This window comes from Procambarus clarkii, chromosome 53 (genome assembly GCF_040958095.1).
Source record: "Procambarus clarkii isolate CNS0578487 chromosome 53, FALCON_Pclarkii_2.0, whole genome shotgun sequence".
Taxonomy (NCBI): Eukaryota; Metazoa; Arthropoda; class Malacostraca; order Decapoda; family Cambaridae; genus Procambarus; species Procambarus clarkii.
In genome coordinates, this window is record NC_091202.1 from 25,666,685 (window position 1) to 25,794,184 (window position 127,500).

General features: G+C 43.9%; 2 protein-coding genes across 6 annotated transcripts; both read right to left on the reverse strand.

Moving 5' to 3' along the window:
- Positions 1-40,575: 40,575 nt before the first annotated feature.
- Naa35 (N-alpha-acetyltransferase 35) lies at positions 40,576-95,883 on the reverse strand. Of its 5 annotated transcripts, XR_006773929.2 has the most exons (15): positions 92,469-95,883; positions 88,781-88,854; positions 86,819-86,964; positions 86,124-86,347; positions 85,727-85,907; positions 84,472-84,679; positions 80,791-80,972; positions 78,600-78,788; positions 77,872-78,012; positions 74,568-74,746; positions 71,523-71,736; positions 68,705-68,875; positions 65,907-65,999; positions 60,216-62,742; positions 58,643-58,872 (listed from the first exon to the last, which is right to left on the reverse strand). XR_006773929.2 is itself a non-coding variant. In XM_045756746.2 (14 exons), exons 1-14 carry the CDS (start codon positions 92,525-92,527, stop codon positions 40,591-40,593), a joined length of 2,250 nt encoding a protein of 749 aa, XP_045612702.1. In that variant the 5' UTR covers positions 92,528-95,883; the 3' UTR covers positions 40,576-40,590. The 5 variants fall into 5 exon arrangements, 4 of the variants coding, with proteins under 4 accessions (XP_045612702.1, XP_069160914.1, XP_069160912.1 ...); XM_045756746.2 differs by lacking the exons at positions 58,643-58,872; positions 60,216-62,742 and adding an exon at positions 40,576-40,779; XM_069304813.1 differs by lacking the exons at positions 58,643-58,872; positions 60,216-62,742; positions 92,469-95,883 and adding exons at positions 40,576-40,779; positions 92,255-92,279.
- Positions 95,884-96,694: 811 nt separating this feature from the next.
- Positions 96,695-114,047, reverse strand: LOC123767173 (musculin). Its single transcript, XM_045756744.2, is given in 5 exon segments — positions 96,695-98,317; positions 99,618-99,757; positions 109,512-109,671; positions 113,937-114,020; positions 114,022-114,047. Coding segments are annotated over 5 exon segments (474 nt in total). The 3' UTR covers positions 96,695-98,253.
- Between the last annotated feature and the right edge of the window lie 13,453 nt (positions 114,048-127,500).

Here is a 127,500-nt window from a genome sequence, read left to right on the forward strand (position 1 = left end):
TTTTTGGCCGGTAGCGGCGAAAATCGAGCTGTTTTTGGCCGGTAGCGGCGAAAATCGAGCTGTTTTTGGCCGGTAGCGGCGAAAATCGCGATTTTTGTCCGCCAGCTGCGAAAATCGCATGGTTTTTGCGCAAAATAGCGCGGTTTTCGGCCGTTAGCGGCAAAAATAGCCCGATTTTTGGCCGCTAGCGGCAAAAATCGCGATTTTTGCCCGTCAGCTGCGAACATCGCATAGTTTTTGGCCGGTAGCGGCGAAAATCGCGCGGTTTTTGGCCGGTAGCGGCGAAAATCGCGCAATTTTTGGCCGGTAGCGGCGAAAATCGCGATTTTAGCCAGCCAGCTGCGAAAATCGCATGGTTTTTGGCTGGTAGCGGCGAAAATCGCGCGGTTTTTGGATAGTAGCGGCGAAAATCGCGCTATTTTTGGCCGGTAGCGGCGAAAATCGCGATTTTTGCCCGCCAGCTGCAAAAATCGCATAGTTTTTGGCCAGTAGCAGCGAAATTCGCTTGGTTTTTGGCCGGTAGCGGCGAAAATCGCGCTATTTTTGGCCGGTAGCGGCGAAAATCGCGATTTTTTCCCGCCAGCTGCGAAAATCGCATGGTTTTTGGCCGGTAGCGGCGAAAATCGAGCTGTTTTTGGCCGGTAGCGGCGAAAATCGCGATTTTTGCCCGCCAGCTGCGAAAATCGCATGGTTTTTGGCTGGTAGCGGCGAAAATCGCGCGGTTTTTGGCCGGTAGCGGCGAAAATCGCGCTATTTTTGGCTGGTAGCGGCGAAAATCGCGATTTTTGCCCGCCTGCGGCGAAAATCGCATGGTTTTTGGCCGGTAGTGGCGAAAATCGAGCGGTTTTTGGATAGTCGCGGCGAAAATCGCGCTATTTTTGGCCGGTAGGGGCGAAAATCGCGATTTTTACCCGCCAGCTGCGAAAATCGCTTGGTTTTTGGCCAGTAGCGGCGACAATCGCGCGTTTTTTTGGCCGGTAGCGGCGAAAATCGCGCTATTTTTGGCCGGTAGCGGCGAAAATCGCGATTTTTTCCCGCCAACTGCGAAAATCGCATGGTTTTTGGCCGGTAGCGGCGAAAATCGAGCTGTTTTTGGCCGGTAGCGGCGAAAATCGCGCTATTTTTGGCCGGTAGCGGCGAAAATCGCGATTTTTGTCCGCCAGCTGCGAAAATCGCATGGTTTTTGGCCGGTAGCGGCGAAAATCGAGCGGTTTTTGGCCAGTAGCGGCGAAAATCGCGCTATTTTTGGCCGGTAGCGGCGAAAATCGCGATTTTTGCCCGCCAGCTGCGAAAATCGCATTGTTTTTGGTCGGTAGCGGCGAAAATCGCGCGGTTTTTGGCCAGTAGCGGCGAAAATCGCGCTATTTTTGGCCGGTAGCGGCGAAAATCGCGATTTTTCCCCGCCAGCTGCGAAAATCGCTTGGTTTTTGGCCAGTAGCGGCGAAAATCGCGCGGGTTTTGGCCGGTAGCGGTGAAAATCGCGCTATTTTTGGCTGGTAGCGGCGAAAATCGTGATTTTTTCCCGCCAGCTGCGAAAATCGCATGGTTTTTGGCCGGTAGCGGCGAAAATCGAGCTGTTTTTGGCCGGTAGCGGCGAAAATCGAGCTGTTTTTGGCCGGTAGCGGCGAAAATCGCGATTTTTGTCCGCCAGCTGCGAAAATCGCATGGTTTTTGCGCAAAATAGCGCGGTTTTCGGCCGTTAGCGGCAAAAATAGCCCGATTTTTGGCCGCTAGCGGCAAAAATCGCGATTTTTGCCCGTCAGCTGCGAACATCGCATAGTTTTTGGCCGGTAGCGGCAAAAATCGCGATTTTTGCCCGTCAGCTGCGAACATCGCATAGTTTTTGGCCGGTAGCGGCGAAAATCGCGCGGTTTTTGGCCGGTAGCGGCGAAAATCGCGCTATTTTTGGCCGGTAGCGGCGAAAATCGCGATTTTAGCCAGCCAGCTGCGAAAATCGCATGGTTTTTGGCTGGTAGCGGCGAAAATCGCGCGGTTTTTGGATAGTAGCGGCGAAAATCGCGCTATTTTTGGCCGGTAGCGGCGAAAATCGCGATTTTTGCCCGCCAGCTGCGAAAATCGCATTGTTTTTGGTCGGTAGCGGCGAAAATCGCGCGGTTTTTGGCCAGTAGCGGCGAAAATCGCGCTATTTTTGGCCGGTAGCGGCGAAAATCGCGATTTTTCCCCGCCAGCTGCGAAAATCGCTTGGTTTTTGGCCAGTAGCGGCGAAAATCGCGCGGGTTTTGGCCGGTAGCGGTGAAAATCGCGCTATTTTTGGCTGGTAGCGGCGAAAATCGCGATTTTTTCCCGCCAGCTGCGAAAATCGCATGGTTTTTGGCCGGTAGCGGCGAAAATCGAGCTGTTTTTGGCCGGTAGCGGCGAAAATCGAGCTGTTTTTGGCCGGTAGCGGCGAAAATCGCGATTTTTGTCCGCCAGCTGCGAAAATCGCATGGTTTTTGCGCAAAATAGCGCGGTTTTCGGCCGTTAGCGGCAAAAATAGCCCGATTTTTGGCCGCTAGCGGCAAAAATCGCGATTTTTGCCCGTCAGCTGCGAACATCGCATAGTTTTTGGCCGGTAGCGGCGAAAATCGCGCGGTTTTTGGCCGGTAGCGGCGAAAATCGCGCAATTTTTGGCCGGTAGCGGCGAAAATCGCGATTTTAGCCAGCCAGCTGCGAAAATCGCATGGTTTTTGGCTGGTAGCGGCGAAAATAGCGCGGTTTTTGGATAGTAGCGGCGAAAATCGCGCTATTTTTGGCCGGTAGCGGCGAAAATCGCGATTTTTGCCCGCCAGCTGCGAAAATCGCATAGTTTTTGGCCAGTAGCAGCGAAATTCGCTTGGTTTTTGGCCGGTAGCGGCGAAAATCGCGCTATTTTTGGCCGGTAGCGGCGAAAATCGCGATTTTTTCCCGCCAGCTGCGAAAATCGCATGGTTTTTGGCCGGTAGCGGCGAAAATCGAGCTGTTTTTGGCCGGTAGCGGCGAAAATCGAGCTGTTTTTGGCCGGTAGCGGCGAAAATCGCGATTTTTGTCCGCCAGCTGCGAAAATCGCATGGTTTTTGCGCAAAATAGCGCGGTTTTCGGCCGTTAGCGGCAAAAATAGCCCGATTTTTGGCCGCTAGCGGCAAAAATCGCGATTTTTGCCCGTCAGCTGCGAACATCGCATAGTTTTTGGCCGGTAGCGGCGAAAATCGCGCGGTTTTTGGCCGGTAGCGGCGAAAATCGCGCAATTTTTGGCCGGTAGCGGCGAAAATCGCGATTTTAGCCAGCCAGCTGCGAAAATCGCATGGTTTTTGGCTGGTAGCGGCGAAAATCGCGCGGTTTTTGGATAGTAGCGGCGAAAATCGCGCTATTTTTGGCCGGTAGCGGCGAAAATCGCGATTTTTGCCCGCCAGCTGCGAAAATCGCATAGTTTTTGGCCAGTAGCAGCGAAATTCGCTTGGTTTTTGGCCGGTAGCGGCGAAAATCGCGCTATTTTTGGCCGGTAGCGGCGAAAATCGCGATTTTTTCCCGCCAGCTGCGAAAATCGCATGGTTTTTGGCCGGTAGCGGCGAAAATCGAGCTGTTTTTGGCCGGTAGCGGCGAAAATCGCGATTTTTGCCCGCCAGCTGCGAAAATCGCATGGTTTTTGGCTGGTAGCGGCGAAAATCGCGCGGTTTTTGGCCGGTAGCGGCGAAAATCGCGCTATTTTTGGCTGGTAGCGGCTAAAATCGCGATTTTTGCCCGCCTGCGGCGAAAATCGCATGGTTTTTGGCCGGTAGTGGCGAAAATCGAGCGGTTTTTGGATAGTCGCGGCGAAAATCGCGCTATTTTTGGCCGGTAGGGGCGAAAATCGCGATTTTTACCCGCCAGCTGCGAAAATCGCTTGGTTTTTGGCCAGTAGCGGCGACAATCGCGCGTTTTTTGGCCGGTAGCGGCGAAAATCGCGCTATTTTTGGCCGGTAGCGGCGAAAATCGCGATTTTTTCCCGCCAACTGCGAAAATCGCATGGTTTTTGGCCGGTAGCGGCGAAAATCGAGCTGTTTTTGGCCGGTAGCGGCGAAAATCGCGCTATTTTTGGCCGGTAGCGGCGAAAATCGCGATTTTTGTCCGCCAGCTGCGAAAATCGCATGGTTTTTGGCCGGTAGCGGCGAAAATCGAGCGGTTTTTGGCCAGTAGCGGCGAAAATCGCGCTATTTTTGGCCGGTAGCGGCGAAAATCGCGATTTTTGCCCGCCAGCTGCGAAAATCGCATTGTTTTTGGTCGGTAGCGGCGAAAATCGCGCGGTTTTTGGCCAGTAGCGGCGAAAATCGCGCTATTTTTGGCCGGTAGCGGCGAAAATCGCGATTTTTCCCCGCCAGCTGCGAAAATCGCTTGGTTTTTGGCCAGTAGCGGCGAAAATCGCGCGGGTTTTGGCCGGTAGCGGTGAAAATCGCGCTATTTTTGGCTGGTAGCGGCGAAAATCGTGATTTTTTCCCGCCAGCTGCGAAAATCGCATGGTTTTTGGCCGGTAGCGGCGAAAATCGAGCTGTTTTTGGCCGGTAGCGGCGAAAATCGAGCTGTTTTTGGCCGGTAGCGGCGAAAATCGCGATTTTTGTCCGCCAGCTGCGAAAATCGCATGGTTTTTGCGCAAAATAGCGCGGTTTTCGGCCGTTAGCGGCAAAAATAGCCCGATTTTTGGCCGCTAGCGGCAAAAATCGCGATTTTTGCCCGTCAGCTGCGAACATCGCATAGTTTTTGGCCGGTAGCGGCGAAAATCGCGCGGTTTTTGGCCGGTAGCGGCGAAAATCGCGCTATTTTTGGCCGGTAGCGGCGAAAATCGCGATTTTAGCCAGCCAGCTGCGAAAATCGCATGGTTTTTGGCTGGTAGCGGCGAAAATCGCGCGGTTTTTGGATAGTAGCGGCGAAAATCGCGCTATTTTTGGCCGGTAGCGGCGAAAATCGCGATTTTTGCCCGCCAGCTGCGAAAATCGCATTGTTTTTGGTCGGTAGCGGCGAAAATCGCGCGGTTTTTGGCCAGTAGCGGCGAAAATCGCGCTATTTTTGGCCGGTAGCGGCGAAAATCGCGATTTTTCCCCGCCAGCTGCGAAAATCGCTTGGTTTTTGGCCAGTAGCGGCGAAAATCGCGCGGGTTTTGGCCGGTAGCGGTGAAAATCGCGCTATTTTTGGCTGGTAGCGGCGAAAATCGCGATTTTTTCCCGCCAGCTGCGAAAATCGCATGGTTTTTGGCCGGTAGCGGCGAAAATCGAGCTGTTTTTGGCCGGTAGCGGCGAAAATCGAGCTGTTTTTGGCCGGTAGCGGCGAAAATCGCGATTTTTGTCCGCCAGCTGCGAAAATCGCATGGTTTTTGCGCAAAATAGCGCGGTTTTCGGCCGTTAGCGGCAAAAATAGCCCGATTTTTGGCCGCTAGCGGCAAAAATCGCGATTTTTGCCCGTCAGCTGCGAACATCGCATAGTTTTTGGCCGGTAGCGGCGAAAATCGCGCGGTTTTTGGCCGGTAGCGGCGAAAATCGCGCAATTTTTGGCCGGTAGCGGCGAAAATCGCGATTTTAGCCAGCCAGCTGCGAAAATCGCATGGTTTTTGGCTGGTAGCGGCGAAAATAGCGCGGTTTTTGGATAGTAGCGGCGAAAATCGCGCTATTTTTGGCCGGTAGCGGCGAAAATCGCGATTTTTGCCCGCCAGCTGCGAAAATCGCATAGTTTTTGGCCAGTAGCAGCGAAATTCGCTTGGTTTTTGGCCGGTAGCGGCGAAAATCGCGCTATTTTTGGCCGGTAGCGGCGAAAATCGCGATTTTTTCCCGCCAGCTGCGAAAATCGCATGGTTTTTGGCCGGTAGCGGCGAAAATCGAGCTGTTTTTGGCCGGTAGCGGCGAAAATCGAGCTGTTTTTGGCCGGTAGCGGCGAAAATCGCGATTTTTGTCCGCCAGCTGCGAAAATCGCATGGTTTTTGCGCAAAATAGCGCGGTTTTCGGCCGTTAGCGGCAAAAATAGCCCGATTTTTGGCCGCTAGCGGCAAAAATCGCGATTTTTGCCCGTCAGCTGCGAACATCGCATAGTTTTTGGCCGGTAGCGGCGAAAATCGCGCGGTTTTTGGCCGGTAGCGGCGAAAATCGCGCAATTTTTGGCCGGTAGCGGCGAAAATCGCGATTTTAGCCAGCCAGCTGCGAAAATCGCATGGTTTTTGGCTGGTAGCGGCGAAAATCGCGCGGTTTTTGGATAGTAGCGGCGAAAATCGCGCTATTTTTGGCCGGTAGCGGCGAAAATCGCGATTTTTGCCCGCCAGCTGCGAAAATCGCATAGTTTTTGGCCAGTAGCAGCGAAATTCGCTTGGTTTTTGGCCGGTAGCGGCGAAAATCGCGCTATTTTTGGCCGGTAGCGGCGAAAATCGCGATTTTTTCCCGCCAGCTGCGAAAATCGCATGGTTTTTGGCCGGTAGCGGCGAAAATCGAGCTGTTTTTGGCCGGTAGCGGCGAAAATCGCGATTTTTGCCCGCCAGCTGCGAAAATCGCATGGTTTTTGGCTGGTAGCGGCGAAAATCGCGCGGTTTTTGGCCGGTAGCGGCGAAAATCGCGCTATTTTTGGCTGGTAGCGGCTAAAATCGCGATTTTTGCCCGCCTGCGGCGAAAATCGCATGGTTTTTGGCCGGTAGTGGCGAAAATCGAGCGGTTTTTGGATAGTCGCGGCGAAAATCGCGCTATTTTTGGCCGGTAGGGGCGAAAATCGCGATTTTTACCCGCCAGCTGCGAAAATCGCTTGGTTTTTGGCCAGTAGCGGCGACAATCGCGCGTTTTTTGGCCGGTAGCGGCGAAAATCGCGCTATTTTTGGCCGGTAGCGGCGAAAATCGCGATTTTTTCCCGCCAACTGCGAAAATCGCATGGTTTTTGGCCGGTAGCGGCGAAAATCGAGCTGTTTTTGGCCGGTAGCGGCGAAAATCGCGCTATTTTTGGCCGGTAGCGGCGAAAATCGCGATTTTTGTCCGCCAGCTGCGAAAATCGCATGGTTTTTGGCCGGTAGCGGCGAAAATCGAGCGGTTTTTGGCCAGTAGCGGCGAAAATCGCGCTATTTTTGGCCGGTAGCGGCGAAAATCGCGATTTTTGCCCGCCAGCTGCGAAAATCGCATTGTTTTTGGTCGGTAGCGGCGAAAATCGCGCGGTTTTTGGCCAGTAGCGGCGAAAATCGCGCTATTTTTGGCCGGTAGCGGCGAAAATCGCGATTTTTCCCCGCCAGCTGCGAAAATCGCTTGGTTTTTGGCCAGTAGCGGCGAAAATCGCGCGGGTTTTGGCCGGTAGCGGTGAAAATCGCGCTATTTTTGGCTGGTAGCGGCGAAAATCGTGATTTTTTCCCGCCAGCTGCGAAAATCGCATGGTTTTTGGCCGGTAGCGGCGAAAATCGAGCTGTTTTTGGCCGGTAGCGGCGAAAATCGAGCTGTTTTTGGCCGGTAGCGGCGAAAATCGCGATTTTTGTCCGCCAGCTGCGAAAATCGCATGGTTTTTGCGCAAAATAGCGCGGTTTTCGGCCGTTAGCGGCAAAAATAGCCCGATTTTTGGCCGCTAGCGGCAAAAATCGCGATTTTTGCCCGTCAGCTGCGAACATCGCATAGTTTTTGGCCGGTAGCGGCGAAAATCGCGCGGTTTTTGGCCGGTAGCGGCGAAAATCGCGCTATTTTTGGCCGGTAGCGGCGAAAATCGCGATTTTAGCCAGCCAGCTGCGAAAATCGCATGGTTTTTGGCTGGTAGCGGCGAAAATCGCGCGGTTTTTGGATAGTAGCGGCGAAAATCGCGCTATTTTTGGCCGGTAGCGGCGAAAATCGCGATTTTTGCCCGCCAGCTGCGAAAATCGCATTGTTTTTGGTCGGTAGCGGCGAAAATCGCGCGGTTTTTGGCCAGTAGCGGCGAAAATCGCGCTATTTTTGGCCGGTAGCGGCGAAAATCGCGATTTTTCCCCGCCAGCTGCGAAAATCGCTTGGTTTTTGGCCAGTAGCGGCGAAAATCGCGCGGGTTTTGGCCGGTAGCGGTGAAAATCGCGCTATTTTTGGCTGGTAGCGGCGAAAATCGCGATTTTTTCCCGCCAGCTGCGAAAATCGCATGGTTTTTGGCCGGTAGCGGCGAAAATCGAGCTGTTTTTGGCCGGTAGCGGCGAAAATCGAGCTGTTTTTGGCCGGTAGCGGCGAAAATCGCGATTTTTGTCCGCCAGCTGCGAAAATCGCATGGTTTTTGCGCAAAATAGCGCGGTTTTCGGCCGTTAGCGGCAAAAATAGCCCGATTTTTGGCCGCTAGCGGCAAAAATCGCGATTTTTGCCCGTCAGCTGCGAACATCGCATAGTTTTTGGCCGGTAGCGGCGAAAATCGCGCGGTTTTTGGCCGGTAGCGGCGAAAATCGCGCAATTTTTGGCCGGTAGCGGCGAAAATCGCGATTTTAGCCAGCCAGCTGCGAAAATCGCATGGTTTTTGGCTGGTAGCGGCGAAAATAGCGCGGTTTTTGGATAGTAGCGGCGAAAATCGCGCTATTTTTGGCCGGTAGCGGCGAAAATCGCGATTTTTGCCCGCCAGCTGCGAAAATCGCATAGTTTTTGGCCAGTAGCAGCGAAATTCGCTTGGTTTTTGGCCGGTAGCGGCGAAAATCGCGCTATTTTTGGCCGGTAGCGGCGAAAATCGCGATTTTTTCCCGCCAGCTGCGAAAATCGCATGGTTTTTGGCCGGTAGCGGCGAAAATCGAGCTGTTTTTGGCCGGTAGCGGCGAAAATCGAGCTGTTTTTGGCCGGTAGCGGCGAAAATCGCGATTTTTGTCCGCCAGCTGCGAAAATCGCATGGTTTTTGCGCAAAATAGCGCGGTTTTCGGCCGTTAGCGGCAAAAATAGCCCGATTTTTGGCCGCTAGCGGCAAAAATCGCGATTTTTGCCCGTCAGCTGCGAACATCGCATAGTTTTTGGCCGGTAGCGGCGAAAATCGCGCGGTTTTTGGCCGGTAGCGGCGAAAATCGCGCAATTTTTGGCCGGTAGCGGCGAAAATCGCGATTTTAGCCAGCCAGCTGCGAAAATCGCATGGTTTTTGGCTGGTAGCGGCGAAAATCGCGCGGTTTTTGGATAGTAGCGGCGAAAATCGCGCTATTTTTGGCCGGTAGCGGCGAAAATCGCGATTTTTGCCCGCCAGCTGCGAAAATCGCATAGTTTTTGGCCAGTAGCAGCGAAATTCGCTTGGTTTTTGGCCGGTAGCGGCGAAAATCGCGCTATTTTTGGCCGGTAGCGGCGAAAATCGCGATTTTTTCCCGCCAGCTGCGAAAATCGCATGGTTTTTGGCCGGTAGCGGCGAAAATCGAGCTGTTTTTGGCCGGTAGCGGCGAAAATCGCGATTTTTGCCCGCCAGCTGCGAAAATCGCATGGTTTTTGGCTGGTAGCGGCGAAAATCGCGCGGTTTTTGGCCGGTAGCGGCGAAAATCGCGCTATTTTTGGCTGGTAGCGGCGAAAATCGCGATTTTTGCCCGCCTGCGGCGAAAATCGCATGGTTTTTGGCCGGTAGTGGCGAAAATCGAGCGGTTTTTGGATAGTCGCGGCGAAAATCGCGCTATTTTTGGCCGGTAGGGGCGAAAATCGCGATTTTTACCCGCCAGCTGCGAAAATCGCTTGGTTTTTGGCCAGTAGCGGCGACAATCGCGCGTTTTTTGGCCGGTAGCGGCGAAAATCGCGCTATTTTTGGCCGGTAGCGGCGAAAATCGCGATTTTTTCCCGCCAACTGCGAAAATCGCATGGTTTTTGGCCGGTAGCGGCGAAAATCGAGCTGTTTTTGGCCGGTAGCGGCGAAAATCGCGCTATTTTTGGCCGGTAGCGGCGAAAATCGCGATTTTTGTCCGCCAGCTGCGAAAATCGCATGGTTTTTGGCCGGTAGCGGCGAAAATCGAGCGGTTTTTGGCCAGTAGCGGCGAAAATCGCGCTATTTTTGGCCGGTAGCGGCGAAAATCGCGATTTTTGCCCGCCAGCTGCGAAAATCGCATTGTTTTTGGTCGGTAGCGGCGAAAATCGCGCGGTTTTTGGCCAGTAGCGGCGAAAATCGCGCTATTTTTGGCCGGTAGCGGCGAAAATCGCGATTTTTCCCCGCCAGCTGCGAAAATCGCTTGGTTTTTGGCCAGTAGCGGCGAAAATCGCGCGGGTTTTGGCCGGTACCGGTGAAAATCGCGCTATTTTTGGCTGGTAGCGGCGAAAATCGTGATTTTTTTCCCGCCAGCTGCGAAAATCGCATGGTTTTTGGCCGGTAGCGGCGAAAATCGAGCTGTTTTTGGCCGGTAGCGGCGAAAATCGAGCTGTTTTTGGCCGGTAGCGGCGAAAATCGCGATTTTTGTCCGCCAGCTGCGAAAATCGCATGGTTTTTGCGCAAAATAGCGCGGTTTTCGGCCGTTAGCGGCAAAAATAGCCCGATTTTTGGCCGCTAGCGGCAAAAATCGCGATTTTTGCCCGTCAGCTGCGAACATCGCATAGTTTTTGGCCGGTAGCGGCGAAAATCGCGCGGTTTTTGGCCGGTAGCGGCGAAAATCGCGCTATTTTTGGCCGGTAGCGGCGAAAATCGCGATTTTAGCCAGCCAGCTGCGAAAATCGCATGGTTTTTGGCTGGTAGCGGCGAAAATCGCGCGGTTTTTGGATAGTAGCGGCGAAAATCGCGCTATTTTTGGCCGGTAGCGGCGAAAATCGCGATTTTTGCCCGCCAGCTGCGAAAATCGCATTGTTTTTGGTCGGTAGCGGCGAAAATCGCGCGGTTTTTGGCCAGTAGCGGCGAAAATCGCGCTATTTTTGGCCGGTAGCGGCGAAAATCGCGATTTTTCCCCGCCAGCTGCGAAAATCGCTTGGTTTTTGGCCAGTAGCGGCGAAAATCGCGCGGGTTTTGGCCGGTAGCGGTGAAAATCGCGCTATTTTTGGCTGGTAGCGGCGAAAATCGCGATTTTTTCCCGCCAGCTGCGAAAATCGCATGGTTTTTGGCCGGTAGCGGCGAAAATCGAGCTGTTTTTGGCCGGTAGCGGCGAAAATCGAGCTGTTTTTGGCCGGTAGCGGCGAAAATCGCGATTTTTGTCCGCCAGCTGCGAAAATCGCATGGTTTTTGCGCAAAATAGCGCGGTTTTCGGCCGTTAGCGGCAAAAATAGCCCGATTTTTGGCCGCTAGCGGCAAAAATCGCGATTTTTGCCCGTCAGCTGCGAACATCGCATAGTTTTTGGCCGGTAGCGGCGAAAATCGCGCGGTTTTTGGCCGGTAGCGGTGAAAATCGCGCAATTTTTGGCCGGTAGCGGCGAAAATCGCGATTTTAGCCAGCCAGCTGCGAAAATCGCATGGTTTTTGGCTGGTAGCGGCGAAAATAGCGCGGTTTTTGGATAGTAGCGGCGAAAATCGCGCTATTTTTGGCCGGTAGCGGCGAAAATCGCGATTTTTGCCCGCCAGCTGCGAAAATCGCATAGTTTTTGGCCAGTAGCAGCGAAATTCGCTTGGTTTTTGGCCGGTAGCGGCGAAAATCGCGCTATTTTTGGCCGGTAGCGGCGAAAATCGCGATTTTTTCCCGCCAGCTGCGAAAATCGCATGGTTTTTGGCCGGTAGCGGCGAAAATCGAGCTGTTTTTGGCCGGTAGCGGCGAAAATCGCGATTTTTGCCCGCCAGCTGCGAAAATCGCATGGTTTTTGGCTGGTAGCGGCGAAAATCGCGCGGTTTTTGGCCGGTAGCGGCGAAAATCGCGCTATTTTTGGCTGGTAGCGGCGAAAATCGCGATTTTTGCCCGCCTGCGGCGAAAATCGCATGGTTTTTGGCCGGTAGTGGCGAAAATCGAGCGGTTTTTGGATAGTCGCGGCGAAAATCGCGCTATTTTTGGCCGGTAGCGGCGAAAATCGCGGTTTTTGCCCGCCAGCTGCGAAAATCGCATGGTTTTTGCGCAAAATAGCGCGGTTTTCGCCCGTTCGCGGCAAAAATAGCCCGATTTTTGGCCGCTAGCTGCAAAAATCGCGCTATTTTTGGCCGGTAGCGGCGAAAATCGCGATTTTTGCCCGCCAGCTGCGAAAATCGCATGGTTTTTGGTCGATAGCGGCGAAAATCGCGCGGTTTTTGGCCGGTAGCGGCGAAAATCGCGCTATTTTTGTCCGGTAGCGGCGAAAATCGCGATTTTTCCCCGCCAGCTGCGAAAATCGCTTGGTTTTTGGCCAGTAGCGGCGAAAATCGAGCGGTTTTTGGCCGGTAGCGGCGAAAATCGCGCTATTTTTGGCCGGTAGCGGCGAAAATCGCGATTTTTTCCCGCCAGCTGCGAAAATCGCATGGTTTTTTGGCCGGTAGTGGCGAAAATTGAGCTGTTTTTGGCCGGTAGCGCGATAATCGCGCTATTTTTGGCCGGTAGCGGCGAAAATCGCGATTTTTCCCCGCCAGCTGCGAAAATCGCTTGGTTTTTGGCCAGTAGCAGCGAAAATCGCTTGGTTTTTGGCCGGTAGCGGCGAAAATCGCGCTATTTTTGGCCGGTAGCGGCGAAAATCGCGATTTTTGCACGCCAGCTGCGAAAATCGCATGGTTTTTGGCTGGTAGCGGCGAAAGTCGCGCGGTTTTTGGATAGTAGCGGCGAAAATCGCGCTATTTTTGGCCGGTAGCGGCGAAAATCGCGCGATTTTTGCCCGCCAGCTGCAAAAATCGCATAGTTTCTGGCCGCTAGCGGCGAAAATCGCGCGACTTTTGGCCGCTAGCGGTGAAATTCGCACGATTTTTGGCCGCTAGCAGCGAAAATCGCCCCATTTTTGGCCGCTAGCGGCGAAAATAGCCCCTTTTTTGGCCGCTAGCGGAGAAAATCGGTCGATTTTTGGCAGGTAGCGGCGAAATTCGCGCGATTTTTGCCCGCCACCTGCAAAAATCGCATTGTTTCTGGCCGCTAGCGTCGAAAATAGCGCGGTTTTCGGCCGTTACCGGCAAAAATCGCCCGATTTTTGGCCTCTAGAGGCGAAAATCGCACGGTTTTTGGCCGCTAGCGGCGAAAATCTCGCGATTTTTTGCCGCTAGAGGCAAAATTTGCACGATTTTTGGCCGCTAGCGGCGAAATTTGCACGATTTTTGGCCGCTAGCGGCGAAAATAGCCCCATTTTTGACCGCTCGCGGCGAAAATAGCCCCTTTTTTTGGCCGCTAGCGGCGAAAATTGGTCGATTTTTGGCAGGTAGCGGCGAAATTCGCGCGATTTTTGCCCGCCATCTGCAAAAATCGCATGGTTTCTGGCCGCTAGCGTCGAAAATAGCGCGGTTTTCGGCCGTTAGCGGCAAAAATCGCCCGTCTTTTGGCCGCTAGCGGCGAAAATCGCACGGTTTTTGGCCGGTAGCGGCGAAAATCGCGCTATTTTTGGCCGGTAGCGGCGAAAATCGCATGGTTTTTGGCCGCTAGCGGCGAAAATCGCGCGGTTTTTGGCCGGTAATGGCGAAAATCGCGCTATTTTTGCCCGCCAGCTGCAAAAATCGCATAGTTTCTGGCCGCTAGCGGCGAAAATCGCCCCATTTTTGGCCGCTAGCGGCGAAAATAGCCCCTTTTTGGCCGCTAGCGGCGAAAATCGGTCGATTTTTGGCAGGTAGCGGCGAAATTCGCGCGATTTTTGCCCGCCAGCTGCAAAAATCGCATGGTTTCTGGCTGCTAGCGTCCAAAATAGCGCTGTTTTCGGCCGTTACAGGCAAAAATCGCCCGATTCTTGGCCTCTAGAGGCGAAAATCGCACGGTTTTTGGCCGCTAGCGGCGAAAATCGCGTTATTTTTGGCCGGTAGCTGCGAAAATCGCGTATTATGCCCGCCAGCGGCGAAAATCGCATGGTTTTTGGCCGCTAGCTGCGAAAATCGCGCTATTTTTGCCCGCCAGCTGCAAAAATCGCATAGTTTCTGGCAGCTAGCGGCAAAAATCGCGCGATTTTTGACCGCTAGCGGCAAAATTCGCACGATTTTTTACCGCTAGCGGCGAAATTTGCATGGTTTTTGGAAGCTAGCGGCGAAAATCGCGCGGTTTTTGGCAGGTAGCAGCGAAATTCGCTCGATTTTTGCCCGCCAGCTGCAAAAATCACATAGTTTCTGATCGCTAGCGGCGAAAATCGCGCGATTTTTGCCCGCTAGCGGCGAAATTCGCACGATTTTTGGCCGCTAGCGGCGAAAATCGCCCCATTTTTGGCCTCTAGCGGCAAAAATAGCCTATTTTTTGGCCGCTAGCGGCGAAATTCGGTCGATTTTTGGCAGGTAGCGGCGAAATTCGCGCGATTTTTGCCCGTTTGTTGCAAAAATCGCATAGTTTCTGGCCGCTAGCGGCGAAAATCGCGCGATTTTTGCCCGCCAGCTGCAAAAATCGCATAGTTTCTGGCCGCTAGCGGCGAAAATCGCGCGACTTTTGGCCGCTAGCGGTGAAATTCGCACGATTTTTGGCCGCTAGCGGCGAAAATCGCCCCATTTTTGGCCGCTAGCGGCGAAAATAGCCCCTTTTTTGGCCGCTAGCGGAGAAAATCGGTCGATTTTTGGCAGGTAGCGGCGAAATTCGCGCGATTTTTGCCCGCCACCTGCAAAAATCGCATTGTTTCTGGCCGCTAGCGTCGAAAATAGCGCGGTTTTCGGCCGTTACCGGCAAAAATCGCCCGATTTTTGGCCTCTAGAGGCGAAAATCGCACGGTTTTTGGCCGCTAGCGGCGAAAATCTCGCTATTTTTGGCCGGTATCAGCGATAATCGTGCGGTTTTTGGCCGGTAGCGGCGAAAATCGCACTATTATTTGCCTGCCAGCTGCAAAAATCGCATAGTTTCTGGCAGCTAGCGGCAAAAATCGCGCGATTTTTTGCCGCTAGCGGCGAAAATTCGCACGATTTTTTGCCGCTAGCGGCGAAATTTGCACGATTTTTGGCCGCTAGTGGCTTAAAACCGCGCGATTTTGGCCCGCCAGCTGTTAAAATCGCATAGTTTCTGGCCGCTAGCGGCGAAAATCGCGCGATTTTTGGGCGCTTGCGGCGAAATTCGCACGATTTTTGGCCGCTAGCGGCAAAATTTGCACGATTTTTGGCCGCTAGCGGCGAAAATCGCACGATTTTTGGCCGGTAGCGGCTTAAAACGTGCGATTTTTGCCCGCCAGCTGTGAAAATCGCACGGTTTTTGGCCGCTAGCGGCGAAAATCGCACGGTTTTTGGCCGCTAGCGGCGAAAATCGCGCGGTTTTTGGCCGGTAGCGGCGAAAATTGCGCTATTTTTGCCCGCCAGCTGCAAAAATCGCATAGTTTCTGGCCGCTAGCGGCGAAAATCGCGCGATTTTTTGCCGCTAGAGGCAAAATTTGCACGATTTTTGGCCGCTAGCGGCGAAATTTGCACGATTTTTGGCCGCTAGCGGCGAAAATAGCCCCATTTTTGACCGCTCGCGGCGAAAATAGCCCCTTTTTTTGGCCGCTAGCGGCGAAAATTGGTCGATTTTTGGCAGGTAGCGGCGAAATTCGCGCGATTTTTGCCCGCCATCTGCAAAAATCGCATGGTTTCTGGCCGCTAGCGTCGAAAATAGCGCGGTTTTCGGCCGTTAGCGGCAAAAATCGCCCGTCTTTTGGCCGCTAGCGGCGAAAATCGCACGGTTTTTGGCCGGTAGCGGCGAAAATCGCGCTATTTTTGGCCGGTAGCGGCGAAAATCGCATGGTTTTGGCCGCTAGCGGCGAAAATCGCGCGGTTTTTGGCCGGTAATGGCGAAAATCGCGCTATTTTTGCCCGCCAGCTGCAAAAATCGCATAGTTTCTGGCCGCTAGCGGCGAAAATCGCCCCATTTTTGGCCGCTAGCGGCGAAAATAGCCCCTTTTTGGCCGCTAGCGGCGAAAATCGGTCGATTTTTGGCAGGTAGCGGCGAAATTCGCGCGATTTTTGCCCGCCAGCTGCAAAAATCGCATGGTTTCTGGCTGCTAGCGTCCAAAATAGCGCTGTTTTCGGCCGTTACCGGCAAAAATCGCCCGATTCTTGGCCTCTAGAGGCGAAAATCGCACGGTTTTTGGCCGCTAGCGGCGAAAATTGCGTTATTTTTGGCCGGTAGCGGCGAAAATCGCGTATTATGCCCGCCAGCGGCGAAAATCGCATGGTTTTTGGCCGCTAGCTGCGAAAATCGCGCTATTTTTGCCCGCCAGCTGCAAAAATCGCATAGTTTCTGGCCGCTAGCGGCAAAAATCGCGCGATTTTTGACCGCTAGCGGCAAAATTCGCACGATTTTTTACCGCTAGCGGCGAAATTTGCATGGTTTTTGGAAGCTAGCGGCGAAAATCGCGCGGTTTTTGGCAGGTAGCAGCGAAATTCGCTCGATTTTTGCCCGCCAGCTGCAAAAATCACATAGTTTCTGATCGCTAGCGGCGAAAATCGCGCGATTTTTGCCCGCTAGCGGCGAAATTCGCACGATTTTTGGCCGCTAGCGGCGAAAATCGCCCCATTTTTGGCCTCTAGCGGCAAAAATAGCCTATTTTTTGGCCGCTAGCGGCGAAATTCGGTCGATTTTTGGCAGGTAGCGGCGAAATTCGCGCGATTTTTGCCCGTTTGTTGCAAAAATCGCATAGTTTCTGGCCGCTAGCGGCGAAAATCGCGCGATTTTTGCCCGCCAGCTGCAAAAATCGCATAGTTTCTGGCCGCTAGCGGCGAAAATCGCGCGACTTTTGGCCGCTAGCGGTGAAATTCGCACGATTTTTGGCCGCTAGCGGCGAAAATCGCCCCATTTTTGGCCGCTAGCGGCGAAAATAGCCCCTTTTTTGGCCGCTAGCGGAGAAAATCGGTCGATTTTTGGCAGGTAGCGGCGAAATTCGCGCGATTTTTGCCCGCCACCTGCAAAAATCGCATTGTTTCTGGCCGCTAGCGTCGAAAATAGCGCGGTTTTCGGCCGTTACCGGCAAAAATCGCCCGATTTTTGGCCTCTAGAGGCGAAAATCGCACGGTTTTTGGCCGCTAGCGGCGAAAATCTCGCTATTTTTGGCCGGTATCAGCGATAATCGTGCGGTTTTTGGCCGGTAGCGGCGAAAATCGCGCTATTATTTGCCTGCCAGCTGCAAAAATCGCATAGTTTCTGGCAGCTAGCGGCAAAAATCGCGCGATTTTTTGCCGCTAGCGGCGAAAATTCGCAAGATTTTTTGCCGCTAGCGGTGAAATTTGCACGATTTTTGGCCGCTAGTGGCTTAAAACCGCGCGATTTTGGCCCGCCAGCTGTTAAAATCGCATAGTTTCTGGCCGCTAGCGGCGAAAATCGCGCGATTTTTGGGCGCTTGCGGCGAAATTCGCACGATTTTTGGCCGCTAGCGGCAAAATTTGCACGATTTTTGGCTGCTAGCGGCGAAAATCGCACGATTTTTGGCCGGTAGCGGCTTAAAACGTGCGATTTTTGCCCGCCAGCTGTGAAAATCGCACGGTTTTTGGCCGCTAGCGGCGAAAATCGCACGGTTTTTGGCCGCTAGCGGCGAAAATCGCGCGGTTTTTGGCCGGTAGCGGCGAAAATTGCGCTATTTTTGCCCGCCAGCTGCAAAAATCGCATAGTTTCTGGCCGCTAGCGGCGAAAATCGCGCGATTTTTTGCCGCTAGAGGCAAAATTTGCACGATTTTTGGCCGCTAGCGGCGAAATTTGCACGATTTTTGGCCGCTAGCGGCGAAAATAGCCCCATTTTTGGCCTCTAGCGGCGAAAATTGGTCGATTTTTGGCAGGTAGCGGCGAAATTCGCGCGATTTTTGCCCGCCATCTGCAAAAATCGCATGGTTTCTGGCCGCTAGCGTCGAAAATAGCGCGGTTTTCGGCCGTTAGCGGCAAAAATCGCCCGTCTTTTGGCCGCTAGCGGCGAAAATCGCACGGTTTTTGGCCGGTAGCGGCGAAAATCGCGCTATTTTTGGCCGGTAGCGGCGAAAATCGCATGGTTTTTGGCCGCTAGCGGCGAAAATCGCGCGGTTTTTGGCCGCTAGCGGCGAAAATCGCGCGATTTTTGGCCGCTAGCGGCGAAATTCGAACGATTTTTGGCCGCTAGCGGCGAAATTTGCACGATTTTTGGCCGCTAGCGGCGAAAATCGCCCCATTTTTGGCCTCTAGCGGCAAAAATAGCCTATTTTTTGGCCGCTAGCGGCGAAATTCGGTCGATTTTTGGCAGGTAGCGGCGAAATTCGCGCGATTTTTGCCCGTTAGTTGCAAAAATCGCATGGTTTCTGGCCGCTAGCGTCGAAAATAGTGCGGTTTTTGTCCGTTAGCGCCCGATTTTTGGCCGCTAGCGGTAAAAATCGCGCTATTTTTGGCCGGTAGCGGCGAAAATCGCGATTTCTGCCCGCCAGCTGCGAAAATCGCACGGTTTTTGGCCGGTAGCGGCGAAAATCGCGCTATTTTTGCCCGCCAGCTGCAAAAATCGCACAGTTTCTGGCCGCTAGCGGCGAAAATCGCGCAATTTTTGGTCGCTAGCAGCGAAATTCGCACGATTTTTGGCCGCTAGCGGCGAAATTTGCCCGATTTTTGGCCGCTAGCGGCGAAATTCGAACGATTTTTGGCCGCTAGCGGCGAAATTTGCACGATTTTTGGCCGCTAGCGGCGAAAATCGCCCCATTTTTGGCCTCTAGCGGCAAAAATAGCCTATTTTTTGGCCGCTAGCGGCGAAATTCGGTCGATTTTTGGCAGGTAGCGGCGAAATTCGCGCGATTTTTGCCCGTTAGTTGCAAAAATCGCATGGTTTCTGGCCGCTAGCGTCGAAAATAGTGCGGTTTTTGTCCGTTAGCGCCCGATTTTTGGCCGCTAGCGGTAAAAATCGCGCTATTTTTGGCCGGTAGCGGCGAAAATCGCGATTTCTGCCCGCCAGCTGCGAAAATCGCATGGTTTTTGGCCGCTAGCGGCCAAAATCGCACGGTTTTTGGCCGGTAGCGGCGAAAATCGCGCTATTTTTGCCCGCCAGCTGCAAAAATCGCACAGTTTCGGGCCGCTAGTGGCGAAAATCGCGCAATTTTTGGTCGCTAGCAGCGAAATTCGCACGATTTTTGGCCGCTAGCGGCGAAATTTGCACGATTTTTGGCCGCTAGCGGCGAAAATCGCCCCATTTTGGCCTCTAGCGGCAAAAATAGCCTATTTTTTGGCCGCTAGCGGCGAAATTCGGTCGATTTTTGGCAGGTAGCGGCGAAATTCGCGCGATTTTTGCCCGTTAGTTGCAAAAATCGCATGGTTTCTGGCCGCTAGCGTCGAAAATAGTGCGGTTTTTGTCCGTTAGCGCCCGATTTTTGGCCGCTAGCGGTAAAAATCGCGCTATTTTTGGCCGGTAGCGGCGAAAATCGCGATTTCTGCCCGCCAGCTGCGAAAATCGCATGGTTTTTGGCCGCTAGCGGCCAAAATCGCACGGTTTTTGGAGGGTAGCGGCGAAAATCGCCCTATTTTTGCCCGCCAGCTGCAAAAATCGCACAGTTTCTGGCCGCTAGCGGCGAAAATCGCGCAATTTTTGGTCGCTAGCAGCGAAATTCGCACGATTTTTGGCCGCTAGCGGCGAAATTTGCACGATTTTTGGCCGCTAGCGGCGAAAATCGCCCTTTTTTGGCCGCTAGCGGCGAAAATAACCCCTTTTTTGGCCGCTAGCGGCCAAAATTGGTCGATTTTTGGCAGGTAGCAGCGAAATTCGCTCGATTTTTGCCCGCCAGCTGCAAAAATCACATAGTTTCTGATCGCTAGCGGCGAAAATCGCGCGATTTTTGGCCGCTAGCGGCGAAATTCGAACGATTTTTGGCCGCTAGCGGCGAAATTTGCACGATTTTTGGCCGCTAGCGGCGAAAATCGCCCCATTTTTGGCCTCTAGCGGCAAAAATAGCCTATTTTTTGGCTGCTAGCGGCGAAATTCGGTCGATTTTTGGCAGGTAGCGGCGAAATTCGCGCGATTTTTGCCCGTTAGTTGCAAAAATCGCATGGTTTCTGGCCGCTAGCGTCGAAAATAGTGCGGTTTTTGTCCGTTAGCGCCCGATTTTTGGCCGCTAGCGGTAAAAATCGCGCTATTTTTGGCCGGTAGCGGCGAAAATCGCGATTTCTGCCCGCCAGCTGCGAAAATCGCATGGTTTTTGGCCGCTAGCGGCCAAAATCGCACGGTTTTTGGCCGGAAGCGGCGAAAATCGCGCTATTTTTGCCCGCCAGCTGCAAAAATCGCACAGTTTCTGGCCGCTAGCGGCGAAAATCGCGCAATTTTTGGTCGCTAGCAGCGAAATTCGCACGATTTTTGGCCGCTAGCGGCGAAATTTGCACGATTTTTGGCCGCTAGCGGCGAAAATCGCCCTTTTTTGGCCGCTAGCGGCGAAAATAACCCCTTTTTTGGCCGCTAGCGGCCAAAATTGGTCGATTTTTGGCAGGTAGCGGCGAAATTCGCGCGATTTTTGCCCGCCAGCTGCTAAAATCGCATGGTTTCTGGCCGCTAGCGTCGAAAATAGCGCGGTTTTCGGCCGTTACCGGCAAAAATCGCCCGATTTTGGGCCTCTAGCGGCGAAAATCGTACGGTTTTTGGCAGCTAGCGGCGAAAATCGCGCTATTTTTGGCCGGTAGCGGCGAAAATCGCGATTTTTGCCCGCCAGCTGCGAAAATCGCATGGTTTTTGCCCGCTAGCGGCGAAAATCGCGCGGTTTTTGGCCGGTATCGGCGAAAATCGCGCTATTTTTGCCCGCCAGCTGCAAAAATCGCATAGTTTCTGGCCGCTAGCGGTTAAAATCGCGCGATTTTTGGCCGCTAGCGGCGAAATTCGCACGATTTTTTGCCGCTAGCGGCGAAATTTGCATGGTTTTTGGACGCTAGCGGCGAAAATCGCGCGGTTTTCGGCAGGTAGCAGCGAAATTCGCTCGATTTTTGCCCGCCAGCTGCAAAAATCACATAGTTTCTGATCGCTAGCGGCGAAAATCGCGCGATTTTTGGCCGCTAGCGGCGAAATTCGAACGATTTTTGGCCGCTAGCGGCGAAATTTGCACGATTTTTGGCCGCTAGCGGCGAAAATCGCCCCATTTTTGGCCTCTAGCGGCAAAAATAGCCTATTTTTTGGCCGCTAGCGGCGAAATTCGGTCGATTTTTGGCAGGTAGCGGCGAAATTACTGAATATCTGAATATCAAATATATGGATTTAAACTATTTCACACAGATAGATATATTAGACGAGGAGGTGGAGTAGCCATATATGTTAGGGATAATTTGAAATGTAGTCTCAAAGAGGGAATCAAAACAGAGCCACACACAGAAACTATTTGGATTGAATTAAACGAAAAAGCTAATAATATTATAATAGGAGTAATATATAGGCCACCAAATTTAGACAGAATGGAAGCAAAGCATCTATGGGATGAAATATCTAGAGCATCTAGATCTAACAGTATTTATGTCATGGGTGACTTTAATTTTAGCGGAATAAACTGGTTGAACAAAACAGGGAATAGTGAAGCAGAAGATTTTCTAGAATTAATTGACGATTGCTTTCTTACGCAACACATTAAGGAACCAACACGGGAAAATAATATTTTAGATTTAGTGTTAACTAACAGGGAAACGCAAATTAATGACATCGAAATAGGGAGTGAGCTAGGGAGCAGTGATCACAAAGAAATCAGATTTAGCATAGAATGGAATAGACCAGTAGGAGAAAATTCTGTTAAAGTGCCAGATTTTCGAAAAGCTGATTTTAATAGCCTAAGAAATTTTTTGGGTCAAATTGATTGGAAAGGCTTGGGTATGGGGTGTGGGCCGGTCTTGGAGCGAGACATGAACCCAGCGATAGGTGACTTAAATGGGGATTTCGATGTGGATTCAATATATAACTTATTTAAGAATATTCTAAACAAAGCACAGGAACGTAGTATACCATACAAATTGAATAGATCGTATACTAATGACCCAAAGTGGATAACAAAGAATTTGAAGAACCTTATAGGTAAAAAGAGAGCTTGGTACAAAAGGATTAAAAATGGGGAGGTCACTTTAGAACAGGAATTCGTACAACTGGTTAGAAATGTTAAAAAAGAGATAAGGAAAGCAAAAAGAAACTATGAAGTTCGCATAGCAGGGCAAGCAAAGACAAATCCTAAAGGGTTTTTTCAGTTATATCGTACTAAGACTAGGGAAAGGATAGGTCCATTAAAAACTGAGACAGGTCAAATAACAGATAGTGATGAAGAGATGAGTAGTATTTTTAATAAATATTTTGTATCTGTATTTACTAAAGAGGAACTTAACAATATGCCTTCAGCCGAACAAGTCTATGTGGGTGGGGACGAGGACAGGTTGACGAGTTTAGCAGTTACCAGGGAGGATGTTCTTAAACAAATAGTAAAACTCAAACCAAACAAATCCCCAGGGCCGGATGAAGTGTTTGCTAGGGTGCTTAAAGAATGCAAAGAGGAGCTTTGTGACCCACTGTCAACCATATTTAATAAATCAATAGAGTCAGGCAGAGTGCCAGAGTTTTGGAAAGTTGCTAATGTGATACCAGTTTTTAAGAAAGGAGATAGATCACTTGCGTCTAACTATCGACCAATTAGCCTAACGTCTATTGTGGGAAAGTTACTCGAATCTATAATAGCAAATAAAATTCGTCTTCATCTTGAAAAACATAAATTAATAATTGAGTCGCAACATGGTTTTATAAATGGCCGTTCATGTTTAACAAATTTGTTATCTTTTTATTCTAGCATTGTTGAGGCAGTTGATAGTGGTAAGGATTGCGATGTTGTATACCTTGACTTTAGCAAAGCTTTTGATACAGTGCCACATGAAAGACTGATTAAAAAAATAGAGTCTCATGGTATTGGGGGTGCTATATTAAGCTGGATTAGGGCATGGCTATACCAAAGGAAACAGAGAGTTAGTATAAATGGAATCAAGTCAGAGTGGGAAAATGTTGTAAGTGGAGTGCCTCAAGGCTCTGTCCTGGGACCTCTGTTGTTTATAATATATATAAATGATTTAGATTCAGGTTTGAGTAGCAACATTTGCAAATTTGCCGATGATACGAAAATCGGTAGGGAAATTAATTCGGAGGAGGACTCACTATCACTTCAAGTTGATCTAGATAGGGTTTTGAAATGGTCAAAGGATTGGCAGATGCAGTTTAATGCTGATAAATGTAAAGTTCTGAGGTTACTACGAGAAGACTAACGAAGAAGTAACGAGAGGAGGTAAAACTACGAGAAGTAACGAAGGAGGAGACCAGCAGTAAAGGGACCCCGTCTTGGAGAGTTGCGAAAGACAGGGGCCTTAAGAAGACTTTGATAAAGCCGCCTTCAAACGCCATAGCAACTTCAAATTCATTTGACGTTTTGGAGGACGAGTGCTGTGGAGAGACTGTGGATCGCGCAAAAGGGAAAGCAACGAAGAGAAAGGAAGCGCAGGCCCCTCAGAAAGTAAAGGAAGTACCTAAGCAAACATTAGTTGTGGGAGATTCCCAGATAAGGTATTTGGATAGAACGTTTTGTGCTAGAGATAGGGGGAACAGGTTAAGGGTTTGCTATCCCGGAGCTGGCATTGGTGATATTATAAACAACATGAATGATATTATGGCTGGTAATGGGAACAATCCCATTATTTGCATTAGCGTGGGAGGAAATGATGTTGGTCGAGTCAGGAGTGAGGAACTGATTCAGAGGTATAAAACAGCCATAGAGTTAGTTAGGAGCAAGGGAGGAATCCCGATCATATGTGGCATTCTTCCAAGAAAGGGAGTGGGAAATGAATGGATATCGAGGGCACTTGGTGTCAATTGCCGGCTGGAAAGATATTGCAAATCAAATGCAATATCTTTCATAGACAACTGGGAACACTTCTATGGAAGAAATGAAATGTATGCTCGTGATGGGGTGCATCTATCGAGAGCTGGGGTTGTTGCTGTTGCGAACTCGCTAGAAGAAGTGGTTAGAGGTGTTTGTTTGGGTTTAAACTGTTAGTAGTTAGAGGTATGGGAATTGATTTGGAGGAAGGAGGTAATAAAAGTATGTGTTTGTGGGAGAAAGGAATTGGCAAAACGATCAGGGAAAGAGAAGGTCCGCAAAATAACAATTCACTTAGGGTATATTACACTAACAGTAGAAGTCTAAGAAATAAAATTAACGAATTAAATGCTCTTGTCTGCACAGAAAAAATAGATATTATTGCACTTACCGAAACGTGGATGAATGTAGAAAATAGAGAACTATTAGCTGAATATCAAATATATGGATTTAAACTATTTCACACAGATAGATATATTAGACGAGGAGGTGGAGTAGCCATATATGTTAGGGACAATTTGAAATGTAGTCTCAAAGAGGGAATCAAAACAGAGCCACACACAGAAACTATTTGGATTGAATTAAACGAAAAAGCTAATAATATTATAATAGGAGTAATATATAGGCCACCAAATTTAGACAGAATGGAAGCAAAGCATCTATGGGATGAAATATCTAGAGCATCTAGATCTAACAGTATTTATGTCATGGGTGACTTTAATTTTAGCGGAATAAACTGGTTGAACAAAACAGGGAATAGTGAAGCAGAAGATTTTCTAGAATTAATTGACGATTGCTTTCTTACGCAACACATTAAGGAACCAACACGGGAAAATAATATTTTAGATTTAGTGTTAACTAACAGGGAAACGCTAATTAATGACATCGAAATAGGGAGTGAGCTAGGGAGCAGTGATCACAAAGAAATCAGATTTAGCATAGAATGGAATAGACCAGTAGGAGAAAATTCTGTTAAAGTGCCAGATTTTCGAAAAGCTGATTTTAATAGCCTAAGAAATTTTTTGGGTCAAATTGATTGGAATGGCTTGGGTATGGGGTGTGGGCTGGTCTTGGAGCGAGACATGAACCCAGCGATAGGTGACTTAAATGGGGATTTCGATGTGGATTCAATATATAACTTATTTAAGAATATTCTAAACAAAGCACAGGAACGTAGTATACCATACAAATTGAATAGATCGTATACTAATGACCCAAAGTGGATAACAAAGAATTTGAAGAACCTTATAGGTAAAAAGAGAGCTTGGTACAAAAGGATTAAAAATGGGGAGGTCACTTTAGAACAGGAATTCGTACAACTGGTTAGAAATGTTAAAAAAGAGATAAGGAAAGCAAAAAGAAACTATGAAGTTCGCATAGCAGGGCAAGCAAAGACAAATCCTAAAGGGTTTTTTCAGTTATATCGTACTAAGACTAGGGAAAGGATAGGTCCATTAAAAACTGAGACAGGTCAAATAACAGATAGTGATGAAGAGATGAGTAGTATTTTTAATAAATATTTTGTATCTGTATTTACTAAAGAGGAACTTAACAATATGCCTTCAGCCGAACAAGTCTATGTGGGTGGGGACGAGGACAGGTTGACGAGTTTAGCAGTTACCAGGGAGGATGTTCTTAAACAAATAGTAAAACTCAAACCAAACAAATCCCCAGGGCCGGATGAAGTGTTTGCTAGGGTGCTTAAAGAATGCAAAGAGGAGCTTTGTGACCCACTGTCAACCATATTTAATAAATCAATAGAGTCAGGCAGAGTGCCAGAGTTTTGGAAAGTTGCTAATGTGATACCAGTTTTTAAGAAAGGAGATAGATCACTTGCGTCTAACTATCGACCAATTAGCCTAACGTCTATTGTGGGAAAGTTACTCGAATCTATAATAGCAAATAAAATTCGTCTTCATCTTGAAAAACATAAATTAATAATTGAGTCGCAACATGGTTTTATAAATGGCCGTTCATGTTTAACAAATTTGTTATCTTTTTATTCTAGCATTGTTGAGGCAGTTGATAGTGGTAAGGATTGCGATGTTGTATACCTTGACTTTAGCAAAGCTTTTGATACAGTGCCACATGAAAGACTGATTAAAAAAATAGAGTCTCATGGTATTGGGGGTGCTATATTAAGCTGGATTAGGGCATGGCTATACCAAAGGAAACAGAGAGTTAGTATAAATGGAATCAAGTCAGAGTGGGAAAATGTTGTAAGTGGAGTGCCTCAAGGCTCTGTCCTGGGACCTCTGTTGTTTATAATATATATAAATGATTTAGATTCAGGTTTGAGTAGCAACATTTGCAAATTTGCCGATGATACGAAAATCGGTAGGGAAATTAATTCGGAGGAGGACTCACTATCACTTCAAGTTGATCTAGATAGGGTTTTGAAATGGTCAAAGGATTGGCAGATGCAGTTTAATGCTGATAAATGTAAAGTTCTGAGGTTAGGTAATGATGATAGAGTTACAAGATACGAGCTAGATGGTGTTGTGATTGCGAAGTCGGATTGCGAAAGGGATCTGGGAGTTATGATTAGTAAGAATTTAAAACAAAAGGATCAATGCATAAATGTTCGTAATAAGGCAAATCGGACACTTGGATTTATTAATCGCAGCGTTAGTAACAAGACACCTGGTGTGGTTCTCAAGCTATATCTTGCTCTAGTCAGGCCCCATTTAGATTATGCAGTTCAGTTTTGGTCGCCATATTATAGAATGGATATAAATTCACTTGAACGTGTCCAGCGTAGGATGACTAAGTTAATTCCCCAAATTAGAAATCTTTCATATGAAGAAAGATTAACAAAGCTTAAGTTGCATTCACTGGAAAGGCGAAGAGTTAGGGGTGACATGATAGAGGTTTACAAGTGGATGAATGGACATAACCGGGGGGATATTAATAGGGTATTAAAAGTATCAACACAGGACAGAACACGAAACAATGGATATAAATTGGATAAGTTTAGATTTAGGAAAGACTTGGGTAAATACTGGTTCAGTAACAGGGTTGTTGATTTGTGGAACCAATTGCCGCGTAACATTGTGGAGGTGGGGTCCCTCGATTGTTTCAAGCACGGGTTGGACAAGTATATGAGTGGGATTGGGTGGTTATAGAATAGGAGCTGCCTCGTATGGGCCAATAGGCCTTCTGCAGTTACCTTTGTTCTTATGTTCTTATGTTCTTATGTTCTTATGTTAGGTAATGATGATAGAGTTACAAGATACGAGCTAGATGGTGTTGTGATTGCGAAGTCGGATTGCGAAAGGGATCTGGGAGTTATGATTAGTAAGAATTTAAAACAAAAGGATCAATGCATAAATGTTCGTAATAAGGCAAATCGGACACTTGGATTTATTAATCGCAGCGTTAGTAACAAGACACCTGGTGTGGTTCTCAAGCTATATCTTGCTCTAGTTAGGCCCCATTTAGATTATGCAGTTCAGTTTTGGTCGCCATATTATAGAATGGATATAAATTCACTTGAACGTGTCCAGCGTAGGATGACTAAGTTAATTCCCCAAATTAGAAATCTTTCATATGAAGAAAGATTAACAAAGCTTAAGTTGCATTCACTGGAAAGGCGAAGAGTTAGGGGTGACATGATAGAGGTTTACAAGTGGATGAATGGACATAACCGGGGGGATATTAATAGGGTATTAAAAGTATCAACACAGGACAGAACACGAAACAATGGATATAAATTGGATAAGTTTAGATTTAGGAAAGACTTGGGTAAATACTGGTTCAGTAACAGGGTTGTTGATTTGTGGAACCAATTGCCGCGTAACATTGTGGAGGTGGGGTCCCTCGATTGTTTCAAGCACGGGTTGGACAAGTATATGAGTGGGATTGGGTGGTTATAGAATAGGAGCTGCCTCGTATGGGCCAATAGGCCTTCTGCAGTTACCTTTGTTCTTATGTTCTTATGTTCTTATGTAATTCGCGCGATTTTTGCCCGTTAGTTGCAAAAATCGCATGGTTTCTGGCCGCTAGCGTCGAAAATAGTGCGGTTTTTGTCCGTTAGCGCCCGATTTTTGGCCGCTAGCGGTAAAAATCGCGCTATTTTTGGCCGGTAGCGGCGAAAATCGCGATTTCTGCCCGCCAGCTGCGAAAATCGCATGGTTTTTGGCCGCTAGCGGCCAAAATCGCACGGTTTTTGGAGGGTAGCGGCGAAAATCGCGCTATTTTTGCCCGCCAGCTGCAAAAATCGCACAGTTTCTGGCCGCTAGCGGCGAAAATCGCGCAATTTTTGGTCGCTAGCAGCGAAATTCGGACGATTTTTGGCCGCTAGCGGCGAAATTTGCACGATTTTTGGCCGCTAGCGGCGAAAATCGCCCTTTTTTGGCCGCTAGCGGCGAAAATAACCCCTTTTTTGGCCGCTAGCGGCCAAAATTGGTCGATTTTTGGCAGGTAGCAGCGAAATTCGCTCGATTTTTGCCCGCCAGCTGCAAAAATCACATAGTTTCTGATCGCTAGCGGCGAAAATCGCGCGATTTTTGGCCGCTAGCGGCGAAATTCGAACGATTTTTGGCCGCTAGCGGCGAAATTTGCACGATTTTTGGCCGCTAGCGGCGAAAATCGCCCCATTTTTGGCCTCTAGCGGCAAAAATAGCCTATTTTTTGGCCGCTAGCGGCGAAATTCGGTCGATTTTTGGCAGGTAGCGGCGAAATTCGCGCGATTTTTGCCCGTTAGTTGCAAAAATCGCATGGTTTCTGGCCGCTAGCGTCGAAAGTAGTGCGGTTTTTGTCCGTTAGCGCCCGATTTTTGGCCGCTAGCGGTAAAAATCGCGCTATTTTTGGCCGGTAGCGGCGAAAATCGCGATTTCTGCCCGCCAGCTGCGAAAATCGCATGGTTTTTGGCCGCTAGCGGCCAAAATCGCACGGTTTTTGGCCGGTAGTGGTGAAAATCGCGCTATTTTTGCCCGCCAGCTGCAAAAATCGCACAGTTTCTGGCCGCTAGCGGCGAAAATCGCGCAATTTTTGGTCGCTAGCAGCGAAATTCGCACGATTTTTGGCCGCTAGCGGCGAAATTTGCACGATTTTTGGCCGCTAGCGGCGAAAATCGCCCTTTTTTGGCCGCTAGCGGCGAAAATAACCCCTTTTTTGGCCGCTAGCGGCCAAAATTGGTCGATTTTTGGCAGGTAGCGGCGAAATTCGCGCGATTTTTGCCCGCCAGCTGCTAAAATCGCATGGTTTCTGGCCGCTAGCGTCGAAAATAGCGCGGTTTTCGGCCGTTACCGGCAAAAATCGCCCGATTTTGGGCCTCTAGCGGCGAAAATCGTACGGTTTTTGGCAGCTAGCGGCGAAAATCGCGCTATTTTTGGCCGGTAGCGGCGAAAATCGCGATTTTTGCCCGCCAGCTGCGAAAATCGCATGGTTTTTGCCCGCTAGCGGCGAAAATCGCGCGGTTTTTTGGCCGGTATCGGCGAAAATCGCGCTATTTTTGCCCGCCAGCTGCAAAAATCGCATAGTTTCTGGCCGCTAGCGGTTAAAATCGCGCGATTTTTGGCCGCTAGCGGCGAAATTCGCACGATTTTTTGCCGCTAGCGGCGAAATTTGCATGGTTTTTGGACGCTAGCGGCGAAAATCGCGCGGTTTTCGGCAGGTAGCAGCGAAATTCGCTCGATTTTTGCCCGCCAGCTGCAAAAATCACATAGTTTCTGATCGCTAGCGGCGAAAATCGCGCGATTTTTGGCCGCTAGCGGCGAAATTCGAACGATTTTTGGCCGCTAGCGGCGAAATTTGCACGATTTTTGGCCGCTAGCGGCGAAAATCGCCCCATTTTTGGCCTCTAGCGGCAAAAATAGCCTATTTTTTGGCCGCTAGCGGCGAAATTCGGTCGATTTTTGACAGGTAGCGGCGAAATTCGCGCGATTTTTGCCCGTTAGTTGCAAAAATCGCATGGTTTCTGGCCGCTAGCGTCGAAAATAGTGCGGTTTTTGTCCGTTAGCGCCCGATTTTTGGCCGCTAGCGGTAAAAATCGCGCTATTTTTGGCCGGTAGCGGCGAAAATCGCGATTTCTGCCCGCCAGCTGCGAAAATCGCATGGTTTTTGGCCGCTAGCGGCCAAAATCGCACGGTTTTTGGAGGGTAGCGGCGAAAATCGCGCTATTTTTGCCCGCCAGCTGCAAAAATCGCACAGTTTCTGGCCGCTAGCGGCGAAAATCGCGCAATTTTTGGTCGCTAGCAGCGAAATTCGCACGATTTTTAAGAACATAAGAACATAAGAACAAAGGTAACTGCAGAAGGCCTATTGGCCCATACGAGGCAGCTCCTATTCTATAACCACCCAATCCCACTCATATACTTGTCCAACCCGTGCTTGAAACAATCGAGGGACCCCACCTCCACAATGTTACGCGGCAATTGGTTCCACAAATCAACAACCCTGTTACTGAACCAGTATTTACCCAAGTCTTTCCTAAATCTAAACTTATCCAATTTATATCCATTGTTTCGTGTTCTGTCCTGTGTTGATACTTTTAATACCCTATTAATATCCCCCCGGTTATGTCCATTCATCCACTTGTAAACCTCTATCATGTCACCCCTAACTCTTCGCCTTTCCAGTGAATGCAACTTAAGCTTTGTTAATCTTTCTTCATATGAAAGATTTCTAATTTGGGGAATTAACTTAGTCATCCTACGCTGGACACGTTCAAGTGAATTTATATCCATTCTATAATATGGCGACCAAAACTGAACTGCATAATCTAAATGGGGCCTAACTAGAGCAAGATATAGCTTGAGAACCACACCAGGTGTCTTGTTACTAACGCTGCGATTAATAAATCCAAGTGTCCGATTTGCCTTATTACGAACATTTATGCATTGATCCTTTTGTTTTAAGAACATAAGAACATAAGAACATAAGAACAAAGGTAACTGCAGAAGGCCTATTGGCCCATACGAGGCAGCTCCTATTTCTATAACCACCCAATCCCACTCATATACTTGTCCAACCCGTGCTTGAAACAATCGAGGGACCCCACCTCCACAATGTTACACGGCAATTGGTTCCACAAATCAACAACCCTGTTACTGAACCAGTATTTACCCAAGTCTTTCCTAAATCTAAACTTATCCAATTTATATCCATTGTTTCGTGTTCTGTCCTGTGTTGATACTTTTAATACCCTATTAATATCCCCCCGGTTATGTCCATTCATCCACTTGTAAACCTCTATCATGTCACCCCTAACTCTTCGCCTTTCCAGTGAATGCAACTTAAGCTTTGTTAATCTTTCTTCATATGAAAGATTTCTAATTTGGGGAATTAACTTAGTCATCCTACGCTGGACACGTTCAAGTGAATTTATATCCATTCTATAATATGGCGACCAAAACTGAACTGCATAATCTAAATGGGGCCTAACTAGAGCAAGATATAGCTTGAGAACCACACCAGGTGTCTTGTTACTAACGCTGCGATTAATAAATCCAAGTGTCCGATTTGCCTTATTACGAACATTTATGCATTGATCCTTTTGTTTTAAATTCTTACTAATCATAACTCCCAGATCCCTTTCGCAATCCGACTTCGCAATCACAACACCATCTAGCTCGTATCTTGTAACTCTATCATCATTACCTAACCTCAGAACTTTACATTTATCAGCATTAAACTGCATCTGCCAATCCTTTGACCATTTCAAAACCCTATCTAGATCAACTTGAAGTGATAGTGAGTCCTCCTCCGAATTAATTTCCCTACCGATTTTCGTATCATCGGCAAATTTGCAAATGTTGCTACTCAAACCTGAATCTAAATCATTTATATATATTATAAACAACAGAGGTCCCAGGACAGAGCCTTGAGGCACTCCACTTACAACATTTTCCCACTCTGACTTGATTCCATTTATACTAACTCTCTGTTTCCTTTGGTATAGCCATGCCCTAATTTAGTAAATACAGATACAAAATATTTATTAAAAATACTACTCATCTCTTCATCACTATCTGTTATTTGACCTGTATCAGTTTTTAATGGACCTATCCTTTCCCTAGTCTTAGTACGATATAACTGAAAAAAACCTTTAGGATTGTCTTTGCTTGCCCTGCTATGCGAACTTCATAGTTTCTTTTTGCTTTCCTTATCTCTTTTTTAACATTTCTAACCAGTTGTACGAATTCCTGTTTTAAAGTGACCTCCCCATTTTTAATCCTTTTGTACCAAGCTCTCTTTTTACCTATAAGGTTCTTCAAATTCTTTGTTATCCACTTTGTGTCATTAGTATTCGATCTATTCAATTTGTATGGTATACTACGTTCCTGTGCTTTGTTTAGAATATTCTTAAATAAGTTATATATTGAATCCACATCGAAATCCCCATTTAAGTAACCTATCGCTGGGTTCATGTCTCGCTCCAAGACCGGCCCCCACCCCATACCCAAGACTTTCCAATCAATTTGACTCAAAAAATTTCTTAGCCTATTAAAATCAGCTTTACGAAAATCTGGCACTTTAACAGAATTTTCTACTACAGGTCTATTCCATTCTATGCTAAATCTGATTTCTTTGTGATCACTGTTTCCTAGCTCACTCCCTATTTCGATGTCATTAATTTGTGTTTCCCAGTTTGTTAACACTAAATCTAAAATATTATTTTCCCGTGTTGGTTCCTTAATGTGTTGCGTAAGAAAGCAATCGTCAATTAATTCTAGAAAATCTTCTCCTTCACTATTCCCTGTTTTGTTCAACCAGTTTATTCCACTAAAATTAAAGTCACCCATGACATAAATACTGTTAGATCTAGATGTTCTAGATATTTCATCCCATAGATGCTTTGCTTCCATTCTGTCTAAATTTGGTGGTCTATATATAACTCCTATTATAATATTATTAGCTTTTTCGTTTAATTCTATCCAAATAGTTTCTGTGTGTGGCTCAGTTTTGATTCCCTCATTGAGACTACATTTCAAATTGTCCCTAACATATATGGCTACTCCACCTCCTCGTCTAATATATCTATCTGTGTGAAATAGTTTAAATCCATTTATTTGATATTCAGCAAATAGTTCTCTATTTTCTACATTCATCCACGTTTCGGTAAGTGCAATAATATCTATTTTTTCTGTGCAGACAAGAGCATTTAATTCGTTAATTTTATTTCTTAGACTTCTACTGTTCGTGTAATATACCCTAAGTGAATTGTTATTTTGAGGCCCTTCTCTTTCCCTGATCATTTTGCCAATTCCTTTCTCCCACAGACACATACTTTTATTACCTCCTTCTTCCAAATCAATTCCCATACCTCTATCTACTAACAGTTTAAACCCAAACACCTCTAACCACTTCTTCCAACGAGTTCGCAACAGCAACAACCCCAGCTCTCGATAGATGCACCCCATCACGAGCATACATTTCATTTCTTCCATAGAAGTGTTCCCAGTTGTCTATGAAAGATATTGCATTTGATTTGCAATATCTTTCCAGCCGGCAATTGACACCAATTGCCCTCGACATCCATTCATTTCCCACTCCCTTTCTTGGAAGAATGCCACATATGATCGGGATTCCTCCCTTGCTCCTAACTAATTCAATGGCTGTCCTGAATCTCTGTATTAGTTCCTCACTCCAAACTCGCCCAACATCATTACCCCCTGCACTAATACAAATAATGAGGTTGTTTCCATTTCCCGTCATAATATCAGTCATGTTTCCAACAATATCACCAATTCCAGCTCCCGGATAGCAAACTCTTAATCTGTTCCCCCTATCTCTGGCACAAAACGTTCTGTCTAAATACCTAAATTTTAAATTCTTACTAATCATAACTCCCAGATCCCTTTCGCAATCCGACTTCGCAATCACAACACCATCTAGCTCGTATCTTGTAACTCTATCATCATTACCTAACCTCAGAACTTTACATTTATCAGCATTAAACTGCATCTGCCAATCCTTTGACCATTTCAAAACCCTATCTAGATCAACTTGAAGTGATAGTGAGTCCTCCTCCGAATTAATTTCCCTACCGATTTTCGTATCATCGGCAAATTTGCAAATGTTGCTACTCAAACCTGAATCTAAATCATTTATATATATTATAAACAACAGAGGTCCCAGGACAGAGCCTTGAGGCACTCCACTTACAACATTTTCCCACTCTGACTTGATTCCATTTATACTAACTCTCTGTTTCCTTTGGTATAGCCATGCCCTAATCCAGCTTAATATAGCACCCCCAATACCATGAGACTCTATTTTTTTAATCAGTCTTTCATGTGGCACTGTATCAAAAGCTTTGCTAAAGTCAAGGTATACAACATCGCAATCCTTACCACTATCAACTGCCTCAACAATGCTAGAATAAAAAGATAACAAATTTGTTAAACATGAACGGCCATTTATAAAACCATGTTGCGACTCAATTATTAATTTATGTTTTTCAAGATGAAGACGAATTTTATTTGCTATTATAGATTCGAGTAACTTTCCCACAATAGACGTTAGGCTAATTGGTCGATAGTTAGACGCAAGTGATCTATCTCCTTTCTTAAAAACTGGTATCACATTAGCAACTTTCCAAAACTCTGGCACTCTGCCTGACTCTATTGATTTATTAAATATGGTTGACAGTGGGTCACAAAGCTCCTCTTTGCATTCTTTAAGCACCCTAGCAAACACTTCATCCGGCCCTGGGGATTTGTTTGGTTTGAGTTTTACTATTTGTTTAAGAACATCCTCCCTGGTAACTGCTAAACTCGTCAACCTGTCCTCGTCCCCACCCACATAGACTTGTTCGGCTGAAGGCATATTGTTAAGTTCCTCTTTAGTAAATACAGATGCAAAATATTTATTAAAAATACTACTCATCTCTTCATCACTATCTGTTATTTGACCTGTCTCAGTTTTTAATGGACCTATCCTTTCCCTAGTCTTAGTACGATATAACTGAAAAAACCCTTTAGGATTTGTCTTTGCTTGCCCTGCTATGCGAACTTCATAGTTTCTTTTTGCTTTCCTTATCTCTTTTTTAACATTTCTAACCAGTTGTACGAATTCCTGTTCTAAAGTGACCTCCCCATTTTTAATCCTTTTGTACCAAGCTCTCTTTTTACCTATAAGGTTCTTCAAATTCTTTGTTATCCACTTTGGGTCATTAGTATACGATCTATTCAATTTGTATGGTATACTACGTTCCTGTGCTTTGTTTAGAATATTCTTAAATAAGTTATATATTGAATCCACATCGAAATCCCCATTTAAGTCACCTATCGCTGGGTTCATGTCTCGCTCCAAGACCGGCCCACACCCCATACCCAAGCCTTTCCAATCAATTTGACCCAAAAAATTTCTTAGGCTATTAAAATCAGCTTTTCGAAAATCTGGCACTTTAACAGAATTTTCTCCTACTGGTCTATTCCATTCTATGCTAAATCTGATTTCTTTGTGATCACTGCTCCCTAGCTCACTCCCTATTTCGATGTCATTAATTTGGCCGCTAGCGGCGAAATTTGCACGATTTTTGGCCGCTAGCGGCGAAATTTGCACGATTTTTGGCCGCTAGCGGCGAAAATCGCCCTTTTTTGGCCGCTAGCGGCGAAAATAACCCCTTTTTTGGCCGCTAGCGGCCAAAATTGGTCGATTTTTGGCAGGTAGCAGCGAAATTCGCTCGAGTTTTGCCCGCCAGCTGCAAAAATCACATAGTTTCTGATCGCGAGCGGCGAAAATCGCGCGATTTTTGGCCGCTAGCGGCGAAATTCGAACGATTTTTGGCCGCTAGCGGCGAAATTTGCACGATTTTTGTCCGCTAGCGGCGAAAATCGCCCCATTTTTGGCCTCTAGCGGCAAAAATAGCCTATTTTTTGGCCGCTAGCGGCGAAATTCGGTCGATTTTTGGCAGGTAGCGGCGAAATTCGCGCGATTTTTGCCCGTTAGTTGCAAAAATCGCATGGTTTCTGGCCGCTAGCGTCGAAAATAGTGCGGTTTTTGTCCGTTAGCGCCCGATTTTTGGCCGCTAGCGGTAAAAATCGCGCTATTTTTGGCCGGTAGCGGCGAAAATCGCGATTTCTGCCCGCCAGCTGCGAAAATCGCATGGTTTTTGGCCGCTAGCGGCCAAAATCGCACGGTTTTTGGCCGGTAGCGGCGAAAATCGCGCTATTTTTGCCCGCCAGCTGCAAAAATCGCACAGTTTCTGGCCGCTAGCGGCGAAAATCGCGCAATTTTTAGTCGCTAGCAGCGAAATTCGCACGATTTTTGGCCGCTAGCGGCGAAATTTGCACGATTTTTGGCCGCTAGCGGCGAAAATCGCCCCATTTTTGGCCTCTAGCGGCAAAAATAGCCTATTTTTTGGCCGCTAGCGGCGAAATTCGGTCGATTTTTGGCAGGTAGCGGCGAAATTCGCGCGATTTTTGCCCGTTAGTTGCAAAAATCGCATGGTTTCTGGCCGCTAGCGTCGAAAATAGTGCGGTTTTTGTCCGTTAGCGCCCGATTTTTGGCCGCTAGCGGTAAAAATCGCGCTATTTTTGGCCGGTAGCGGCGAAAATCGCGATTTCTGCCCGCCAGCTGCGAAAATCGCATGGTTTTTGGCCGCTAGCGGCCAAAATCGCACGGTTTTTGGAGGGTAGCGGCGAAAATCGCGCTATTTTTGCCCGCCAGCTGCAAAAATCGCACAGTTTCTGGCCGCTAGCGGCGAAAATCGCGCAATTTTTGGTCGCTAGCAGCGAAATTCGCACGATTTTTGGCCGCTAGCGGCGAAATTTGCACGATTTTTGGCCGCTAGCGGCGAAAATCGCCCTTTTTTGGCCGCTAGCGGCGAAAATAACCCCTTTTTTGGCCGCTAGCGGCCAAAATTGGTCGATTTTTGGCAGGTAGCAGCGAAATTCGCTCGATTTTTGCCCGCCAGCTGCAAAAATCACATAGTTTCTGATCGCTAGCGGCGAAAATCGCGCGATTTTTGGCCGCTAGCGGCGAAATTCGAACGATTTTTGGCCGCTAGCGGCGAAATTTGCACGATTTTTGGCCGCTAGCGGCGAAAATCGCCCCATTTTTGGCCTCTAGCGGCAAAAATAGCCTATTTTTTGGCCGCTAGCGGCGAAATTCGGTCGATTTTTGGCAGGTAGCGGCGAAATTCGCGCGATTTTTGCCCGTTAGTTGCAAAAATCGCATGGTTTCTGGCCGCTAGCGTCGAAAATAGTGCGGTTTTTGTCCGTTAGCGCCCGATTTTTGGCCGCTAGCGGTAAAAATCGCGCTATTTTTGGCCGGTAGCGGCGAAAATCGCGATTTCTGCCCGCCAGCTGCGAAAATCGCATGGTTTTTGGCCGCTAGCGGCCAAAATCGCACGGTTTTTGGCCGGTAGCGGCGAAAATCGCGCTATTTTTGCCCGCCAGCTGCAAAAATCGCACAGTTTCTGGCCGCTAGCGGCGAAAATCGCGCAATTTTTGGTCGCTAGCAGCGAAATTCGCACGATTTTTGGCCGCTAGTGGCGAAATTTGCACGATTTTTGGCCGCTAGCGGCGAAAATCGCCCTTTTTTGGCCGCTAGCGGCGAAAATAACCCCTTTTTTGGCCGCTAGCGGCCAAAATTGGTCGATTTTTGGCAGGTAGCGGCGAAATTCGCGCGATTTTTGCCCGCCAGCTGCTAAAATCGCATGGTTTCTGGCCGCTAGCGTCGAAAATAGCGCGGTTTTCGGCCGTTACCGGCAAAAATCGCCCGATTTTGGGCCTCTAGCGGCGAAAATCGTACGGTTTTTGGCAGCTAGCGGCGAAAATCGCGCTATTTTTGGCCGGTAGCGGCGAAAATCGCGATTTTTGCCCGCCAGCTGCGAAAATCGCATGGTTTTTGCCCGCTAGCGGCGAAAATCGCGCGGTTTTTGGCCGGTATCGGCGAAAATCGCGCTATTTTTGCCCGCCAGCTGCAAAAATCGCATAGTTTCTGGCCGCTAGCGGTTAAAATCGCGCGATTTTTGGCCGCTAGCGGCGAAATTCGCACGATTTTTTGCCGCTAGCGGCGAAATTTGCATGGTTTTTGGACGCTAGCGGCGAAAATCGCGCGGTTTTCGGCAGGTAGCAGCGAAATTCGCTCGATTTTTGCCCGCCAGCTGCAAAAATCACATAGTTTCTGATCGCTAGCGGCGAAAATCGCGCGATTTTTGGCCGCTAGCGGCGAAATTCGAACGATTTTTGGCCGCTAGCGGCGAAATTTGCACGATTTTTGGCCGCTAGCGGCGAAAATCGCCCCATTTTTGGCCTCTAGCGGCAAAAATAGCCTATTTTTTGGCCGCTAGCGGCGAAATTCGGTCGATTTTTGGCAGGTAGCGGCGAAATTCGCGCGATTTTTGCCCGTTAGTTGCAAAAATCGCATGGTTTCTGGCCGCTAGCGTCGAAAATAGTGCGGTTTTTGTCAGTCAGCGCCCGATTTTTGGCCGCTAGCGGTAAAAATCGCGCTATTTTTGGTCGGTAGCGGCGAAAATCGCGATTTCTGCCCGCCAGCTGCGAAAATCGCATGGTTTTTGGCCGCTAGCGGCCAAAATCGCACGGTTTTTGGCCGGTAGCGGCGAAAATCGCGCTATTTTTGCCCGCCAGCTGCAAAAATCGCACAGTTTCTGGCCGCTAGCGGCGAAAATCGCGCAATTTTTGGTCGCTAGCAGCGAAATTCGCACGATTTTTGGCCGCTAGCGGCGAAAATCGCCCTTTTTTGGCCGCTAGCGGCGAAAATAACCCCTTTTTTGGCCGCTAGCGGCGAAAATCGGTCGATTTTTGGCAGGTAGCGGCGAAATTCGCGCGATTTTTGCCCGCCAGCTGCAAAAATCGCATGGTTTCTGGCCGCTAGCGTCGAAAATAGCGCGGTTTTCGGCCGTTACTGGCAAAAATCGCCCGATTTTTGGCCTCTAGCCGCGAAAATCGCGCGGTTTTTGGCAGCTAGCGGCGAAAATGGCTTTATTTTTGGCCGGTAGCGGCGAAAATCGCGATTTTTGCCCGCCAGCTGCGAAAATCGCATGGTTTTTGGCCGCTAGCGGCCAAAATCGCACGGTTTTTGGCCGGTAGCGGCGAAAATCGCGCTATTTTTGCCCGCCAGCTGCAAAAATCGCACAGTTTCTGGCCGCTAGCGGCGAAAATCGCGCAATTTTTGGTCGCTAGCAGCGAAATTCGCACGATTTTTGGCCGCTAGCGGCGAAATTTGCACGATTTTTGGCCGCTAGCGGCGAAAATCGCCCTTTTTTGGCCGCTAGCGGCGAAAATAACCCCTTTTTTGGCCGCTAGCGGCCAAAATTGGTCGATTTTTGGCAGGTAGCGGCGAAATTCGCGCGATTTTTGCCCGCCAGCTGCTAAAATCGCATGGTTTCTGGCCGCTAGCGTCGAAAATAGCGCGGTTTTCGGCCGTTACCGGCAAAAATCGCCCGATTTTGGGCCTCTAGCGGCGAAAATCGTACGGTTTTTGGCAGCTAGCGGCGAAAATCGCGCTATTTTTGGCCGGTAGCGGCGAAAATCGCGATTTTTGCCCGCCAGCTGCGAAAATCGCATGGTTTTTGCCCGCTAGCGGCGAAAATCGCGCGGTTTTTGGCCGGTATCGGCGAAAATCGCGCTATTTTTGCCCGCCAGCTGCAAAAATCGCATAGTTTCTGGCCGCTAGCGGTTAAAATCGCGCGATTTTTGGCCGCTAGCGGCGAAATTCGCACGATTTTTTGCCGCTAGCGGCGAAATTTGCATGGTTTTTGGACGCTAGCGGCGAAAATCGCGCGGTTTTCGGCAGGTAGCAGCGAAATTCGCTCGATTTTTGCCCGCCAGCTGCAAAAATCACATAGTTTCTGATCGCTAGCGGCGAAAATCGCGCGATTTTTGGCCGCTAGCGGCGAAATTCGAACGATTTTTGGCCGCTAGCGGCGAAATTTGCACGATTTTTGGCCGCTAGCGGCGAAAATCGCCCCATTTTTGGCCTCTAGCGGCAAAAATAGCCTATTTTTTGGCCGCTAGCGGCGAAATTCGGTCGATTTTTGGCAGGTAGCGGCGAAATTCGCGCGATTTTTGCCCGTTAGTTGCAAAAATCGCATGGTTTCTGGCCGCTAGCGTCGAAAATAGTGCGGTTTTTGTCAGTCAGCGCCCGATTTTTGGCCGCTAGCGGTAAAAATCGCGCTATTTTTGGTCGGTAGCGGCGAAAATCGCGATTTCTGCCCGCCAGCTGCGAAAATCGCATGGTTTTTGGCCGGTATCGGCGAAAATCGCGCTATTTTTGCCCGCCAGCTGCAAAAATCGCACAGTTTCTGGCCGCTAGCGGCGAAAATCGCGCAATTTTTGGTCGCTAGCAGCGAAATTCGCACGATTTTTGGCCGCTAGCGGCGAAAATCGCCCTTTTTTGGCCGCTAGCGGCGAAAATAACCCCTTTTTTGGCCGCTAGCGGCGAAAATCGGTCGATTTTTGGCAGGTAGCGGCGAAATTCGCGCGATTTTTGCCCGCCAGCTGCAAAAATCGCATGGTTTCTGGCCGCTAGCGTCGAAAATAGCGCGGTTTTCGGCCGTTACTGGCAAAAATCGCCCGATTTTTGGCCTCTAGCCGCGAAAATCGCGCGGTTTTTGGCAGCTAGCGGCGAAAATGGCTTTATTTTTGGCCGGTAGCGGCGAAAATCGCGATTTTTGCCCGCCAGCGGCGAAAATCGCATGGTTTTTGCCCGCTAGCGGCGAAAATCGCGCGGTTTTTGGCCGGTAGCGGCGAAAATCGCGCTATTTTTGCCCGCCAGCTGCAAAAACCGCATATTTTCTGGCCGCTAGCGGTTAAAATCGCGCGATTTTTGGCCGCTAGCGGCGAAATTCACACGATTTTTGGCCGCTAGCGGCGAAATTTGCACGATTTTTGGCCGCTAGTGGCTTAAATCGCGCGATTTTGGCCCGCCAGAAAGGAATTAGCAGTAATATCAGAAATTTTTTTTTAAATTTTCACCAAAGAATGAATAAAAACTCAAACAATGTTTTTCTATGTTTTCTTAGCAGCCAGTTAGAAAAGTTATACAAAAGTTGTTAAGTTTCTTACTTCCTTCGCAATCAACTGCTTCTTTATCCTGACGCATTTCTTTCTCTACAGAAACAATTTTCCTGTTAGTGAATTCCCGTAGCTGCATGAGAACTACTACATCATAGGCCTCGTAGCAGAATAACACCTCCACATTGCGTTCCTGCATAGGAGAAAAAAGAAACACATTAACTGTTATATCCTCAGTATCATAATTCTAAGAACTGTCCAGCATTGCAAACATCACTAAATTATTGTATTGAGTGGAACACCTTAAACCTAAATGGTTCAGAGATTAAGGTGTGGATGAACAAGTAAGTCTGTTTTAGACCTGGAACAGTTCCACACCGGCTAGTCTTAGATGATATAACTACTATTTGAGTTATTATTTCCACAACCTATTTTTTCAAGGGAAAGCCCTTAGTGGCTCCCTGAAGCTACGTACTATACTGATATAGTGCCAAACTACAAGGTGCCATCAGTTGTGGGGTTCGTATTGACAGAACCTGACCCACCTCACAGGTGCAGGGAGCACACACAGCCACCCGAGAGGGAATAGCCCAGAGAGCCGCATGCGCAAAGTACGCGCACCCATACGGAGCCCCTTCAGGCGCCCACTATGCAGACAGGTATGACGGTGCCCCACCACTTCATCATACCGACGGAACGCAGCACACAGCTCATCCTCGGAAACTGCACCGGCGCACCATGGACACTTACAAACGTCAGGGGTCCCCACGGATCTGAGACCTCCACCGTCACAGCAGAATCCGGAAGTACATGCGTCCGCGCACCCCAGCGGCGCACAGACAGTTGATACACACTCGCCGAGGAGAACGTCACCGCCACCCGGGTAGGAGAAAGCTTCTCTAAACCGTAGAGATCAGGGTACTCCACTTTCAGAACGTCCATAAGGGCAACCTCCACCAAGGGCCAGTCAACAGACGCTGAGAAATCAAGCCGGGCGGTGTCGACCCGACGAACACGGCCACCGCTAGCCGATGCCATAACACCCTCCAGGCCCCGGCCAATGGCCGCACCACACCGTCAACAAGACGACCACCACGCAGCAGCTACAGGTCAACACTGACAGCCCGGGTCGAACGTCAGCGCCCTCCGGTAGCAGAGCAGCGAATCCAATAGCCCGGAAGTGGTGGCCCCCCCCCCTTTTTTTTTTTTTTTTTTGAGATATATACAAGAGTTGTTACATTCTTGTAGAGCCACTAGTACGCGTAGCGTTTCGGGCAGGTCCCTGGAATACGATCCCCTGCCGCGAAGAATCGTTTTTTCATCCAAGTACACATTTTACTGTTGCGTTAAACAGAGGCTACAGTTAAGGAATTGCGCCCAGTAAATCCTCCCCGGCCAGGATACGAACCCATGACATAGCGCTCGCGGAACGCCAGGCGAGTGTCTTACCACTACACCACGGAGACTTTTGAACCATTACCAGTATCATTAGCTGATACTGGAGATCTGTTGAGGTGCGACTGCATCCTGCGTGACGGGAGATGTCTCCCCCGTGCTGTTTCATAAGAACATAAGAATAAAGGTAACTGCAGAAGGCCTATTGGCCCATACGAGGCAGCTCCTATCTATAACCACCCAATCCCAATTTCGATGTCATTAATTTGTTTCCTTGTTAGTTAACACTAAATCTAAAATATTATTTCCCCGCGTTGGTTCCTTAATGTGTTGCGTAAGAAAGCAATCGTCAATTAATTCTAGAAAATCTTCTGCTTCATTATTTCCTGTTCTGTTAAACCAATTTATTCCACTAAAATTAAAGTCACCCATGACACAAATACTGCTAGACTTAGATGCTCTATATATTTCATCCCATAGGTGCTTTGCTTCCATCCTGTCTTAAGTTTGGTGGCCCCCGGGGTATACATTTCATTTCTTCCATAGAAGTGTTCCCAGTTATCTATGAAAGATATTACATTTGGTTTGCTATATCTTTCCAGCCGGCAATTGACACCAAGTGCCCTCGACAACCATTCATTTCCAACTCCCTTTCTTGGAAGAATGCCACATATGATCAGGATTCCTCCCTTGCTCTTAACTAATTATATGGCTGCCTTAAACCTCTGTATCAGTTCCTCACTCCTAACTCGTCCAACATCATTACCACTTGCATTAATACAAATAATGGGTTTGTTCCCATTTCCAGTCATAATATCATTCATGTTGCCAACAATATCACCAATTCCAGCTCCCGGATAGCAAACCTTTAACCTGTTCCCCCTGTCTCTGGCACAAAACGTTCTGTCTAAAATACCTCACCTGGGAATCTCCCACAACCAAAATTCACTTAGTTCCTTCCTTTACCTTTTGAGCACTTTGAGGTACCTGCGCTTCGTTGCTTTGCCTTTTTAACGAACTGTAAGCTCACCACAGAACTCTTCCTCCAACACGGCAAATGCGTTAGAGGTCCTTAGGACATCAGTAGGCGGCTTGGCCAGCCTTCTTAAGGCCACTGTCCTTTACAACTTGCCAAGACGAGGTCTTTTTAATACCAGTCGCCTCCTTTGTTTCTTCTTGATATTGTTTCAGCTTTCGTACCACCTTCGTTGGATTCCGTAGGGAATCCAATTCTGTCCTCAGAGCTCCAACTAGATTCATCAGTGTCTTCACTACACCTTCCATTATTGCTATGATAATGTTACTACAATCGGAGCTCCAGCTAAACACCCTTCTCACTGTGAATGACAAGTGACTACTCTTTATTAGTTCTGTAATTCCTTTTAACAAACTTGTAAGTTGTGTGGGGTCTATTTTCTCAGATTCCACAGTTCATAACATGGCATTTATACAAATTGAATTCCATTTTCCACTTGACACTCCAAGCACTTATTTTATCTAGATCAATTTTAAAGGCATTGCAATCGTCTGCGTCTTCTATGTTCCCCAGTATCTAAGCTTCATCTGCAAACATGTTCACATAATTCTGTATTCCTTCTGGTAGATTGTTTATGTAGACGAACGTTGTTCTTTTAGATTCAGCTACTCAGAACAAAAGTTCAAAGAAGCAAGGCTATAGTGAGTCCATGGTGGACTGGACTTACATTACTGGTGCAAGAACTGAATCCTGAGGTACTCCACTAGTAACACTTCTCCAGTCAGCTACAATGTCTGATTACAGCCCTCATGCCATTTTTTCATACATGTCGGAAGTCTCCCTGTCACCCCCCTCCAACATGTTCGTTTCCAGGACAGCCGTTTATGTGGAGACAATCAAAAGCATTTTTTTTTTAGGTCCCGATAAACAGTCAACCCAACCACTTTTTTCCTGTAATAACTTTGTAGCTCTACCATAAAAACAAAGATGATTTGTTACACAGGACCTTCCTGTTCGAAAATACCATACTGTCTGTTCTGTCCATTATGTCATTACTCTCTAGGTCTTCTACTCATTTGACTATTTTTTCTAGTGTTTGAACTACCACGCTTGTTAATGATACGGGTCTATACTTTAGTTTCCTCTCTACTACCACTTTTATAGATTGGTACCAAGTTTGCCTTTTTTCCATATCTGCTAAGATTCCTGTGCAAAAGAATGTCTGGAATATTAATTGGAATGGAATGCTCAGCTCAGTTGCACATTCTCGCACCCAAGCTGAAACTTCATCGGGATCACCCGCTTTATTTCCTCCTAGCCCCATGAGCAATTTTTCCCACTTCGTCTCGAGATACATCTATGTATTCTATGGAGTGCTCTGGAATTGGTCCGGCTCTGAAATTTTGTACAAACACATTTTGGAACTATTCATTTAGCATTTCACACAACTGGAGGGTGGGAGGGAGGGAGGGGGAGGGAGGGAGCGAGGGAGGGAGGGAGGGAGGGAGCGAGGGAGGGAGGGAGCGAGGGAGGGAGGGAGGGAGCGAGGGAGGGAGGGGGAGGGAGGGAGCGAGGGAGCGAGGGAGCGAGGGAGCGAGGGAGCGAGGGAGGGAGGGGGGAGGGAGGGAGGGGGGGAGAGAGATGGAGAGAGATAGAGAGAGAGAGAGAGAGAGAGATAGAGATAGAGATAGAGATAGAGATAGAGATAGAGAGAGATATATAGATATATATATATATGGCTTTACAGTGAATATTTTATTATTGAGCAGAGCTAATTATTCCTCTCTCCATCATTAACTGTATCTATGGAAGCGAATGAAATGTGCTTTTGAGATATGAAAGCATGTTTGAATATCCATCTTTTATACCATATCTACAAGGTCATCGAGTAGGTATGTACGTACAAGGAAGTGGCATATAGAATCCCTCCTGTAACATTAACAAATTTCTGGTGTACCAAGTCCTAATCATGAAATACATTAAATATCTCATTAATGGCTGCACTCAAAGTAGTAAACCGTATATTAAAAAAGGCCTCTCACTTTCGTGATCGACACAGTACACACACAGCATCTCATTTTTAAGCTTTCTGAGAACACTTTCTAAAATATTTGCCCTTTCTAAAATATAGCTTGTGTATTACTGTGTTGTCTAATACAATTACATAGAAGCTAACTATTTACAAATTTTCATAGGCATGAGACTAATAGTATACATCCAGAACACACCTCTCTCCGGGTAACAGGCACTTGTTCTATAATGATTCATGAGACAGTAACTCACGACTACCACAAATTTGAATATCTACTCATTTACTCAAATTTACATATTTTAGCTGCTTGTCCTATTTGCTCATTTTAGCCAACATTGTTATATCTTGAATTAAACAGCACAAGTATAATTGTGCAATTTCTATTACACTTTAATGATACATTTCAAGATTCGTGTAATTTTAGAATGCATTGGTATGATAACTATATATCATTCATACAGTATATGTCCAAACCACACATCAGAAAATAAAAATGTTATAAAGTTTTAGTCCATCCAGGACAGACCGAAACATCATTTCTTCACTTTCTGATGTGTGGCTTGGACATGATATCTTCAGCCATGTTACTGTGACTCATCATGATAAATTGTCTTAAAAATAAAATACTTGACCTCAGTAATTACTATTTACTCCGATTCCAAAATTAATAACATCCTGTGCAATATACAAGAGATATCATAATACCAAATGGTATAACACACAACACTTTTCAAAATGGTTAAGGTTATAATGGCTATTACAAACTGTTTGGACATTAGACACACAGGCACATTACATTAGTCCATAAAATAATGTGTGCATTTGTGCAAGTAATTTCCAACAGGTTAAGAAAAAAAATCATAAAAACTAGAGTAAAGGAAACTAGTTAATTATACATTTTAAATCAAGTTAAATACTGTACTTATTAAGTATTAAGTACAGCGGTAATAATTTCTCCATTATGCAGTTTTGGCATATATACAACATTTAACATTCCATCACATATTCAAACACAAATTAAAATACCGTTATTAAAACTGCTTCTGAAAGTATGAAAATGTTACTATTGTATGTGAAATTATGAGACTAGAAATGATGTATTATCCAGAATTGTTATGACTACAATTTGTGTCTTTTGTATCATGTATAAATTCAATGATAATTTATTACAATACTCAAATGATCATTCAAAGGTATTTGGAACACAAATGATGAACTAATTATTTCCAATATCTTCAAATTCTTATTGGTCGTTTTCAAACCAACCACTGTACATATACAAATGACGTAACATAATAAAATATCATAACTACAGTATACCAAGATGATATTTAAGACAATTATCCTCAAAGTTACAATAGTATTTAAGTTCTAGGCTGCTTACAAGAGCTTCCTAAACTTTTAAATGAATAAAGTGATACATATGCTGGATTCACTTATTATTTTTTTATGACTATAGTCTTGCCTTAACCCTTTTACAGTGGCACCATGGTTTCATTATACCTTGGATATAAAAACTTAATGTTTTAATATTTTGCATTTATTTAATACATATCTTGTAAGAAAATGTCTTGCTTTCAACCTGTGCAAAAAAACAAAGTTTTGAGTGTAATGAAACACCTCTTTCTGGTGGATCCTCAGTGGCTCTCTATTGTTAGCCACCTGGTTAGCTCGCCAAATCAAATCCTTGCGAGTCATTAACAGCCGACTAGAGGCCAAAACCTGGCCTCCTCACAAAGGTGCAGAGAGCAGGGGTTCCTTTATCACTCTCACCGAGAAATCAGCCACCAGAAAGGTACAGTAAAACAAAATGGTCAACAGCAAGGCAAATCAAAGGAACCCAGAAAATGAGACCACAGTAGTTAGGTTGTTGCTACTAGAGGGTGAATGACCTATCACCAGGTGGCAACACCAGTAGCTCCCAGATTGGCCAGTGCAGCACCTCAGTCATCCAACCAGGTTCAATAAATTGATGCTGCTCACCACCTGAAAGGGACCCTCCTTTTCCCTTTTCACCTGAAAAGGGAAAGGAAGGGTCCAGGGAGACATTAAGGACCCACTAGAAAGAGACGTTTCATTACATTTAATGCTTGCTTTTGGGGTTCCACAGTGGGTCCCCATTACTATTTCACCATGGAGAAGAAAAAAGGGAACTCCGTGCCTTTGTGATGGAGATCAGGTTTGGGCTTCTGATCCCCAGTAGACTATTAAAGACTTGTAAGAGCCTGGTATGACTGGATGCGTGAGGAGCTAAGCAGATGACGAGCAACAGTGAGCCACTGAGGAGCCTTCGCAGAAAGAAAAAATAGTTCAATTTAATTTTGTTTCATATAAAAAATTAAAAACACATTGGTGATAACCCAGCGTTGAATGAACATTTCACTACAATATAAAAATTAAACAAATCCACTTTTCTTTACAGAAAATAAAACAATTTCTTTTCTGTTCCCACAGTTATCTCACAAGACATGAGCTAGCTGATATATTGTACTGTAGAGTATATACAAAACTAAGCAAAACTTTATATTCATCAAGTTAAATGTTGCAGTAACCTGCACTACACACATATACATATATATACAGTATATATATATTACAATTCATACTCATTCATCGAGCTCCCGTGAGAAGATTATTTCTAAATTTAAGCCTTTTATTATAAATTCTTAGATTTAATGTCCTCTGACAAACTGGATTTAGTTTTTCTGAACATTTTATTAGTTGCTAAAAAAACAAAAATTTAAGTATACTGTGACGATAATCTCTTTCAAGAGAGATTGAGCCTGCTCTTCCCTACACATTTACGTCGTTCAAGTACAAGATACTATATTGAAGATACGTCCACCAGTATCGCCAAACGTTTTGCCCAGGAAGCAAATCGTACCATGCACACCCTGACACACCAGCTACAGCCCGCCGTAACCAGCAAACTGCTCATTCTCCGCCTGCCTGTTGCTGATTGGCTGGTGTCTCGCCGCACCTGCACTCACGCCACCACCAAGAGTCGACGTCTGGGCAGCAGCACGCCGTACTCCTCAGAATATCTCTGTGCTCCTTGGAGTTGACATCTCTCGCTAGTAGACTAAGCCTTGGCTTTCGTGTACTAAGGGAGGTGGCAGCTTGAAGCCAGTATTCCAGCACCTCACTTATTTGATTTATTTTAACTTGCATTCTTGTCTTAGAGTAACTTTTCATTACCAGTAATTATTCATGTTGTTTTGTTTGTTGACCTGTTCTGAATTTTATGAGATTGTCTTTATTCATGTCTTGTTTTCTAGAGTAATTAAAATTTCATTGTTTATATACTTTGTGTTTTGTGTGTCTTCCCATTACCTTACCACAGACGAAAGGACAAACTTCTCTTTTTTTTTTGTTATGTGACGAGGCCCTGCCCCCAGCTTTTGAAACAGCCGAACACCAACGCTTTACCGTCACATTACATACAAAATAACAAATGTTAAAAAAATACTGACTACTTTGGCCTTTGATTCCAGCAATAATGTATCTGGGTATCGAAATAAAACTGATATATTTAGTGTTGATCACTATCAGGTTACATCATCCCAGACATGGATACATAAAGTGGCAAGAGATCACTAAAAGAAGAGTAAGCAGTTACATGATTGCCTTGACATATACTTAGCTAAATTTATTTGGCATCCATGCTCTAAACTGGGTCACCTCTTTTAGGAACACAGCACACCATCTTTTACACCAAGGTGAATGTTGCAGCACACCATCTTTTACACCAAGGTGAATGTTGCAGCACACCATCTTTTACACCAAGGTGAATGTTGCAGCACACCATCTTTTACACCAAGGTGAATGTTGCAGCACACCACCTTTTACACCAAGGTGAATGTTGCAGCACACCATCTTTTACACCAAGGTGAATGTTGCAGCACACCATCTTTTACACCAAGGTGAATGTTGCAGCACACCACCTATTACACCAAGGTGAATGTTGCAGCACACCACCTTTTACACCAAGGTGAATGTTGCAGCACACCATCTTTTACACCAAGGTGAATGTTGCAGCACACCATCTTTTACACCAAGGTGAATGTTGCAGCACACCACCTTTTACACCAAGGTGAATGTTGCAGCACACCACCTTTTACACCAAGGTGAATGTTGCAGCACACCATCTTTTACACCAAGGTGAATGTTGCAGCACACCATCTTTTACACCAAGGTGAATGTTGCAGCACACCATCTTTTACACCAAGGTGAATGTTGCAGCACACCATCTTTTACACCAAGGTGAATGCAGCATGGCATTTTTACACACCAAAGCAACTACATTATATGATGCAATTGTTATGGTGTTGATACAAGTTTTTCCTACCAGGTAGATTTACTATTATATATAATGCTACACAAGTACAGCTCTCATGCCAATGGGCTGCCACAATCTTCTTTAACTATAATAACCACTTATTAATCATTTTACCTAAATGAAAATTCTACAAATGTATCAAAATTGTTTCATTATAGAATATCTTACTACAATATATATATATACACAATTCTTCAAGACTTTAAATATATGCAAATCTCCAAGAAAGTTGTATCACAGAGAATGGGACACTTTGCAAATTCAAAAGCTGTTTAAAATAGAATGATGCAACTTATTGTTACTGAGGCACAGAGAGGTATTATTAAAATGAGAAAGAATGCACAAAACTTAAAATAAAACCAGCGTTGAATGTAATGAAACGCCAGTTTCTTAGTGAGCCCCGGAGGCTCCCTGAAGCTATCTTACTGATCAAATGCCATCCTGCTTGATTGAGTGCTTTGTAAATCTACTAGGAACCATGAGGCGAAAGAAGCAATGGCCTATGAGCACTTTACATGTAAAGTATGTCATACTTGCCATCAACTGGGGAAGGACACAGAAAAGAAGGCGCATCAAAACAGACCACTGTCTGGTTGAAAATTGTGAGCTACGTCCTCACAAACGTAAAAGAAAGCCCCCACAGAAAGCAAACAAACAAGTAAAACTTCGTCCAACTAACCCTCCGCTCGTTAGCTCCATACCCCGCAGGGAGGATGGGAAGCTGGCCTGGGTAAGTCTGGCCGCCATCATCCAGTTCTTTGAATGATGAAAACAACAAACCGGAGGGAGGGCGTCAGGAAGCCTCTGGGACTCGCCCAGAAACTGGCATTTTATTACATTCAACGCTGGTTTTCTGTGAGTAGCCCCCGTTGGCTCCCTGAAGCTAACTACCCACAGAGAAAGAAAACAGGGAAGAACCTGGGAGGCAGCAGCCCCGCAGAACAACCCAACAAAGATAGCCGGGTGCTACAATAGCCCCAAAGCAACAAAGCCACAGAGGGCCCGGGAGGAACACAAGACCTTGCAGCAAAGACCATCAACAACCCCCAAACCCCAGAGCCCGAAAACCATCTAAAACAACCGAAAGAGTGGCATACCAGTACTTCGAACATCATGGTCACGAGGGGGTAGACCACAGGCCGGCTAGACAAAGATACTGTGAACAACCCGACACACATTAGCCCTGTAACAGAGAACCATGGAAACCTGATCAACCCAGATCACGGCCACCGACACAGAACCAATGGCCCACAAGTAATGGCATAAAGCCGTTATCGGACACAGCACCTGATGCACCCCCAGCCAAATCAACCAAACATCCATAATCAACGGACCCCTATGGAAGCCCACTATTTCCTTCTCCAGAAAAAAAGGAGCAGGCTGAAAACGAAGAAAACGACCCACCAAAAACAAGCACGAACCGAAGAAACCACCATAAATCAAGGTGAAGAAAAAAGGAAAGATCCCAATCCAAAGACCATGAAGGCTCAGGCAGTGCATGAGCAGGCCGGAGGTGAAAACGCATGAAAAAGCTAGCTTAACGGAGCAAAAAGTGACATCCACCCCATAACGCAAGCAAACGCAAGCTGCAGCAGCTTTGCCAACGCCGCACGACACGAAGCAACAGTATCCGGCAAGAGAAAACCAAGAAAAACCAAGAGAGAGAGAGGACAAAAAACCTGGTTAACACTGATGAAACCTGACGAAGAGAAAGAAAAAGGAGAAAAAAAAAAAAACAAGAAACTTCACACTGTCGCTGATGTGTAAACCGCAAGTGGGACACCATGTAAGAAGCCACCTGGTCACCAAACAAGTAAGTAATTATCAAAAAAAGGCACCAAACCGGGAAGGCTATGTAGCACAACCAAATGTGCAGAGTAATCAGAGGGCACTAAATATCACCAAGGATGCCAATACGAGAACAGAAATGCATAAGACAAACGATATCAAAAGTATCAGATTCACCAAGAATTCTATCGAGGGACACTTGATCGCGAGGGACGGTCAGAAAGCAAAACACACGCTTGTCCTGGAAGTCAGGACATTCAACAAGAATGTGCATGACCGTAAGAGGAACAATGCAATTTGGACAATAAGGAGCAGGGTGGCGCTCCATTAAGTGACCGTGAGTTAAACGTGTATGACCAATACGTAACCCAGCCAGAGCCGTTTCCCACCGCCAGTTACGGGGGTAGGAGGAAGGCCACAGGGACACACGACCCATTTGTGGGTCCTCACAAATAACAATTCTTAAAGAAGTATTACTTGGACTTAAGAGTACTCAGTTTGTTACCAGTAATAGAAGACCAACAACCCTGCCAACGGGCAAGGATGGAGGAATGATTAACTGGGAAAATGTCGGAATGAGGAATACCTTTACAGGAGATGGGACAAGTGCGGATAGCTTCCTTAGCGGCAGCATCTGCTCGCTCATTTAAAGAGACACCAACATGGCTGGGAACCCAGCAAAACTCTACTGACTTAAAATTTACTGGAGATAAGAAACAGCCAATGTTGAATCTCGATGACCACTGGGTGAACCATATTAAAGGACCCCAAAGCCACGAGGGCACTACGAGTCAACTACCACCACAAAGAAGGATTGCACCGAAAAAGCAGGAGACGAAGAGCATAGACAACAGCATAAAGTTCTGCTGTGAAGATGTTAGCCTCCGGAGGAAGCCGACACATATAAGTGTGGTCAGAAAAAACAGCAGAGGAGCCCCACACTGTCAGACCAAACAAATGGCAATACACATGTGCAGAAATACAAGACACACAACATGGAGGAGGAAGTTGAACCAATGAGGTACCTCACTGGCCCGACCACCTAAAAGAGGCGGAGCCGCAGAAACGCGCCCGGATTTGGACACCAAGCAAGCAGCGCCTGAAACCAAGGCTGGGCCGGCCACCACGAAGAACTCTTCCCCCACCCCCACCCCCCACCCCCACCCCCAAAAAAAACGGATTCCAACTAATCAGAGCAACAACTGGACTGGGGTAAAAAAGTACAGGAACCCCCAATGCAACGAGTCGTGTCGAAAAGCATCCACCACGAGAAACTCACAGTTGGAGAATGGTGCCACATACAATGGGAAACACTGAAACCATGCTGACGTGAAGAGGTCTACCTTTGGGCGCCTGTATGTTCCTCAAAGACAACCCTCAAATTCGCCCAAGGCGAGAGTACACTCGGAAGAAGTACCATGGTACGACTGAGCCCACAGGGGTTTTCCAGGACCTGCAGAGTGAATAAGCCCTATGGGAAGCCCAGGTACTGGGGCCAGCTAAGCTGGTAAACCCTGTCTAAAGCAGGCAAACTGACTACAAGTAGCAGTTGTGAAACCTCAAGGGCAACCTTGGAGGACCACCACCACAACCTAGACTAAGTCTAATAAGGCGCTGGGCAAACCACCACTGCAACATACTAAAATGCCAAAATGAAAAAGGAAAAACCCTGAAATCTTACAAGCAAACTAGCAGCCAGAGAGAAACATCAGCCGCCGCAAGACAGTAATGCAGGCTGCGCTAGCCACAGTGTGCCCTACCAGCATCTAGGGAAGGTGGCGCTAGGTGCATGCTACTCCAGTACTCGAAACTCCTGGCAACATGCACACACCTGTTTCATAACACTGCTGCAAGGACGAAACACCAAAAAAAAGAAACATGGAGCCAGAGCAACAGCAACCACCTTGCACGACTACATCAGTCAAAGAACTGGATGGTGGTGGCCTGACTTACTCAGGCCAGCTCCCCCTCCACCCTGCTGAGGGTGGAGCTAATGAGCAGGGGGGGCTAGATGGATAAAATTTTGCTTGTTTGTTTGTTTGCATTCTGGGGAAGTTGTTTTGGGCTTGTGAGGAGCATAGCTTGCAATTTTCAACCACACAGTAGTCTGTTTTTATTCACCTACCTTTCTGGATTCTTTTGCGGTCAATGGCAAGTATGACATACTTTACATGTAAAGTGCTCATAGACCATTGCTTTCTTCGCCTCGCTGAGAGGGCCAGTTTCTGGCTCGTGGTCCCCGGTAGACTTGCAAAGAGCTCCAAGTGATGACACTCAAGTAGTATGGCACTTGATCAGTAAGATAACTTCAGGGAGCCGATGGGGCAACCCACAGAAAACCCTATTATATACCTACATAATATAAAGACACTTATTAGACTATCTATCCAAATCAATTATGCAGTTGTGTCAATTATATAATAGATATTTTAAGGTTTACAAAGTCTGCTCAAAGCAGATGTATTACAAAAAAGGCAGTTTATGAAATACTACAAACTAGTAAATTTTACAAAATGTATTACCATCCACTTGGTGTGCAAAGCTCTAGTCCATCTTGCACAATGTCCTATTCCCAGAGAAGTACCTTGACATGTTTTATTACCTATGGCTGATGTAACAATTGACAATTGACTGTTTATTGTTTGTTAATTGATGTTAGTGGTACAGTAAGCCTGATACAAATAATTTATTTTAGAACCTATAATAATAAGTAATGATACAGTAATTTTTTATCACAGACAATAATATAGGATAAAAAACCCAAACTTATGTATTTATGCATTTTATGTAAAGATTTGAACTACACAAAGTCTTTCACACACTCCTGAGTGCATCATTGTTATATTAAGTCTTGTCCAAACCATATACTCAGACCTTGATAATCCACCCAGGAGAGTGCAAAAGTCTTGGTGTAGTTCAAATCCTTAAATTACACACACAAATACACAAGTGAATTTATTTATTTGATCCTAACCTATAATTATAATATAATGATGATAGTACACTAATGTAATAAATAATACTAATACTGTACAAACAATACTACTAATCAAATTAATATACCGTACAAGAATAAATAATAATAATAATGGTTCACCATGAAAACAACATATCCGATTCATATTTGGAATTCCAATATAATGCTATATAACCTTTATATCTATACAGTACAGTATTTATCTATACTGCTGAACTAACCAATTAATAATCAAATTATCAAGACAACGTTCTATAGGCATTATTTTTTGTGAATAATTAAACTTCCATGATGAGAAATTACTTTTAAGTCTAATTCTCAAATAGAGTAAAAGTTTTATGAGGCACTCTGTATTCAACTAGCATTAGTAATCCACATTTCCAATACCTACCAATACAATGCAATATTTTGATGATAGCATTAAACACACTTCCATCTGATTGACCAAACCTGTGTACTACATTCCATTTTGCCTTTGATTTCTTGAGCTCTTGGAACAGATGTGGGAGATAATATGGACCCTTGGGATAAGCAAGTAATTATCAAAAGAAGGCACCAAACCGGGAAGGCTATGTAGCACCATCAAAAGTGCGGAATAATCAGAAGGCGCTAAATATCACCAAGGAAGCAATAAGAGAACAGAAACGCACAAGGCGAACAATACCAAAAGTTTTCGATTCACCAAAAATTCTATCGAGGAACAAGTGACCGCGAGGGATGGTCGGAAAGCAAAACACACGCTTATCCTGGAAGTCAGGACATTTAACAAGGATATGCATGACTGTAAGAGGGACAATGCAACTTTGACAATAAGGAGCAGGGCGGCGCTCCATTAAGTGACCGTGAGTTAAGTGTGTGTGGCCAATACGCAACCTTGCTGGAGCAGTTTCCCATGGAAAAACCATGGAGAAATGCACTCTGACTTAGAGTGACCCTCGTCCCCACACACAGGACAGAGAGAGACAGTACTGGAGCAGTGGAGGACTCCATGCCCAAACCTCCAGCACTTATTAGAGCTGAGGAGAGGGAATGTACAGGACAGAGGACCTGGCACCAGCAAGAATGACAAGAGGGCAGAAGAGTCCTACCATCAAAGGTAATCTTCACAACCCGAAGGGGCAGACGGCAACGACCACGAGGGGGACGAGTAAACGTGTCTACCTGGAGGACAGAATGGCCCTGGGGTTCGAGAATATGCCGAATATCATCGTGGCAGTCCTGTAGATTTCGAACACTGGTTGCAACATGGGGAGGGAGAATAGCGCCAACACTGGCATTCAACCAAGCGTTCTTGGAGACCTGAACAGGGGTCTCCTCAAGGCAGGATAAGGCAGCCAAGCGGGAGGCTGCATCCTGAGAAGGAGCAGCAACAACACGTGTACCAAGACAGGTGGGGGGTTGAAGGTAACAAGAGGCATCTACGGAATCAACAAGATGCCTATGGAGGGAGAAATTGTCAGGAGGAGTAGAATCAAGAGGGAGGAGATCAAAGTATTTGGCAACACGAAGCGGGACCAAACAAGGCTTGATACGCATCAGGACGGGAAGGAATCGAGCGAGTGCGGTCGTGGCGCGGACGGCATTGAGAATTCCCAGAGAGAGAGAGAGAGAGAGAGAGGTTAAAAGGTGCAGTAGTCACAATGAGAGACTGAGCCGTACCAGGGGACGGGGTGCCAGGGGACTGTGGGCTTGTGGCTCGACCCAACCACAGAGTAGGGAGGGGAGTAGTCATGAGGGTCAAAGAAGGAGCAAGGTCAGGGCCCAATGCAGCGGGGGGCTACAGAGTCCAGTCTTCCAATACAGTCCGACTCGGGGGCTTGGTCGCCCACCCCACGAGCCTGAGACAGTACAAGAGGAACATTCACAGACAAAGACAAGAAGTAACACTTTCATTCACGAATGTGCCCCCACACCCACCATGGAGCCACAATTAGAGGCAGGACACCCAACAAGAAGCTATCGCCGATCATGCCGGGGCTCCCTAGGGGGTGTGTCGGGAGTATACGCCCCACAAACGCCACCTTAAGCACTGTCAGTCCATCGAGATTGAGTTCAGTGACGAAAGGGGGATTGACAATAAAAGGTTCCCCTCACTCGAGATGGTGGGTACTACAGTTCTACGGGTGCAAGAGTATGCCTCCTCAAACACCCGGGCGTCAAAACAAAAGAAGGCCAAAAGAATGATCAAAACAGGCACAAGGTCAGCGGGAAATGACAACGAGAAAGGAGAAGAGGGGGGGGGGGGGGAGAAAAACAAAACAAAAGGAAAATGTGTCCAATAGAATTAGAGAGGACAGCAGCAGGAGCACAAGGCTACAAAAGGACAGAGGACTGTCTTAAGGAACATCACACTCCGGCAGCCGCCCACCAAGCCCCCTCACGACGACAACGGGCCAGAAAGGGAGGGGGGTGCTCTGACCAATCCTTTTGGTGGTTGATCCGGTCAACCAGGCTGTTGGATGCATCTGCTCACAGCCCGGTTGATCAGGTATCCTTTGGAGGTGTTTATCAAGTTCTCTCTTGCACACTGTGAGAAGTCAGTCAGTTATGCCCCTTATGTGCAGTGGAAGCGAGTTGAACATTCTCCCCGCTGTTTTTCTCCTGGAACCGCGCGCAATACTTTCTCACCATTGACTTAGCCACACCAATCAACAGACATATTTCCTCAGTTTTGTGACCTGAATCCTTTAAAGTAATGATCTAAGCAATGGTATCTTTACTTAGTTCCTTGGTAGGTGCCATAAGAACAATGTAACACCCCAAGCACCACTAAAATGTGCATGAAACAAGGTGGCAGAGAAAGATGCGGCACACAACCACTTGCCATGAAAGCCTGGAGGTACCTACTGGCAGCTAACAGATGCTGTGAAGTCACGGAGCAGCTGCAGACTTCTGATTAATATCATTTCACCCACAAAACTTCTTTTGCCATACGTATATATATATATGGCGTCATGCAGGCGGTGCATACTTTTGACAAATAGTGTATTAATTGCAATGTTATCACATTATTATTCAAGTATTAATTTCCTGAAAGATTCTTGTAAAATTGTAAAGGTTGTGTCTAACAACCTTTGTTGTTAGACACAATCTGTGGAGAAGAACACAGTAAAACTCTGGCATACGAGTTGTGTTCTAAGCCTTACATAGTGCTAATTTTTGTTATATTAAAACTGAGTAACATACACTTAAGTAATAGATACAGCACACCCCCATCCTAAAAAAAAAAAAAAAGATAAATCTGTTTATGAACCAGGCATATTACCAAAGTGCAAGAGAATACAAATACCTAGGTAGACCTAGGAGGATGCACTGGGCAAGAATCAATAAATTCGTCAAAAATGCCTTCAGGTGTTGCTTGTTAACCTATGCCATTATAATGAATATACTGCCAAAGAAATCACAAACATGATTTATCAATGAGAAAATCGGTAGAAGCCATGATAAATATTTGAACCTGCACACTGGGTACTCTCAAGTATACACCCTAAATGACAACTTTGTGCATTTAAAGAGAAGCATTGGAGGTAGAACTCTTGTACCACAACCAGAGTGCATGATGACAATATGTGAAACCCTGACTGGTCTTCAATGAAAGCCTCAGGACCCCTAGAGGATTCAGTTGAATCCCAGGTTGCATTGCTTTTAGCATGTAATGGCCAAGTTGTTTAGGGAAAATGCTTGGGAGTACCCAGTGTGTAGGTTCTTCAAATCCTCAACATTGCTTCTACTGATTTGCTCAATGAATATAGTGCACTGTACTCTCTAAATCTGCCTCACTTGCAGTGTGTGTGTTTAGCTGACTTTCCAATCTTACTGTAACTTCGAGTGTACAATTCAATCCCTATGGTACATACATTACTGTGCTGTATACTGTGAATACAATAATATGGTACATATGTATTATAAGGTACAGTATTAAAATGCAATACATTATGATGTACTGTATTATACATAATATATTTTGAAAAAATATATTGTTTCATAAAATGCTAACTTTTATTTATTTAGATGACCATATATTTTTTTGAATGGATATTTCCTTAAAATACAAAAAGGTAATTTTTGTTGTAATACAGTGTATTGTAATAATGCTTTATGCAACTCATCCTCCAGTTTAGATAGTACTTTTTGTAATTATGTGCACCATAGTACAAACATTGACTTGCTAAGGAATTAGTGGAATTTTGTACTACATTATTCACTTTATTGAGTAAAAAAAAAAAAATAAGGCTAAAAAACAAACTTAAATAATCCAAGGCCTAGTATAGCACACAGATGCACTGTATTAGACCTCAGATTGTGTGTATTAGGCCTCAGAAGATTAGGGTAGGTTAGTTTAGAGTGTCTTTGCAACAAATAGAAAATCTTTTCTGGTTTGTCCAAATTTTGTATGTCCAATTTCTACTTTCTAATTGTATTGTTCGTCGATATATGTATTATGGTCCTCATCGTCACTATAAGTACTGCCAAAATAGGAGGATGGGCTGCTTTATTCTGCCACTGCATATTACTGGAGTTTCACTTTATAATTAATTTACTAAAGGTATTGATGATAATTATCAACCCAATTTATCTAACTTCCTCATGCTCATGTATTGGGAGGAGATCCTTTGGAGGCCTCTTCCTAACAGCCTTCTGCTAAATCTTGATAATTGGAAAGCACGGGTGGGTTGTGAAGTCAAATTGGGGTCGAGTTGGGTCATCAGCCTTATGGCCACCCTCCAAAAGCTTCATGACAACAAAGTTTGTTTTGACTACTTTCAGAAGCTGTTGCACCTGTGGAAAAATTATTTTTTTGTTATATCGTATAGTACTATATTACATAAATACCAATGCCACATCACTACAATAATTCTAAACAATACAATGTAGTAAATAATTATCAAAAGAAGGCACCAAGCCGGTGATACCCGCTTGGTGGGGTTTTGGGAGTTGTTCTACTCCCCAAGCCTGGCCCAAGGACAGGCTTGACTTTTGAGAGCTTGGTCCACCAGGCTTGGAGCAGCCTGCAGGCTCACATAACCACCACAGCCTGTTTGGTTCGGCACCCCTTGAAGAAAACTATCTAGTTTTCTCTTTAAGATGTCCACGGTTGTTCCTGCAATATTTCTTATACTCGTTGGATGTTGAATAACCGTGGGCCTCTGATGTTTATACAGTGTTCTCCGATTGTGCTTATGACACCCCTGCTCTTCACTGGTTCAATTCTGCATTTTCTTCCGTATCAGTCACTCCAATATGATGTTACTTTACTGTGTAGATTTGGGACCTGGCCCTCCAGTTCCATTTTCCATGAGATATTTGATATCTCTCTTGTCTCCTTTCTATTTAGTACATTTGGAGAGCTTTGAGACTATCCCAATAATTTAGGTGCTTTGTTGCGTCTATGTATGCCGTACATGTTCTCTGTACTCCCTCTATTTCAGCACACTCTCCTGCTCTGAAGGAGTAAGTAAGTACTGAGCAGTACTCAAGACGGGACAGCACAAGTGATTTGTAGAGTACAACCATTATGATTGGATCCCTGGATTTGAAAGTTCTCGTAATCCGTCCTACCTGTTTTCTGGCTGACGCAATATTTGGTTATGCTCCCTAAACGTTAGGTTGTCAGACATCCTTTTTCCCAAATCCTTTACATGCTGATTTCCTACTATAGGCAGATTTGATTTTTTTTTTTTTTTACCCTGTATTATGTTTAAATTCCTGGAGGCTATGTAGCACCGTCAAAAGTGCTGAATATTCAAAAAGCGCTAAATATCACTAAGGATGCCAATACGAGAACAAAAGCACACAAGGCGAAAAACATCAAAGGCATCCGATTCACAAAGGATACCATTGAGGGACAGGTGACCACGAGGGACAGTCTGGAAGGAAGATTCACGCACATCCTGGAAGTCAGGACATTCAACAAGGATATGCATGACCGTAAGAGGGGCAATGCAGTTCGGACAATAAGGAGCAGGGCGGCGCTCCATTAACCCTTCTGTTACTCGGTGATTAATGGCATTCAACACCACCAGGTGCAACACAAACAAAAATTCTAATTTTTTTCATCTTATAAAAGTGTTCATTGTGTCCCCTGAGCACGGGAAAAATAAAAAAAATTTAATTGTACTTACCAATGACGTAAATGAGCCGAGAACTTGGCCAATGACGTCACAGATCTTTGTCGCTCAAGCATGGTGCGTCCCGGGAGTGTCGCATGCACGGTGTTCAAGCAGCCCGAGTTGCAGCGAATTTATTTTTACGGCATTATTTACAGTATCTATGGACTATTTTACAATAATTTTTTCACTAGTATCGTAAAATATATAGTCAAGTGATGTTGCATTATAATACAACTTATTCAATACACTCACATATTAGTGTCACATGTATGTGCACAAAAATGTTTTACTTTTCAGGAAATATAAAATGTACAGTATTATGAACATGGTTTCAATATATACATTCACTCAACATGTACATGTTTTTGCACCATTATTGGACATTTAGAAGTCCTGGAGACTGTGATACTCGTCGAAACACTTGACATAGCACAAAGGGACCTTACTCGCTGAGCACCATGTTAGGACCAATTTTTGTTTTGGTGGGTTCTTTTGTGTGGTCTTACACACAATGCACTCACACTGGCCTACTGCATGCTTTCCAGTTGGTGGTAAATACCATATTTTGTGTGCAAGAAAGGCCTTCTTGAAAGTGAGCATGGGTGTGGAAGCATGGTGCAATACTGGGCTCACAATGGGCCTTGGTATGCCAGTAATTGGTTTGCCAAACTTTTCCAGTAGTTGTGTCACTACAGTAAAACTAAACGAACAGAAATTTGGTTTATGTATCCTGTTTTCACAAGATACATATAGTAATGTAACTGTTCAGCATTATTACGTCAACAAGGTGGAAAAAATCTTCTTGATCCACTTCACTGTTTTCCGTACACACTCGACTGCCCCCCACCATCATATCACATTTATCCACCAAATGCATGTTGATGTTATAGTCCAAAACTAAATCTGGTTTATATAATGGTTGTTTCGTGCAATTGTTCACCTTGCCACTGTTCAGCATTGTACCATTGTGAACAGCTTGTCAACATGTTCACTTCACGCCTGTCTTTCCCGCGCACTGAAAGCATTCCACCAGCTTTTCTTAGCGCGCAATCACCAACCTACATAGTGTCAAACACAGGCATTTCCCTTCGTTTTGCCTTCACTGTGCGACACACTCCAGTTCTATTATCAAGAAAGAACCTAGGTAGCAAGGGGACATATAATAGTTATCTGTGAATAATATGTGGCCCTTGTTCAGTCATGGCACAAGCAGTGACCTCACCACACTACCTGAGAAACCATGTTTGTCATTAGCACGAATGTCTACATTTGTACCCAAATACATCATCATGTGTAACAATTCCTGGTTTACAGTCACAGAGTACAAAGAATTTGTACTCTGACAAATGGCACGTCCTTTGAAAAGCACAAGGGGTTCATCAATCACCAGCTTCTGAGCCCGTACGTAGAAATCTCTGAACTTTCCAACAAATTCATTCAGGACGTGCCTTGCCCTCCAAAGCCTATCATCCTCTGTCTCGTCTTCATTACTTGCAAATTGAAGACACCTGAGGTGTATCACAAATCTGTCTCGAGACATATATTTCCCGAACAATGGTGTTGGAACAGTCTGGTCTTTGCTCCAGTAATGGTTGATTACATATTTGACACAATGCTTCAGCAACATACACACTGCCAAAAACACATACTTTTCACCTACAGTCTTATCTTTCCAACACTGTAATCCTGAAAAATCCGATAGCTCTTCATCAATGAGATCAGCCGCATATTTGTTTGTTTCCCGAACAATATGTTCCATTAGCAGCTCATCAAAATATACGGCAAAGTAGTCAATTTAACATACGTATATCATTACCTGTATCAGGGAAAAGGTCTGTAATCCCAACATCTGTATTGTCAAAGGTGGGAATTTCTGGGACAAAATCTTCCCATCACTCCACATAAAACACTTGGTGTCTTCTGAGAGGCAACAGCAGCACCACAGCGAGGAATCCATGGACCAGGAGCTGAAGCCCGTCTAGCAACAGTAGGAATGGGAAGTAATGATGAGGGAAAATTACTTGACAATGAGGGGTTTTGTTCATGTCTGTCCCCGTGTGGTGCCATGAGGTGGCGCTTGGCTGGGCCAAATGCTGCTGATGCGATAAAACGTCCCTCGTTAACACCACGCATTCCACTGGCACTAGCGACAGCAAAACTATTCTCTGATTATAAATCACTAAAACCAGAAAATGATTCATCTTCCTCAGACTCGTTGTCTAAAACATCATCATCTTGCAGAGATCTTGCACTCAACCACATGAACTACTGTATGTGGTTGAGTGCAAAGTGGTGTCTAGTGTGGGCGAGGAGGTATGGATGACAGACTACGCCTTACCCACGTGGCACCAGCATGTCTACTCTCATCATCTGCCATATCCACATCTGAGGGCTGTGTGTAGTCCTGATCTGTCAGTCGTCAACATCAGTCAGGAGAGTCCGAGAAGGAACAAGGTCAGGGCCTAATGTAGCGGAGGCTACAGAGTTCGATCTTCCAATACAGTCTTAACTCAGGGGCTTGGTCGCCCACCCCACGAGTCTGGGAAGTGAAAAGAGGGTCAATCATTGGCATAATGAGCAGGTAACAGTTTCATTCATGAACTCTTCTTGAAACCCCACACCCACACCATGGAGCCACAATTAGAGGATAGGACACCCAACAAGACAGGGGCACCCCCAGGGGTGCATCGTGAGTATATGCTCCGCAATCGACACCTTAAAAACCATCAGTACGTCGAGATCGGGTTCAGCAACGAAGGCGAGGATTGACAATAAAAGTGTCCCCTCGCTCACAATGTCGGGTACCACAGTTCTATGGGTGAGAGAGTATGCCTTCCCAAACACCCGGGTGTCAAAACAGAAGTAGTCAATAACATCCATAACAGCAAGAGGTCAGCACAGGAAATGACAATACTGTATTGATATTTGAAAATGACCGGCTTTTTAATCCCCTTGAATGAAATGCTAAGATCTGGAGACGAGCAATCACTCGCTGGGAGCAACAAAAACGGACCGGGCCATAGACTGACTTTTTAATCCCCTTGAATGAATGGCTGGACCTTGAATGCTAGCAATCACTCGCCAAGGTAACGGAAAACACATGCGCCAAAGACCGGCTTTTTAATCCCCCTTAAACGTGCCTGTGCAGGGACACTGAGCAACTAGCTGGTGACGTCATTGACAATTAGCGATGCCTGTGCAAGGGTCACTGGGGTAACAAAATTTTGGGATGACTGGAAGCGGCTGTTTAATCCCCTTGAGCGAAAATGACAGGGACCAAGTACCAGCTTTTCAAAAAAATTTGAGGAAACCCATTGACCATAGACAGGGTTTTCGAAAGAAATTTGAGAAAACTTTTGGCCATAGACCGGCTGGGGAAAAAATTTAGAAAAAGCCATGCGTCAATGACTGGCCTGGGGGGAAAAATGGTTACCCCCCTGCGCCAATGACCGGCCTTGGGGAAAAAATGGATACCCCCTCCCCTGCGCCAATGACCGGCCTTGGGGAAAAAATGGATAACCCTCCTGCGCCAATGACCGGACCAGGAAAAAATGAAAACGGCCAGTCACTGCAGGCCTTTTCAGCTACTTAAGTAGTGCAAATGGCCCCTATGCTGGTCCATTTTGTTTTGTTTTTTGATGGAGGGCATAGGCGCAGTCCATATTTCTGCATGGACGGTCAGAGCATGGGGGGGTATTCTCCAATTTTTTCCCAACAGACAGGCATAGCATAGAGTGTTTTTCTATCATTGCCATTTCGCTCCAGGGGATTAAAAGGCCGGCTCCTGGCGCATCCAAATTCTGTTACCCCCGTTGACCCATGCATAGGCATCGCTAATGGACAAATGACATCATCAGCTGGCCAGTCTTCATCTTCCCTGGATAAGTTAGTTTACTGAAATAGCATATTTAAACTTAGTTTTCCTAATGTTTCCCATTTTCAGAGTTCATTTTATAGATAAGATTGCATATTAAACATAAGAAATGAAATTGCACAAGGGCTTTTGCTGGATCTCCTATTTATTTCCTATCTATGTCAACCAAAACATCAACTAGCACTATTAGATGAAGTGCAGTAGACCTATTCTCAATTATTACCCTCCTTTCCTCTCCTCTCCATTTATACATTCAATCATGTCACTCTGTCAATATTCAGAAGGACCTATTTGCTCGCCTTACTTATATTTAAAGTGTCCAGCCAAGGATCGCTTATTGAGCATAGAAATTGATGAAATCCACTATCTCTTACTGTATTTGTATGAAACAAAGGGGCGCAGCACAGAGCATGAACTAGCATGCATCTCAGCGTTCACCCCTGTTACCAAACCAGTATTTACTCAGGTCTTATTTTTTTTTTTAATGATTTAGATCTAAATCTAAAACTTATCCAATTTATAGCCACTGTCTTGTGTTCTGTCCAGTGTTGATATTTTTAATAGCCTATTAATATCCCCCCTTTATCATGTCCATTCAGTCACACCTCTACCATGTCACCCCTATTTTTCACCTTTCTAGATAATGTAATTTAAGCTTTGTCCATCTTTCTTCTAGGATCGTTTATTGAGCATAGGGAAAATAAAAATGAAAAACCCACTATCATCCATTTGTATGAAAACAGACCCCCCCCCCCAGGGCATGATGACTTCAATAAGGAGTTCAGTAGCAAAACCAATATTTGGTTTCCTCATCCCCAGGAGGGGAGGAGGAAACATAGGAAAGAGGAAAAGACCTCCAGCACAATTTGTGAAGATGGCAGCAGGAGCATAAGGCTACAAAAGGACAGAGGATTTTCCCATGGAGCATCACACCCCAGCAGCCACCCACCAAGCCCCCTCACGACGACAACGGGCCAGAAAGGGAGGAAGGTCGAATCTCCAAAGCTAAATTCCTGTTTGCCACTCTGTGTAGCATTCTGTGTCTTTTACTTGATAATCTGGGCAGCTGAGATCATAGCATTTTCTCTCCAAGTGAGATTTTGCAAGAAATACCTGAATGTTGATCCAAAATTACATTTCCCTTCCTAATTATATTTAGTAAATTTTTTGGAGGGGGTAGCTGCATTCCCTTTCTCTTACCACAATATCGATGTCTGATATATGATCATAAGCCTCATGGCCTAATTCTACACCACTTCTCAGGTACTCTTTACATTCAAAATATTTGCCTCCTTACACTCACCCACCAAGTTTGCTCCTCCTCCTCTTGGCTTTCCACTCATCCTAAATACTTACAATTTCATACAAATCAATGCTTCAACTGTCAATCATCCAATCATTCAACATGCGAAGCCACCTTAGAACACTCAAATCATACAATTCACCGACTTTTGCACTCCATATCTTTAAGTTAAAATTGGTTTTAATTTATATTACCCTTCTAACATCACACATGCAATTTAAAATGTATTTCTACACTACTATTCATGTCAAGTACTTCTTCATTTATACTCTTTTTACCTTTCCTTTCCCTAACCTTTCAAGAATCATAATTTTACTCTTGTTCACAGTCACTTGTAGCAGTCTTCTCCATGTAAAACCTTCAATTGCTCTTCTTAACTCTGTCTTAACTCTTTGGGAGAAAATTCAAAATGCTACTTTAACCACGGCAGTCTTCATAGGTAGCTAGGGCCAGCTAGTTTACTAGCCAGCCTCTCATAACATATTTCCTTGCACTGTAACTAAATATGAATGATAAGAATACATACCTCACTGCTGGGAGCATGAATTGTTTCAAGTAGAGACCGTGCTTTGAAGAAATGATTCCTAGCATCATGATAAAGTGTGGCTGGAGACACTGGCTGTTAAAAAGAAAAAAAAAAAAACATTGAATGTAATGAAATGCCAATTTCTGGGTGAGCACCAGTGGCCCTCTGAAGCTAATATCACTAATTCAGTGCCATACTACTAGGTGCCATCACTCGCGGAGTTTTATTGGCTGACTAAGGACCACACGCCAGAACCTTCTTGATATGTGCAGTTTGCACGAAAAATTTATCCTCCTGATGACTACATGAGTACAAATGTTGGGAGATGCGCCACCATGGATCGTCAGTGTTGAGAATGCCAAGGTCTGAAATTTTTTTTTCTTTGGCTGTTGATAGAGAAGTGGCGACTAAACAGAGGCATGTGTTAGAAGGGCATTTGCTCTCTGTATTTGGCTGTTGGTGGCAAGAGGTATAAATGTAGCACAGGTCAAACGTGGCCAATTTGTTGGTTGATTGGAGATATTTAGCCAGCCAGTGCTTTGACAATTTGATATTTTTCATGTAACAAGACGTCGTTACCTCCTAATATATGATCGATGGTAAAAAAAAAAGTTTGTTAAGGGTGATAAGTACTTGCTTGAAGTTTATTCTGGTGCTATGATGTCGAAAACAGTAAAGGTGGAGGTAGTGGTCGATTGTGTCTGGAGCATGGCAGTGGATGCAAAGTTTGATGATGTCTGTTCTCTATTTAGAGCTGTGTGCTGCCAGTTTGGTGTATCCCAGCCTTAATCTGGTCATCGTTACATCAATTACTCTTGTATTATACCCGACATGTTTCCAAGTTTCCCATTTCTTTTATATGGACGTTTTCCATTTCGTTACAAAATCTTGAGTGATGGTAACTTTAAGGGATCCTTTACGTACAACGTAAGTAATTGGATGATGGGTAATGTAAAGTGTGTTGTGCATCGCTTTGGCCAGTTGATCAAGTTAATTATTAATTGAGTATACCACAATGCATTGGGATCAACTGAAGAGAATTGATAATCAGCCCCCTCAGAGAGGTATATGGAGCAGCAACAATATGAACACCTTACATTTAAAGTAATTCATGTCTGCCACCACCAGGGAAGGCATGGAGTGCATCATGTTTCGTGACCAGTTGCAGCTTTACATTGCTACCTGCAGGCCCCTGGTTCGGAGACAGTGGACTCGCTTTCGGTCGATCTAGTTTTCCTGGTTCTCCTTTCCAGGGCTTGTGTTTCTCTGGTTATCCACAGTGTTCTCAGGTCTAGCCAGCCTGCAGTCTAACCTCGTGCCCATGATGAGCGGAATTATGCTGTTCTCACTGCTGTGATTGGGATGTCTTGGGTTGACATTTGGGCACAGTGGTTTTGGAGCTCGGACAGGGTCCTGGCCGCCCGTTCTCTTATCAGCGTTCCAGGCCCTCTGTGGCCTTTTGTTGCTTTAGGGCATCTGTCTCGGTCTGTTGTCTCTTCGTCTTGAGACTTGTGGTGCTGCCGCCTACTGGGTTGGTCCCTGTTTTTACTTATCTGTGGGCAGTTAGCTTCAGGAAGCCGATGGGGCTCCCCACAGAAAATCAGCATTGAATGTAATAGAACACCATTTTCTGGGCAAGCCTCGGAGGCTCCCCGACACCTTTCCTCCCTCTGGTTGGCGGTTTTCATCATTCTTCGAACTGGAGTGGTGAGCTGCTGGCTCACCTGAGTGGGGTTCCCCTCCCACCTGTTGAGGAAGGGGTGGGTGCTAATGAGCGGGCGTGCTAGTTGGATGACTTTTTTTTTTGCTGGGGGAGGTCTTTGGCTTTGTTCAGATGTAGGTTGCAATTTTCACCAGTTGGAGGTTTGTATTGTTACGCATACCTTTCTGGGGGTACTGTATTCCCCTGTCGATGGCAGCCATGACAATATTCTAAATGTAGTGCTCATATGGCCATTGGCCATATGAAAACAGTAAACCACCATTTAGCTGAAGGCATGAAACAGATGTCAAAGGTGACAGTGGACATCCAGGCTACCAACGGCTGCCAGTAGCAAAAACAGGGAGGAGCAGCTGGCTGACCCAATCTGCCTCCCTCCTCACCCCCAGATGAAGGAGGGGGGGGGGGGGCAAACTAGCTAGTACAAACTGGTATAAACTGTACTAGCTCATTTGCGGGGCAAACGTCCTAGGATAAGTTTCATAAATTTTTTACCATTTGTTAACATTTTTTGGGGAGTTCTTTTGGTGATTTTAAGGTATCATTATTTCTTATAACCAGCAGTGGTCTGTTTTGTTTTGTTGACTTTGTGGGTGCAGACATGATTAAAACTTCACTCACAATTTTATCATAGCGCCACTGCTCTCTGCTCCTCATTAGAAGGCCAGGTTCTGGCTTGTGGACCCCAGTAGGCCTAAAAGAACTCTGACTGATGAAAGCTAGTAGTTTGGCACTATATCAGCATTGGAGCTTTAGGGAGCAACAAGGAGAGCCCCCCAGAAACTCGAAGATAATTTGGAGCTGAAAATAAACAAAACTGCATGAAACGCAATACAAAAATTCTTTATACTGTAATGCTGAAAACATAATACTCTACAGAATGTAAATTAAACAAATGGCAGTACAAGTCTACAGAATAAACAATGATAAAAATGACTCAGAAATGCAAGTGAATAGAGCATAGAGTATGTAAGAAAAACTGCTGTCATAAAAGTAAAGTAGTTGTCACAAAGTATTATGGCATTTAAAAAATAAAGATCAATATTAACAAAGACTTTAAATTATTTGTTGAGTTCACCTGAGGAAAGTTGGATAAATCAGTCATGGATAGAAACTGATCATAGTGCACAGGTGGAGGTGTCATGACTACACTGAATGGCAGGAAGCGATGCTCATACCGAACTTGTTCACTATCAAATTCTTGAAGAGGTAGCTTCACCTTTCCTGCCTCTCTCAAGCCTAACATTGCCTGGAAAAATAAGAAAATTATACTAATTTGAAAGTGCTCCAATTTAACTCATCAACGGATATTCACAAACACTGGAGAGAATCTACCCCCTGGTAAGAAACTAAGTAGCCCAGTAGAAATGAGAATTATGAACCAGCACTGAATGTAATGAAATACCAATTTTTGGATAAGCCCCGGTGGCTCCCTGAAGCTACAATGTTGATCAAGTGCCAAACTACTAGGTGCCATTAGTCGTGGAGTTCTTTTAGGCCTACCGGGGACCACGAGCCAGAATGATAAGGCGGTGACACATGACCCAAGACCACACACGGCCGACGAGATACCAGAGTGCCAGGTCCCTGTTTGACTGCCAAAACCCCCATACTCGAATATCAGCCCAAAACATTGACAAACACAGCCAAGAGCGTTGACAAATTTCTAAACATCATGGGCACGAGGGTAGACCACAGGTAGGCAAGGCTTAATAACACTACGGTACTGTACAGATGACCCGAAATATACCAGCCCTGTAACAGGGTACCCAGGAAACCATATCAACCCGTGAGTAAACCGAAATAGAAGCAGTGGCACGAAAGTAGTGGTGCAGAGCTTCCACCATTCATGGCACATGATGTAACCTTGGCCAAACCAATCAAGCATCCACAACCAAAGGACCCCTGTGGAAGCCAACCAATTCATTCTTCATCAGAAAAGTAGAAGCCAACAGCAGACAAACAAAACAACCCCCAGGGCCGAAAGAACAAAAGGTTTTCGGCTACCTTTGGCGTCAAAAACACCTGTGCCAAACGAGAGCATAAAGCTCTCACACACAACCATAGGCGAGAGATAAAATAAAACAGCCTTATGAAAGCAATAATGAACCGAAGGGGGACACAAAAGGAACTGAAGGAAAAAAAAAAAAACAGTCCACAGACCAAGCAGGCCAGAAGTGAAACAGCACCCAAGGAAGATTATGAAATGGGGGTCGAGGAATACTTCCTCGACTCCGAACGCAAGCTGAAACAGCTCTGCAGCACCGCACAATACGAGGCGACAGTATTTGGCATCAGATGCAATTCTAAAAAAATCAAAGAAAGGAAAGTCAGGACAACTGAAGTTGACACCGAAGAGGAACGACAAAGAAAGAGAAAGTGACAAAAAGCATACCAGGAGACTTCATAATATCACCGAGAGGAGGACCATAGGTGGGACACCAATAAACCAGTCACCTGATCAGATCGTAATAAAAACACGTCATAAACTCCAGACACGAAGATCAGAGAAGGAGGAGGAGGAGGAGGAACTGGCATGGGGGACACAGGTGGAAACTGAGTACCCAAATGGCCCACAGACATCAGAAAGATTATTTTTTCAGTGAAAGGGTAGTTAACAGATGGAATGCATTAGGCAGTGACATGGTGGAGGCTGACTCCATACACAGTTTGAAATGTAGATATGATATGAGCCCAGGAAGCGCAGGAATCTGTACACCAGTTGAGAGGCGGCACCTCCACTAGCTCTGAAACTGGCCCTCTCTGACCAACTGAAGAAGCCACCTTAGCCGTGCCAAGTAATGTTGCAAAACGAGGACAACTTCGAAGACACAGGAAATCGGACAACTGATAGCAAACAATAGCCACAGAAGACAAGAACCGTTTGACAACCTCCTCCGGAAATAATAATGGAGAAAATGAGGGGCCCTTGTTTTTGTCATCAGGAAGACCAGGGCCCATGCCAGTCAAAAAACAAGGCCACTGCCACTTGAAGGATAAGGGCACACAGCTTAAGAAGAGCTGCCAACAACGGAACAGCGGAGACTAAAACCCCAGCTAGAGAAGCACTGCCGAGTGCCCCAGAGTCCTCCATGAGCCAGTCCAAATGTCGCTCGAGTAGGCACAAGAAGCAAACGACAGAACCCACGTGCAAACGAGTACGAAGCATATTAATAATGCATGTACAGCTCTAGAAGTCTTGCCACACCTGACAGCTGATTAGTAATTAAATTCACACAATATATACACACTTATAAATGACATGCGTGCTTATACCATACCTCATTACAGCTACCATAGGAAAGTTTGTCATGTGTTCATCACCTTCAGCAACTCTGCCAACTATTATGACATAACTTAATATTCTGCATAAGGTTAATGGTAACTAATGTATAACAAATATAACTAACACCCTCCAGTTTGCTTTTTGCCAATCGCTGTCAATCTCCCTACTGTCCCAACCACACGGGTGTTTCTATAGGCCATTGTTCCTCGTGCCTCTCTGAGGGAACCAGGTTCTGGCCGTGGTTCCTGGTAGGCAAGAACTCCATGCACATTGACTGATGCCAGGGAAAGTTATACATATCCATATCAGCCTGGATAGCTCTGGGGAGCTGACAGGGCTCCCCCCAGAAAAAACAACAAGTACCTCCAAAAGAAAAGTGATCAATCAGCCTGCCCGCAGGCGCATCGAACAGCTTGGTTGATTAAACCAGCACCCAGAAGGCTTCGTCAGAGACCGGGCTGCAGAGACACTGATCCCCCAAAGTTATCAGCAGGAAGGTAGACAAACATTAACTATAATTCTTATTATAACTATACTTAATTCTTAATCATTTACTGTTATACTGTACTAAACTTCAAAGCCTAAACATATAATATAGTATGGTACTTACTTTATAGTAACCCCCACACAAGTGTTGAAGTGCCTGGTTATATGTGATTTCTTTACCATATGGCCGATGTTTCTTTTTATTTCTGTTTTTGTTTTTTGATGATCTTCCACTTTTGCCGCTCTTGTTTGTATCATAGCCGTCTTGCTCCAGGAGCATGGCATCTGCCCTTGAAAGTGCACTCACCAACCATACGTAAACAAATTCATAGAGATACCTGAAAATAATATTAGTCGGAACTTTAACTATTAAATTAACAAAAATGTTTATATAAAACTACACAGTATATGAGTTATATATATAACTCATTCACTCCATTCACAAAAGTAAATGAAGTACAGTACCAGTATATGAAAAATTTGGTGAGAATTTTCTGACAAATGAACAGAGCATTAGACAATTGGCCATGTCTTACAGTATTTACAGGCCAATTGTCTAATGCTCTGTTTGTTCATTTGTCAGAAAATGCTCACCAAATTGATTGGGAGATTGCTTCTTCAATAACGAATTGTAAAAGTACTTTCAATGGGAACATAATTGAATCTGCTTTAATACAGATTACAATGTAATTTGAACATTAGCAGTGGTTTATATAATTTAGATCCATTTTTGATTAATCAATTAAAGAGCAATTTGAGTAGGACCATTGATACACATTTGTCTCACTAATTCATTGTTAATATCTACTATCGTATGCTATTATAATCCATGTATGGGCCTATTGATGCAGCTCTTATTTTATGGGCCCATAACACATTAGTAGTTATAAATAGGAGCTGCCTCATATGGTCAATAGGCCTTCTGTAGTTCCTGTTGTTCTTATGCAGCTCTTATTTCATATCCACCTAATCCCATTCATTTATTTGTCATTGCACCTCTCTCTCCTGCCTAGATATGTCCACACTTATCAACTTTTAAATCATTCCTTCTGAAGATATATTAATATATGAAAGTACTTCAGAATATTCCTTTTTCAATTCTTCCTCAGTGGTCTGACACTCACATTTTTTGTCACGTGTTTTGAGTGAGTGTGAGAGAGTGTGAGAGAGAGAGTGAGAGAGAGAGAGAGAGTGAGAGTGTGAGAGTGAGAGAGTGTGTGAGAGTGTGAGAGAGAGAGTGTGTGAGAGTGTGAGAGAGAGAGTGTGTGAGAGTGTGAGAGAGAGAGTGTGTGAGAGTGTGAGAGTGTGAGAGAGAGAGTGTGAGAGAGAGAGTGTGAGAGAGAGAGTGTGAGAGAGAGAGTGTGAGAGAGTGTGAGAGAGTGTGAGAGAGAGAGTGAGAGTGTGAGAGAGAGAGAGTGAGAGAGAGAGTGAGAGTGTGAGAGAGAGAGTGTGAGAGAGAGTGAGAGTGTGAGAGTGAGTGTGTAAGAGAGTGTGTAAGAGTGTGTGTAAGAGTGTGTGTAAGAGAGAGTGTGTAAGAGAGAGAGTGTGAGAGAGACAGAGAGTGTAACACGTCATATGACGTGTTGGAGTACTACGCTAGATTTAAACGGCCTGCAGATACACGGGGGTTCACCTCACCTTCATCAGGGCTCTTGTAAACAGATTCCATTTTTTTTTTAAATCATGGGCCACATTCCCGGGTGTGAGGGCCTCAGTACTGAGTGAGCCACCATGGCTGGTGCACGCAGCATGAGCTCACAGCACTGCTGTTCAGCTTGTGGCCACAGCATCGCCTAAAAATGCCATAATATATATGTACATGCTATTATTTAGCAATGCTAGTATTACAGAAGACCCCTGACTGTAATAAAAATGACCAGGATTCCGATAATAGCAGGATTGTTGTGATAATTAGTGCTGTAATGGGAGGGGTAATCTGGGTAGGGATGCAAGTTGTGTTGTCTACTGACTCTGTGTGACCACCTTTTACTGTCTGGACTCACTATATCACTTTAGTTGTTCGCTATAGTGAACGAAACATGCAGATACTTATAAATAACGTCTGAATATACTGTAGTGAATAAAACCAAAAACAGTATGGTGGGAGGAGAATGTTGGCGAGTCAGGTGAGGTGAGAGAGGGAGGGAGTGACAGCCAGTGGCGGGCTGCCACTGCCTCTGCCACTCAGCATACCAACTTAGAGGTTCATTATGGTGAACACAAATGTAGATACTTAAATATAACGTGTATATATTGTGTAATAACAGCAAAAGGAGTGTTGGGAGAAGCCATTTTGGTGAGGGAGGTGGCAACATCTGCATGATTTGCCATGCTGGATAGGGGTGGCCACTATACCAGCTTAGATGAAGAGTTATGGTGAACAGAACATGTAGATACTTATTTATAACATCTATATATAGCGAATAAAAGCAAAAACATTATGGTGGGAGGAGGATGTGGGTGAGTGAGGAGTCATTGCGGGAGTGAGTGGCAGCGAGATGCTGATTGGCAAATGTGGTGGCCACACCTCTTTGCTTTTTGTCTCGCATTATCAACTTGGTGGTTCGTTATGGTGAACAAAACATACAGATATTTATATATAACCTGTATATATAGTGTAATAACCAACAAAGTATTTGTTTATTGTTTTATGAACACAATAATTGAATCAATAATATGCACACCATAATTTTGAGTACAGCGATGATTCACACATTTTATTATACAGTATAAATATATCATAAACACTATTGAATAATATTACAGCAAAAAACGAAGAAAAATCAGACATTGAAATAGTTAGATAATTATAGCTTTGTGGCCACTCCTGCTTGACAGCTGGGGCTAAGCAGACCGCCTCAGACGCATGTTGAGTCAGCGCCTCTTCTTTGCCAGACATCTCCGCCCTATAGCGGCCAAAATATGCCACTTACTATTTTTTTATTATATTTCCGGTGATCATGGAACACAAATTAACAGGTTAAGATTTTTTTTTGTTATGAGCCTGTGGGTGACAAAGATCAATTAGCCCTTAGCAACACAAGGGATAAGGATTGGTCAGTCCTGGTGATCCAGGATGGCATGTGTTTGAATCCTGGCTGGGTATAGACTACATACAAGAATACATACAGTATGTATTTTAGCAAAAACAAGTGATGTAAATACTAACCAGTAGACATAATGGTACTCGTGTACAGCATACAGCTCCAGTGTGAATCCCGTCAGTAGGTATTTAATCATTAACCTTAACGTATGGTAGAGAACCCATGTGCCCAGGTATGCTAAATGTGGTCTTGGTTGGTCACTCTTCAGTAAAACATTGTGCAGGTATGCATCCACTTTATCTGCCTGTACAAAATAATAATACCAGAGAAATACAATCAGTTATATAATACATACACTCTAATTTCTGAGTATTCTGTATAAGATCTAGCAGAAGCTGCCAAGCATTTAATTCAAATCTCCATGAACTCTTATACAGCAATCATAAAATAAGTATGGAAAAATTCAGTACATTATTTAAATTAGAAAGAAATCGTGTAAGGTAATTAAAAGTTACAATGATAAGCATATTTTTCATTGAAACAATCAGGTTAAGGGTCCCAGAGTCAAACTCAAGTATATTTTTATATTTTCTTTCTTTGCCTTAGAAACCCTAGATTACACAATGAAAACACAATAATGAAATGCATTAATGAGAAATCAGTAGGAACCATGAGAAGGATTTGAACCAGTACACTTGGTACTCCCAAGCACATGCCCATGACCACTACTGAATCTCAGGTTGCATTACTTTTTGCCCCCCCCCCCCCCCTCCCAGGTTTTCTTCTGTTTTGTGTGCAACTTCCATGTGTTTGTGTGATGAGGATGGCAAACTTTGGTCAATAAGACATGACCTCTCAAAGACAGGAAAGCTGAAAATGAACCGCATTGAAGCAAAACATCTAAATGGGGATAGAAATGAAGACAATTTTTTTTTCTATGAAGTGTTAGGGACTAGAAAGCTAGTGAAATGGTACATAAAAACAAAGCAACAAAATCATTACAGGAAGTGGGAGTAAAAGAACAAAGGGAAGGGGAAAATGTTCCTGAAAATAGTATATACCAACATAGATGGAGTGAGATATAAAATATTGAAGCTGAAAGATATAATGCAGCTTAAGGTCCCAGATATTGTCGCATTAACAGACAAAACTTGAAAATATTTTAAACGAGGTCATATTCCTACAGGGCTACTTAGTTTGGAGACGTGACAGGAAAACTAGGAACTGGTGAGGAGTGGCTGTGCTGGTGAAAGAACATCTGAAGGTAAGAGTTAATACTTAAAAACCCTAGAGAAGTTGTCAATGACATTGCAGGTCTGGAATCAGGATGATAAACTGATAATTGTAAATGCCTACAGCCCACCAGCAAGTAACACATGGACAAAGGAAGAACTGGATGACAAACGAGAGGGCCTCATAATGGTCATAAGAGATTATAGTAAATGCAGATAAAGATAAATCATGAGTGTTGGTACTGAGGGACTTTAACTTCAAAGCAATAGACTGGGAGGCTTACGAAGCAAGAACGGAGGACATTTGGACTGGCAGATTTGTAAACCTCATTCTGGAGACCTTCATGAATCAACACGTCGAGCCGCCCACAAGAATGAGGAAAGGGGATGTTCTGTCAGTACTGGATCTAATATTCACCAGGAAAGAAGAAGAGATATTTGATATTTAGTATCTTTCTTCCTTGGGAAAGCATGATCATGTCCTGTTGGACATTACATATGCTTCGAGATATAATCTAGAAGAAAATGGGATATTGAAATACTGTAGTTGTTAAACTCAATTTCAAGAGAGGACACTATGGGGACCTTAGAAAATTTTTAAATGAGTATAATTGGACAGACTTGTTGCTAGGCAAGGAAGTAAATGAGATGTATGCCAAATTTTGCAAAATATATGATGAAGGCACGCAAACATTCATACCAAAACAGATGCAGACCTAGGAAACAGGATTGGTTTAACAAGTTGCGAGAGGCCCAGAGACCAAGACACAAAAATGGAATCAATACAGATAGAGGCCAAACCCCCAAACATACCATCGATACAAAGCTGCAAGAAACAACTACACGGCAGTGAGGAGAGAGGCAGAAAAAAAATTTGAAAATGGGATAGCTGACAAATGAAAAACAGAACAGGCCTATTCTATAAATATATAAACAACAAATTGCAGGTAAAGGAAGATATTCAGAGGTTGAAAATGGGAGAAAGACTCACGGAAAATTAAAAAGAAATATGTGAAACATTAAACGAAGAGTTACAAAGTGTGTTTGTACAAAATGAAATCTTCAGGGAACGAGACACAATAATAATTCCAGAGAACTAAGCTGGTATGGTGCATAGAAACATCATAGTGGCCACCAACACAACGTTCAGGTAACAACGCTACCTCACTGCCAAGATTCTTCCTCCCAGCATAATGTTTTTGCTGTTATTACACTATATGCACACGTTATATATATAAGTATCTGCATATTTTGTTCACCATAACTGTACAACTAAGCTGGTATGGTGTCCAAAAAATATAGTGGCCACTGTAAACTGCATAACAAGTGATACAACAGCTAACAGATGACAGCACCTCACTCGCGATATAATCTAGAAGAGAATGGGGACACAAACTGTTGATAAACTATTTGAAGAAAGGACACTATGGGGATCTTAGAAAATATTTAATTATTTTAATTGTACAGATTTGTTGCTTGGCAAGGAAGTAAATGAGAAGTATGCCAAATTTTGCGAAATATATGATGAAGGCACACAAACATTCATACCAAAACAGGGAAGCATGACCATAAAACAGGATTGGTTCAACAGAATTGTGAGAGGGCCAGAGAGGAAAAGACAAGAAAAAGGGTTCAATATCAGAAGAGGCCTAACCCACAAACATACTAGCACTACAAGAATCTGTGTATGTATTTCTTGCTTGCTTGTAGTGCTGTTATGTTTGAGGGTTATGTCTCTTTCTATATCGTACCCATTTTCTTGTCATTTCCTCTCTGGCCCTCTCATGATTTATGTTGAACCAATCCTGTTTACTGGTTCTGCATATAGCAATGGTAAAAATATAAACTAAATGACACTTTAAATACATGATGTAAATGTGTGTAAACAAAATGATAAACAGTACCTAGTGTTCTTGCTTGCCTTTCCACTAACTTACACAACCCCTGGAAATTACTGGAAATTTGTGCTAATCTTTATCTGGTTATCGTTATTTCTCAAGTGATATTTGGTTTTCCCAGTCGTTCAAATTATCTATTTTGAGTTTCATACTCCTGCTAAAAAATAATTTAGTCAATTAATTCCAGCTAAGATACTGGTTAAAAGAATTTACCTATAAATTAAACAATTCATAAATTACATTAGCAGAGCAACTAAACAATATACAATACTGTTTTAAAAAAAATCCTGGAGACTTACTTCATCCTGCAACATTGCAAATTCCTCCAAAAGATGAGCCACTTTATCTCGCTGACGTGCTCTGTTGTGTCCGCAGGTTTGAATAAGCTGTTCAAACGGTCTAACACACCGGTTGAAGAAAGAGTCAACATAATCTTTGGCCTGAAATGAAGAAATAATAAATCTCGACTACTGTCCTTTACACATGGTACATGATCACACACTGGTGTTGCTAATTTCAAAATAAGGCAATGAGGCATTTTCAAGATATGGAACAGAATATTAGCATAAAAAGTATACAAATCTCAAACTATAAGGTATCCTTGCACTACTGAGAATACCTTTGCAACAAATATAAATATTTCTAATGCTATACAGGTAGCATTGACAGAAGAGATCATAATGATTCAACTGTATAAATCTCTGGTGCATTTGGATTACTGTATTCAAGCATGGAGGCCTCCTTTTCAGGACATAGCTGCTCTGGGGAAAGTGCACAAGGTTCAACAAAACGCATTATAACTTATCAAAGTTGTATTAAATTATTGCGATACAAATGAACTAAACATTTATAATTACTGGTATCCAGAGAAGTAATCAAATACATATCTGAATTAACTTGAAAAATACAGTACAATCAACACTGGGTTTGTATTTTGTTATATTCGGGAAATATCAGGGTTGAATATTTTTATCAGATGATTATATGTAGTATTTTCTTTATGTTCTTATCCATTTAATTCACAGACCTGAACATTATTCATAACTGGAGCTTTTGGCAATAGTGCAGGAGGACAGATGAAGCTGCGAGCAGCTTCCCTTAATGCTTCTGCCATTGCTTGACCTCCCCACAGTTTGTCACCTCCAAGGTACAACACTTGGGCTAGCGATCTTGACAACACACATGGTCGACTTTCGGAAAAATACTCTATGAATTCCTGGAAAGATATTTAAAAAATATTACTTTGAATGGATATGAAAGACAGCTTTTTGAATAGAATCATTTGGCTATTAATTAAAATATTGAAAGCTGTGTCTATAGGATAGTATCACAGAAAATGCTTAGGCAATACCAGTTGGGTCACTATAGGTGATAGGGAGTCACAGGAGAACATTCAACTCAGAATGACCAACAGTCATTATGAATAATGACCTATTCATCAAAACTTAAAAGCCTTTCCAAACCCTCCTTTTATGTCACAGGTGACTTTGAAAAAAGTATTCTCGCTTACTGCTGTATCAATTGACTTGCCTGGCCAAATACAGGATACTGACTGCCACCATGTGACATCTAAACCAACCTTTGGATTCCTTTACCACTAAACATCTCATGTGCATTTAAGTGCAATTATTTAAGTACGATTCGCGTACAGTACACATAATTTACAAAAACAGCGACAGGGTGCTATATTACAGGCCTACAATGTAATAATTGTATTCCTTCTGCTGGATCATGAAGGAAGGACAAGTAATACTTATTAATTATAATAATTGTTGTAATTATTAATTAGTACTCTTCCTTCTGCTGGGTCATGAAGGAAGCCAGCCTCAGGTGAAAGGGGGCCGTGACAATCTGTCTGGAACCCCGTAGGTGCGGGGCCGGGACATCCACTTCCTGGGGCTCGTACAGCCTAAGCTCTGCTTTAGAAGGCTGGGGTCGTTCTTGCCCTTGCGAGGGTGGTTCTTCTCAAGTCCCAACCATGGCGGTCTCCGGGTTTGGATTCCCTGTGCCCTCTTGCTAACTTCGAGGTAAACTCTGGAGTTGGATTCCCTAGGGCAGTTCGTTGTTGCCTTCAACCTCATTCTGACAGTTCCTATGACGGCACTGGAACCAATCGTATTGGTGTTTGCCTTTTCATTGGAGACATGGCACCGTGAAGAGGAGGGGGGGAACCTGCTGCTTGGGTGACAGCTTCTTCCTCTGTATCAACCTACCCTGGCTTTGCGCCCTGGAGAGGCCACTCCAGACCGACAACCAGAGCGCAACTTCATAGTTTCCCGAGGCTGATGGATGCCTACTACTACTACAATGCAATAAGTAAACCTATTGCAAGAAAATCTGTTCCTGGCACAGCTCAATAGATGTGTTTTGCAACCCACTCCTTTACTGCGATTATATCTGGGAATATCATCCAGACACGGATTTAAGCACTGAAAAATAACAAATTGTGATTTCATGATAACCACAAGCCCCTAGTACATGATATCCGCATCAACAGCAATTAATTACAAAACAATATCATCACTGGTATAAACTGGGTAATAATAATGAAACCTGGCAAATAATGACGACTGCAGTGGTTAAGGAGATCAACAAAAGATGACAACAACATAGTTTAAATGTTTCCCACTCAACACCAAGCATAAAGACTACAAATATTAATTGCTTGAAAATTGAAAAGGGTAATTTAGAACTGGAAAACACTTAAACTATTAAGTGGTATGAAATGAGTGTTTTGGTAGGAAGGGGAAGAAGGGGTGGGGGTAAAGTGACAAGATAAGGAACCTAAAGTGAGGTTATCTTGAGATGATTTCGGGGCTTTAGTGTTCCCGCGGCCCGGTCCTCGACCAGGCCTCTACCCCCAGGAAGCCGCCCGTGACAGCTGACTAACTCCCAGGTACCTATTTACTGCTAGGTAACAGGGGCATCAGGGTGAAAGAAACTCTGCCCATTGTTTCTTGCTGGCACCCGGGACCACAGGATCATGCGTCCAGTGTTCTGTTCGCTCAGCCACCGGCAACCTAAGTGGCATCTGGATTACCTCCTAATAATGCTGAAGTTTGTGTGTTGGGTGTTCACTTTGAGTTTAAGTTATGCTTACTTGGGGTACTATGTTCAACATGTCTACCACCTATTAAATGAGGAATACTCTTTAATAATTTGTTTTTAAACTTTATAAACAAAGGCTTCTACAAACTAAAATTAACAAATTAACCAACCAGAGCAGAATGAAAGCTTGCACAGTGTGTAATTTTTGTGATGTGACGAAGACGTCCAACCATTTCTTCAAGGTAATTCATTGCTTCCTTACGTGTTCGCAGTCTGGTATAGCGTGGGAATGTTGGAGGCAAGAGACGCTGATTGACTAGAGGTTCAAACCCCATTATCACTGGATAGTCCACTGTGAAACAAAATCTGAATTAAACCCAATGAAGTTTGTAATATTCTTTTTATTGATTAAGTTTAAAAAACCAGCTTTGAATGAAATGCAATACCAATTTCTGGGCGAGCCCTGGAGGCTCACTGAAGCTATCAAACACTGATCAGAGCCATAGTTGCAGAATTCTAGTAGCCTACCGGGAACCATGAGCCAGAACCTGGCTTCCTTGGAGAGGCATAGCCTATGAACACTTTACATTTAAAGTTAATACTCAGAGAGTAATCACATTAACGTGATGCATTAATGAGAAATTCCGGGGCCGTGACGAGGATTCAAACCTATGTATTCCGGGGCCGTGATGAGGATTCAAACCTATGTGCTGGGTATTCACAGACACATGCCCTAGACAATCAGGCCATAACATGGTGTGGATTGTAAAAGGATTGTAACCTGGAGTTCTACTGAACACAAGAGGACGAGGATTGTCTGGGGCATGTGCCTGGGAATATCCAGTGCATAGGTTCGAATCCTCATCACGGCTTCTTCAGTTTTCTTTAAAGTTAATCATAATTGCCATCAACCGGGGAAGACGTCCAAAATGATAGGCAAACCAAAACATACAACTGCATGGTTAAAAACGAGACCGCAGCCCCAAAATTGAAAAAAAAAAAAAAAACTCCAGCAACAATGAAAAAACCACCTAAATTTTGTGAAACCAGCACACACACTAGTTTGCCCCCACCTTCCCCCTCGTTTGGGGGAAGGAGGGTGGTGTACTGGGTCAGTTGCCCCGCACTACAGTCAGTTCTATGAAAGTGAAACTTAACAATGCTCTGGGGAAAGCAGGATGTCTGGGAGCCTCGATGGCTCACCCAGAAATTGGAGTTTCATTACAATTCAATGCTAATTTTCTGGGAGGGGGCTCCATCAGCTCCCTGAAGCCAACTACCCATGGAGAAGGACAATAAAGGGCACTTGCCAGGGAGGAGACAGCATCGCAGGTATCAACTTGAAGAAACAGTCAACCGGGACACGTGACCCAAGGCAGCAAAAGCCGCTGAGGACTAGGAACGGTCACAAGATACCGGGTCACCAAGACCCCATTCGACCTTCAAAACCCTCTGCACAAAAATCAGCCCAAGACATATTAGAGCGGTAGCCACCTGAAACCTTGGAACATCAACAGAGGAACAGGTAAGACAGAGCACATGGGGGGAAACAAGACCCACATGACTCGGGGTCAAAAACGTCACCAACCCAACAAGTAGCATGGAGGAGGCAGAACATATTAACATCACCAAGTGGCACAAAAGAGGTATCCATAGTACAACTGAGCCCATAGGTGTTTTCCAGGTCCTGTAGGATAAATGAGCCCTGCAGGAAGCCCAGGCACTGGGAATGCTATGCCAGTAATTTGTGAAGTAACAGGCAACCCTGGAGAGAAAATAATCCATGGTCTCATCTTAATAAATATCTTAATGGAGTTTCCCCAGAGTGGACTCCCCTTCATGGGCATCTCAGGATGTCCATCTAACAAGTCCCAGCCTGTGACATATTAATGCTATGACTCAAATCTCATAGTATTAGTTATAATTTAACAAAGTTGCCCAAGTTAATACTATGGAAGTTATTAAAACCAACAAACATATTTGTGTATCATCCCCGATTAAATTAAATAAATAAAATTTACCCCAAATGCTCACTAGGGCAGATGGGAGGGAGACACCATGTTTGCACCTATCAACAAGACGCCACAACACCCTGGCTGCTGTGCATCACGTGTCCGAGTATTTTTTTAAATTTCAGGAACTGTTAGCTTTAGTTCTTTCAGAAGTAACCAGTAAAGTTCCAAAGACTAAACAAGCTAATTAATCAGTGCCATAACATCCTATAACCATTAACAATGCTGTAAATTGCACCAGCTGAGCCGAACGCCACATGTAATGGCCCAGTAACTACAAAATACTGTGCTCATTCCTCCATAACAAACATAGGGTCGGCTAAAGACGTCAACCCGAGCACCCGGGATTCTATTACCAAGTACAGTATAGGTATGACAGTTTGGCATTGTTAAAATTTACAGCATTTCACTTTATGTGCCCATGTCATTAACCGTTTTCCTTAGATTTCAATTAAGCAGTGAGGTCATTACCCCAAACAAGCAAGTTATAAACCCTTTACATTAAATTATTGATGTGATATTGAACTGGATTACAACTACTGTATTTGGAAATGGTTACAATAAATTATATTTATGATTACAGAAGTTTCTGATTATTAGGCTAGGCTATAATTTTACTACTGGTTGTGGATTAGATAGCGTGCACTGAGACAAATCAGTGTTTTCGCTGTAATAACCTAATTGTTTCATTATAAAAAAATGTGGAACTCCTCGGAGATATCCAAGGACAGTGACTTGATACTACAAACAGTGACTTTTTCCCAACCTGCATGAGGGAGTCTATGCTGGGAAGATCAGATATGTTTTTACATTTCATTTGTTTACAATAAATTTCTAATGTTATAAACTATGAAGTCAATGTCAATGTCAATGAAGTCTTAATTTGCTGACCGAGCACCAGGCTGCCAAACCCTCCTACCCATATTAAATTTTTTTTATCTTAGCTGTACACTATTAATGCCAGTATACATTTATTTTGTGTTAAGCATACAGTATTATTATACATTATTAATCATTAACATGTTTTATCGCTTCCTGTTTATTCCCGGCGCCGCTCTGAGGGTCCAGGTTCTGGCTCGTGGTCCCCATTAGGCAAAGGACTGATGTGACCGACGACCCCAAACTAATAAAGCCTTATATCAGTTCAGATAGCATCAGCGAGCCGACGGAGCTCCCCACAGAAAATCCTGTTTCGAGACAAGAAACAGGCTGGAAACCCACTGAAAGAGACTAGGTCATTTCACCACACCTGAAGCCACCCACTCCGTGATTATCAGACAAAAGCAAGGAGAGGGGCTTGCCCCATAAGCCCTGAACGCCCTAAAGTTGGGACCAACCAACTTCACCTCAGGCCGCAAGAAACGACTCGAAAAGCCCATAGATCGTGAGACCAAGAGATGACCGAATTCACTCAATGACATTTGTTTTTAACTTTTAGGTCTTTATTAGATCAGAAAAATTGACAAGTGGGACCTTTGAGGAAATAATATGCCCCCAGATGCTTTTCAAACTGCCTTACATAATCTTACTGCCTAGAAATTTTAATTTCATCAATATAAAATGAATCCTGCGAGTTATAGATACCTACAGCACATTTACCAGAATTGAATGTAAGGTTGTATTCTGCACTATATCTTTCATATATTAGTATCAAGGTTTCCATAGCATCTTTGGTTGATGCGAGTAGAATTAAATCATCAGCTTAACAGAAAACATAGTCCTTAACACTGCCTATGTGATAACCAACTCAACTGGCTAATACATTTAAAGCAAATAATTTGTACTGACAATATTCAATGCCTAATAAAGTAAAGGTACTTAAATAAACGACCGAGTTACCTTTATTTCCTTCTTCATCCTTAGGTTGCTTGGGTCTCAAACCCCGACCGATGGTGTTCTGCATAATACACACCAATTCGTTACAAGATGCTAAACACCTCTCTGCCTCTGGGATAGACACCTGTTCTCTTCTCATGATAGCTGCTAGGGCAGCATAAAACAGCCGCATGAAGCGAATCCTGGAGAAAAGAGCCACTGCGTCCTCATGCTGTAGACAAAATTTAGAGCCTAAGAGTAAATATAATGAAGATGTGTGTAAAATTAAACATGATGACAATTATCCAAAATACAAGTATGTTGTCTGTGGTACTGTACAAACATTTTTGCAAATGATCACTTTTGGACTTTCGCTGTGAAGTCAGTTAATCCGGAAAACGGGCTCATCCAGCAAGGGGTCCTTCCCATATAGTTCAGAATAGCGAATTTCTACAGTATAATTAGGATAATAGAGCTATTAAAACACCGGTTTTAGAAATGATTTATTAATCTGAAACTTTCAAAGTTATGGGTCACTGAACTATGGACGACACAGACGAAGAACAACCAAGCGAGGTTTACAATACTGTACAGTATTCCCTTATCTGTCTACCCTCACTCATTTTGTTTCATCACAGAAAATATGTCTATGAAGAAGATTTCAACTCGTGTAGCTTGCTAATAATTATAATAATAATATAATTAATTAATAATTATCACTCTTCCTTCTGCTTGGTCTTGAAGGAAGCCGGCCTCGGGTGAAAGGGGGCTGTGACGATCTCTGTCTGGCTGTGATGTACTACGTATTTAAGTACATGGTGTTAAAGTGTTAAAATTAAAGTTGCAGTAATTTTAGTGTACAATAGTTTTTATAAACTGTATTGTAGTACTCAACATACAGTAGAACTACATAATTAATACAATGCTAACTGCATAATACAATACTGTACATATTTACTGTACTGTATTCACAACTGAGAATTCAACATGGATATTCAATACTTTAACAATAAGGTAAATAAAACTATAACTATTTTTTTTAGTAGAGTAGAAATATATAGGTACATGTACTGTACAGTATATAATATGATAATGCATTTTTGTTGTGTATAAGAAAAGAAAGACACTGAGGCAAGCACCTCCTGGAGGCATCACCTCTTGCAACGAATCCACCACCACAACGAACCGAGGTTGTTTCCATTTGGTTCGCCAAAACGAGGTTGCACTGTACTGTGCAGTGAGAATCACATGTAAGAAGTCATAACTAACCTTGACTAACCTGTTTTTGCATTTTCGGGTCCCATGGTTCACCTTGGCGGTTCCTTGAAGCTTTCACTGCTCTTTGTAGTTCCTCTTCAACTTCCCTCATCATGCCTCCTGCCCTCACTTCGGAAACTTCAGAACAAACACCATACCCATATAAAGCTGGTTGGAAATCTTCTTCTTCAAATACACCAGCACTGAAAGAGGAATTTCATTACATTCAATGCTTTTCGTGCACAGACAGACCAGCATTGTTTATGATAAGCCACATTTAGAGGATAAAAGTTTTATTTCAAGCAAAAGAGGAAATTCTAAATAATACTGAAAATGAAGCAGCAGCAACTGGAGGAAATAAAGGCATTTTGAATGGATATCCATTGATAACTACAAATGTAATACATGTGGTTACATACCTATGAACAATATTATTTATGATGGCAATAAGCTTGAGAGTTTGTATGGAAAATGCTCTTAGTGCACGGTCTTCAATACTAAGTGGCTTGTGGAGATACAGGCAGGTTAATATTGTCTGTGCAGCAGAGTGACCCTCTAGCCAGGTTACCAAGCATGCCAGCATGGAGTCCATTATGCCAACTAATTCCTCCATTGTTAGGTTATTAAGTTTTAAAGCTCCAGCCTGTTAGAGAAATGTAAAATTTATCAATTATTAAATATAAAAAATGGTAATGCAAACCACAAAAGACAATTCTTAAGGTAATTTTTAAAATCTTGATATAAATACTGTAATGCTTAAAAAAAAAAAAAAAAAAAAAAAAAAGTACAGGTATGCCAAATATTTGACTGGTATTTAACTAGAGGTGATGTGCAGTAAGCAATTGCATCTCATTACACTCCATGAAAATAATAAATTGCAGGAAAAAGCAAAACATTACTGCAAGAATAAAGTTTTCAAAGATGGCAGAAAAAGTATTTATCTACTGTCATTTTTAAACATCATCTTTAGATGATCAGAAATACTAGTTACATAATGGTATGGGAGCAAAATAAATTAAGTTAAAAACCAGTGTTTTTAATATACAAAGCTTTATCTTTAATGGAAGAATGATTTAAAATTAATAAATTAATTTCACCAATTTAAAATACTAACCTTAACAGCCTGGTCAAAATTTAGCACTTTTTTGCCCCTGTTACACATCATACCAGCATCCATTTTGGGGTCCATCATTTCTATTGCAGACATAGCTTCAAAGAGCCCAAAAATGTCATCATGCAACAGCTCACCCAACTGAAGGTCTAAAACAAAAAAAATATTATTAATGCTTTCTCTACAGGAGCAATGCTGCATCATATTTTACATATACAATGGAGATATTGAACTTGCATGCCAATATCAAATAACAATAGCTACTTTATTTTAGGAGAGGCACTTTACACCTTGCCTATGAAACAGCTGAACAACTACTGTGGATGTTTTTAAAGGTGTTGTGGAAAGCACTATGAAAGGTCAGGTCTCACTCAGGAAACTATCTGACCTTTTTTCTATAAAAATATTCCAATGTTTTATACAGAGGCATCCGGAAAGGCAACCAACCTAGCGCATTTCAGCAACCGAAACCTTGCATGCAATGCCGAACCGCCTGCACCTGAATATCAGAATCAATGGACTAGGTGAATTGGAGCACCAGCAAGGAACACCAGTCACAGGACTCTGGTCAAAGGTGTCATTGACCCAACAGGAAGCATGACAGAAGAAAAATCAGTGAATGTCACCCTGAAACAAGGTAGGCAAGAACTATCTATTGACTGATGCCACAGTCTAATACATTACACATCAGCCCGGAAAGCTTCGGGGAGCCAGAGGGGGCTATCCACAGAAATACAGATAAAGCAGTATAAAAATGAAACAAACACAAACCCCTGCAAGACTGAGTTCAAAAGGATAGCCAAAACTTATTTGAAATTGATGCCAGGAAGGATCGAAGGGTACGAGGAGTTCCAACCTACTTTGCATCATGTGTATGACTAGTTGGTGAGAGCCCTGGGCTACCAAATGCTGGTGCAACTAGCAGTTGGAACGAGTTATAGTTAATGAGTGTGTTCATAGTTGTCCGGGTTTCAATGTTTCTCCGTGCAGTGGCCTGTTTTGGGGTTGCTCTACTTTTCTGGTGACTTTCACTCTTGGCCTGGGATGATCTAATATTTCTAGAATCTCTTGCCTCTATTAAATACACCAGATTCTGCTTCTGGTCTGACTCACAAGGGCCTTGTGGGGTATGTTGGGCTTGGAGATAACCTGGCTGCCAGTTTTGGGAGCCACCGTGGGCAGTTCTCCCAGAAGACACCATGTATGCCCTTCAGCATGGAAAAAATAATCATTCATCACTTCAGTTAGATGCACCAGCGAGAGATTTGCATGTCTAGTTGTGAAATTCTTACCTACATGAAAGAATATAAAAATAAAATACCTGTATATGGTCTGCAATGCTACTTCTCTACCAAACAAGGGTATGTAGACAGCAGGTATTAAACACCACAAGTCAAATGAAGTCTCCATAAAGACATGCCCTGGTTTTCCAAAACAAAAACACACAGATTAAGCCCCATAACCCCAAACAAAAAAGGAGCAAAAACTAGAATCCAGTTGACCAAATCAACAAAATCTTAGGTCCCTCCACTCAACCTGGATGTAAAACTATGCCAGTCTAACTCAAATATAAGCAACTGGTGGCTAACCTGCAAATACCTACTTGAGCAGTGTTCTGACTATTCACTTAGTATGAAGCCATGTACAGCTCCCCAAATCCTCTATAAACTTATATACTATACCTAGAATTAGTAACATCCTTAAAGATCTACAAATAGTGAATATCAATGTCAAGTGTTTAAAGTTTAAAATACAATAGGCTATGAAAAATTAAACATTTGTTAAGGACTTTTCCATGCTGGTCTTCCTAAATCAAAAGTCTTGTCATGGGAAAAAGTAAGTGGAAAAAGTAGGTTTAAATACAGGTACCAATCTTTACTAAAGCCATTAAGCAATAGTTTAAAATGTATACCATATGAAGGAGGATCAACATTTAATACAAATTACTTTAGTTTACTGACTTACCTTTCGTAGCATGGAAGAAATCTGAAGTAATATTCACCCAGTTATATGTCACTTCTGGTCTAGGTGGCATGGTGCTGCAAATAAATGTGATACATACAGTATTAACATCAATCCTGTCAATGAGATAATAAAACACTTCTGAACTACAAAAAGTTTTGTCAGGCTATACAGCTGAATCGCAATATTACGTTATAAGCTTTCTGCTTCAATGTGGTAAAATAAGAGAATAAAACACACAAATAAATCACACTAATGTGATATGTATATATCAATGAGAAAATCAAATGGAGCTCTGAGGTGACTCGAACCCACGACCAAGAGAATCCCAGCACTGACGCTAACCACTGGGCCACCCTGACTGGAAAAATTTCATACTAGATTTTTACTGAAATTACAAGTCTGGAGGCCTTTCCTGAAGCCAATCCAAGTTTTATGTATGATCCCAAAGTACCCAGGGATGTAGGCAACGTAATTCATCCAGAGTGGTTCAGTGGTTAGTGGATTATAGTGGCCTGGATTATAACAGTCTGCCATTCCTGGATGTATTAATAACAAAAATGGCAGCATCTCTAAGCACCAGCATATATACCAAGCCTACAAACATAGGATTATGCTTAAACAATAGGAGCGAGTGCCCCCCAAGGGTATAAAGTCGGTGTTCTCAACACAAATTCACTGAGCCCTTACCCACTGCTTTGAATGGAGTACCATGAATAAGGAGTTTGTAAGGATAACAAGTGTTGGTGAACAATGAATAGAGTAACCATGAGATAAACACTACTATAAGATGACACTTTGAGAGGTGGAAAAATCCTGAACAAAGAGCAGAAACAACAACACCTCCAATAAAATTATATTACAAATCCACCATGCATAGTGAACATAATAAAGAAAGAATAATAGTGTGTATGAATTTGTGTAATTACCCAAGAGTAGTTACTGGATGAGAGCTACGCTTGTGGTGTCCCATCTTCCCAGTACTTTGTCATATAACACTGTGAAACTAATGACAGTTTTGGCCTCCTCCACCTTCTTATTTAACTTGCTCCAACCATCTACCACTCTGTATGCAAAAGAAAATGTTCTAATATTTTTTCGGCACCTTTGTTTCCTTAGCTTGATGTTTACTATCCAAAACCACCCCAGGTCTCATTATTCTTTATTAGAGTTCTTTCATTTCTTTACACAATTTGTAAGTTGTGTGTGGTCTATTTTCCCCGTTTCCACATTCCATAACAAGGCATTTATTAACATTGAATTCCATTTGCCACTTGATGTTCCAAACACTTATTTTACCTAGATCAATTTGAAGGGCATTGCAATTGCCTGCATCTCCTATCCTCCCCAGTATCTTAGCATCATCTGCAAACATGTTCATACACTTCTGGCTTCCATTTGTTAGATCGTTAATGGAGACACTGAACATTACTGGTGCAAGAACTGAACCCTGTGGTACTCCGCTAGCCAAATACATTGTCGCTGATTACCGCCCTCATCTGTCTGTCAGAAAATTTTTCACTGTATCAGAAGTCTCCCTGTCACCTCTTCAGCATGTTCCAGTTTCCAGAATGGCCTCTTGTGCAAAACTGTCACATGCCTTTTTTAGGTTCAGATAAACACAGACAAGGTCTGACACCTAGGGATGCATTTTGCAAGATCACTCCTTACATTCTCAAAGACCAATTTACCATACTGTTTTAGATTTAGCTACTCATAGCGAAATGTCTGTATAACATGGGCTATAGTGGATGAAACAAGTGGGTGAACACTGTAACAGGGGATATTGATGGGATATCAATATCCCTATCAATAAATAGAACCCCTATCAATATCCCCTATTTTATGCCATTCATCCACTTGTTCTGTACAACCACACCCAAAGAGAATATAAGCCTTTGATACTATTAATCACAACTACCTCTTACTTAAACTCCAGCATTATGGAATCCGAGGCCTTGCCCTGGACTATATCTGATCCTATCTTAGTGACAGACACCAATGTGTAACCATCAATGATACAACCTCTTCCACTCTACCAATAACTGTTGGAGTGCCACAGGGCAGCATCTTGGGACCTCTTCTATTTCTTATATATATCAATGATCTGCCTAATGTCTCTAATATTCTTAAACCTATATTGTTTGCTGATGATACTACCCTCATCTATTCAGACCCCAACCCACATACACTAAATAATGTTGTGAATAATGAATTAAAAAAAGTCCACTTATGGATGTCAACTAACAAACTAACACTAAACACAGAAAAGACCTACTTCATCTTATTTGGAAGCAAATCATCGAATGCAATTCAGCTACAGATAGACAACATTAACATCAGTAATAAAAATAATTGAAAGTTTCTTGGCCTATTCTTAGACAAGAGACTCAACTTCAGCACCCACATTCAACGCATAACTAAAAGAGTCTCTAAAACAGTTGGTATACTCTCCAAAATAAGATATTATGTTCCTAACTCTGCTCTCCTCTCACTATATTATGCACTAATCTATCCCTATCTTAATTATGGTATCTGTGCATGGGGTCTACCACTGCAAACCACCTTAAGCCCATCAACACCCAGCAAAAATCTACTATCAGAATAATAACAAACTCTGCTTTCAGACAAACACTCAGCTCCCTTATTTAAATCCCTTAACTTGCTAAATATTAACTCCCTCCACACATTCTCTTGTGTCAACTACATTTACAAAACCCTGTTCTTAAATGCAAACCATGCTCTGAAACTCTCCCTGGACAGATGTAATAGGACCCATTATCACCACACCAGAAATAAATATCTCTTTGATATCCCCAGGGTCAAACTTAATCTGTGTAAACACTATGCAAATTAAGGGACCCAGTCTATGGAACTCACTCCCTAGTGAATTGAAAAGCTGTCAAACTTTTGCCTCATTCAAAAGCAAAAACAAAAAGTACCCAATTTCATCTTCGTAGTTTCCTACACTGAGCTTTAAATTTGCTCTATCTAGTGTTACCCAATCTCCCAATCTTTATGTATTTAATCCAAACAACTTTATCATTGTGGTCATTGCTGTCTTCTTTTATGTGCTAGCCATTTGCTGTATTGTGCCTACTAATTTTTGTTAAACTACCATTCAAGTGTCATTGCAATCAATCTGAGCTACCTATGTGCTTTAATATACCTACAATTTTCTATCATCTTTTATTTTTTCTTGCTATGTAACTTATCATTTTTTTAATTTTGCCAGTATTTACATACTTAAAATTTTCTTAGATTAAGGACCTGCCCGAAATGCTGTGCGTACTAGTGGCTTTACAAGAATGTAATTACTATGCTATGTATCCTCACAATCCCAATGTACCTTCTTGTATATATATAAATAAATAAATAAAATAAAAGCCTGAGCTGCAGGTAGGCGTGTGAGCTACCAGGGGGAGCATGTAAGCTATAATGTGGGCATTTGTGCTACCACGAGAAAATGTGAGCTACCAGGAGGGCGTGTGAGCTACCAGGAGGGCGTGTGAGCTGCCAGGAGAGTGGTGAGCTCACGTGTTAGCTACTATGTAGGCATGAGAGGTACCATGAGGACTTGCGAACCACCAATTAGGCGTCCCTCCTTTGCTACTGACGACTACATAACTCACCACACTAATACACAACTCCCCTCCCCTTTGTGTCTCCACTTAATACGTTTAAAGTGTACCTGATGCTGGGCGTAAAATCATTCCTGTCGAGTGAGGTGTCTGTGCTACCAGCTGCCATCTTCCGTGTTTACATCTGACCAGACCACAGCTTCTCTGCCTGCTGCCCCGCCTACGCTTCCTCGCACGCGGCTTCCACGCCGTATTAGTATCGTATTTTACTGTTCCTGGCTTTCAAGATACCAAAATATTGTGCACAACTGCAAATGAAACCTTATTAGAGGTTGATAACTATACTAATTTTTCAATCAATATTTTGTGATATTATAACATATACTTGAAATGAAATAGTTTAATGTTTCAGAGACTTCGAACGTCGGCCCCGATGCTTCGCTTCATAAAACCTCCCTAGACAGTATTCACCTAGTTATGTTTTTTTTTGGAGGGGGAAGTGGGGGATTGAGCTCTGCTCTTTCGGCCCGCCTTTCAACTGTCAATCATTCAACTGTTACTAACTAATTTTTTCACACACACACACACACAAAATATAAAATACTCAGGGGAATTGACAAAGTGGAAATAGATGAAATGTTCACACGTAATAATAACAGAACGAGGGGACATGGGTGGAAACTGGAAACTCAGATGAGTCAGAGATGTTAGGAAGTTTTCTTTTAGCGTGAGAGTAGTGGAAAAATGGAATGCACTTGGGGAACAGGTTGTGGAAGCAAATACTATTCATACTTTTAAAACTAGGTATGATAGGGAAATGGGACAGGAGTCATTGCTGTAAACAACCGATAGCTGGAAAGGCGGGATCCAAGAGTCAATGCTCGATCTTGCAAGCACAAATAGGTGAGTACACACACACACACAAACATAGATGGAATTACAAATTTATTTATTTATTTATTTATATACAAGAAGGTACATTGGGTTTGTGAGAATACATAGCATAGTATTTACAATCTTGTAAAGCCACTAGTACGCGCAGCGTTTCGGGCAGGTCCTTAATCTAACGGATAATTTTAAGTAGGTAAATTCTAGCAGAATTAATAAAATGATAAATACATTGCAAGAAAAAAATGAGATGAGAGAGATTAGTAAGTATATTAAAGCACATTGGTATATTAAAGCTCTGATTACATTGACAGCTTTATTGGTAATTTAAACAAGATTAATAGACACCATACAGCAGATTGATAGCATATATAAGAAGACAGCAATGATCACAATGGTAAAGATGTTCGGATTGGGTACATAAAGATTGGGAGATTAGGTAGCAATAGATATAGTGCAATTTTAAAGCAAAATGCAAAAAACTATGAAGATGAAATTAGATACTTTTTAGTATTGTTTTTGAATGACGCAAAAGTTGGACAGCTTTTCAATTCAATAGGGAGCGAGTTCCATAGACTGGGTCCCTTTATTTGCATAGAGTGTTTACACAGATTAAGTTTGACTCTGGGGATATCAAAGAGATATTTACTTCTGGTGTGGTGATAATGGGTCCTATTACATCTTTCCAGGGAGAGTTTCAGAGCAGGATTTGCATTTAAGAACAGGGTTTTGTAAATGTAGTTGACAAGAGAATTTGTGGAGCGAGATTATGTTTAGCATGTTTAGGGAGTTAAACAAGGGGGCTGAGTGTTGTCTGAAAGCAGAATTTGTTATTATTCTGATAGATTTTTGCTGGGTGATGATGGACTTGGTGGTTTGCAGTGCAGTTTGCAAATAAAGCAAATGAACTTGGAGAATGGGTACTAGAGGAAAACCCAGAGATAATAGCACTCACAGAAACAAAGCTAACGAAAACCATAACAAATGCAGTGCTCCCACAGGAATATTATGTTATGAGGAAAGAGAGAGAAGGAAGAGGCGGTGGTGGTGTAGCTCTGCTGGTAAGAAAGGGCTGGGACTTTGAGGAGATGGTTATTCAGGGCTGTGAGGGTTTCAGTGACTACATAGCAGGTACATAACAACTGGAGGACAAAAAATTATAGTCGTAGTCATATATAATCTACCATCAAATTGGTATTTGGGAATGAAATGCAGTCATTCATTATATAATTACTTTACAAATGTTAATATTATTTTGGGTTAAGTTATGGTGCAAATTAATTACACAAAGAAACCTTATAAGGTTATCATAAAGCAGCCCACGTGTAAGATAGTACTTATAGTAACGATGAGGACCATCGTACATATAGACGTAAAAGGCTATTAGAAAGTAGTGATTGGTACTATTGAATTTGGACAAACTGGAAACGTTTTTGAACTAATGTTGCAAAGAAAACCTAACCTTCCTAGGCCTGATGAACGCTATCAGAGGCCTAATATAGTACATATATATATACTGTACTAGACAAAAGAAATATTTATGTTGGCTTTTTAGCTTTATTTTTCGGACTATTAATTTAAGTAAAAAGTACCAAATTCTACTATCTAATTGTCCATTACGTCTATGTATGTACGAGGATCCATACAGCTACAAAAAGTACTATTAATCGGGAGGATGGGTTGCCTAAAGTAGTTCAAAAGATTGATAGGACTTGCTACTAATATTTTGTTATATAAACAATTGGCAATTAATAATAGGCATTAATTATATTTTTTTTATTGAGAAACTATTCCTCTTTATAAATTATATTAAAAATGGATGTAATGGTCCAGATGTCCGCACGGCCTGTGGCTCCTTCCTGGCCTGCTGCCTTCTGATAGTCTTTGTTAAACACGGTACCTTGGGGAGCAGGCTCGTGGGAGCGGCGGCCCCACCACCACCTTCCCTCCGGTGTGTAGCCTGTCTTTCTCCCACTGATCACCACCACTCATCACCCACATACAGCACTGATAATCACCTATCCTCATCCACCCACATACATAAAGCACTGATATTCACCCATCGTCATATCTTGGGTGGCTTAATCTTTATCAATCGCCCATCGTCACCCACATAAAGCACTGATACTCACCCACACACCACACCTCGTAGACGCTTCGTCGTAGTAGAGGATTGTGGGCTGGGAAACTCAAGTTTTTTATATGAGATTAGGAGGGATAAACAGTCTACATCGAAGTTGAAAAGTGCATACGAGTGAATGAATATCTGGTTAACCGATAGAAACCATAAGGAAGTGAAGAAAGAACGCGGAAATAGTGTATTTGAAAATAAGTCTCCGTGAATGTATTTTGTATGCAGTCTCCGTGGTGTAGTGGTAAGACACTCGCCTGGCGTTCCGCGAGCGCTATGTCATGGGTTCGTATCCTGGCCGGGGAGGATTTACTGGGCGCAATTCCTTAACTGTAGCCTCTGTTTAACGCAACAGTAAAATGTGTACTTGGATGAAAAAACGATTCTTCGCGGCAGGGGATCGTATTCCAGGGATCATAGGATTAAGGACTTGCCCGAAACGCTACGCGTACTAGTGGCTGTACAAGAATGTAACAACTCTTGTATATATCTCAAAAAAAAAAAAATAAAATAAAAAAAAAAAGTGTTGTACACCATTGTAAAGTAGTGGAATAGCGGGAGCTGACTGACCTCACCTGACCCCGTCTGCCAAGACCTCACCGTCATGGAGACGGTGTATGTATACACCATACAATGGCCTGGATTGTGAGAGGTTTTGAGACTACGTAATGATAATAGACTTACAAGATACGATGGATGGTGTCAAGCAAGATGGTGTCGAGATTGCGAAAGAGATCTAGGAGTTATCCCAGACCAAACCTGAATTGCATAATCCAAATTCTTGTTATGTCCCAAATGGGACCTAACAAGATCAAGATATAGCTGAAAAATAACACTAGACGTTTTATTACTAACGCTTCGATAGATAAATCCCAGTGCCCTATTTGCTTTATTTCGAACATTTATGCATTGATTTTTTTTTTTGGTTTTAAATTCTTACTAATGCTAATTTATAATAATTCACTTTAAATTCTTACTAATAATAATTTATAATGAATTATTATAAAGTATGACTAATAAGACTTTAAAGCAAAAAAAAAATGCATAAATGTTCGAAATAAGGCAAATAGAACACTGGGATTTATTTCTCAAAGCGTTAGTAATAAGAACATAGGACTCGAGGAAACTACAGAGGGGCCTATATTGGCCTATACGAGGCAGCTATTATTTATATCCACAAACTCATTCATATATATGTCTAACTTACGCTTGAAACAATCAAGGGATCCTACTTTTATTATGTAATGCGGTAATTGGTTCCACAAACCAACAACCCTGTTACCGAACCAGTATTTACCCAGATCTTTATTAAATCTAAACTTATCCAATTTATATCCTTGTTTCGTATACGGGAATTAAACCTCACGTCTCTAGAAGACAGAAGAGTTAGGAGACATGACCACCACCTACAAAATTCTCAGTGGAATTGACAGGGTGTACAAAAACTATTTAGCATGGGCGAAACACGAAAAAGGGGACACAGGTGGAAATTGAGTACCCAAATGAGCCACAGGGACATTAGAAAGATTTTTTTCAGTGTCAGGGTAGTTAACAATTGGAATGCACTAGGCAGTGATGAAGTGGAGGCTGACTCCATACACAGTTTCAAATGCAGATATGATAGTCCAATAGCCTCAGGAACGTGTACACCAGTTGAGTGACAGTTGAGAGGCGGGACCAAAGAGACGAAGTTCAACCCACGCAAGCACAACTAGTTGAGTGCATAACACTGATGCCCATCGACACCCGCTCACCCACGTAAAGCACTGATATTCACCCACGTAAACACTGATATTCACCCACGTAAAGCACTGATATTCACCCACGTAAAGCACTGATATTCACCCACGTAAACACTGATATTCACCCACGTAAAGCACTGATATTCACCCACGTAAAGCACTGATATTCACCCACGTAAAGCACTGATATTCACCCACGTAAAGCACCGATATTCACCCCACGTAAAGCACTGATATTCACCCCCCACGTAAAGCACCGATATTCACCCACGTAAAGCACCGATATTCACCCACAAACACTGATATTCACCCCACGTAAAGCACCGATATTCACCCACAAACACTGATATTCACCCACGTAAAGCACTGATATTCACCCCACGTAAAGCACCGATATTCACCCCACGTAAAGCACTGATATTCACCCCACGTAAAGCACTTTAGACTATACAGTTTACATAACACGGTAGATCAGGAGCTGTTTAGCTTCGGGAGCAGCGGCTGAAGTCAGTTTTAATGAGGGAGTTCGATGTGTGTTTCGAGTCCTCTGGAGTCGCAAGCAGACAAGAAGCCTTCCAGAATACTTTGGTCAAATTGATCTGGAATCCGCCCAGGTTGTGTATGGGCGCTTGACAGCCCAGGTTGTGTATGGGCACTTGACAGCCCAGGTTGTGTATGGGCGCTTGACCGGACTATACCGCGGCAGTTGTAGGTCATGTCAAAGGTGATCATCATCAGAATAGACTAAATAAATAAGGTCTTGGCGTGTGTCAGGTGTCGTCAGGTTCAGCTCTGTGTAGATGTGTGGCCTTAACTGGCAGGTGGCCTAATGTGTGTCTGTGTCAAAAGGCTGCTGCTAATACACGCGTGGTCTTGGCAGGTGAGTGGTCTTGGCAGGTGAATGGTCTTGGCAGGCAAGTGATTTAAATGGGTGTGATCTTGACAGATGCGTTGTCTAGAGTGGTATATGTGACCTTGACAACTCCGTGTTCTTGACAATTGTAAGGTGTTGACAATCGCTTTCTTGACAAATTTGTGGCATTGACCTATGTGGTGTTAACAGGCCTGGTCTTGATATACGCGTAGTCTTGACAGGTGTGGAGTTAGCAGATGTGGAGTTGACAGGTTCAGATGTCAAGCAATATGAAGCAGCTCTGACGGGTAGTAGTCGTAATCGGGCAAGTCGTCGCTGAAGTATCTGGAAAAAATAACAAACGGTTAACTATATCTATAAGAGTGTCTGTTTCTTTGTTTGTGTGTTTGTCTTTGTCCAAAGGGCTTGGGGCTAGCTTTACCTAACTTTGCAGGAGGGGAAAGGTCTGGGGTAGAGGACGGTCATAGGCTGGTCGGGGCCGGCCTAAGGTAAATGCTTTAAGAAATATTAGCATTTATAGAGACCACCGCGGCGGCGATTTTCAGTCAAATGTGAAATACTTTCTGTATTCCCGAGACTAATCAGAGTTTTAGTGTTTTGTAATAATAAATTGTCCGAGACTCGTGCAGTTGTTGCAGTACGTCTTAATAATAAAGTTTCTGAGAGAAAGATGCAAGGGAAGAGGAGGAGGAGGACGAGGGAAGAGGAGATGGGGGGGGGGAAAGAGTTCCGGGTGCAGCCTTCAATATATATGGAATATATCATAAATACCTATATGTATATACACCTATATATATAACTATATATATATACACACACACACACAATTATAATATATAAATATATATATGCGAACAAGCCTGAACGGTCTCCAGGCATATATGCAACTGATATATACCAATATATATATATATATATATACATATATATATATACACATATATATATATATATATATATATATATATAATCTAATTGAATATGACCGCATATTCTGTATTTACTATCTTCTGATGTAGGGCTTCTATCCCTCTAACTATTTTCCTAGCATCAGGGCTTATCTGAAAGATGAGTTCTCCAAAACTCATGTTCGTTATTTATAAGGTGAAGAAAAAAGTGAATTACTATAGAATGTATTACACTTATTTATACAATTTGCACAACGTTTCAGTATTATATTATATTATATCACATTATATTATATGAGAGAGCGAGAGAGACATGGAAATATCTGTCTGTCCGAGGCTGGGAGCTAGAGAGGAGAGGGCGAGGGAAGGGAGATGGGGTGAGAGGGAAGAGGGAGAAGGGGAAATGAAGTTGGGAGGGAAGAGGGAGAAGGGGAAATGAAGTTGGGAGGGAAGAGGGGGGGCAGAGAGCGGAAGTGAGAGGAAGGGGAGGGGGGTGATGAAGGGGCTGGAAGTGAATAGGGAAGATGGGACAAGAATGGCCTTCTCCCATCCCCCCCCCCAAGATGTTGAGGAAGAGGGGGGTGGGGTAGATACAAACTATCCCGGGCACCGCCGGGTATCCTTCTAGTCTAGTCTGGGCCTAGCCTGCCATCCTCCCTCCCTCTCCTAGCCATGCTACCTCTCTACCTTCCTCCCATGCCACTCCTGCAACTCACCTGTCCACCTGTGGCTGAGAGTGGGTGTGGCAATGGGTGTGGCCATGGGTGGTGGGCGTTGACTCTATATGGGCGTAGGTGTCGCAGTGCTCCGAGGAGGCTCCAGACGTCTCTGATCTCGGGAAACTGAATGGCCACGTCTGGAAGGACACACAAGTTTCAATATATATTATCAGTTAGAAAATGTTTGTGGCTTATCCCGTTTTTCTTTGATGTTAATAAATTTGTTTATATTTTTACATGGAATATTGACATATCTTTGTTGTTTATAGTGTTGGTGACAGTTGGGGCTAGTACATTACGCATCTCTAGCTCACAACTCATCCTGTGTGCGGTAGTTAATTGTGCACTCCATACTCATCCTGTGAGCGGTAGTTTATTGTGCACTCCATACTCATCCTGTGAGCGGTAGTTTATTGTGCACTCCATACTCGTCCTGTGAGCGGTAGTTTATTGTGCACGCCACACTCATCCTGTGAGCAATAGTTCATTGTGCACGCCACACTCATCCTGTGAGCGATAGTTCATTGTGCACGCCACACTCATCCTGTGAGTATTGGGTGCACAATAAATTGTACACTGTGCGTGGCGGAGTGTGACTGAGCACTGTGTGCGCGGTGGAGTGTGCTTGCCAGGTGGACACAGGAGGCGCCGAAGGGGTCACGAGTATAAATGTTTACAAGGTGGAAGAGAGCCCGGGAAAAATATTGTCGTAGTTATGTAAACATCGCTGTTTTTGGGAACTAATCTTTCTCGCAGGTAACTATTTTGGCCTAAGAGTCTCCTATTAATGTCGTCTGGCCATGGCTGGTTATAGTTCCGTTATATTTGGCCCCATGCGCTCTGATGAAAGAGGTATATCCAAGGGAATGGGATGGCTCATATTCATTGTTTGGCAAATGTGCATAACACAGCTTTTGACAGTTAATAATATCGGTAATATTATTACCTACTGTAATAGAAGCAAATGTTATTGGTATACAATAATGGTAGAACTATTGATAGTTTAGTAGTGCGGTTGCAGAATTGGCACGATGACAATGGGGGATTTTAACCACGAGACAATAGATTAGGTAAATCTAGCATCATAATTGGAATGAGAACAACTTCTTTATCTCATATAGGACTTTTCTTCTCATACAGTATGTGTCAGAACCCACCCGAGGTAACAACATTTTAAACTTTGTGATAACATCAGAAGAGGGCATAATTAATCAAATCTAGACAGGGAAGAAGCTCGCCCCCCCCCCCCTTCATGTAACCACTATATAATATGATGGAATACTACAGAAACCCATACAACTGCCAAGAACTAAAGCCGTTATAACGGCTGTCTAGAATCTAGACTACCTTCGAGTAAACTGCCATAAAATGAGAGAGGAACAATACCTCATGGTGGGAGTTAACAAGAGATCAAGACATGGAAGCATCACCATTTACTAAGATCACTACTGAAATTGTTCAAAAATACGTGATAAGAAAGAGAAGGAAACTAAAAAGAACTAAATGGATGACAGGGGCAGTAAAGAGAGCTATAACAAAACGCAACTTCTGGAACAAGTTTCAGTCCACCAGGAGGCGCAGATTGTGAGATATACAGTAAGGCATTAAACTCAAGCTACCCAGAAAATCAAATCGGTCAAAAGAAACTATGAAACAAAACTTGCTCAAAACATTAAGATATGAAATCTCTTTTTGCCAATATAAGAACCAAGACAAAAAACTCGGCAGGACAGCAAATTCTGGATGACACCAACTAAGGTATAATTGATGATGAAAGTCTCTGAGAAAGTCTAAAACGATGATTTACAGTCTCCGTGGTGTAGTGGTAAGACACTCGCCTGGCGTTCCGCGAGCGCTTTGTCATGGGTTCGTATCCTGGCCGGGGAGGATTTACTGGGCGCAATTCCTTAACTGTAGCCTCTGTTTAACTCAACAGTAAAATGTGTACTTGGTTGTAACAACGATTCTTCGCGGCGGGGATCGTATTCCAGGGACCTGCCCGAAACGCTACGCGTACTAGTGGCTCTACAAGAATGTAACAACTCTTGTATATATCTTTAAAAAAAAAAAAAAAGGGGGGGGCTGCCAATACTCTGAATGAGCACTTCACATCAGTGTTCACACAAGAACAGGAGTCGGTCGGCCGAGCGGACAGCACACTGGACTTGTGATCCTGTGGTCCCGGGTTCGATCCCGCGCCGGCGAGAAACAATGGGCAGTTTCTTTCACCCTATGCCCCTGTTACCTAGCAGTAAAATAGGTACCTGGGTGTTAGTCAGCTGTCACGGGCTGCTTCCTGGGGTGGAGGCCTGGTCGAGGACCGGGCCGCGGGGACACTAAAGCCCCGAAATCATCTCAAGATAACCTCAAGATAGTTCGCGTACCACCCGTGTGTGTGTGTACTCGTCTAGTTGTCTAGATGAGTATATCTCGTCACTTATCTCATCACTTGAAGTAGTATGCGATCTCATTGTCTTCAAGACCTTTCACGGCAGCGTCAAAATAATACGGTGCAAGCACAGATGTTACAATTGCTTTCGTCTTTGTTAGAGCACCAGTAAACTTCTTTGTCACCTTAGAATCGAGAAATTTTTCTTTTATGAACGATCCTTGGATAGAAAACTATTGTGATGTTTAAGAGTGTGAAATACGTAAGTAACTTCTACAGCAGTGACAGCGTCTTCTGTTTGACTTCCTCTTGTGACAAATAGTTTTTCAAGTGACGGTTGCTGAAATTTCGGACTTTGAGAATTTTTATAATTCTTTCCGGACGCAAATTTTTACACCAGAATACAAAAACATGTCTCTGAAAATAGGGACACAATGGCAACCCTATTCTGCCAACTTATGTATAACTTGGTGTGTGTGTGTGTGTGTGTGTGTGCATGAGTGTGTGTGTGTGCATGAGTGTGTGTGTGTGCATGAGTGTGTGTGTGTGCATGAGTGTGTGTGTGTGCATGAGTGTGTGTGTGTGCATGAGTGTGTGTGTGTGCATGAGTGTGTGTGTGTGCATGAGTGTGTGTGTGTGCACGAGTGTGTGTGTGTGCACGAGTGTGTGTGTGTGCACGAGTGTGTGTGTGTGCACGAGTGTGTGTGTGTGTGCACGAGTGTGTGTGCACGAGTGTGTGTGCATGAGTGTGTGTGCGTGCTGCTCCACCTTGTGAATACCCAGTGCACTCGGGGCGCCTTCCACTTTGTTTACTCAAGATATTGTCTCAAGGAAGACGAACGCCGAGCGTCGGTAAAAAGTCTTTCAAAATTGACTATGACAGTTGACAACCCCGGTTACATGTGAACCAAAAATAAAATAGCAGACTTGTGGAAGTTGAATTTTATCTCTTAACGTGACTGTAGGGCGCCCCTGTCTACTCTGTGCCCGTCTCTCTCCCACCTGTCTCCCTGGTGCCTCTCTCTCTCTCTCTCGCCTGTCTACCTGGTGCCCCCCTCTCTCTCACCTGTCTACCTGGTACCCCCCCTCTCACCCACCTGTCTACCTGGTGCCCCTCTCTCCCACTCTGGAACTCTCCAAACCCTCCAACTCTTCCACCAGTCTGGACCCTCCGTGTCACTCTCCCTTCCGGATGCCCTAATGGCACTCTGCCTCCCTTGTTCTCAGACCCCCCCATCAATGTGTCCCTCCCTGCCTAACCTAACCCCACCATGCCACTCTCACTCCCCTTCTGGTTCCCTCAGTGTCATATCTCACTCTCCCCGACCCTCCCGTAACCCCCCCCCCCTTCCCCCTCGTCCCGCTGGGAGTAAACACTTCATCCTTGGTAAAAAAAATTTTATTTATTTATATATACAAGAGTTCCTACATTCTTGTAAGGTCACTGGTACGCATAGCGTTTCGTGCATGTCTTTAATCCTAATTTTCCCCGGAATACGACCCGTCAAATCGTTTAATAACTAAGTACCCATTTACTACTGGGTGAACAGAGACCACAGGATACGAACCCAGGCCAAAGCGCGAGGGCTTTACCACTTCGCCAAGGGGGACTAACAGCTTCTTGCCGTTAGAGGGCCGTATCCTCCCTTCTTCCTTTATAGTCCAAGACGAACTCTGGCGCCACCCTAAATATTGAAACAAGGTGACGAGAGACACCTGCTCCCGGCCTCCCTCCCTCCTTCACACTCAAAATAAATACAGCTTCCGTGATTTGTTAGAGTCTGGGAGGGACGGATGGTGGCGGGGGTGGTGGAGCAACCTGCACCCACTATTCTTGGGGAATAAGATCAGGCGACTTGTGTTAGAAGGACACCAGGGAAGGAAGTGAAGGCTGGGAAGGAAGGCCGGGAAGGAAGGCCGGGAAGGAAGCGAAGGAAGGCATTAAAGGCACGTCTTCATTGAAGGGTGCTTAAAGAACGCAAAGAGAAGCTTTGCAAGCCCTTGTCTACCATATTTAATAAATCATTAGTGTCAGGCAGAGTGCCAGAGTCGTGGAAGGTTGCTAATGTGGTACCAATTTTTAAGAAAGGAGATAGATCACTTGCGTCAAACTATCGGTCAATTAGCTTAACGTCTATTGTGACAAAGTTACTCGACTCGATAATTGCAAATACCATTCGTCTTCATCTTGAAAAACAAATTAATAAATGATTCACGATATGGTTTTACAAATGGCCGTTCATGTTTAACACATTTGCTATCTTTTTATTCCAATATAGTCGAGGCAGTTGATAGTGGTAAGGTTCGTGATGTTGTGTACTTTGACTTTAGCAAAGCTTTTGATACAGTGCCACATGAAAGAATGATTAAAAAGTTAGAGGCTCGCGGTATTGAGGGGTGCTATATTAAGCTGGATTAGGGCATGGCTATACTAAAGGAAACAGAGTTAGTATAAATGGGGTTAAGTCAGAGTGGGAAAATGTTGTAAGTGGAGTGCCTCAAGGATCTGTCCTGGGACCTCTGTTATTCATCTATGTAAATAAAAATGTAAATGTTCGTTTGTTCAAAATCACTAATCTCCGAAAGTTCTTCACCGATTGCTTTGAAATTTTGACAAAGTTCCATTCGAATACGCGCGTGTTTTTATATACCTACTATATACATGCCGCACCTTTAACAGGTAAAAACATTTTTTTTTTTTTTTAACACTTCTAACCAGTTGGACGAATTCTTGTTCTAAACCGACTTCCCCATTCTTAATCCTTTTGTACGAAACTACTTATAAGGTTCTTCAGATCCTTTGTTATCCATTTCGGGTCATTATTATTCGATCTATTCAATTTATATGGTATACTACGATCCTGTGCTTTGCTTAAAAATTTGTTTAAATAAGTTGTATTTTGAATCCACATTGAAATCCCTTTTTACGTCAAGTGTCGCTGGTTTTCACGTCTCGCTCCAAAACCGGCCCACTCTCTATGCCCAGGACTTTCCAATCTATTCACCCCAAAAAATTCTTAGGCCATTAAAATCAGCTTTTCGAAAATTTGGCACATTAACAGAATTTTCTCCTACAAATCTATTCCATTCTATGCTAAATCCGATTTCTTTGTGATCACTGTTCCCTGGCTCACTTCCTATTTCATTGTCACTAACTTGCGTTTCCCTGTTGGTTAACACTAAGTCTAAAATATTATTTTCTCGCGTTGGTTATTTAATGTGTTGCTTAAGGAAGCAATCGTCAATTAATTCAAGAAAATCTTCCGCTTCATTATTCCCTGTTCTGTAAATCCAGTTTATTTATCTAAAATTAATGTCACCCATATGACAAATACTGCTAGACTTGGATGCTCTAGATATTTCATCCCATAGATGCTTTGCTTCCATCCTGTCTAAGTTTGGTGGCCTGTATATAACTCCCATTGTAAGTTTATTTTTTTTTAGTTTAATTCTAGTCAAATAGCTTCTGGGTGTGGGTCAGTTTTGATTCCCCCTCTTTGAGACTACATTTCAAATTTTCCCTAACATATATAAGGCTATTCCCCCTCGTTTAATGTATGTATCTGTGTGAAATAGTTTAAGTCCATTTTTTTATATTCAGCCAATAGTTTTCTACAGTTATCCTCATTTCAGCAAGTGCAATAATATCTATTGTTTCTGTACAGACAAGAACATTTAAATGTATTTTGTTTCTTAGACTCGTACTGTTCGTGTAATATACCTGGTTATTGTTATTTTGAGGCCCTTCTCCTTTCCTATTAATTTTGCCAATTGTTTTTCCCCACCAACACATACTTTTATTGCCTCCTTTCTCCATATCAATTTCCATACCACTATCTACCAACAGTTTAAATCCAAACAAACGCCTCCAACCACAGGTTCTATCGAGTTGGCAACAGGAACAACCCCAGCCCTGGATAAATGCACCCCATCCCGAGCATACATGTCATTTCTTCCATAAAAGTGTTCCCAGTTATCAATGAATGATATTGCATTTTATTTTCAATGTGTCCATTGACACCAAGTGCCCTCGACAACCATTTATTTCCAACTCCCTTTCTTGGAAGAATACCACATATGATCGGGATTCCTCCCTTGCGCCTAACAAATTCTATGGCTGCCTTAAACCTATGTATCAGTGCCTCACTCCTAACTCGTCCTACATCATTTTCACCTGCACCGATTCAAATAATAGGCTTGTTCCCATTTCCAGCCATAATATCATTCGTGTTTACAATATCCTCAATTCCAGCTCCCCTCAACCTGGCACAAAAAGCTCTATCCAAAAACCTCACCTCGGAATCACCAACAACCAAAATTCAATTAGCTACTTCCTTTACCGGCGCTTCCTTGGTTGCCTCGTCTCTCGGGTGAACTGCAGCCTCCCAGCAGCACTCGTCTTCTCACAGTGACTGATTCCCAGTACCCCACTCACCCTACACCCTCCTAGTACCCACTCACCCTACACCCTCCCAGTACCCACACCCTTCACCCAGTACCCTCTCACCCTACACCCTCCCAGTACCTACTCACCCTACACCACTCCCAGTATCCCACTCACCCTACACCCAGTACCCTCTCACCCTACACACCCAGTACCCCTCACCCTACACACTCCCAGTATCCCACACACCCTACACCCAGTACCCTCTCACCCTACACCCTCCCAGTACCCTCTCACCCTATACCCTCCCAGTACCCTCTCACCCTACACCCTCCCACACCCTCTCACCCTACACCCTCCCACACCCTCTCACCCTACACCCTCCCACACCCTCTCACCCTACACCCTCCCACACCCTCTCACCCTACACCCTCCCACACCCTCTCACCCTACACACCCCCCTCCCTCACTAAGTGTTCCTGTCATTTCTGTTTATACTGGTGAAGAGCAACTATTTCAGTGGAGCGATCAGCGACGCCTCTCTCAAGCGCGCTTATAAAGTCGTTTTCTTTACTGGCGACAGGTAAATTTAAGACCTTGCCGCGTCCCGCTGGTTAGCACTATCATAACACTGACCTGTTCTAAATATACGCGGCCAGATGAAGAGAGTGTAGCTCATCTGTATTAGTTTTCCAAGTTTTTTAATAATTGTTCAATGGTCGTTTGATTGGTAGAGTGGCCGAGTGACATTTATCGCCGTTTGTTTGTTTAAGACAGAGAGGTGGTGGCTGTCACTGCATGCCACTTTCTCAGCCGACGACTCACAGCAGAGAAATATCACAGGTGTTCAAGATGCACTAAATAATCTAGTGCCTTAATGCTTGGACGGCTGGAAAAGACGCAGATCAAAATTATGAGGATTATCCTCGGCCCCCGTACAACTAAGTTACTAAAGATGAGGAAGGAACGGAACACCCCATGTGTAAGTGATCGTATCGCTGAAACTAATATCTTAATTGGCATCAAGCAGCTTAGACTGACCCACCCAAACCCCAGCCCCGAAACCCTTTATCTTGAGATGATTTCGGGGCTTTAGTTTATTATTATTAACATCTTTATTGACAAAATTAATTACAATTTTGCCTAATCTGAGGATTTTGATAGTCTTATTAAATTGAGGTTAATGCTAGTATTCACTGTCACGCAGGACAGAGGGTCATACATAAGACAATAGGTCTAAACTGTAGGCTGAAGCACTTTAGTGTCCCCGCCCGGTCCTCGACCAGGCCTCCACCCCCAGGAAGCAGCCCGTGACAGCTGACTAACACCCAGGTACCTATTTTACTGCTAGGTAACAGGGGCATAGGGTGAAAGAAACTTTGCCCATCGTTTCTCGCCGGCGCCTGGGATCGAACCCAGGATCACAAGTGCAGTGTGCTGTCCGCTCGGCCGACCGGCTCCCTTGAAGGAATTATTGCTTCACTAGACGTCGAATCCCTATTTACCAACGTCCCGCTCGACACGACCATAGACATGATCCTGGACAGTATACGGAGATGACACCGCCCACAAATCAGACATTCCCGAGCCACACTTGAAAAACCTTCTCTAGGCATGTACAAAGGAAGCTCCTTTCATCAATCCACAAGGGAACACGTATCTACAGATTGACGGAGTAGCAATGGGCTCCTGCATAAAGCGACACCGTCGCTTGGGAATCATTCAATCTACTACACATATATATTTGTAGTAGTCTTTTAGTGTGTTATTGAATATGACAGGAAAGGCGAGACCAGTGATTCTAGCACGAATCTATTTTCTAATGTCAATCTTTACTTGAGAAAGAAGTCGAATAATTAACTCTTCAAAGTTCACTTTTAAAATTTTATTTGGCCTTACCTCCTTACCTTGAGGTTACCTTGAGGTGTTTTCGGGGCTTAGCGTCCCCGCGGCCCGGTCGTCGACCAAGCCAATTACCTCTAAGAGATATGTTTCGTTGATAATGTAAACATGTTCAAGGGAAGAGTACAAGTGAATACAATTTGGCTGCATCAACCGAATATAACTTTAAGAGTGAAGTAGAACATGTAGTGGACCCAGGAGTAATGGCTAGTCATTATGGGCTAGAGTGAAGCAGAGTGTTCAGTGTGTTATCACATGATCATCTCCAGCAGTTGCATTAAACACAGGTACTGATACACAAGGAGATCTCACTAGCATGATATGTATCAACGAGAAACTCAACTTGAGCAATCAGGTGACTGGATCTAGTGATCAAGGTACTCGGCTGGAGTGCCTTGATCGCTGGTTCCAGTCACCTCATTGCTCAAGTTGATTTTCTCACTGGTACTGATCTTGTCCCCTTGGAAGGCTGAGACAACGTGCTGCTCTATTAAGGTCAAGAACAACATTATTAAATGTTGAAACTAGTCTACAGTCTGACCGGAGTACAGGAGAGTCAAGTAGAATAATAATTATAGTTATGCAGGTGAACACCACAATAATCATGGTAGGCTGCCCTAGCACACCCCAGGCCACTCCCAACCTAAGTATACCGAATATCTAAAGCTTTTTTTTTTTTTTTTTTTTTTAAGATATATACAAGAGTTGTTACATTCTTGTACAGCCACTAGTACGCGTAGCGTTTCGGGCAAGTCCTTAATCCTATGGTCCCTGGAATACGATCCCCTGCCGCGAAGAATCGTTTTTTCATCCAAGTAAACATTTTACTGTTGCGTTAAACAGAGGCTACAGTTAAGGAATTGCGCCCAGTAAATCCTCCCCGGCCAGGATACGAACCCATGACATAGCGCTCGCGGAACGCCAGGCGAGTGTCTTACCACTACACCACGGACACTGCTTTTATATTATAAATAATTATAACATATGTTGTTGATGGAATAGAAGGAAAACTTTTAGTTGCCGACTTTCACTCCGATTGCAATATAACCGGAACACTTCCCCACATTGGAATATGCATTAGTGCTTGTGTTAAATAGTTGAAGAGGTCAAAAATCCTAAGGAATGTAAACATAGCCCACAGTGGGAATCATCTTCAAAACGTGACATTGTAAGGTTACACATTTAAACATGGAACACAGCAAGTGTAAAGACCTACCAGTGATAGAGGATGGGTCTGTGTCCTGACCTCTCCTTCCTCCTGCAGGATAGCTCTCAGGTGACCAATATAGGAGGTCGCGAGCCGTAGAGTGTCCAGCTTGGAGAGCTTCGTGTCTGCCGGAACCCAGGGCAGTGTGGTCTTGAGACGCGAGAATGCTCTGCGGGGGACAACACAGGTTGACGGATCACTAATATATCACATTGATAAACATTAATCAATGGTAAAGATTACCGTTATATTGGTAGTAACCCAAACTGGTAGTAACGTGGGAGCTAATGTACCATTGTCTGATAGTAACGTGGGAGCTAATGTACCATTGTCTGGTAGTAACGTGGGAGCTAATGTACCATTGCCTGATAGTAACGTGGGAGCTAATGTACCATTGTCAGGTAGTAACGTGGGAGCTAATATAACAACACAGTAGTAACGTCAGAACTATTAAGTCTTAGTCCGGAAGTAACGTGAGCTATCAGAGCACAGCAGTAACGTGGAAGCTAATGAGTCGCATTCCCGTAGTAACATGGGAGCTAATGAAACATAGTACAGCAGTACCGTGAGAGAATATCACAGCAGTACCGTGAGAGACAATATCACAGCAGTACCGTGAGAGACAATACCACAGCAGTACCGTGAGAGACAATACCACAGCAGTACCGTGAGAGACAATACCACAGCAGTACCGTGAGAGACAATACCACAGCAGTACCGTGAGAGACAATACCACAGCAGTACCGTGAGAGACAATACCACAGCAGTACCGTGAGAGACAATACCACAGCAGTACCGTGAGAGACAATACCACAGCAGTACCGTGAGAGACAATACCACAGCAGTACCGTGAGAGACAATACCACAGCAGTACCGTGAGAGACAATACCACAGCAGTACCGTGAGAGACAATACCACAGCAGTACCGTGAGAGACAATACCACAGCAGTACCGTGAGAGACAATACCACAGCAGTACCGTGAGAGACAATACCACAGCAGTACCGTGAGAGACAATACCACAGCAGTACCGTGAGAGACAATACCACAGCAGTACCGTGAGAGACAATACCACAGCAGTACCGTGAGAGACAATACCACAGCAGTACCGTGAGAGACAATACCACAGCAGTACCGTGAGACAATACCACAGCAGTACCGTGAGACAATACCACAGCAGTACCGTGAGACAATACCACAGCAGTACCGTGAGACAATACCACAGCAGTGCCGTGAGAGACAATACCACAGCAGTACCGTGAGAGACAATACCACAGCAGTACCGTGAGAGACAATACCACAGCAGTACCGTGAGAGACAATACCACAGCAGTACCGTGAGAGACAATACCACAGCAGTACCGTGAGAGACAATACCACAGCAGTACCGTGAGAGACAATATCACAGCAGTGCCGTGAGACAATACCACAGCAGTACCGTGAGAGACAATACCACAGCAGTACCGTGAGAGACAATACCACAGCAGTGCCGTGAGAGACAATGAGTCATAGTCCCGTACTAACATGGGAGTACACAGTCTTATGCAGCCATCCTCTACTAATGACAGTACCTATAGTTACAAATGATGGGAAACAACATACGGAAGATTGTACACAAAAATGGTTGATGTTTGCACTTATAACTGACATTACAAGACCATTCCATCCACCAATATGATTAATACTTAGGACAAATGTCTGCTCTAACATACAAAAGTGGACTGTTTGTTCCCAAAAATTTACAAATTTCATGCTAAAAATGGCAGAGTAACAAAAGAATCTAACGTAACGTATCCAAGACTTAAATAAGCAATTTTAGGACTGCTATAGCCTATTTTATGCCTAATTTATTACATGCGTGTTATCCTAGGCCTAAGAAGTTTAAGTTTGGTGTTTTTTTTCCGTGCTCTCTACAAAATTAATAGTACATAACTGGAATAAACAATGAAGTCACAATAACGTGATAAGTCTGAGAAAATGTTTAGGGCAGGAAAACGGAGCCCGCGTCCCTACTGATGTGTTCCCTGTGTCGGGGTCCACTCAGCCACTTTATACATACAGTACATGTTAGGCTTATATCCAGATTCCCTCCCCCCCTCCCTGTCGAATTACTGACCCTTCCCAGGATGCAACTCTACAACATGACTAACTCCTAGGTACCTATTTACTGCTAGGTGGACAGGGGCATTAGGTGATAAGCAGTGCACCCAACCAATCCTGGAATTCGACATCTGAGTCTTGGCTGTCCAGCCTGGGATTCGAACCCGGAAGTCTTGATTGTGAGAGGAGAACGAACCCGACTACAGTCGGGTTCTTGGAACTGGGACCTTGCTAAAGGTTACACAACCTCAAGTCTGTTCAGAGCCACTAGGAGTCTGGAAGCACTCAAGCTGATAGCCAATTCAAGTTTTATATGTAACTTGCCACCTTGTGCTCTTTCATTACTACATTACACAGCCTAAGTCCACAAATTGCAATCCTGATCCTTCTTATAAAGTATTCCCTAATAACCCACCTCGTCCTTGTGATCAACACCTTCAGCTGTCCGACCCGCCTATCCTCTTCCTAATATATATACACGTCTTCTCCTGCAGAATAAGCAGTCGTGTTCAACAAACAGATGTAAGCAGGTGTCATCGTAAGTAATGATGTTAAAAAAAAATCAGACGTCTTATGGTGCTGAAGAATTAATGATGTTCAATAAAAAGGCTGTCTCATAGAACAAAGGCAGTAAATATGTTAAAGAAAGATATATAGAATCAGTGGATTAGGACTAACTACGGTGATGGCTACATATGCCTTTAATAAAGTGGTCGTGGTGTTGTGATTGGTTTAGGAATCAAGGACTATGTATGTGATTGAGAATTTTAAGTGAAAAGAACATAGGATAGTGTTTTGTGCAAGCGTTTTTGCCCTCGTGAAATAATTTTTTTCAAGTGAGGTTATGGTAATGAAATAGTCAAGTTCAGCAAGTGTTTGAGAAAGTGTGAAAGAGTGTGCAAAATTGTGTTTGCGAGTGTGATTTGTGTAAGAGATTGAGAATTGAGCAAGTTTGTGTTTGGTCGTGTTTGAGTGTGAATTGTGTGAAGTTTGTGTCTGAGAAAGTGTGATTTATGCAAGAGATCGAGAAAAAATGTAAGGGTGAGAATGTAAGGATGAGAGTGTGTGTGTGTAAGGGTGATAATGTTTGTATTATTTAGTTTGATTCTCTAGTAATCGTATCGAATGGTAGATAAAAATATGGGGATTGTAGCAGAATAGGCTTACGACGCTAAGCGTCTATGATTTTAAACCGATTCAATTTCTAAACTCGATAAGATACGATGGGGATGAAGTCAGGAAGAAGAGCCTCTCTCATGTTGCTACGTGAGAGGCTCCTCTTGTCATTCATTACTGTGGATATAACATCTCACCCGTCCACCAGACTCCCTTAACCGCACCTTGCATTGATCCATTTGTTTTTTTTTTGTCTGATAAGCGTAACGCGCGTTGTAATGCTTCTCGTTGACGTTCCTTAGAGTCTGACAGTTATTTTTAATAATCTTAAACTGCTCATTTATGTTAAAATGGTTAGCTTATGTTGCAAACTGTCCTCTTACAAAGAATGTAGCTTTTCGCTCGTATGCGTTACATTAGGCCAAAAATTGTACTAGAAAATGGAAGCGGTTCGCGAAAGTTACGTACTGTCCCGTTTTCTGTCTCCAGAAAACGGGTTGGGGTCTCCACCAACACGCCGGCAGGGGTCTCCACACAGGAATACAACAAGCCTAAACACACGGATCGTACTTCCGTCTCGTAACTCAATTTGGCCTATCCTGGGAACGTCGGTCCAATCACTAATACTTCGCAAGTATAACAGACGCGGCTACTTGTTACCGCGAGAACACGTCCAGTTCTGGACTGCCCTGGGTGAACTGATGCCTGCTGACCACAATACAACCCACATCACTTCTGAGAACTGAAAACGTTATTAGTAAGACAGAAACTACACCGACATCAAATACGATCACAACCTTCCACTGGGAACAGAAAATGAGGATCAGCGTGGGTAGGGTGGCCTGCTCAACAGATGGCGTCGATATCGGCACACTAATGCTATGTTGCAATGCAAGTCTACGGAGTGCAAAACCATAATGGCATATGTATGTATAATTACCATTGTACGAAACACTTTAGAATTCCCCTTGAAATTTCCATTTTAACTTCGTTCACCACATATTCTTACCCTATTATTTCATGCTGCAACATGTTGCAAATTCCAGTTTTCTATGCATGTAATTTCATTGCAACATTCTTGCCAACTTGTGACATTGTATGCCGATGGAGGGACCCTCGTAGTCCACATTGACTCTTCTGGTGACGTCATGTCAACATAGGAGAGTGTGTTAACGCACTTGTACTGAGCCTATTATGGCAACGAATAAGTACAAACGCACCTTGATAGGATCCTCATGCGGGCTCTCTCCCTGGCATTGGCAGCATTGCGTTGGACTGGCTTCTCACGCACTCGTCCGCCCTCCACGCACCTCTTTTTTTCTGCGTGGCATCCTGAGTGATAGATAGGCACAGTTAGGCTAAGACAATGGGCGTCGTTAGTGACACAGTCTGTCTGGGTTTAATAATGAATGATGTAGTTTGTGTTAAAGAACATACAGTTTTCCATAGTTTGGGCTCAAATTATATTACACTTTAACGAAACATTGAAACTTTGAACAAGTCTACGGACAAAAAAGTTTCAGATTTGGTTAATGAAAATCGAATTGGTAGTCGGGTTAGAGGGCAGTATTTCTTAAAGTGTGGCAGTGGAGCAGACCTCTACTGGCCTATGACATTCCCCTACCCCGTGTGCTTCATGTGTAAAAGCTGGCTGAGGCTAACTTAGCTTAGAGCTCATTGGTCGTCGGACTAGCAGAGTGTAGACCTTAGTAGTTAGTGGTACTAACTACTTGACGACTAATGTAGGAAGACGAGGACACGCCCAACATTACACAGAGGACGAGGACACGACCTACATTACACAGAGGACGAGGACACGCCCAACATTACACAGAGGGACGAGGACACGACCAACATTACACAGAGGACGAGGACACGACCAACATTACACAGAGGACGAGGACACGACCAACATTACACAGAGGACGAGGACACGACCAACATTACACAGAGGACGAGGACACGACCAACATTACACAGAGGACGAGGACACGCCCAACATTACACAGAGGACGAGGACACGCCCTACATTACACAGAGGACGAGGACACGCCCTACATTACACAGAGGACGAGGACACGCCCTACATTACACAGAGGACGAGGACACGCCCTACATTACACAGAGGACGAGGACACGCCCTACATTACACAGAGGACGAGGGACACGCCCTACATTACACATAGGACGAGGACACGACCAACATTACACAGAGGGACACACATGCAGGTGGACCTGCATGTGTTATACTGTACGACGTTTCTGGGTGTACACACACTGAGGTGTACCACACTTCTGGGTGTACACAGACTGAGAGGTGTACCAGGCTTCTGGGTGTACACACACTGAGGTGTACCACACTTCTGGGTGTACACAGACTGAGAGGGTGTACCAGGCTTCTGGGTGTACACACACTGAGGTGTACCACACTTCTGGGTGTACACAGACTGAGAGGTGTACCAGGCTTCTGGGTATACACACACTGAGAGGTGTACCAGGCTTTTGGGTGTACACAGACTGAGAGGTGTACCAGGCTTCTGGGTGTACACACACTGAGAGGTGTACCAGGCTTCTGGGTGTACACACACTGAGAGGTGTACCAGGCTTCTGGGTGTACACACACTGAGAGGTGTACCAGGCTTCTGAGTGTACACACACTGAGAGGTGTACCTCGCTTCTGAGTGTACACACACTGAGATTGCTCAGCACATCAACCCATCTTCTCGGACAGTACATCGCATTTTGACGTATAAATTCATTAAGGGCAAAAAACAAATGTACTAAGAATCATAGTGGGTCGAAAAAATGACGTAATATTCCGTTTTCTATGTGTGTATTTTCGGTTAGGTTAAGTACGGGCAATTTAGTAACATGATAATTATAATTTTAGTTACAGTATGAACGCCTGAGAAGACAGGCTGCGGAGCCTTGAGCCCAACACTAAGGCAGTCAATGATATATCTTTACAACATGAGTGAACAATTTAAAACATGATTATCTGTGAGTTAAAATACTAGTATTTATTGCAAACAAATAAATACTTGATACAAATTAGTGAGAAACTCACCAATAACAGCAAATAAATTGAAAGCTGTATAGAGCAGCCTAAATAAACTAGAACTTTGCAATTTGTTTAATTATATGTTATTTCTTTTATTAAATAAATATATTACAATCACAATTTCATTACGAATCGTACAGTTATTTATAAATAACTAAACCATAAAACAAAATTATAACAAATTTAATATTTACATTCTGCAAACAATTTCATTAACATATAACTTACCTTTGTTGTGAAGGGGTTGGGCCCGTAGTGGTCAGTTCATCCTCCCAGAGGTCGGCTCCAAGGGAATATGTTTAACCTCTTGTTCAGTATCCCTATGAGGTGCTTCCGGGGCTTAGCGTCCCCGCGGCCCGGTCGTCGACCAGGCCTCCTGAAGGTATCCCTTCAAATAAATCCCCGTTCCAATTATCGAATAATAATTAATTGATCACAAAGATATATAAGCAGTAAATTATCTTGCAGTGTATACAGTTTGCAATGTTTCCTGATGACATTATAAAGCTTCTAGTAATTCTTAGAGTTTGATGTGCCATTGATATCTAGTAAAGTCGCATTTCTATGGTGCTGTTTCTCAGAGGAAAACACTAAATGGTATTATATTTTCCGGAAGTTGTATATGGCCTTAAAAGTCAAAACCTATTGTAGATAACGATGCTTCGGATATAGAGAATGATTGCCTCGTTTTGGTGCTTGTTACGGAAGGTGTGAAGGCGGCCACTACCCTGGGTGAACTAGGGTCAGCTTACAACTCAATAATGGGTGAGGCCGGGCACGGGGGCGTGTGTCGTGCCAAACTTGACAAATTGAGCGCCTTACACTTCCCGGGCAAGAATGGTACATCTTCACTGCTATGGAGAGTGTTCCTTGTACTTCAGTGCAATCAGTATAAACTATTCGAGACAGGTAAAAGCTTTAACGAACATAAACTTATAAAACGATACCTTATTTGGTGACAGTTCTTGTACACAATCACAAAAAAATATTACAATGGTGATAAATCTTTAGGGAAAATATGTGGGCGGGGTTTGGGAGGAGCCAAAACTCTCGACCAATCGCGTGCCGTTCTTCACGTCGTCGACAAACAGACACGAGTCCCATCATAACCCGGCGACCAATGAGGAAGGAGCAGGAGTTTTACGGGCATGAGAGGTGCTAATTAAGCCTGAGGGCAGTAATATTCCGGGAACATCAACAAAATCTCGTAGACTTGAGTCAAAGTGAAATTCACACCAGTTACTCTATCTATACTCACAAAGTTATACTAGTCTAGTTTTGCTTGCGGGAGTTGAGCTTTGTCTCTTTGGTCCCGCCTCTCAACTGTCAATCATTTGGTGTAAAGATTCTTGAGCCTATTGGGCTCTATCATATCTACATTTGAAACTGTGAATGGAGTCAGCCTCCATCACATCACTGCCTAATGCATTCCATTTATTAACTACCCTGACACTGAAAAATCTTTCTAATGTCTCTGGCTCATTTGGGTAATAAATTTCCACCTGTGTCCCCCTTGTTCGTGTGCCACCCGTGCTAGATAGTGTCTTTGCCCACCTTGTCAATTCCTCTGAGAATTTTGTAGATGGTGATCATGTCTTCCCTTACTCTTCTGTCTTCCAGGAACGTGAGGTTTACCTCCCGTAGCTTTTCCTCGTAGCTCATACCTCTCAATTCAGGGACTAGTCTGGCGGCATATTTCTGAATTAATTTTTGTTTAATTTTGCACCGAGAGGCGAGTTTATTGCGCAGCGCCACTCATCCTGTGAGTGGACATACCGCCATAGCAGCATGTACAACACTCCCCCAATAGAAAGAAACCCCGCTGGGTTGTTCATCCTGTCACTTGTACCCAGACACAGATGGGACTTGCTTAACTGTCGCAAGCGAACAGCTTCTCATATAAGAAGATTAACATTGGTCAACTCTTAAAATCTTACGTTATCTTGCGGGTACAAAATGGGGGGAATCTTTTAAGAACAGTATATCTATATTTGACAAATAGTGTGTCAAATATAATGATGTGGGGTTTATTATTGTACACATATTTATAATGACTCTTAGATGTTCACATTCTCTCAGGAAGTGTTCAAGGCGATTTCCGTCATTTCACCACAGATTCTGCAACTCCGCTGCTCTACTAATGTTTACATTCCGAGTCTCCATGGATATTTGTATCCAAGACGGATTCTTGTTATTACTAATTCCCTCCCGAGGCCACCTCCTCTTCGTCCATAATGATTGGGATTGCCAGCTGCAACCATATTGTACCAGCGTACAGATTCACTGATTTGTTCTTCTGTCGTCCTTTCCTCAGTTACTTTGTCACGGTAAGGTATACTATCCTTCCTTGGATATGTTATCTCTATTTCCACCAGACACTCAAATGCCAGTACGCTGTGGTCATTCATTCGAACTGAGGCTTCAAATTTGACATCCCTTATGACTTCTAAATGTTACCACTGCTAGGCTTATGCTCGGCTATAAGTACCTCTGGGAGTTTGTAACATCTGCGGTTGTAGAGTTGATTAAATGTTAACTCTGACAGCAGAACTATTCGCATACTTTGCGTCATTATATATTGAAATTTGAAAAAATCGCGGAATTCGGAGATAACATCATCAATGGTGTTTAAGAATTGTGTAAGTACTTCATTCATAATGATATACTGCTGGGAATCTTAGCCAAGTATCCAACATTTGCTTACTGTAGATGCAGCCTGCACATGACTGTAAAGTTGCCGCCCAGTTGGGTGAGTGTAGAGCAAGACTAGTAACTGTGTGACTTACCATAGAAGTAAAGTGCCTTGTATAGTGACTGTTGTTAGCTTCTTGTGGAATCACTTGTGATATAAAAATATTATTGATATGAATATGTATTCGTGTACATGTATGTGTATATATATATATATATATATATATTATACATATATATATATATATATATATATATATATATTATATATATATATGTATATATATATATATATATATATATGTATATATATGTACATATATATACATGTATGTATATATATGTACATGTGTACATGTATGTATATATATGTACGTGTGTACATGTATGTATATATATGTACGTGTGTACATGTATGTATATATATGTACGTGTGTACATGTATGTATATATATGTACATGTATACATGTATGTATATATATGTACATGTGTACATGTATGTATATATATGTACATGTGTACATGTATGTATATATATGTACGTGTGTATGTAATATTAACAACTGTGTAACTAGCTTCACAAGATTGTCACTTGCTTAGCTAAACGAATTATGTGGTTCAGTTCCTGAACTCATTATGTACCTCTCTTAACCCTTTCCACCACCGCCCACGGGATGGGTATGGGGTCCACCACCGCCTTCGGGGTGGGTATGGGGTCCACCACCGCCCACGGGATGGGTATGGGGTCCACCACCGCCTTCGGGGTGGGTATGGGGTCCACCAACGCCCTCGGGATGGGTATGGGGTCCACCACCGCCTTCAGGGTGGGTATGGGGTCCACCAATGCCCACGGGATGGGTATGGGGTCCACCACCGCCCACGGGGTGGGTATGGGGTCCACCACCGCCTTCGGGGTGGGTATGGGGTCCACCAACGCCCACGGGATGGGTATGGGGTCCACCACCGCCCACGGGGTGGGTATGGGGTCCACCACCGCCTTCGGGGTGGGTATGGGGTCCACCAACGCCCTCGGGATGAATATGGGGTCCACCACCGCCCACGGGGTGGGTATGGGGTCCACCACCGCCTTCGGGGTGGGTATGGGGTCCACCAACGCCCTCGGGATGGGTATGGGGTCCACCACCGCCCACGGGATGGGTATGGGGTGAATAATAAAGGCATGCAAAGAATGACAATGTGTCAGGGAGGCAGGCGCTGAGCAGTGGCTTGTCATAATCACATAATAATAATTATAATAATTCATTGTGTCGAAGGACAGGCAGCCAGAGTGTATTAATACACGTTAGGCTTATATCCAGGTCCCCCTCACCCCCGAGGCCGAATTACTGACCCCGCCCAGGATGGAACCCCTCAACAAGCTAATTCATGGGTACCTACTTACTGCTAGGTGAACAGGCTCATTACATGAAGAGAAATGTGCCCAGACATTTCTGTCCCGCCTGGGGATCTCCATTGCGCGTCGAGAACGAACCCGATTGTCTACCGGGACATATAATAGTATTAAGTTTTAGTCTTTAATGTTTTTCCTGCCCGAAACGCTTTGCGTAATAGTGGCTTTAGGCATTGTATGTACTAGCTCTATCTATAAATCTATTAATTTTTGTAAAACCTCTTCTATGTATGTACCTTACCTGAATAAACATTTATTTATTATTTATTATTATTATAATATAACGTAACGTCTTAGTTTAGATGATTGAGCTATATATTATTGTGTTTCTTCGTGATAAGACAACGAACATTAAACAAATAATGTCTTCCTTATGGATAATGTCCTTCCTTGTATGGATACAATTCTGGAGTCCTAGAGAGTCCTTCGGGGTCGAGTGTCAGTGAAGGGTAACCCTTGGCCGCCAGCGTCAAGCCATTTTACTATCCCATTGACCCATAGACGGGAGAAAACAAGAAAGGCTTCATCACCTCTAGTGTCTGTGGTCACGACTTAAAAATACTGCTTCTGTAGACTCAATGTTTTCAGTTTTAAGTTATATATGTAAAAAAAATACAAACTTTTATATATAATATAAGAATAAAAAGTTTGTGAGGGTACCACCTCTGGTGCCAATGTGGGGACCCATAGCCTCGGAGAAGAAAATAAAAAGTATTCAGAGGAGACCTTGTGGTTTCTCACTGAACACTAATATTATCTTCTCCTACCACCCCCATTCTTTTGTATGTACACATATATATATATTTACATATATAAAAATATATATGTAAAAAAATACAAAAATATATATGGTGGTCGTTCTAGTTTGAATGCAAACAAGTGTATATTAATATAAGGAAACAAAATAATTCGCACTTACCAACTCTGAGAGTCGAGCAACGATTGTTGTACTCAATTGTACTGTACACACGCAACATGGAGATGTACTCAACTGTACTGTACACACGCAACATGGAGATGTACTCAACTGTACTGTACACACGTAACAGAGATGTACTCAACTGTACTGTACACACGTAACATGGAGATGTACTCAACTGTACTGTACACACGGAACATGGAGATGCACTCAACTGTACTGTACACACGCAACATGGAGATGTACTCAACTGTACTGTACACACGCAACATGGAGATGTACTCAACTGTACTGTACACACGGAACATGGAGATGCACTCAACTGTACTGTACACACGCAACATGGAGATGTACTCAACTGTACTGTACACACGCAACATGGAGATGTACTCAACTGTACTGTACACACGCAACATGGAGATGTACTCAACTGTACTGTACACACGCAACATGGAGATGTACTCAACTGTACTGTACACACGCAACATGGAGATGTACTCAACTGTACTGTACACCACGGACTTGAAACCGGTACTCTCTGTATTACATCGTATTTTAATGTCAAAATCCCTAACGGATAAAATACGGCGTATTACACATCATAGCGGCTCACAAACTATGTTTTCTATACTTGGGTCGCTCGGTTAGTTAAGTTAGATTAGGCTTGGATGTTTTAGTACACTATTTTGTGTCCGTTGTGGCACCTTGAGAGGACGGGCTGCACTAAAGTGTCGCGCAACCCATCAATCGTTGTCGTAAGTAAGGTGACAACGGTATTGTTCACATCTCTCAATGTTTCCGCTCCAAAGTTTGACAAAATAACTATTTTGTCAAACTTTAGATTTATTTAAATTAATGGTATTGATTTGGTAGTTGTGACGTAGATTGCTATGCCCCACATGCATTTGTCGATATTAAAGAGCATTTGCCAGTCTTCTGACCATTGTGGAGTTCATGTAGATCTCTTTGTAAGGCTTCAATGTCATCATTTCCCGCGATTTCTTATGCAATCGCTGTCTGTATGTTTGTCTGTCTGTCTGTGTCTGTATCCCTCATCTCTCTCTTTCCGATTCACTGTCTCAACCCTCCATTTGTTGTTGTCACTTTTCAGTTGTGATGTATATCTTGGTATCCAGATTGGAGTGAGTGTTTGTGTGGCAGTGTCACATTACGCGGAGTTGTCGGCGGGCAGTTGTGGCTCTCACTATACAGTGACAGACGGGGGCGGAGGAGAGTGTAAGAGTGGGGGAGGAAGAAAAGATGGAAAGGGTGACAGAAGTCAGAACTTCAATAGGAAAGACACCTCCTCCAAGCCGGACAGAACAGCTCATCTAAACCAGGCCAACAACCCACCGCCTAACCATTAGCCTCCTGCCGCTGAAGAACTTAAGACTGACTCCAATGGGGGTGGAGTGATATTTTATGACTAAAAGTGTTCTGCAGTCCATAAATAACCCATCACAATTTATGGCTGCAGTAAATTGTAATATTAAATGGAATGTAATTTTTGCCAATGATAATAACTATTGTATAAAATTTGTGTGGATACCATCCTATGTTGGAGTTGGAAAATATGACTTTGTAGATTGATTGGCCAATGAGGCTTGCAGGAAAGAAAACACTGATTATGACTCTGGACTATCTAATGCAATTATTACAAACATACAAATTAAAAAAATTACTTCAAATTTAGAAGAACTAAGAAATGCCCAGAGACCTGAAACCCGCAGTATTAACAGCTATGACAAGTTTTGTAATAATAAGTATTTGTAATGGTCAGCACAGTAACCGGACCAGGCAATGTGATGTAGTCATTGGCTATAGGCACATCTGGCAGGTTAGTGAGGCTGAGCCACTACCAGAATACTCAGATTGTAAACTCTGTGATAAACCTTTAATGCATTCACTAGAACACTATATTGTTGAATGTGAAACCGTAAAAGATTTTAGACCTCCTGGCCTATTGTACCAGCAACTGTGTAACTATTTCATTGACTCAGGTGTTCTGGACGACATTCTAACAATTTATCCAAAATTTGCGTGTCCATTTTAAAGAATGAAGAACAATTGCATTTATATTGTTTTTAAGCTGCTTCTCTTATGAACCCATCCCCGCCCTTGTGTGGCAGTGCACAATAGAAAGTTGTATTTGCATATTCGTACATTGAAACATGTATACAGTCTAATGTAGTTGATTGTAACCATGATATATATTTGCTTCAGCCTACAATTTAGACCTATTTTCTTGTGTATGATCCTCTGTCCTATGTGACAGTTAATACCAGCATTATCCTCACTCTAACAAAACCTAATTGAATTCCTCAGATTAGGCAAAATTGTAATTAATTTTTGTCAATAAAGATGTTAATAATAATAACGCTGACTCCAAGCCAAGACCAAAAACATGATGCCAACCCATAGTGGGTTAGCCTTTCAACCCATGGCCTTCAACTCAAAGGCAAAGACGATATACTTGGTGTCGTCTGAAACATTATACCCTTGGAAGGAAGGGATGGGTTTTAAGGGTGGAAGTGATGGTTTTTATCTAAACATCAAAACTACTTCAGATTTGTTTTGGTATATCTGCATATATTTATTTATTTATTAATTTCTTGACTTTTATTTATATCATAGGAATTATGGCTTTAGAAGTGAAAATGTTACTGAAACAGCTATGGTTGCATCAGCGACCAATAGCTGGTGTTGTGGGTGACACCTTAGCTGCTGGGGGGTAGAAATAGCCTAAGCTACTCTATCCCTTTGAGATGTATTTTTTTTTTCTTGTCTCAATAAACTTACTTGAACTTGAACCTTAGCTGCTTTACAGTTCACTAAGTAGGGAACGTCCTTAAGGTCGTCACGATGTTTAGTTTAGTCCTTTAGTCTTGATTCCAATTTCCCAAGAATATGGCTATCGCAGTCTGTGTGTTACATGTTCTACAACCCTGGTGGTGACTGAACTGAGAGTGGGTAACCTGTAACCAGTAACATCTCTGTACCAGAAAGTATGATAGTCCATCAAGGTCTATCTACACTCCCCATTACATACGACAAGGCAAATCAGCTGTCTTAATATTTTTTTTGTCCTGCTTATGTATTAACAACAGTATCGTGTTAAATACTCAATTTCCATAATACTGCAGTATGTATGTGTTTACAGAGTTGCTTGCACATATTATTAAAAGGGGAATGTATGTCAAGTTCAACTTCAAGTAAGTTTATTGGGGTAATAAAATATATGTCAAACGATAGAGGCTATTAAGCTAGAGGATATTAGGCTATTTCTATCCTCGTCTATTTAAGGTCCCTCGAGGGGCTCACAAATTAATACAGTATACAACTATCAATCATATTAATAATGAGATAATGAGGATGGAAATCAACCTACAGAATATTGGGGGTAAATTTCCAGAGATACATGTAGCTTCCGTGATTAGATTAATGAGAGGCGAGGGATCTAATGAACTAATCCTCTCACTTCAAAAGGTGAGAAGATATGAACAATGCATGTTAAAGTATACAATAAAAGAACACATATCAGATCCTTACATTCTAATGTTACAAAGTATGATGCCATTCAAGAATGTACTGCTTTTCCAAAGAAACAATTAACACCACCATGGGAAGACTGTATCGTAGATGTAGTAATTATTCTCTCTATTTTCTTCCATGACGAGTTTTCATTCATTTAAATTTGTCTCGTGCTGAAAATTCACTGAGAAGCAATATCCCATTGGACAAAGACTAATATTTTAATTTTATCTTGGTCAACATTTATGCACCTACTACCATCAAAGATAATGCTGTTGTTAACTATGTCTTCCACTTTGCTTTGAGTAAGCCACTTGATTTTTGTTTCACCATTCTCCATCACATAGGTTGAACACTGCCATCATAAGTGGATAGTTCATTTTCCTGAGACTCCTCCATCTGTGATACTCCATCCTCTTCCGTACTTTCTTCCCCCTCCGTTATACTCCCCACTACAGCGCTCCTGAGCCAGGTAAGTCCACTACGGGCTCACCATAGCCCGTGCTACTTGCCCCGCTCCTGTGCCAGGTAAGTTACGGGCTCACCATAGCCCGTGCTACTTGCCCCGCTCCTGTGCCAGGTAAGTTACGGGCTCACCATAGCCCGTGCTACTTGCCCCGCTCCTGTGCCAGGTAAGTTACGGGCTCACCATAGCCCGTGCTACTTGCCCCGCTCCTGTGCCAGGTAAGTTACGGGCTCACCATAGCCCGTGCTACTTGCCCCGCTCCTGTGCCAGGTAAGTTACGGGTTCACCATAGCCCGTGCTACTTGCCCCGCTCCTGTGCCAGGTAAGTTACGGGCTCACCATAGCCCGTGCTACTTGCCCCGCTCCTGTGCCAGGTAAGTTACGGGCTCACCATAGCCCGTGCTACTTGCCCCGCTCCTGTGCCAGGTAAGTTACGGGCTCACCATAGCCCGTGCTACTTGCCCCGCTCCTGTGCCAGGTAAGTTACGGGCTCACCATAGCCCGTGCTACTTGCCCCGCTCCTGTGCCAGGTAAGTTACGGGCTCACCATAGCCCGTGCTACTTGCCCCGCTCCTGTGCCAGGTAAGTTACGGGCTCACCATAGCCCGTGCTACTTGCCCCGCTCCTGTGCCAGGTAAGTTACGGGCTCACCATAGCCCGAGCTACTTGGAACTTGTTCCGAGTAGCTTAATCTATAACAACAAATCCCCACTGCACCCTATCTGTTTGTCATAGCTAGCTTTTCTAGAGTTTCAATCCTTTTGTCCAACATTTTGAGGTATTCCAAGATCTGTGTACCAACCTCAGAATTCACGTATGTCAGTCAATAGTGTCGTAAGTATGTAACTTAGCTTACTAGTGAATATAGTAACAGCTGATTATTAAGTAAAACCACTTTCTCTAACATACGGACATGAATTTGAAACAAATACATAATTAATGTTTATTATTATTTTTATATTTTTTTAATATTGTTACTTTTAATTTATGTGTTGGACTGAAATTTATTACTAAACTTTCGGAGTGATTATGAGTATTTCAAGACGTAATTAATGAAAAACAGACAGTAATATGTATGGATTTAGTACACCAATAAGAGACTCCTACTACTGTGTGTAGGTGGGTAGAACCTAACCCATACATCACCATTTGTTGACCCCGCCCCATCAGGGTCACCTGCCCACCTGACCTCACCATAGACAACTCACACCAAACAAACACTCCTTCCCCACTCATAATATTACCTCCTCCCCTTTCTTCTCACATCTTCCTGTGTATGTCTCTCTCTCTCTCACACACACACTCTCTCTCTGTCTGTCTGTCTGTCTGTCTGTCTCCTCTCTCTCTCTCTCTCTCTCTCTCTCTCTCTCTCCTTCTCTCTCTCTCTTCTCTCTCTCTCTCTCTCTCTCTCTCTCTCTCTCTCTGTCTCTCTCTCTCTCTCTCTCTCTCTCTCTCTCTCTCTCTCTCTCTCTCTCTCTCTCTTCTCTCTCTCTCTCTCTCTCTCTCTTCTCTCACACACACACACACAAAGTGGTGGAAAGGCAGACTCCATACAGTTTCAAATGTAGATTTGATAAAACCCAGTAGGCTCAGGAATCTGTACACCAGTTGATTGAGAGCTGAGAGGCGGAACCAAAGCGCCAGAGCTCAATCCCCGCAAGCAGAAATAGGTGAGTACAACTTGGTGAGTACACACACACTCTCTCTCTCATAAACCACCTCACAGCTCCTCATGAACCACCTCACAGCTCCTCATAAACCACCTCACAGCTCCTCATGAACCACCTCACAGCTCCTCATGAACCACCTTACAGCTCCTCATGAACCACCTCACAGCTTCTCATGAACCACCTCACAGCCCCTCATGAACCACCTAACAGCTCCTCATGAACCACCTCACAGCTCCTCATGAACCACCTCACAGCTCCTCATGAACCCCCTAACAGCTCCTCATGAACCACCTCACAGCTCCTCATGAACCACCTCACAGCTCCTCATGAACCACCTCACAGCTCCTCATGAACCACCTAACAGCTCCTCATGAACCACCTCACAGCTCCTTATGAACCACCTTACAGCTCCTCATGAACCACCTCACAGCTTCTCATGAACCACCTCACAGCTCCTCATGAACCACCTCACAGCTCCTCATGAACCACCTCACAGCTCCTCATGAACCACCTCACAGCTCCTCATGAACCACCTCACAGCTCCTCATGAACCACTTTACAGCTCCTCATGAACCACCTCACAGCTCCTCATGAACCACCTTACAGCTCCTCATGAACCACCTCACAGCTCCTCATGAACCACCTCACAGCTCCTCATGAACCACCGCAGCAACATATTATCTAGACCAACATACCATCACATTTCCTGTTTGCATTACAATTAAGAGGCGCCAAGCTGAGCCTATTTCTGTATGTTTGTTTGGCGGGTTGAGATGAGGGGTAGTGTGGGGTAGAGGAGAGGGGTAGTGTGGGGTAGAGGAGAGGGGGTAGAGGAGAGGGGTTGTGTGGGGTAGAGGAGAGGGGTAGTGTGGGGTAGAGGAGAGGGGGTATTGTGGGGTAGAGGAGAGGGGGTAGTGTGGGGTAGAGGAGAGGGGGTAGTGTGGGGTAGAGGAGAGGGGTAGTGTGGGGTAGAGGAGAGGGGTAGTGTGGGGTAGAGGAGAGGGGTAGTGTGGGGTAGAGGAGAGGGGGTAGAG

Excerpts from the sequence above, each read along its gene's own strand:
- Naa35 (XM_045756746.2), bottom strand. The coding sequence starts at position 92,527 with ATGGCAGCTGGTAGCACAGACACCTCACTCGACAGGAATGATTTTACG. Across the intron at positions 85,908-86,123 it reads ATAAATAATATTGTTCATAG|TGCTGGTGTATTTGAAGAAG; the intron begins GTATGTAACCAC and ends TTCCTCTTTCAG. Across the intron at positions 74,747-77,871 it reads TTGCAATGTTGCAGGATGAA|GCAGATAAAGTGGATGCATA; the intron begins GTAAGTCTCCAG and ends TATTTTGTACAG.